The sequence below is a fragment of the Labeo rohita genome, chromosome 18 (genome assembly GCF_022985175.1).
Source record: "Labeo rohita strain BAU-BD-2019 chromosome 18, IGBB_LRoh.1.0, whole genome shotgun sequence".
In the NCBI taxonomy this organism is placed as follows: Eukaryota; Metazoa; Chordata; class Actinopteri; order Cypriniformes; family Cyprinidae; genus Labeo; species Labeo rohita.
Genome location: NC_066886.1, coordinates 26,165,128 through 26,287,023, shown reverse-complemented (window position 1 = coordinate 26,287,023; position 121,896 = coordinate 26,165,128). Strand labels below are relative to the sequence as shown.

At 36.1% G+C, this 121,896-nt stretch overlaps 5 protein-coding genes across 6 annotated transcripts; 3 read left to right on the top strand and 2 right to left on the bottom strand.

Annotated features, from left to right (window-relative positions):
- Nucleotides 1-2,244: 2,244 nt before the first annotated feature.
- Nucleotides 2,245-15,686, top strand: LOC127180710 (uncharacterized protein C14orf132). The gene is made up of 2 exons (XM_051134932.1): nucleotides 2,245-2,354; nucleotides 14,144-15,686. Exons 1-2 carry the CDS (start codon nucleotides 2,328-2,330, stop codon nucleotides 14,360-14,362), a joined length of 246 nt encoding a protein of 81 aa, XP_050990889.1. The 5' UTR covers nucleotides 2,245-2,327; the 3' UTR covers nucleotides 14,363-15,686.
- Nucleotides 15,687-32,675: 16,989 nt separating this feature from the next.
- Nucleotides 32,676-54,737, top strand: si:ch211-136a13.1 (HHIP-like protein 1). Its single transcript, XM_051134917.1, has 9 exons — nucleotides 32,676-33,273; nucleotides 39,986-40,632; nucleotides 46,877-47,020; nucleotides 48,648-48,976; nucleotides 50,597-50,723; nucleotides 51,077-51,222; nucleotides 51,325-51,406; nucleotides 52,678-52,760; nucleotides 53,471-54,737. The coding sequence occupies exons 1-9, from the start codon at nucleotides 32,986-32,988 to the stop codon at nucleotides 54,115-54,117; spliced, it is 2,493 nt and encodes an 830-aa protein (XP_050990874.1). The 5' UTR covers nucleotides 32,676-32,985; the 3' UTR covers nucleotides 54,118-54,737.
- Nucleotides 54,738-55,414: 677 nt separating this feature from the next.
- Nucleotides 55,415-65,888, top strand: yif1b (Yip1 interacting factor homolog B (S. cerevisiae)). 2 transcript variants are annotated; one of them, XM_051134926.1, is made up of 8 exons: nucleotides 55,415-55,621; nucleotides 56,047-56,267; nucleotides 56,538-56,642; nucleotides 57,526-57,604; nucleotides 57,769-57,826; nucleotides 63,404-63,559; nucleotides 64,230-64,323; nucleotides 65,201-65,888. In XM_051134926.1, the coding sequence occupies exons 1-8, from the start codon at nucleotides 55,588-55,590 to the stop codon at nucleotides 65,354-65,356; spliced, it is 903 nt and encodes a 300-aa protein (XP_050990883.1). In that variant the 5' UTR covers nucleotides 55,415-55,587; the 3' UTR covers nucleotides 65,357-65,888. The 2 variants fall into 2 exon arrangements, with proteins under 2 accessions (XP_050990883.1, XP_050990882.1); XM_051134925.1 differs by having other exon boundaries at nucleotides 55,415-55,630.
- A 2,050-nt stretch (nucleotides 65,889-67,938) lies between these two features.
- Nucleotides 67,939-73,973, bottom strand: si:zfos-464b6.2 (uncharacterized). The gene is made up of 2 exons (XM_051134922.1): nucleotides 73,677-73,973; nucleotides 67,939-70,873 (listed from the first exon to the last, which is right to left on the bottom strand). The coding sequence occupies exons 1-2, from the start codon at nucleotides 73,708-73,710 to the stop codon at nucleotides 69,504-69,506; spliced, it is 1,404 nt and encodes a 467-aa protein (XP_050990879.1). The 5' UTR covers nucleotides 73,711-73,973; the 3' UTR covers nucleotides 67,939-69,503.
- Nucleotides 73,974-87,946: 13,973 nt separating this feature from the next.
- Nucleotides 87,947-90,437, bottom strand: LOC127180706 (mRNA decay activator protein ZFP36L1). The gene is made up of 2 exons (XM_051134923.1): nucleotides 90,312-90,437; nucleotides 87,947-90,005 (listed from the first exon to the last, which is right to left on the bottom strand). The coding sequence occupies exons 1-2, from the start codon at nucleotides 90,363-90,365 to the stop codon at nucleotides 88,959-88,961; spliced, it is 1,101 nt and encodes a 366-aa protein (XP_050990880.1). The 5' UTR covers nucleotides 90,366-90,437; the 3' UTR covers nucleotides 87,947-88,958.
- Between the last annotated feature and the right edge of the window lie 31,459 nt (nucleotides 90,438-121,896).

The window sequence follows — 121,896 nt, the reverse complement described above, 5'->3', positions numbered from 1 at the left end:
CCATGCCATTAAATGATTTTTTTTTACAGCAGGTAGGACTTCCAACAGTGAGTTTTGAATATCTATTTAGTGGATGTTGTTTGAAAAGATTTGGAAATTATATGTATTCAATACTTCGCAATATGACATTCTGGCCCTTAAAATGGAAAATGTGGATAACTCAACAGAAATGTCAACTTGGATGATAAATATTGATGAGGTTAAACAGGGACATTTTGAATAATCATTCTTAACCAAACTATTTTCAGTTATTATAATTTATATCTATTTATTATTTTGAGAGCAGTCACTTTCTTTGTTCAGACTGTTCAGGAGTTTTAGGCAAGACAACATCTGGTAAATGATTGTAAAGCAAAATAGGCCTAACTTTTGTTTAAATCAAGTTTATTGTTAATTTTTATTTATTTATTTATTTATTAATTAAGTTTACCTACTAATATTCTGAAATTTTTTTTTTTTTTTTTTTTTTTTTTTGCATGTGCGGTAGCTGCAACATAACCTCTCCTTATTTGCACTGTGTTATTTGAAAGCCTGAAATGACACAAGGTTATTTAATAACGTCACAAATGTCCATGTCAAATGCTGCATAAAAATGCTTATAACCAATCACAATGAGATGTAATTCAAGCAGTGTTGGTAAGGTTACTTTGGAATTGTACTAGGTTACATATTACAAGTTACTCTATTTAAAATGTAATAAGTAGTGTAACTTTTCAATTACTTAAAGTAATGTAACTTATTACTTATGATTACTTTTTGATTACTTTTCTAAATTTCTAATATTTTCAACCGTTAATCATTTTAAAACATTAAACCAGGCAGAGTTAACCTTACAGTAGCACTCAACACTGATTACTGTCAGACTTTATCATTTGAATTAAGATTATAATAAGTAAGGGGTAATAAACATCTTTATTTTGCAATAACAACTGGCTGGATGTACATTATCCCACTTATTACACAGCTGCTTGCCACAAAAGTGAATAATTATACATAAAACACTGATCTGAGTTGAAATATTTGAACACAAAACTTCCAAGAAGAAATCAGTTGCTAGCAAGTGGCAGGTTGAGAGAATTAAGAAATTGTACACATAATATTGAATTGAGCTTCAATACTTTATTAGCTAAAAAATGCAAAGCTTCCACCAAGAAAAACCATCATGCATATAGCGCCGGCTTATGACTGACCAATCAGAATCGAGCATTCCACAGAGCTGTGTAATAATTTAATTTAAAGCACAACCACACAAATTCAGACTTTACACCTCTTATTTACTTCATACTGTAAACTAATACTTATTTAGTTTAATAGCTGTGATACTGGTTTTGAAATCAAATGTTTGCATAATTATGACAGGAAACACTGGCATCTAACAATGCCTTGGAAAAAATCAAATAATCTTAAAAAATAAATTATGCATAAACCCAAATAGGAAATAAATCAGTTGAGAATAAGCATGTGTTCTATTCTGTGTCCTCAACTCCTGAAACATTGGTGTCTCATTTTAGAGCAGTCAATGCAATTTTGGAAAGAAGTCAATTAAATCTGTATGTGGGTGTGTGTGTAAAAACAAACAAAAAAAAGAGTAAACCCTTTGTAATCATTAACATTTTCAAATGTAACTGTAATTTAATTACTCATTTTTCTCAGTAACTGTAACTAATTACAGTTACGTTTATTTTGTAATTAAATTACGTAATTACGTTACACGTAACTAGTTACTCCCCAACACTGAATTCAAGCAAGCCAATCAGTTTTCACCATTACATTAGTCCTCAACAAACCTGCTTGCGGTTAAGGGAACAGGTGAAGCTTTGAAAGATGCCCAAATATCGCTAAAATTAATGAAGAACCTCAAAACCTTTTTGTAATGTATTATTTGTCCTATAATGATTCTTAAATTGACAAATGTTGTGTTGGCAGTTAGATTATAATGTATTCTTAATTCTCAAAACTTTCGGTTAAGGTATCGTTTATGTACATCAGCATAATTATCAGAAAATGTAACCAAATGTCGTTTGCTTTCTTCAGTAATGATGAATTAATTCGCGTGATTAAAAAGTTATGTTTACAGGCCAAAAGTTGTGAAGCGGTAGCAGGCAGTTCAAGTGTCAGTGTGTTTGACCGTCAAAGAAAAAGCACTATAAATAATTCTGTAAAGACGGCGGGCACGTGCACGCCTGCAGCTGAATTCAGCAGCAGAAGCGCGCGCCGCGCACGCAGCCACGCGCGTACAGCAGCGACAGAGACACGACTTTCAACCTCACAGTGAGACGCTCGTGAGGAGGAGAGTTCATCTCGACATCCGCGGGACAGGAGCTAGGATGGAGTTATCACTGATGGCAGCGCAGGTAGGACTTACAGCGACATTTTTATTATCAATTTGTTTTAATACTCATAATTGAGGCTAGTTAGTGGACTACCATGACTACCATGAAATAGTGTATTGCAACAGTACTGGACTTCGTTATAATGGAGTTTTCTATGCAGAGTGAAAGTTAAAAGGCATTTTTTCCTTATGTTATCTGTGAAACTCTAGTTCATGATATAGCAAAGAAACACTTCAAAACTTTGTGTAACAGTATAATTAAAGTGATAGATTTAAAAACATTTAATACTCATGTAAAATAGATTTTTAAAAAATCAGGCTATTTAAGATGTGATGAGTTTGTTTCTTCATCAGATTTAAGGAAATGTAGTGTCACTTGCTCATTAGTGGATCATCTGCAGTGAATGGGTGCCGTCAGAATGAGAGTCTAAACATCTGATTAAAACGTCACAATAATCCACAAGTAATCCACGTGACTCCAATAAATCAATTTGTGTGTTTTTGTAAGAAATAAACCCATCATTTAAGCCTTTTAACCTTTTAAACAGTTCTTGGTCTGAATCAGAAGAGAAATTCGCACAGAACAAGCACTGTTTACAGTCCAAACAGTTGTAAACAAATATGTGGGTGGATTTTGATGTGAGAGGACAACAGGGGATGGACGTTTTCATTGGAGGAAGCATTACTATGTATTATAGACTCATATTTATTATGGTGAAAAGTTAAAAACATATTAATGATGGATTTGTTTTTTTCATAAACACACAGCTTTTGACTTTACAAGACATTAATTGATGGACTAGAGTAGTGAGGATTACTTGTGAATTATTGTGATGTTTTTTAATCAGCTGTTTGGACTCTCATTCTGATGACACCCCTTCACTGCAGAGGATCCATTAAGCACTGCATGTAAATACAAGATGGTGCCAAAACTGGATAATAATTGCAAATAATAGATTTGGTAATACTCTATTTTAAGGACCAATTCTTACTATTAACTAGTTGCATATTACTATCACATTGGCTGTGTATTAGTTCTTATAAAGTACATATTAATGCATATTAAAACAAATTTTAGATCCCTTAATCTGACCCCATACCTAAATTTAACAACTACCTTACTAACTATTAATAACCAGCAAATTAGTTTTTTCAGGGAAACATTTTAGTTAGTAGTGAATATGTGTTTCCTTAGCGTTACTAAAGATTGTGCCTAAACAGGACACGTTATTGCTATGTAATGATTTTACAGGGGCAGTAATAATTAATAATTTTCCTTTAAATTCAAAAAGCATTTTAAAAGGAATCTATACTTTTATAGTCATAGTTGCAAAGTACAGCTGAAAAGGCTCAATGAGTGTCTTATGGTGAAACATCTGGTAACGATGGCTGATTAATCAACCTGCTTTTTCTTTGGGTACTTAATTATCAAGTGACAGAATGCTAATTAGAATTGTAAATTGGCCACCGGTCGCATTTTTCCTAAACTCATGCAGTCCGGATCACAGATGGAAATATGTGACCATGGACAACCATGTGTGCTCATTTATGATTTTTAATGATATAGAGCTCAAGTTCCTAAAACAGTTGCTGTAGGTATGAAACATTGGTAATACTTGATAAAAACCTTCATAAACATGATTAGATTTTAGTGCATGACTCTCCAGAATACTTGATTCTGATTGGTCCGTTATTTTTGTATAGTGACGCTAAACTGTGAGTTTGACTGATGTGGTCTTTTTCTCCAAACATAATAAATCATTTAAACTCCTATCAATATTTAATACCCCTTATTTATTTTTTACACATTTTTATAAAGTGTTACCAAAACATTTTTTGGAGGCACATTCACAGTTTAAGAGTTGACAGTCAACAATATCAAGAAGTAGGTAATGTGAGGTTAAGGATTTCTTGAATCGGGAGTGAAGCTTTAGAGCAGTTTTCTATTTATATTTAATATACCGTTCAGAGCCTTGAACATCGCTCTTTGGAAGTCACACTCCTTCAGGTTCACATGAAAGGTATTTTTAGAGTTTCTCAAGCAACTCTTCTAAGGAAATCTCTGTCAGGAAATGAAGGTAAAAAGCAGTGTCATCTCAGCAGGATTCACAGTCTCACAACAGACTCAGTGACAGATAAGACAGAGGAGGAGGGTGTGGGAAGGGTTTAGGGTCTGTTTGAGTTTGACAGGTGATTCATTCTGCACAGGTGAGACTGAACAAACTGAAAAATGTGTTGCAAAAACCTGAGGGAAAGTTATAAAGCATCTCTGTTTATATGAAATAAAACAATTATTAGTATTTATAATCTCAAGTAATCTTTATATGGTAAGACTTTAAGATAAGGGGGTATTCACCCCCTTGTTATCTAAGATGTTCATGTCTTTCTTTCTTCAGTCGTAAAGAAATTATGTTTTTTGAGGAAAACATTTCGGCATTTTCTTCCATATAATAGACTTCAGTGGTGCCCCCGAGTTTGAACTTCCAAAATGCAGTTTAAATGCAGCTTCAAAGGGCTCTGAATGAAAAAGAAGGGTCTTACGTAGTGAAACGGTCAGTTATTTTCTAAAATAAAATACCATTTGTATACTCTTTAACTGCAAATGCTCGTCTTGGTCTAGCTCTGCTGAACTGTGTGTATTCCTGTTTATGACAGTTACGGTATGTGGAAAAAGTCCCATCTCATTTTCTCTTTCAACTTCATTCAAAATCATCCTACATCACTGCAGAAGTACTGACCCAGTGTTTACAAAGTGAACATCCAAAGAAGGTCAAACGCCCTTTACAAAAAATGTAAAACAGCAATGTAGAACGATTTTAAAGTTGAGGGAGAAAGGAGTTGTTCAGCATACCCTAACTGTCATAAACAGGAATACACACAGTTCAGCAGAGCTAGACCAAGACGAGTGTTTGAGGTTAAAAAGTATAGAAATTGTTTAACTAACATGAACAATGAGCAAGCACATTTGCTACAGTATTAATCTTTTGCACAGGCTATAGAATGTGATTAGAAAAGGTGACAGAAATGTTACTGAAAGTGAGAATATCCCACTCAAGACAAATTTGTCAGAGTTGTCACAGAAATAAGAGTGAAAAGAGTCTGGACTTTGTTTCTTCATCAGATTTGGAGAAATGTAGCATTCCATCACTTGTTCACCAATGGATCCTCTACAGTAAATGGGTGCTGTCAGAATGAAAGTCCAAACAGGTGATGAAAACATCACAATAATCCACAAGTAATCCACACCACTCCAGTCCATCAGTTAACCTGTGTTTGTAAAAATACATCAAGACATTTTAACATTAAACCGTTGCTTCCAGATAAAATAAGAGTAAGAGACTAGAGTAAAAAAAAAAAATCATCTAGTCTGAATCAGGATAGAAATATGCGCGGATCAAGCATGAAAACATGATTTTGACATGAGGACAACAGGAGATGGACTTTTTCACTGGAGGAACCATTATTATGGATAATGGACTGTTTTAGCCAGAAGTAATGGTTTAAGGTTAAACATGTCCTGCAAACACAGAGCTTTTGGCTTCACAAGACATTAACTGATAGACTGGAATGTGGATTACTTGTGGATTCTTGTGATGTTTTTATCATTATTTATTTTTATGTTTGGACTGACGGTATTCTGACGGTATCCATTCACTGCAGAGAATCTGCTGGTGAGAAAATGATGTAATGTTACATTTCTCCAAATCTAATGAAGAAACAAATGCATCTACATCTCTGATGTCCTGAGGGTGAGTACATTTTCAGCACATTTTCATTTTTGGGTGAACTATTCCTTGAAGCAAGTTTGAAGTGAAGATCTTCTCAGTTGATTTCATGATACAATACCTCTGTAAAAGGTAATGCCACAAAATGCCATTTTCTGATTCTCATCTTGTTACAAACCTGTATGACTTGCTTTCTTCTGTGTAACATAATGACAGGGTCAGTTTTAAGGTTAGCTCTGCAGGTGTTTATGCATTATGTTTGTGTGTGTGTGTGTGTGTGTGTATGTGTGTGTGCGCTTACCACATTTAAAACTGTGCAGTTAATGTGAATGTCATGCTTCAGTCAAATGTCTGTACAGCTAAGAATAACATTACTCAATCAAGGCTAACATTTTCTGTAATGTGAATGTTAGAACAGCTGAAGATGGATTGAGTTTGCATGTTTAGTTTATTCCCTCTTGCAATCTGAGTGTATTGTGGTTGTAATACTCTGGTTGTGCCACAGAACTGGATTACAAAGATGGATAACATTTGATGAGCTTCTCATGAGATCCAAATCAGCATTAGAGCAAATCTGAGCCAGTTTGCAAACTAAGAGGAGAGAAATAAGCTTTAGAAACAAACATAACAATGATGAAAATAAAAAGAAAAAGAAGAACAGTGAACATAATTTGTCTTTCAGCTCTCTTTTAGCCCAATTATACACATTTTACCATGCTGAAATCATTATAGCAGTAGAGGTGATGTATTTAAGTGATTGCAAGAAAGTCTTAAAAATATTTTGCAGCTGGATCCAGTTTTATATTCTTAAACATTAAAAACACTTAAAAAAATATCGTTTCTTACTACAGTGAAAACTATTAAAATGTTTTTTGTTAATTGAAATAAAGATTAAATAAAATATAAATATTAAAAAAAGCTTGTAACTAAAATTACTGAAAGTGAAAAAGTAAAGATAAATAGAAACAGGAAAAAATAGGTATGAGCAACTTCATTCAAATCTTAGTGAAAACTGAAAATAGAAAACTGAAAATAGTACATAAATATTGCTAAAATAACGTTGGTTTCACACTGTAAAAAAAAAAAGTCATGGTTACGTTTATTTCATCAAAATAATGTAATCGTTTTCAACTCAAGTCAGTTTAATATTAAGTTAAAATGACTACACATGAATCGGGACTACAAAATTTAAGGCAGCAGCTTTTTAGATTGAATTAATTAGAAATTTGTTACACTGTGCACATAATATTACAGTTGGAAGCTGTCTTTGCCATACAGTAGATCATGACCAGATGTTCTGGTCATTATTCATGATCCTGGTTTGCATGCTTGAAAGACCCAATCTGATGAGTTTCAAAGGCTTAATGCTTTCGCTTAGATTAAAATACACAGTGCGTTACCCACATATACAAGCACATAGAGACACATGAGAAAACAGGATGACTGATGGACAGATGGACAGCAGAATATATATATATATATATATATATATATATATATATATTTGGCTGTTTGTAGTATCTGAATAAGGTGAGATTAGTCTGATTTTCCTGTGAATGTAACAGCCAGCGGATCAGTGGAGACTGACTGTAATCCAGCAGAAAGATTACTCTCGCTCTCTCTCTAACACACACACACACACACACACGTGTGAATCCGGGAACAGACGATGTAGAGTATGAGCGATGGGACTCTTATAAACACTTTGTTCACCAGTCAACTAAGGAGCAGAAACCTCAGAGGTACAGAGGTACTCATTTAAGTTTTTCTACATTTGTTTCTTCTCTTCTTCCCCTTTAACTTCAATGAACTATTGAAGCTAATTGTATTTTCTGTTTTTCCTGTCTCTCCATCTTTCCATCTGTCTAACATAGTTCCTGAACTGCTCTGACAGGAACAGGTTTCATGAATTGTATGTGTCTTCGTGCAAACAGCCATGTGTGTGTTACTCTAATGACCCTGTATTCATCCATCATGTCTTTATGTAAATGATAAATGTGGTTTGATAACTGGATTGTGATTAATCAAAGTTCAATGGTTGGTTTTGGGTCCCTTACCAAAAACAGGTATACTTCAAATTTATTTTATTAAGTATACTTAAGTAAAGATTAAGTATATTTTTAAGTATACTTTATGTAGTATACAAATATTAGTGTACTAGTAGTATACTTTTAAGTGTACTATTTCAGTACTCCTTGGGACTATATTGGCCCACTTTCTAGTATATAAAAGTATACTTTTAAATACACTTCAAGTATAACAGTAGTAAACTTTTGAGTACACAACTGATACACAACTATCAATGTTTTTAGTTTGTACTGTGAGTATACAAAAAGTGAAATTATAGGTATACTAATAGTTTATTAATTAAACACATTTGTATCCATTTTTAGTACACTTAGAAGAATAGTCTCAGTAAACTACTAGTGTAGTAGTTTTATACTGCAAGTATACTCATAAGTTTTCTTTAAGTGAACTTAAATTTACCTATTAATTTGTGTATATTTTGCTATATGAAAATCTGAACATACAAAACATCAAAAGAAAGAACAGGGCATTTGCTTGTAAACAAAAACATTTTATTCTAGCCTCATGCATTCTTGTTTTAATGATATACTTTAATGTGGGTAGGTTCATAAAATAAATAAAGAAACAACATTTTGAACAAAAACCAAAAAAAAAAAATATTCATGATAATCAAAATGTAGATGGAGGTGATCAACACCCCAAAGCTTAACTTCTGAGAAGTATAAAAAGCACATTTCTGAAAAGTACATAAAAAGTAGACAAAGTATACTTTCCTAGTTTTAGTTTAAAAGAAGTATACTAATAGCACATTTGAATAAACTTCTTTTTCTTAAAGGAGAACTCCACTTCCAGAACAACAATTTCCAAATAATTTACTCACCCCCTTGTCATCCAAGATGTTCATGTCTTTCTTTCTTCATTCGTTAAGAAATGATGTTTTTTGAGGAAAACATTTCAGCATTTTTCTTCATATAATGGACTAATATGGTGCCCTGATTTTGAACTTCCAAAATGCAGTTTAAATGCAGCTTCAAATGATCCCAAATGCGGTTGTAAACGATCCCAGCCAAGAAAGAAGGGTTGTTTGATCATCTTTGCATGTTCACTATTGTTACGATCCTCGCATCTGCACGATTCACTTTGTGTATGTGAATGTGCTTGTGTGTATGTGTGTGTACAGGTACCGGCGTAGCGATGGATCACGTGGTTGGTGAACTTGGAGTCAGCTGATAAAAGGGCGGCGTTTTCGAAACATGGCGAGCTCATTTTTAAGCATGTGCGTCGTGGCGTGTGGAGCTCCAGATTCCAGCGCTACAGCGGATCACTGATCGTTTTCTTTTATTTGTTTAGTGTCCGCATTCTGTTAACTTATATTGTATAAGATCTTTGCTGTGGTTCGAGTTACAACCCGAACCCTAGTTTGTTTTGGAGGACATTTGTTTAGTTTGCTTGAGTTTTTGGAGCGTAGGGGTGACCTGCCCTTTTATTTTTTTGAATTGTTTTTGCGATGTGTTTTCATTTAGGGAGTAAGGGAAGTTATTTGTAATTTTATTTTCTTTATTTACAGGTTATTTATATGACTTTATTTTCTATTGGATTTTGTTTGCTATTTTGGCCTTGGGTCACCCTGAAACCATTGCTCCATTTCTTTATATAAATATATTTTCTTATCTATTTTCATTAATAAATGATTTAACTTTATGGTTTTGTGTTTTGGTGATCTGTTGTATCTGGAATCCCGTCACTTACATGCGCACGCGCATCCAACCCCTAGACAACGGGTCGTAACAACTATGCAAAGCCTTGATCGGATCTTCTGCTATGATGTAGGATGATTTTGAAATGATTTTTGAGGTTGAGGGAGAAAATACGATTGAAGTTTTTCGACATACCTTAACTGTCTTGAGTCAGAATACACAGTTCATGGAGAGAAAGGCAAGAGGAGCATTTGAGATTAAAAAGTATTTAAATTGTATTTTTTTAAATGAAAATAACCAATCATTTAGCTAGATAAAACCCTTCTTCCTTGGCTGGGATCATTTACAACCGCATTTGGGATCGTTTGAAGCTGCATTTAAACTTCATTTTGGAACTTCAAAATTGTGGCACCATATCAGTCCATCATATGGAGAAAAATGCAGAAATGTTTTCCTCAGAAAACATAATTTCTTTATGACTGAAAGGAAGAAAGACATGAACATCTTGGATGACGAGGGGGTGAGTACATTATATGTGAATCTTTGTTTTGGAGGTGGACTTCTCCTTTAAGCGTTCTCTGAGTAAACGGAATATAATTTAATAATAATAATAATAATAATAATTAATTAAAAATTAATTAATAGGTTGTGACAAAAAAAAAAACATTAAATGTGACATTTAAATTTAACATTTAAATCTTAATATACAATGTATTATATAATTTATGGTTAAGCCTTTTGATTTTCTTTTTTACATCAATACTGCTACTCTGTAAAAATAACTTTAAAAAAGTCTACTACATTAAAAACAAACAAACAACACTTTTATTAGGTTAGGTTCAAATTAATGAATTGCTAAATGATAACAGGGATTGTATGGTTAAAATGCTGTATTTTTAATGGTTTGTGTTGTGAAGAGCGGTGGGTTAATGACGTGTGCATTTCCTCTGGTGAACTCTGAGGGAAGCCGATATATTTCTGAAGTGTGACACAGAGTTTATTTGATGGAGGCTTTACAGCATGTACAGCTGTTCATCCTGAGCATGCAGAAATCTGTCAGCTGCTGCACTGAACCAATGCATGTTTACATGGAGACGATGCCTCATTAGTGTATAACCGCTAATAACAGCCTTTAGCTGTAACAAACAACACAAGTGGCTAACTACCATTGGGCACATGTGTTTTGTGTGTGTGTACATGTGGACTAACAGGATTAATTGCTGGTCTTCAGTCTCTGTTGTGTTTATGTATGTAATGCATTAAGAATCAAACAGAATCTTTTTTGGCTCTTATCTAATCATATTAAGACTTGAGTAGCAGTATGTAGCTAATGAGCTGTATTCAGGAATCTTAAAGATAATGAGGGAAAACTGTATATCACTTGAAATTAGTTTCAAAGTGACACATCATTAATCTAAATTAAGAATAAGAGGGATTTCTGCACGCTAACTCACAATTTATCCACATGGAGCAGATCTGAAATTTCTCTCAAAAAAACAAACAAACAAAAAATTATAAATAAAATAAAATTTTATAGATGTTTTATGCATGTTATAGATCATACGTAAACAATTAATCCTTGAATACTGTTTTTTTTTACCTTATAATGAATGTCATAACTGCATACTGTTTTTGTATGATATACTATTACAGTTTTCAAACTATCAAATTATGAGCAAAATTAAATCATTTGAAGAGGTAATGAGTAGGATACACCATAGATGTCAAACAAACACCATAAAACATGTAGCCAATCCGATTTTAGAGTTTTTATCTAAAGCTAAATTTGAAAGCCTGATAAAGGTTTTTTAATTGCTCTTTATACTATTTCAACTTGTGACTCACCATGAAAATAACCTGGCATGGCATTAAAGCAGCCAACTAACCAAAGCGATGTCTTTTGACACCATATGAAGCAGTTCTTCAACCTTCAAACAGCTGTTCTGAGGTCAGTTGACTAGTGATGAGTGTGTCTGGATCTGATGAATGGAGCTTGTCGTTGTGCAATGATGTGACGAAGAGCAACAGAACAAAATGATCATCGTTACCTAGAATGCACCTGTACACCTTCAGACTGATGATATCAATTGCCAGATGGGAGCCATCAAAACATTACATGATAAATAGAGATGTTTTATTTTCAGCCAGGTGCCACCATGACACAGCTCAGAGCAGGAAAGTCAATCTTTTGTGAATATGCAAGACACCCAAAAATGAAAATTCTGTCTTTAATTACTCATCCTCATGTCATTCCAAACTTGTAAGACCTTTGTTCATATTCAGACATTTTTGATGAAATCTGAGAGCTTTCTGACCCTGCATTGACAGCAAAACAATTGACAAGTTCAAGGCCCAGATTCACGAAAATAAACAGAATGAAAATAGTCGGTACTGAGCACGTCCGAGTTTGAGGATGCAGCCTTGCTCGCTGATAGTCTGATTCGTTTTCATGAAAAGGTTCTTTCGGATAGATCGTTTTAATAAACCATTTCAAAAACGATTCCAAAGTTATTTTATGGTGAAACGGCCATAACTGTCCACGGTTTTGAGTGCTGCACGACAGAACAGAAAACGAGGGCCTTGGTTCTATTTCCATCTTAAATAAAATGCTATTTTTATCCTTTCTATCAGCCAATGATAATTCTGAATAAAAACGCAGAGAGCACAGATCAGTGGCCGAGAGCGCATCTGATTTGACAGATAAACCACAAGCTCATATATTAGTGTTGTTGTTCTGGTTATTTTGTTTCAGTGTATAGTTTGTTAATATGCACAAACCATACCATTGAAGTACACATCCTTCAGCTGAATTGTGCCTTGTTCCATTCATGCAATAAACACATGACCACTGCTGCGTTGTGGGCCATGACTAATTTCATGTGCAATGCAGACAGAATTACAACTTAAATACAGAAATGTATCATAATTTTTAAAAATAAAGCTTCATATTATGATTAGGCTACTTTCTAAGACCTTTATATCCTACAGTCATGGCAAAATTAGGTTCCTCCACTATAAAAAATAAGAATTGAATCGAAAACAACAGTGAGGAATCGATTCTTGGAATCATATCTCATCAATTCCAAAACCAGGAATTGGAATCGGACTCGATTCCAGAATTTTCGTAATAGAACAACCCTAGTGCTTAGCAGATTGAAGGTTAAAAATGCAGTTTCAGTGTAGCTTTTGACCCTCCTTGCACGTTAACTTTGTAAACACTGGGTTGGTAAAGCTGCAGCTGAAGTGATGTAGGATGATTTTAAAGTTGTAGGAGAAAATGAGTTGGGAGTTTTTCAACGTACCCTAACTGTACCCTAACTGTACCCTAACGCAGTGGTTCTCACATTTTGTATGTTTCTGAATCTGACACTGTTCAGTTCATGGATCATTCTCCTAACAAGCTGATGATCTGAATCAGGTGTGTTAAATGAGTTAAACATACAGAATGTGCAGAGCAGTGGGCCTTGAGAACTGGAGTTGAAAACCACTGAACAGAGCCAACCATTTACCCTCACAGTGCAGAGCACTACAGTGTTTGAGGGAGTTTTCCCGGGTCTGCGCGCACAACAAGTGGGTGGGCAATATGCTAATGTTTCATTAAACAGATACAGATTTGTTTTAAAATCACCTTGTTTTTATGACTCGGAATCGACTCTTTCTTTTGAAAGACAATAATTTTATTCACAGAGTACTTTCAGATTTACAGCTTTTCATTCACTTAGAGCTGTGTTACACACTGCATGAAAGGTAATTTTCAAAACTCCTGAATAGGGACACTTTAAGGAAATATGCATGCAACGAAAGATATTTTCATTGAACTTTGATGCTGTCTTTGAACTGAACTGAGCTCAAAAATAACACGGTTGTCTTCTTTACAGCTGAAATTAAATTTGTTTCATAACTTATGGATATTAACACTATTTGCCTGTTTATTAATATAAAACTGCTTCATAAGAAAGTAAACTCCACTAGACCAGGATTGTCCATTCAACATTTTTTTTGTTTTTGTTTTTTTTGCATTTTGTCTGTTCATTTACACAGCAACAGCATTTTGGGGGCCTGAAAATGCAAACTTTCAAGAAATGTCATTGTCATGTTAGTGTAGATATGAAAGCACAAATTTGTCACATCATGGTTATTACATGTTCACATAGAAATTATTTGCAAAGTGACATCGCCAATCACTGGCCTGGCATGCATAATACAGCACTTTTAAGTAATATTCACTGATCTGTGTAAATGAGGATCCTTTTTCCTTTTCCTTTTTTAGTGCATCTTTTTTGTGTAAACATACTCTCAGAATAAGACTAATTTCATTCATCTTTGCTCCATTACAAAGAGTTTTTTGTCTTTTTCTTCAGCATTTTCAAGCAGTCAGCGGGGCCTTCATGGATTCTCCATACAACGGCAACACGTCTCTTCAGACGTCCAACTCCAATCTCAACACCAGCTTCTCCAGACCAGCCGAGCAGGAAGAAGAGGGCAAGTTCTCCAGCGATGCCATCTGGCTGTGGGTGGCTGTCATTGCAACCATTGGCAACATTGTGGTAGTAGCAGTGGTGTGCGCCTGTGCCTTTTAGACCCCGTAGTCTGCAAGAACACAGCCTGAACTCCTGATCCTTCACCTGATTGCACCTTAGCACAGTATGTAGTATGCAAACAACAATTTATGTCTCTTTACCCCAAAAACATACCCTTTGCGTGCATTTAAATACACCCTATTGATTTCTATTTTTATTAGCACATATTCCATAGATCTGTCTTGCGACTAAACAAAATAATGGGTAATTTTTTTGTCAGCAGGGGTTAGTTACAGTTTACTTGGTTATATAAGTCAGCATTACACAACATCTGTAATCTGTCCAGTTGGTGATTAATATGATCAACCAAATCCATGGGACATGTGTCTCTGGATAGGGCTTGACAAAGTGTGCATGTTGGTGGGTGTCAGTTCTCGCTAAATCAGACAGATGGTGGTTGTCTGATGGGTCGACACATTAAGCATGCATTAACTGGCATCAGCTCATATGCATCTGGTCATTCTGCCCACTTCTCTTTTTTTCCCTCTACTGGTGGGGTCAATACCATTTTGGGCTGTTTTGGGACAATATAGAACAAATATATAATGCATGTTGGCATATGTTAGCTGCAAGTGTGAGAATGTGCTTTTGTGCTCAAATCTTGTTGGAAAGATCATGTCTGTATTATTGTTATTTTGTTGAACTTTTGTTGAACTCACAGGAACTCACAGGAGTGACACCACAAAATCATAATTAAACAAAACTTTGGAGATGAGTAAGGGTGGGAATCTTTCGGTATCTCACGATTCGATTCAGATTCTTGGGGTCACGATTCAATTAAAAATCGATTCATGATTTTTCGGTTTTTAATCACGATTCACAATTTATATATATTTTTTTGTGCACACTGGACATCAAACACACCAGTATTTTAATACGAAAAACTCACCAGTCTATAGTATGGGTAGTCCTGACTATTAACTATTAACTTCCTCATGAATCTAAAATAGGCCTACTTTACACTTCCCATTAGCAATCACACCATCTTCAGGAAAGAAATGACATGTACTGCGAAACCCCTAAATATGAGATGGGAGAAAAAAATATATTTCAATGCTTTCTCTCGCAATTATATCATTGGGTAATAATACTGTACACAAATTGCAGGTATCAGGGAGCTGTTATTATTATGCAGGACTTTGAAACCGCTTTTGAATGCACGTTTGTGTTTTACTTTCACTTTCGAGATTCGCGATCACACGGAGCGACAGTAGGCCTACTTACCACATATTTTACAAGATAAGATGTTTGTCAGTGGATCTGCAAATCATTCGCCATCGTCCTATCATTCATCACTCCTTACTCTGTTTATGTGGTAAGTGAAATATATTGTCACGGGGGCGGAGCAAAGCGACAGACACAGTGGGCGTGACGTCAGGCCTCGGAGAGGCTTTTATTAAACAATAAAACAAAGTGTCCAAAAAAGGGGGAAAAAGTGTCCAAAACAAAAGGGGGATCTGGTGTCCTCGAAGTGACGGGGTTCCGTGAAGGAGGGGTAGTGTTCCAAAAGGGAAGGGTCCAGGTAAGGGGCGGAGTCCGGCGGCCGCACGCGCTCCCCGCTCAGGTCCGGGGTGCGAGGGGCGGCGGCTTCTCTAGCGGCATCGTCCTCCTCCACCTACGCGGCGCTTCTGGGGGATAACACGGCCCGGCATCCTGGCCCGTCAGCCGTTACGGGTGCGGTCCTCATCCGGACCCGCGGGGTCCGGCAACTCGTCCTGCGGCGCTGGTTCCCTCTTCACCCCTTCCTGGACCCACGAGGACACCAGCGTGCATGCACAGGGAAGAGACCGGTCTCCTGAGGAGAGGCGCGCTCGGCATTTTAACAGCGGCGGTGATGAGGCTTCATTCACATCAGGTGTGCCTCATCACACGCCGCCAGACCTGGATGTTTCGGCGCCCCTCCTCCTCCTCCCACACGCCCACTCCCGTCGGGAGCCTGGTGAAGGGCGGCGATTACCGACGGGGTGCAGCTGACAATAAGGGGGGGAGGCAGTCGACTCGTCACATCCCCCCCCCCAAGCGACATCCCCGTCATCCGGTCGCCGCCCACGCAGGAGTGCTACCTTCCTCAACCAGGCTCCAGCGGTCGGAGTGGGCGGGGATTCCTCTCCGGGCGACTCCCTCTCGCAACGCCACCGGACCGGGGACAGAGAAACCGGAATTTAGTCGACAGCCTCAACCAACCGCAGGGTAAGTGATATTAAATGAAACAAGTCACTTACCCCTTTAGCGGCTGGGAGGCCGTCACCGTCGTCTCTCCGTCCTCCGGGTCCGAATCTCCATTGACTTCTTTTGCGAGCGAGAGGGGATGACGTCACCAGGTGATTCCCACTGCGCTGCCTAAGCTCCGCCCATGCCCGCATTCTCCACCACTTGTCACGGGGGCGGAGCAAAGCGACACAGTGGGCGTGACGTCAGGCCTCGGAGAGGCTTTTATTAAACAATAAAACAAAGTGTCCAAAAAAGGGGAAAAAGTGTCCAAAACAAAAGGGGGATCTGGTGTCCTCGAAGTGACGGGGTTCCGTGAAGGAGGGGTAGTGTTCCAAAAGGGAAGGGTCCAGGTAAGGGGCGGAGTCCGGCGGCCGCACGCGCTCCCCCGCTCAGGTCCGGGGTGCGAGGGGCGGCGGCTTCTCTAGCGGCATCGTCCTCCTCCACCTACGCGGCGCTTCTGGGGGATAACACGGCCCGGCATCCTGGCCCGTCAGCCGTTACGGGTGCGGTCCTCATCCGGACCCGCGGGGTCCGGCAACTCGTCCTGCGGCGCTGGTTCCCTCTTCACCCCTTCCTGGACCCACGAGGACACCAGCGTGCATGCACAGGGAAGAGACCGGTCTCCTGAGGAGAGGCGCGCTCGGCATTTTAACAGCGGCGGTGATGAGGCTTCATTCACATCAGGTGTGCCTCATCACACGCCGCCAGACCTGGATGTTTCGGCGCCCCTCCTCCTCCCACACGCCCACTCCCGTCGGGAGCCTGGTGAAGGGCGGCGATTACCGACGGGGTGCAGCTGACAATAAGGGGGGGAGGCAGTCGACTCGTCACATCATATTATGTACTCTAATGTAACAAGCTACTGCTAGCTGTTCAGTGTCTCCGTAGAACACGTTGTTCATTTTCCATCCCTTTCCGAATACTTCCCATAATAACAAAAGATCAATAATTAATATAATATTTTTCCAAACACCCTGGCTGAAAATGAAGCAGGATGTGTTTTTCATCCTCCATTGCTGTTGCTGTTGCTGTTTTGTTTTGACAACATCATGCTATTATTATTATTATTATATTAACTAGAAAATCGATTTTTGAAATTTGTGAATCAATGCGATTCGCTATAAGACTGAATCACGATTCAAATGTGAATCGATTTTTCCCCCCACCGCTAGAGGCAATAAAAAACATATCAGATGCAGTGGATGCTGAGTCTAAATTTAAGAATAAAGTAGTTAAAATGAATGAAATTAGCATTGCAAATGGAAAACAATATGTAAATGACATGTATGGAATACCATAGTAACTATGATAGAATATATAATAATTCAATTTACAGCATCTTCATAAACTGAATAAAAACTAAGCAAAAATACACCCAATATTATTTATTTATTGTAGATGTACAGTTAAAATATCTTGTTGAATTTTATATAGATAGAAGTATATAGATATCTTGCTCTGACTGAAGTGTTTTAATGCACCGGATGTCATTATTATGACACTAACGCTATGTTACTTGCAAAACATTTATATTACATTTACATTAATGCTTTTTGCATCACTTAGAAGGGACAAACAATAAAGCAGCATTCTCACAGACTCTGTGTTTCCCATTTTTCAGGAAAATCAACCTACAAATGGCTTACTTATGTATCCCAGTTGAATTTGTAGAGACTTTAACATCAGAACACTTCACCCTTTAGTTTCAGTAAACCATAATATCAGCCAATTACCAGCACACAGTCCACAAATCCCATTTAATTGTGTGTTTTTAACACAGACTCTGGTCAGCTTCAGTCCAAGTGTGATCACGTGTGAGATAATTTTAGTGCTTGAATGATCTTAAATCTCATCTTCTGTGGGTTACAGATTATGCCACCTCATTAATTCAATCATAGCTCATTTTTCAATGCCCAAAAGTCTTTTTGAGGACTGTTGAAAGTCCACAGAGTTACTAATGGTCTGCTGGATCTGTGAACTTTAGACGTGACTTCAGTTTCAGCAACGATTAATCAGACTGTGGAGGAGAGCTTCAGGTTCAGAGGTTAAAATGCATTTAGCATGCAGTTGCACTGTATTATTAAGTCTTGAGTCTAGTTGTGGGTTCATTCATTTTGTGGTGTTTTAATTCAGGGATGATATACTCTAGACTGAACTTTGACTAGAGAAATCTAAACCTTTTATTGCACAGTGCTGACACATATGATGCATATATGATGGGAATAATATGGTTAATTATTAAGCATTATTTTAACCCCATATTTTTTAATTTATATTATAAATGTCCATCGTGTCTCTCTGTCCCTGTGTTTTCCTTCAGGAGTATGGTAGCAGGGCTGTGGTATTTTTCGGACCGTGCTTTGATCTCAGAAATGTGGCACAGCCCAGTGCCGTTTTTAACAGCATTTGTGTGCTTGGCTTCGGAGTCAGTGGAGACATTGGTGCCCATCACACACTTAACTACACCACAATGTGCCTTAGGAAGCATAATGCTGCCCATCCGTAAACTCCAGTGTGGAATTATCCATCTGGTTTTGGAGGTATAATTTACTTTATAGTCAATTTTAAGACTTTTTAAACATCTTGTTTTGACTCGTCTGACTGTAAAGTACAATATCGATGGGCAATAAGTATGGCTTGGATTTGAAGCATGATGCTCACATGTGAAGCATGTTACATTCATGTGAAAACCACCAGATAAGAAGGGATGAACGGATAACATAATCCAGTAAATACTCTATAGGACACTGTAAAGAGCATTATTAACTGGATCTCTGGGATAATTGATTCTCATGGTGGTCAGTTGCATCACATATTTACATTTAATGACTTTTAATTACATAGAATAAACTACCTGTCAAAAGTTTGGAATCATTAATGTTTTTGAAATAAATTTCAAGGCTGCATTTTTTAATGTATTTTATAAATGTAATTCCTGTGATGGCAAATATTCATTCTAATGTGCTGATTTGGTGTCTTATTCGCCAACACTGTTTTCAACACTGATAATAATCAGCAATGTTTCTTGAGCAGCAAATCAGCATATTAGAATGATATCTGAAACTGATGACTGGTGTGAAGATGCTGAAAATGTAACTTTGACCACATGAATATACAGTGGGTACGGAAAGTATTCAGACCCCCTTAAATTTTTCACTCTTTGTTATATTGCAGCCAATTTTTCCTCATTAATGTACACACAGCACCCCATATTGACAGAAAAACACAGAATTGTTGACATTTTTGCAGATTTATTAAAAAAGAAAAACTGAAATATCACATGGTCCTAAGTATTCAGACCCTTTGCTGTGACACTCATATATTTAACTCAGGTGCTGTCCATTTCTTCTGATCATCCTTGAGATGGTTCTACACCTTCACTTGATTACCACTTGATTAGGAAAGCCACACTCCTGTCTATATAAGACCTTACAGCTCACAGTGCATGTCAGAGCAAATGAGAATCATGAGGTCAAAGGAACTGCCTGAAGAGCTCAGAGACAGAATTGTGGCAAGGCACAGATCTGGCCAAGGTTACAAAAAAATTTCTGCTGCACTTAAGGTTCCTAAGAGCACAGTGGCCTCCATAATCCTTAAATGGAAGACGTTTGGGACGACCAGAACCCTTCCTAGAGCTGGCCGTCCGGCCAAACTGAGCTATCGGGGGAGAAGAGCCTTGGTGAGAGAGGTAAAGAAGAACCCAAAGATCACTGTGGCTGAGCTCCAGAGATGCAGTCGGGAGATGGGAGAAAGTTGTAGAAAGTCAACCATCACTGCAGTCCTCCACCAGTCGGGGCTTTATGGCAGAGTGGCCCGACGGAAGCCTCTCCTCAGTGCAAGACACATGAAAGCCCGCATGGAGTTTGCTAAAAAACACCTGAAGGACTCCAAGATGGTGAGAAATAAGATTCTCTGGTCTGATGAGACCAAGATAGAACTTTTTGGCCTTAATTCTAAGCGGTATGTACTGGTTGCAGTCGAGGGAAAGATGAATCCAGGATATCCAAGTACAGGGAAAACCTTCTCCAGAGTGCTCAGGACCTCGGACTGGGCCGAAGGTTTACCTTCCAACAAGACAATGACCCTAAGCACACAGCTAAAATAATGAAGGAGTGGCTTCACAACAACTCCGTGACTGTTCTTGAATGGCCCAGCCAGAGCCCTGACTTAAACCCAATTGAGCATCTCTGGAGAGACCTAAAAATGGCTGTCCACCAACGTTTACCATCCAGCCTGACAGAACTGGAGAGGATCTGCAAGGAGGAATGGCAGAGGATCCCCAAATCCAGGTGTGAAGAACTTGTTGCATCTTTCCCAAAAGGACTCATGGCTGTATTAGATCAAAAGGGTGCTTCTACTAAATACTGAGCAAAGGGTCTGAATACTTAGGACCATGTGATATTTCAGTTTTTCTTTTTTAATAAATCTGCAAAAATGTCAACAATTCTGTGTTTTTCTGTCAATATGGGGTGCTGTGTGTACATTAATGAGGAAAAACATGAACTTAAATGATTTTAGCAAATGGCTGCAATGTAACAAAGAGTGAAAAATTTAAGGGGGTCTGAATACTTTCCGTACCCACTGTATATTACATTTTAACATGTATTCAAATAGAAAACCGCTTTTTCAAATTGTAATAATATTTCACAATATTCCTGTTTTTACTGTACTTTTTTCCCAAATAAATGCAGCCTTGGTGAGCACTTCTTTCAATAAAACATTAATGATTTCAAACTTTTGACTGATTTGTATCTGAATACTTAGTGTCATTAGATTATTAAGAAAATAAACTCCACCCAATGTCATGCTAATATATTTATTTGGTAAGTCTCACCATAATGAAAGAAATGAAGTACAGTCATGTTTCAGGGTCTCTGTTGGCCTGCTGGGTTTTATTTTGTGATAATGACTATGAAAATTCAACTCGCCTTGAAGTAAAATCTGTCTGCAATATATAAAACAAATCCACAGTTTAAAAACAGATTTTTTTTTTTTAGAGGAAGACCATGATAAGAGTTTATCAGAATTGTCCTTGACAGCCACAAATCTGGAGTTTGTCATCTGCATGTATTTTGGTTTTTGGCCTATGATTTAAAATATCTTCATACTACACATTATAACTAATGCTGTGTTTATTCTTTGTTTGTACTGTGACATGAGTATTCAGTATCTGGGCTCTCATGATCATTTAATGTCTCTTCTTGTCTTTCAGATTCAAATAAACATACTGCAGTCTAATGGATGTTTGTATTAAAGCATATTTTGTAAAGCATTAAATGAGACACTTTGAATGCAGCAAGAGCACAGTGAAAACCTGGTTTGAGGATACGCAGAAGTAGAGGAGCTTAAATTGAAACGGTGACATCCAGAATCTCTCCTAATGTTTGATTATCAAGTGGATTCCTACTGGAGAAGTAGAGTAATAATTGTAAAATCTTTAACATGCTACATGTCTGTAAATGTTAGAATTATTTAAAATGAATTTGTGCTTATTTTTGTATTTTGCAGTTGAATCACAAAATGCATACATTATTTTCCCACCATGTGTTATTTATGTGTGGTAAAGACAGTTTGTTTAAAACTGTCTCAAAAATCAAAATAAAGAGAACTGTAGTATTTTTATTAGAAATTCTGTCTTTAGAAATATTATTTTAGTAATGATATGTATCTAATTGTTGATTGTTGTATCTGCATTTAGAGCAGGTAAAATTAATCAAAAAGTGATAATAGATGATAAAACGTGTATACTTTGTATATAAATGGAGAAAATGCATTTAATTTATTTACAGTATGCTGGTCAGTATGACATTGACGATATATTTTGAATGAGTTACATTCAAACATCAGCTGCATGCATGCATATGAATGAATATGAATGAACTGCTTGCTCGTTATCAATCCAAATTTCTGAAATTTCTGAGCTAGTATCACCGGATGCTCAGGGACGCTCTTTGTAAATGTATACCTGAAGTCAGCACAATCCAGCACTGTTTTACATGTACTAAAAAAATACCAACCTAAACTTCACAGGATGGATTAATGTAACAATTTGGATCATATAAAAACAACCATGAAGTGTCAGAATGTGTCTTACTCATTCCTTAACAAAAAACCTGACTAGATTTCATCAAAGTGATCACTTCTAAATAGTTTGCCTTAACTGTATGATAGCAGTTGTTAGCACATGATGCACACTTCAAAAACCTTGACAATTATATATATATATGAATACAAAACAACCACAGAGATAAATGTGATTTTCGTAAACCTGATTTTAACACTGTTTGACAATGTTATTGATACTGTTGCATGGGAAATATTTATTTGTTCTGCTGTTATTTTTGTCTGTACCGTACATACAAAATGTGTAAAAATATATATTATTGAATTCATGTATTTTCCTAAAATGTTTAGCAGCAAATAAGTTGGACTCTCAGTACAGAATATTTTTCTTGTCATTTAATTTTGGACACAAACAGCCTACACTGTAAAAAACAATTTGTTGAGTCAACTTTGAGCCTTAAAATTTTAAGTTCAGTCAACTCAAAAAAAAAAAAAAAAAAAATTCAACTTAAAATGCTAAATTATACTAAGTGACAACTTAGATATTTGAGTTGAATCAACAAAATTTTAAGGCAGCTGGGTTACTTACCCATCTGTTAAGTTTAGCAAACACAAATATCTAATTTGTTACTTAGTACAGCTTAACATTTCAAGTTGAATAAACTTGTTTTAGTTGACTGAACTTGAACTTAAACTGTTCCATAACTCCTGACGATTGCCGCAAACCCGTAGCGGAATTTATCAAATATGTCCTTGCTCTTTGTAATTCCAATTTCTATGTTGATGTGGGAGATTCTAATCTTCCCCCCATCTGTAAACACGCGGCCGCTCCAGCTCACCACCAGCCAGTGTCCTCCACCTGCTGCTCCAACGAGCTCACCCCAGTTCTCCAGAGCTCCTCCCTCATCCTCAGCCCAGAACCCAGCTCACGGACTCCTACCGCGGCCCGCTCACAGACTCCGGCTGCAGTCCGTTCACGGATTCCGACCGCGGCCCATTCACGGACTCCAGCCACGGCCCCGTGCTTGAGTCGGCTTATTGCTGTCCCGCGCTCTAACCGGCTGGATGCAGCTCCGCGCTCTGGAATATTGTCTAACAATATGGCAAGCCACATTTGCCATAAGGACACTAAGGATCAATTTGGATTATTCTCTCCTTCGTCTCCGCTGGTCCCGTCCAGCCCTCCTAAGTCTCTGCTGGTCCCATCCAGCCCTCCTAAGTCTCTGCTGGTCCCGTCCAGCCCTCCTAAGTCTCCGCTGGTCCTGTCCAGTCCTCCAGAGCCAGAGCGCCCTCCAGAGCCTGAGCGCCCTCCCGAGCGCCCTCCTGAGCCGGCACCTCCCGAGCGCCCTCCTGAGCCTGCGCCTCCCGAGCGCCCTCCTGTGCCAGCGCCTCCCGAGCACCCTCCTGTGCCAGCACCTCCTAAGCCCGGCCTTCCTGTACTCTCCCAGGCTGACAATACCCTAAGTTCCCCCAAGAAGATTTGGGGGGGGGGGCTACCCCCCTGATCCTCCTTGGCCGTCTGAACTGTGTACTCGGCCATGGCTCCCCGAGCTCCCTGACCTGCCATGGCCGTCTGGACTGTATGCTTCGCCGCGGCTTCCCGAGCTCCCTGATCCACCATGGCATCCAGGACTGTATGCTCCGCCGTGGCTCCCCGAGCTCCCTGACCCGCCATGGCATCCAGGACTGTATGCTCCACCATGGCTCCCTGAGCTCCCTGATCCGCCCTGGAGGCGTACCTCCTCTCCCTCCTGTGTCTGCCCTGCACGAGCCTCCAGGGTGCCCACCCCCCCTCCCCAGTGTATTTGTTACGGCGCGAGTCACGCCTTATGGGGGGGGGGGGTTAATGTCACACCCCTGTGGACTGTTTCTGTGTTTTTTTCCCTGTGTATGCCCTTATTTGGTCTTTCCTGTTCCGTTTTCAATCATGACGTCATTGTGTAATAATTCTCACCTGTCCTCGTCTGATTAGCCGGTGTATTTAAGTTTGGTTCTGTTCCCCGATTGGTTGTCGGTTCTTGTATTGTCTCCATGTCATTTAAAGTCTTGTACATTGTGTTTGCGTGTGGATTCCGTGCTCTTCCTGTTCGTTCCTGTTCCTAGTGTGGATTATTTAAATAAACTTTATGTTCTTGGTCTCCTCGTCCCAACTCCTCATTCCTGCAAACGATGCCCGTGACAACAAATTATTTTAAGCTGACTTAACAAATTGTGTTTTTTATTTTTACAGTGTATTTATATGTCATATTGACCTGTAGTAAAATCAGCAATGTTTGCGTGTACAGTTATGATCCAGATGTGAACTTAAATAATGATATTTAAAGAACTTGTATCAAGTATAGGCTATGTTTGTCTTTTTCATCCACACTTTCAGAAAAAGTAAATCTGTCACCATTTTTCACCATTTTGGATGCTCAGAGTGTACCTCTGTGTTAATGTTGCACTACAAGAAGTTGTTAATATAAATGCCTTTGGACATGAGTGCCCAAATGCTCTTTAGTGACGGTTTATCTATAAACAAGGCCTAATGTTTGTGAGTCTTTACTCTGGTACGTTTGACCTGGATTGACCTGACCTTTGTCCGCTCTCTGACTGTCCTGTTCCGGAAGCTTGGCCATCTGCTAGAAATTAACTGTGAAATCACTGTCTCTGCATTCAATGGCCTCTCAATAGTAATTACAAACCACAAACCAGCCAGAGATCACTGATGAATGTGCTTTAGATGATGCAACACTATTTCTCTCTGTCCCACAGTCTTTTTAGCTCTCACACATGGATAAAGTCTAACTGAGAGCTAACCATTAGCATTTACATTCAAACCAGAAGATAACCATATTTATGTAGTTTTGGTAGTTAACCAGCAGGGGCCAACTGTACCATGCTGTAACCAGTCAAATGCATTAGAAGACAAATTATCCTCACAATTTGTCTTCTAATTTGGCTAGTTTCGTTAAAATGCTGGAACGGTTGTTCAAGTGACCAGTCATGTAGTAATGGAACAACAAAAGTTTGCAATCTGCTCTGATTGTGAAAGTACAGTCATTTCTGCTCTCTATAATCACAGAGCTGCTTCAGAGCATGTTTGACCTCATCTTTTCCACACTGCTACTAAACGTAGAGCCAGAAGCCAATTCTAATTAAACATGATTTGTGAGGATTACAATAATCTTTGTTGTTTTTTTTATCCTTTTCAAAACAGGATAACAGGTAAAACAATAAGTATTACCTACATTAGGTAAGCACTTTTTTGGAGAGTGATTTGCAGATAGGGTGGGATCTTATGCCTTCAAAGCTAGCTTACTATTGTTTGCCTCTCTGAAATCAACTTTACCCTACTTTTAATTTTGCATTTTCACAATGTAAAATGATGGGTGAAAGATTATTTTTTCTTTTGGAACGATAAGAGTAACAGATTGTATTTGCTTAACTCACAGCAGGATTCTTCTCCATCACCACTTATTGCTGTTATGTCATCATGACCTCTCTAAACCCGTTTATCTTCAGTCTTTTAATTCACTATTTGTTTATTCACTCTCTGCAAGGACCGTCTGAACTTCTCGCCATAACAGAGACAGTGACTCAATGCACTTATCAAAGCATTTGCCTAGTAAGGTCTGTCTCACGTCATGCTACAGCAACACTTAATCTCAGTGATAAGGTATCCAAGATCATGCCGTCCTCCCATCTGAAATAAACATACTGGAACATTTAAAGGGATAGTTCACTAGAAATGAAAATTTGCTGTTCATTTATGCCCTCAGATCATTTACAATGTAGGTGATATTTTTTTCTTCAGTGGAACAATAAGAAAGATTTTTAGCTCAGACTGTGGTCCTTGGTCATTAACATAATACATGTCAATAGCTACCATCATTTGAAAGCCTAAATAACCATATACAGGCAACACTGAATTAATATTTGTGGCTCTGATGGCATATTGAGGTCTTATGAAGTGAAATGATTGTTCTGTGCAAGAAACTGAACATTATTTAAAGCATTATTACCAGTAATCCAGACCTTCAGGCAATCGGTCCAGAGTTCATGAACGAATCATTCTTTTGAAACGGTGCTTTTTAGTGACGTAGTTGAACCAGTTTACCAAATCAGACTGAACCGTCTGAACCAGTTTGAACTGAGGAAACGGTTCCACCTCAGACCAAAGACAGATGAGGCGGTGATATACACACCAAACTGAGCAGGGGACAAATTAAAGTTTTTACAGTTTCTCATTGTCATCCAAGATGTTCATGTCTTTCTTTCTTCAGTCGTAAAGAAATTGTGTTTTTTGAGGAAAACATTTCAGGATTTTTCTCTATATAATGGACTGATATGGTGCCCTGAGTTTGAACTTCCAAAATGCAGTTTAAATGCGGTTTCAAATTATCCAAAATGTTGTTGTAAATGATCCCAGCCGAGAAAGAAGGGTCCTATCTACCGAAACGAACGGTTATTATCATTTAAATATTTTTAATTTCAAATGCTCATCTTGTCTTGCTCTCCCTGAACTCTGTGTATTCTGGCTCAAGTTTTTGCTAAGTGAACATGCAAAGAAGATCAAACACCCTTAACAAAAAAGGTAAAACAGCGATATAGGACAATTTTTAAGTTCAGGAAGAAAATACGATCTGAGTTTTTCGTCATACCCTAACTGTCTTGAGCCAGAATACACAGAGTTCAGGGAGAGCAAGACAATACGAGCATTTGAGATTAAAAAGTATATAAATTGTATTATTTTTATGAAAATAACCGATTGTTTCACTAGATAAGACCCTTCTTCCTCGGCTGGGATCATTTACAACTGCATTTGGGATCGTTTGAAGCCACATTTAAACTGCATTTTGGAAGTTCAAACTCGGGGCACCATATCAGTCCATTATATGGAGAAAAAATCCTGAAATGTTTTCCTCAAAAAAAAAAAAAAACATAATTTCTTTACGACTGAAGAAAGAAAGACATGAACATCTTGGATGACAAGGGGGTGAGTACAGCATCTGTAAATTGTTGTTCTGGAAGTGGACTTCTCCTTTGATAATATAACTGCATATACATGACATAACTGCATGATTACATAAAAGAACTGGTGAATTGGTTATTTGAACCAGTTTATTTAAACAAATTAACAAAGATTTGTTATATATAATATTCATTTTCTTGCACAGACCGACTCTTTCGTTTCATAAGACCTCAATATATTGTCAGGAGGTACAGGTATTTATTTTGTGTTGCCTGTTGACTTTCAAAGTGACGGTAGCCATTGACTTGTATTTTATGAATCACCAAGAATCATGGTTTCAACAACAAAAAAAAAAAAGTGTTTTATGTTCTACTGAAAAAGTCACCTACATTTTTTGTAACCTGAAGGTGAGTGATTTAACAGAAAACAGTCCATTATGCTGATTTATATTGCAAGCTGGTACTCTGATATCATATTATTTTATTATCATAATCATAAATGATCATAAAAGTCTCGCACTTTTACACATTGAAGAATTTGGTTATATTGTATTGGTTTTAATGTGAACTTTAATGGTCCCTGTGGGTCTCTACTGGTAATTTGTCACCTTTTATTGGTGGCTTGTTAAAATCATTAAATCCTAATGGAATATGGCTCAAAACCAATGTTTTAATGGTTTTAATGGTTAACAGTTGATGGTTTGTAATGGTATTTGTATTAGAAACCACTACAGTTTCCGTGATGGTTACTACTTTTTTTTTTTGTTTATTTTTTTTTTTAAGCAGGGAGAAAATAGCTTACTTTCACACTGCATTGGTGGACTGGAATGACTGGTTTTTCCTGTGAATTTTTTAGAGAAACAGTAAATATGACAGCACCTTTATAATGTTGTTTTATTGGTAGTCTCATTTTCTCAAAAGTTGTGCCCTTGTGCACTTTTTGTTTATTCAATAAACCTGATTATTTCAGTTTCTACGTACAGAAAGTGAATGCTGGCATAAAATCACAAGAATAGCTTCAAAGAGAAAACCCATTTGAAACAGTTTCAAAAAAGTCTTTTCATGGCTGGACAATGAACATCCTCCAGATATAAGAATGCAAATGCGAAGCTGAGAAGTTCTCAAAAGTCTTCTTATTATTCAGGATGCTCTTCTTAGAAATGCTCCTCTTTAAGTGTCGGCCAAAACATACCACTGCCATATTCATCTTCTCTATCTGCTGTGTTTAGGAGTGTTGGTCACATTGACAGCAGTCGTTAAGTTACCCATAAGACATGGTTTCCCAGAAGGTCTCCACATGGTGTGGCGCTGAATCACCAGGTTCAGTTTACTGGACTTCCTTCCACAAATCACTTACTATATACGAAAAAAGAGGCTTTTTTTGCCTCTCAGACACAGTGGGATAGGGATCAAACTTTCTTATGCTGTTTCAGCAAGAGTTCAAGTTCATTAAGCCTTTGGCAGAGAGTCACTGGCAAAGACTTTCAAAGCAACTGAGCTCTTGTCAGGATTACAAGAGAACAATTCTATTTTATTTGTTACATTAGCATGCAAGGATTAAACTTTAATTTCCAAAAGACAATATCATATTCAGAGCAGACAGAGCAAACAGGGCAAATAAGAAAAGTGAAACTAGGTTTCCACAAATTTTGAACATTAACAGCACAGGCATCATACAATCTGAATTGAAGTAAAAACAGTGAGTGCATGTTAGATGTTAACTTCAAGGGCGTTTTTCATGCAGTTGTATTCAGATCAAGAACCATACGAAAACCCCAACATAATTAAACCAAAAAAGCATTCATCCTAGACCAGAATAGAGTCTGCAACAGATTTTGTTGCTGTTCTTGTCTTTGTGATTTTGTGATTTGTGATTTGTGATTTATGTAACCACTGCTGATGCAGTGAAGGAACCTCAAGCTCTTGATCTGTGCTTACGTGACAGAACAGATGCTCCTCATGGCTGTCTGACAAGGGAATCAAAAACAGATGAGAGACATATTCGGATTTCATCTGAGGAACATATAGAGCAGACAGAGGGAAAATCAGAGTGACACACATCCTTTCTAGCTGCCACCGTATATTATTTTAAGGACTCATATTCTCTCTGCTGTTCGAAAAGAGACACCATAATTAAAGATTTGGTTAAACTTTAAGAAAGGAAAGCAGATAAGACAGCAGATGAAGCAAAAAAAAATGTCATATAAATATACTTATATTTTGTAATCCTGAGCGCAAATGGAGAACTTGGAAGTTTTTAAAATTGCCAGATTTTAAAATGTCCAGATATAGACAGGCTCTAAAAGCTGCCAGGGCTGAGCATATCCACAAACTCATAGAAAATAACCAAAACAATCCAAGGTTTTTATTTAGCACAGTGGTTAGATTAACAAATAACCAGACGCCACCCAATCTAAATATTCGCTTACAGTTTAATAATAGTAATGACTATTAATAGATAACATCAGAAATACAATAACAAATGTAGATTCCACAGAGTCTGATACGTCAGCTTCTTTTGCCAAACCAAAAGAAAAACTGCAGTTCTTTACAACCTTAGGACAGGAAGAGCTAAATAAACTAATCATTGCGTCTAAACCAACAACATGCCTATTAGATTTTGTACCCACTAAATTACTGAAAGATTTGTTGCCTGTAGCAGAAGAGCCGCTTCTCAATATTATTAACTCATCGTTATCTTTAGGTCACATCCCAAAACCACTCAAGCTGGCGGTTATTAAGCCTCTTTTTAGGAAACCACAACTAGACCCTAGTGAATCTTCCGTTTATGTCTACAATTTTAGAGAAGTTGTATCAGCTCACCTGTGCTACTTCTTGCAAAAAACAAAAAAAGAAAATGATATCTATGAAGAATTACAGTCACGTTTCAGGCCCCATCATAGCACAAAAACTGCACTTGTTAAAATCACTAATGACTTGCTTCTTGCATCAGATCAAGGCTGCGTGCTAGTTTTACTTGATCTTAATGCTGCGTTTGACACTATAGATCATGACATACTAATAGATCGACTACAAAACTATGCGGGTATCCAATGGCAGGCTTTAAGATGGTTTAGATTCTACCTCTCCGATCGCTACCAAAAAACAGTACACAGAATCTCTTGGCTTACAATCTACAACTAGACAGATGTACTGTTACTTCCACTACAGTCAAAAGCCTGGGTGTTATATTAGACAGCAACTTTTCTTTTGAAAACCATATTTCTCATGTTACAAAAACAGCATTCTCCCTTCTTAGAAACATTGCCAAGCTACGAAACATGTTACCTGTTTCTGATGCAGAAAAACTAGTTCATGCATTCATGACCTCTAGACTGGACTATTGTAATGCACTGCTAGGTGGTTGTCCTGCATCTTCAATAAACAAACTACAGCTGCTAGAGTCCTTACCAGGTCAAGAAAATATGATCATATTACCCCAATTTTAAAGTCTCTGCACTGGTTACCTATTAGGTTCCCCATCAGCTACAAAATATTACTTCTTGCCTATAAGGCCCTCAATGGTTTAGCTCCTGCATACCTAACTAGTCTTCTACCATGCTACAATCCATCACGCTCCCTAAGGTCGCAAAACTCTGGACTTTTGGTAGTTCCTCCCTGGTGCAAAGGTAGGTATGTTTTGGTGCTGGTTTAAGATGGTCCTTTGCTGGTTTATGCTGGCCCTTAGCTGGTTTTTGCTGGTCCTTTGTTGGTTTTTGCTGGTCCTTTGCTGGTTTATGCTGGTCATGTTGCTGGTCAAGGACCAGCATAAACCAGCTAAGGACCAGCTTAAACCAGCACCAAAACATACCTAACCAGCATCCCAGCATCAAAACATGCCTACCAGCATATGCTGGTTTTTTTTTTCACCACGGCTATGATAGCAAAATCCACTAAAGGAGGTAGAGCTTTTTCGCATTTGGCTCCCGAATTCTGGAATAGCCTTCCTGATAACGTTCGGAGATCGGACACACTCTCTCTGATTAAATCTAGATAGACACATCTTTTTAGCCAAGCATTCAAACAATGCATCTCATAAACTTTTACTGCAGTTATATCTGATGCACATCTTTTAGCTCTGGTTGAACAAATCTTTCTTTGCTTGGTTTGCACAGCAGCTACACTAATTATGTTCCTGTTTGTGCTCTGTTTCTGCCAAGGGATTGACATCCTGTGGTAACTAGGAATTCAGCTTCAGTCTGGATCCAGAACACTTAAGAAGAGATGATGCCAACCCTAAAACCGAATTTTGCTACTAATTTATAGTGTTCTTTGTCTGTTTGATTACGACCTTTTCCATACATCTCTGCCATATGCACATCAACTTGACATAGTCACCACTAGTAAGCTACTACTAACTATATTGTTAAAACTTTAATTTGCTGTAAAGTTGCTTTGCAACAATATATATTGTGAAAAGCGCTATACAAATAAATTTGAATTGACTTTAATGTAATTTCTATTGAATAAAATGTACTTTAAAGTAACCTGTTAATTGACATTATTACAAAGTGCACATTTATAGGTCTACTTACTGTAAGCGTGTTAATAAATGGTCATGTACTCTCTTTAAGTATGCTTAAGTGGCCTTTTATTTGATTAATATTATATTATCTGCATTTACAGTTTTTTTTTTTTTTCCCAAGTACACTATTGCACATTTAATAAAATTAAGCACACTTTATTAACAAATGTAAGCTTTTTCAAATAGGTCATTAGATCACTGAGTTTATTAGGATGCAACAGATCAGACAGCAAAACAGATCACTAATATTTGGAAAAGAGCCATAAAATCAGTAGAGCACACACGACACACAGAGAACATGTTGCATCATACTAAAGATGTCTTTTAAAACAAAATGTAGACTTATGTAATCTTGACAAAATGGGAGGTTGACAAGTTTAGTTGAAGACTGGATGTATATGACAATTGCATAATCAAACGTTGGTGAAATGAAAGGACTAACATAAAAGAAAGAGGCACGGGTTCAGTCGGGGGAGGGAGGCTGCAAGCGTGGGATGCAGGCCAGCCGCAAGAAAAAGGAATGTGCCTGCCGAAGAATGAGAGAAAGCGAGGGAAATGCAGAGGAGGAGACAGGGTGGAAAGTGGGAGGGAATAGAGAAGCATGTGTGTAAAGCATGCATGTGTGTGTGGCATGGCTGTGGTTCAGGCTGTTGAATGAGTGGGCCTTGTGTAGCAGTATTCCAGCTGCTTCTCTGCCCTAGAGCCACATGTCAGAGCAGTGTGTGTTTGTGAGTGCATGCGCACATGTTTGCAGGAGACGGAACACCGGCCACCGCAACTAGTCACCGGAGAAACTGCACACCATTGGTATTTCTCAAACTTAACACAAGCCATCTTTGTACGCAGACACGTCTGAACTTTCTCCTGTGCGATGAGAGGAATGACAGTATGGAGAGCTCATTGCTTTCTCTCTCAGAGTTTGTTTCTGGTGGTCCTCCTGATCCCCCAGCAGGGAAATGCCCACCCACAGTGCCTGGACTACAAGCCTCCGTTCCAGCCTCCGGAGCCCCTGCTCTTCTGCAAGGAGTATGCCAAATTTGGATGCTGTGACTTAGACAGGGATAACCAAATATCCCAACGCTTCTATCAGATCATGGACTACTTTGACCATACTGGATTCATGGCCTGTGGGAAGTACATCCGCAGCATTCTCTGCCAGGTGAGTGTCAGGTCATGTTTTTATTTATTATATATATATATATATATATATATATATTTTTTTTTTTGGCAATTAAAATTTTTCTCAGTATATTTGTTTGGACATAGAATAATTTAAAATAAATGGACAGGTTGTTGAATTTATCTGAAAGTCTATATCTGCTATAGGTTTTTCTCAAGTTTTGCTCTTTGTGATTTTTTTTTTTTTTTTTTTTTTTTTTTGTGTTGTACAATCTAAAAGTTTACCCCAAAAAAGAAAATTCTGTCATCGTTTACTGACACTCAAGGTGATAAGAATGTTCTGATGAGCACAAAATAAAATATTTTAAAGAATTTTGGCAACCAAACCAGTTGACGGAAGTATTGGCTTCTATAGTATGAAAAAATACTATGGAAGTCAATGGCTACCATCAGCTGTTTGGTTGCCAACATTCTTCAAAATATGTAAGAAAAAAAGAGAAAATTATGAGGATTTTAATTTTGGGTAAACTGTCCCTTTAACTTTAACACAAGAAATTCTCTATAGAAATGTATTTAGAAAATTTTGAACTACTGGACAGAATTATTGAATTTTATTTATTGATTACTTAATTATATTCATATGATACTAATAAATGATACAATCAAATATTAGTAATTACATATTTATACATTTTTTATATTTATATTAATTGAATTATTCAGTTTTGGTTAATAAATGAGATTTTGTATTGCAGACTGTGCCTCATTCATCAGTGTTTATAGTACAGAGGAGGTTACATCATTGCATAAGTTACATCATTTTTGTTTTGGATTTGCTTTTAGAAGGCTGGATGACTTCATAATTTGTAATGAGCTATTTTTAGGCATGATGACTTCAATTTAAATGTAAGATATTACTATGGGAATTTTCTGTGAATTTTACTCTTCAGTCTTAAAAATAAACCCACATATGTTCAGCATAAGTCAACACAAACAAGACATATTAAAAAAAAAAAAAAAAAGACATCAATATATAGGAACAAAGTATTATGTAAAACCATACAATTCCTTTTTGGGACCAACACAAACTAACATCCAAATGATAGTCACCTATTACGTCACGCTAACTTCAAGGCTGCCAGGATTAAATGATAATATTTTACCATATGGTTTTGAGATTGCAGTGGGGTTGCGGTTAGCCTAGGAAACACCTGATTTATTTGACTACTTAGTGGTGAAGCTGAGCTCAATGATTATCTTTGTTGGAACATTTATACCAGATACAAGGAGCTGCTTGTGTTCTCCAACCTGCAGAGAAGCAAAATACATGCCTCCTCTTTAACTAGCCATGGAATATATCATATTCCCATGGAAAGGTCACTGCAGGAAATATATTAAAGAAAGAAAGAAAGAAAGAAAGAAAGAGCAAAATTAAAGGGTAGGCTACTAAATATTCATTAGTGTCTGTGTTTGTGCTTTCCAGACTTTGACATGTGATATCTTTAAATATAAGTCATAAGAAATAATAAGTCATTGAATCATTCACCCATTCATCATTTAATATGCTGATTTATTTGGGACTGAAATAGGTAACCGTCTTTAAGAAAGAATCTTTTAATTATTCACTCATGAACTCTTTTCGGATCAAAACAGGTGACTGTCTATATGAGTGAGTCATTGAATTGCTCACTCAACCAGTTTATTCAACAGTTCTGATTTTTTAAGAACATACTGTAACTACACTACTGTGTGTTGCTTGGAGAACTTGGCAGACCCCAAATAGAAATACTGGAAATATCACGATAATGTTTTTGTCTATTATGAGCACACACTGCAGTTATCTCATCCGCCATTTCAAATGGTTGGGCTGTTTAAAGTTGGGTGGATTCTGGTTGGCTATGAATGTTTTGAATCGTTAATTAGCCGTAAGAAAAAAATAATAATAAAAATAAAATAAATAATAAATAAATGTTCTGAAAGTGCTTTTAACGATATTGTTTATCATATTGTTCAGCGCTGTGGAGTTTCGTATAGAATACCAATGAACATTATATATTAAAGTGGTCATCGGATGCAAAGTTCACTTTTACATGTTGTTTGAACATTAATGTGTGTTGGCAGGGTATGTACACATCTACTCTATAATGTTAAAAATCTATGCAGTGCTTTTTAATTAATCTGTAAAAATAATATCCCCTTTTTCAAATCGAGCCATTCTTAGATGCCACACCGACAGATGCCGCTCCCACGATAGTTGATTGACATGAGCATCTTACCTCAGATCCGCCCTAAATCAGCTGTAACAGTATGACCTCCATTGTTTCGATTCCGTTGCAGGGATGTAAGTTAGACAAGAATATCTCCGATTGAGTGATTAAGGTGTTGTGCTGCTGGACGTAATAATGAACATAGTGGTCGTCACTTACTTCCAACATCTGAGCCGCTGAAGATGCAGTGGATTACGTTTGTTTGTGAAGGGAATGCGCCTCCCGATCTACATAAATGCATGTTCGCGCAAAGCATTCGTGATCCAGCTTCACCTACAGCAGAAGTGAGTACAAGGTTTTTTTTTTTTTTAATTAATCTCTGCAATCACCTTTCCTAAACGTGTTAGTTAGCAAGTTTCGCGGCTAAACGCACTAAATATGGCTAAAGTAAACTGGCTCGTCACTCCACAGAGAGTAAAGAGGGGCGGGGCGAGCAGAGCTCATTTGCATTTAAAGGAACAATCCCTCACAATGGGATGATTTTTGCAGAGCTCATTTTGACAAAGTTAAAAGGGTGTTGTTTTACACAACCATTGAGAATTTTTCATCAAAGTATATTAGAGACTTTTCATTAAGACCCTAAAGAATCATATCAATTTGTGGAAAATGGGCATCCGATGACCCCTTTAAATATTGTTATATGTTATAGTTATCACCCTTGTATAATTATTCAGGATTTAAAAAAGAATGATTGAATCATTTACTCAACCAATTCATTCAAAAACACCGATTTGTTCCGGACTGTAACAGGTGACTCTTATGAATGAGTAATTGATTTGTTCACTCAGTCGATTTATGCAACAATTATGATTTGTTCAGGAATGCAGTGCCACTACAGTGTGCTGCTTGGAGAAGATGTCGGACCAAAAATAGAAATACTGTATGAAAGATAATTTAATAAAATAAAATTATTAAATAAAATGTTTCTCTAAAATGTACACTATTGGTATAACATCAACGGTGTTATTATTAGAATCTCATTGCTAGTCTAAACATTACCTTGACTGTAATTCAGAGGCTGCAGAGCAATCTTGCTCATGTTATTGCATTAATAAATAGTACAATTTTGCAAAATAATTATTATTTTAAATCATGTAATAATCAATAATCATATTCTCAGATATGGTCGAAACTTTGGATCTCTTGACACCCTATTGGTATGTTCTGTGGTTCTTGAGAACCAAAACTGGATCTGGTAGAAATTAAGCTTTTCCCATTAAAGGGATTAAAATAATGACTCTTTGAACAGGGAAAAGCTGTAAACTCATAATTGCTTAATGAGTGATGGGCACAGACATATAAGCTAATGGGATTTGAAAACCGGTGGAGTGGAGCAAATGTGTTGATGAGTGAAACCCTGCAGGGACCATCTGTTTGATAACAACAGAGATTGGAATCTCCTACAGAGTCTCATAATTACAGAACCATTTGAACAAAATTATGCGAGGGACAAAAACAGAAGAACACAATGACTGGACAAGAACTCACAATAGGATCAGACGGTATGGACGGCAAAAATATACAGTGCATCTGAAGAAAAGGCAGCATGGAAATTGGTGCTTTTCCCAGCATTGTTCAAAACAAGTAGACAATTGGCATTTTAGACAAAATAGTAGGTGTTTACTATAATCTCACATGTGAAACTGTAGTTTAAACACACTCAGTGTAACACCTCAACTTGTCTTATATAATATCCATGAAGCAAAATGAGAAAAATAACTCTTTTATTAGACATTTGAGAGTAATATTTTAACCCATGTCCTCAGAAACCATGACCCATGGCCTACAGTGTTTTATTAAGCCTAAAAGCTACAGTAAAATTTTGTAGATGTTAAGGTTTCCTTGACATAGACACCCAGTCCAACTCATTTTAGCTTTCTGCATGGTTTTTCCTTTATGCGAACAGGATATTACATAACCCTGTGTGTTGTTTAGGAAATGCTGGACTCATTTATACCATACAACAACCCCCACCCCCACCCCCCGCCTCCCAAAATAGGTCTATATTTTGTTTGAACTGCAATCAAACATCATTAGGGACATTTAAAACATTATTCATCCAGATTTTGGTTAAATTGCAGGCTCTGTGATGTGTTACAAGTGAGTTAGCCCGTTGATCCAAACCACTTTCAGGTCCATTATTTGTTTAATGTCATTATAGTAATCTCAGATGACTTCCAGGCCCGAGCTGGCAGTATTGTTGCCAAGGCTGGCTCAGTCCTCTGATGGGTGTGGTGTTGTGGTTAAGACATAATGAAGGCTTGGTTAGTCCAAAATGTTCAAGAGTTACTGTATTTATAGCTCAAACGATCATCACCAGCTGCTGGACTGTGTCCTGGGATCCCGGGTGTAAAGAAGACGTGCAGAATGCCACGTTTGCCAGACTACGAGGAGGGGAGAAGCAGAAAGGCTTACACAGCAAATAAGTTTCAGATGGTTTTGTTTTTTCGAGATTAACTTAAAGTTTATTGATGACAGGAGCAAGTCTTTGTTTATGAGTCAATGGCATGACACATTTTTTAAAGGATCTGTTAGTTTATTTAAAAAAAAAAAAAAAAAAATATATATATATATATATATATATATATATATATATATATAGTACATTACAATGCAACTCATACACTATTAAAAATAAAGTTTCTTTATTTGCATGCTATGACAGAGGTTCTTTATAGTACAGAAATATTCTTTTGAGTATTAAAATGTTCTTCACACTAAGCAAAAATAGTTCTTTAAGGATGGTTTAATGAAAGGTTTTTTGAGGAACCCAAAGCTGTTTTTTATTTTTTTATTTATTTTTTATTTTTTTATTAAAGAGTGTACAGTGACTATCCTGGTATTATAATGAAAAAGGAAAAATCCGCATAAAAAATAACAAAAAATCTTTTTAACAAAACTACTTGACTTAAAACCTATCATGCACAGACACGAGGAAAAAAACATGAAGCTGTAATTGCTGTCAGATCAAATCGTTATGTATATTCAATGTGAAAGAAAAATGGCATGTGGTAAAAAAAAGGTTTTGTTGTTATTTTAAAAAATTAACATAAAAAAAAAAAAAAAAAAATAAAATAAATTTACAACTAAAATAGAAGTAAATTTCTAAGAGCTAAACTAGGTTTTTAAAGATTTTTCCATTTTTTAAATATAAATAACTGTCATATTTAAGTCTCATACTCATGCTTAAGGCCATTCACAAAAAAAAAAAAACAATAAGGATAAATATATTAGCATCCACAGCAACAAGTATTGCAGTATTGCCATAAATATGCCCAAAATTTATAAAGTCAGGTGCATTCTGATAGGCTGTCAATGATTTTATTGCTTATCTCATGGGGGAAAAAATGCTTTAAATGTGATTCTGCATTGTTTTCATTATAGTTGCGATAATTCCCATAGAATTAGGCCACATTTACACATAGCCGGGTATTTGGAGAAACAAATATTTCCTCCCCTCCGTTTTCAATAATAACATTGTGCACACAACATCGTTTTCAAAAAACTTGTCATTTATATCAACCCGCATAAATACGCTGTCGAGCGCCATAATAACTATGCCAAACCTATGGGCGGCAGTATAGGGAAAAGAATAAAGCCATGCAAGCCAATCAAAATCCAAAATAAATAGGGCGCTCACATGATGTTAAGCATTTTCTGGCGCATAATGTGACGTTTGAGAACCTAAAACCCCGTTTCTCCCAGTTGACACGGCAACACATAACCGGCGTTATCAGAAATCTTCACTTTTGAGTTTTTAGAAATAATCGTTTTCTGTGATAAAAACGGGGTTTTCGTGTAAATGAGAGGCCAAACCGCAGGGAAATATCTGCGTCTTCCCTTCGTGTAAACGGGGCCTTAGAATGATCATAGTTAATCATAAAGACTATAGTTACAGTTATCATTATAGTCCTTGCATGAATGGCCTTTTTGAACAACTGTTAACACTTTAGCTTAGTCATCTTTATAGTTATTGGAAAAAGAATTCACCCAAAAATGAAACTTTTGTCATCATTTACTCAGCCTCGAGTTGATCCAAACCTGTATAAATTTCTTTCTTTTGTTCTTCTATTAAACACAAAAGAAGATAATTTGAAGAATGTTGATAACCAAACAGTTACTGTTGTTTGGCGAATTGTTGTTTTGCAGGCTAAATCCAGCCATTTCAATAGGAATCATGCAACTGTAAATTTGGCATGAGGGCAAAATATTTCCCCTCACAGATGTGGCAATGGGTTTAAAATGGTCACCCGGATTTTCCGCATTTGCCGTGCTTAATATATCGCTACACTAATAACAGGCAATGGAGCTTTTGCCAAAATTGCACTAATGTGACCGCACTTTTAGTGTAGTCAACTAAGCTAATCTTAGACCCAGTGTCCTCAAATAATCTTGGTCTGGGAAACTGTTAGAGAGCCATAACCATATAACAATTTCATATAACACTGTTGAATAAATGTCCATGTTGTAATATGTTCGTTTCAGGAATGCTCTCCATATGCAGCGCATCTGTACGACGCAGAAGATGCAAACACCCCGATGCGGGAGCTTCCCGGCCTGTGCGGAAACTACTGCAATGATTTCTGGCTTCATTGCCGTTACACTCTCAGCCTTCTGATCAACAACAATGAAACTTATGGTATTGAAGAAGACCAAAGCAAGTTCTGCAAATATCTTGAGCTGAAAGATCCTGAGTACTGTTACCCAAACGTCCTATCCAACGACGATCTCAACGCCAACCTGGGAGATGTGAAGGCGGATCCTCAAGGCTGCATACAGTTATGCCTGGAGGAAGTGGCGAATGGGCTTCGTAATCCTGTGGCGATGGTACATGCGAATGACGGCACTCACCGCTTCTTTGTGGCGGAGCAGCTGGGTTACGTGTGGACTTACATGCCAAATGGTTCTCGAATCGACAGGCCGTTTCTGAACTTGACCAGGGCAGTTCTGACCTCACCTTGGGCTGGAGATGAGCGAGGGTTCCTCTGCCTCGCCCTGCACCCTCGTTTCACAAAGGTGAAAAAGGCCTATGTCTACTACTCAGTGTCTGTGAAGAAGCAGGAGAAGATTCGCATCAGTGAGTTTCTCGTTTCTGATTCAGACATGAATATGCTGGATCACTCCTCAGAAAGGTGAGAAATAGATATCTATTTGCATGTTCCACTCAACTAGAACTGCATATTTCATGGTTAAAGGCAGCTGCACAGATCCAAAATAAAAACATTACTTTTGATATATTTTGGTAAATCAGTTTTCTCTGAGAGTATACTGTTATATGTCGCTGTAGATTTAGCAGCACATTACTGTAAAGTAAAATACCATAATTTATATTGCATTTTGACTGAGCAGGAATATTTTGCAGTATATTTTAGTGTTGCTGTAACCTGGCTGTAATATGCCAGGTAATAATACAGGATTGCTGTAAATAGCGTACCGCCTGACATCACATCACACAGACAGAACACTTCTAATGCTTAATGAAGAAGAAGAACGATGGATTTCTGGAAGTCTGGTAAGTTAATCTTATTGTTAAGTGTTTTTATACTGTAGTGTACATCATTTTATTGTGGAATGAAAGTGCAAATTTAGCCAGTGAATGTTGCAATCTTCTTTATCATGCTGCATTTGAAAAACAACAACAACAACAACAACAACAACAAAACATTGTTTCAGAGTTAGACCTTGTTTACACTAGTGCGTTTTAGTTTTAAAATGGCATTTTAAAATGAAAATGATCCTTGTATACACTGGTGTTTTCTCTGTGCTTCAGAAATGATCAAATGTTTTCAAAATCTCTGTATTGGTCCATTTGCACTGAAATGCAGCCCCACAGTTTTTAAAATAAAACGGTGTCTGCAGCATTTTTGAAAGTCTCTGTTTCCGAGTGTCGAAAACACTGGAGTATAAACAACAGGCGTAACCGTAGCAAAAGTTATGCATTTTAAAACAAAAATGCACTGCTGTAAACGTAGCCTTAATGTCTATGAGCTGTTTCACCCCACTGCTCTAATGACATCTTCAAATCTAACTCTGTGAATTATGGCTCAGGGTTTATTTCAAGTATTTATTTCAATGACTGGAAAAACTATTTTGAACAAAGTAAAAATAACTCAATTTGTCAGTGGAGTCTGCTGGGTTTAAGGGGATCTGTAAATTGCACTTAAACAACAGGATATTGCGATTAACAAGAATGCGTTAGGGTATTTGCAAAAGGCAATATGATTGGCTGAAGCCTGCGTTGGCGCTTGAAAAGTTAAACAAATACTGCCGCAAGCAACTAAAGACTATAGAATACCCAAGACGTGTCAGACGTATAATTTTGAAAGGCAAAAAATGAAATGCTCAGTATGGCCGCTCTATCGAAGGTAGCCCCGCCTTCTGAATAAAAGAGCCAGTCGCTAGTCAGTAAAGTCATCGCGTCACTACAGCTACAGTTAGAAGTTCCGGTTGCTTTAGAAACAGTCAGCGCTCTGAAACGCATTTAGGACTGAGCATACCCACTGGCTGGTCTAGCCTGAAAAAAAAAAGTGTTTTTAAGAGAAGCACGTTATTTTTCAAGAAATTCAAGCATTCACACAGGGTGTCGGTGTTTATGCAACACCAGTAATGTAAAGTGATTGTAATGTGTAATGTAATGTGATTGGCTGTTGTCACTATGATGGTCGTGTCAGCACCAAGCTTCAGACATGTCCTCCATCAAGCATCGATGTTGACAGTCAATACTGGACATCATCAATTAGTTGCTCAGACACAAATACATGGGTCCAGGTTGAAAAATACTTAAGTTTCACTTGCATCATAAATGAGTGGTATGGGGTCAGAGAGATGGACCATTCATACCAGCTTATTGTTGCAACTTTTTGGGCAAAAGATCCAGTTCCATAGCATGGTGGCTGTGCTACGAAAAATGATTATGATAATAAAACGTAAATAGGAATGTATGATCTATTGGGCTATTACAAAGACAAGTAAAATGCATGCCATGGCACAATATTCAGCAATGTCAAGCATAATATGATTTCTACTACCATAGATGTATTTTTGTAGTATATGAAATACATGTACACTAATGGTCAAAAAATATTGGCACCCTTGTAATTCTGTCATATTCAAATCCAACCCTTGTTGTAGTTGCAAATGTTCTGGTACTCACATGTTTATTTTTTTTGTTATTTGCATCGGAACAACAACAACAACAACAAAAAAAAAAAACAGAGAAGAAAAGTCATATCTGATACAATTCCACACAGAACCCAAAAAATGCACCGAACAAAATTATTGGCACCCTTAATATAATATTTGGTAGCACCCTCTTTGGAAAAAATCAATCGCTTTCTGTAACCATGAATGAATTTCTTACACCTCTCTACTGGAGTTTTGGACCACTCTTCTTTTGCAAACTGCTCCAGGTCATTCAGATTTAAAGGATGCCTTCTCCCAACTGCTGTTTAGAGATCTCTCTACAGGTGTTCTAAGGGATTCAGATCTGGACTCATTGCTGGCCATTTCAGAACTCTCCAGCGCTTTGTTTGTAACCATTTCTGAGTGCTTTTTTCGATAATTGTCCTGCTGGAAGACCCATGACCTCTGGTGGAGATGCAGCTTTCTGACACTGGCCACTACGTTGCGCCTCAAAATTCTTTGGTAATCATCAGATTTCATGATACCGTTCACACAGTCAAGGCATCCAGTGCCAGAAACAGCAACGCAACCCCACAACATCTTTAAACCTCCACCATGTTTGACTGTAAGGACTGTGTTCTTTTCTTTGAAGGCCTCATTTCTTTTTCTGTAAACAGTGTCATGATGTCCTTTACCAAGCTCTACTTTTGTTTCATCTGTCCACATAGTTCTCCCAGAAGGATTGTGCAATAAGATTGTGCAATTGTGCATAAGTTTTGGCAAACTCCTTTGTTTTGTTATGCCTTTGTGTCAGCAGTGGTGTCCTCCTCCTTTCATTCAGATGGAGACGGATAGTGCAAGCTGACGTTGTTCCCTCCTGTGTCTGCAGAGCAGCTTGAATTTGTTTGAAAGTTAATCAGAGTTCTTTATCCACCATTCAGTGATTACTATATTGCTCACACCTATTACTTGCCACAGGTGTGACTAAATACAAATTACAGGAGCATCGCATGCTTGAAAAGCAATTATTTCTTACAATTTTGACAAGGTGCCAATAATTTTGTCCAGTCCAAATTTTATCAAGTTCGACTTTTCTTCTTTGTTTTTTTCTGTTGTTGCAGTGCAAACAAAAACAATAAGCATGTGAATACCAAAACATTTGCAATTGGAACAGTTTTCTGAGAGAAGTGTTGCATTTTCTGACAGAATTGCAGATATTTTTGGACATGACTGTATATAGGCAACAGTGTATGTAGTGTTAGCCTATACATTCTGAGCAAGTAACAGATCATTGAATCAAATGTATTTTTATTTCTTCCAGCTCTACATGATGGTCCACTTGTGTTTGCACCCTGGGAAGGACATTGCCGTCACAAGGCAGTTTCTGAGTATTTTTTAAGTATTAGCCATAATAATACAATTTTAATTGCAACTTTTAAAATTAGTTGTATTAGTTGTATTATACACTTTCTCTCTTATGCTGATTGCTGTGAATATAACTATTTTTGTCATACATGCCTTTGTGTGCGTGCCATTACAGTTTCACCAGTGATCGTCAGAAAAATTGAGAAGAAGTTCAGGCTGCTGGTGCAGAGCAATGGCCATCAACTCACAAGTCAACAGCTTCATTCCATGATGATATTTAAATGGAGGACTTCACAGTGAAGGTGATGATATATGGGGCAACTTTTGAGGAATGTTGCCGTCAACGGGCAACCAGACACAGGGCTCATGACCGATCTAAATTACCCAGACAGAAAAATTGTTGCCCATTATCAATGGGAAGGTGCTCAAGCAACATTGCTCAAGAAGTTGCCCTGTGTATCCTCACCTAGAGGGTCAGTGGCCTGTTTGCCACCACCCAAATGCCCAACAGATAGGGGTGACGGCTGTGGGATGCTTGTTCTTTTTGCTCACTTGTAAATTTTTTTAAGATATATTAAGTTCTCTCTTAGGACAGTGGTTCTTAACTTAAGTTCACCCCCCTGCATTTGTTTGTTTCATTTATACTCTTGCACAGGCTTTTATTGCTGTAAATTGCTGATGCACTGTACTCTGGGTAAAAATGCAGTAAAATCAAACGGTTTTGAAATGTTTTTAAGAGTTTAAATATATTGATTGAATACTAATAAAAAAAAAAGAAATACAGCTGTGTTTGGATTGTCTTTTGATTTGTAATATTACTAACTATAGATTTATGTATATACTATACTAAATATAGATAATTTAATTATAATATATAATATTATGTTATTAGTAATTACAATTAGTAATGTTTAGCAGGAATGCATTATTATAGATATTACAGTATAGAAAAATACAGTAAAGGTGAGTTCAAATACTGTTTCTACTCTTTTGCAGTTATACAGTACTATTCTGTAAATTTGCAATACAGTATGTTGTAAATTCAAAATACAGTACCTTGCTGGCAATTGTGCTGCCAGTAACTGTTACAATTTTTATTTATGTATTTATTTATGAGACTTTTATCTGAAGAAACATACACTCTGTTAAAAAACTAACAAACAAACATATTTTGGTACGTAGTCTGAATGAACATACACTCTGTTGAACTTTCAAAGTTCTCAACTTTCTCAAAAAATTTCTCAGTTCATGCATGCTAATTTTGCTGGGAATCGAACCCATGATCTTGCTGTTGTAAAATGCTCTACTGTTTAGGCTTCAGGAAAGCACAGAAAAAGTGCTATTACACACTTATTTTTGATTAAAATGTAAAATAATAATAATAATACAATTAAAACAACATAAAGAAAAGAAAAACATTTAAATAAAAAAAAGAAAGGAAAAAAGTACTGTTTTAATCTTTTAAATAAAAATAATTTTGTTTTCAGGTTTAAAGATGTTTTTTTTAATTGGATCCATGCCATACAAAGCTAGGACAGGGCTCGTGATAAACAGGAGGAAAACAGAACTCATGAAGATCAAAACCACTGTCAGTACACCAGTCACAGTAGGTCGAGAGCCAATTCAGGAGGTCGAGTCTTTCGTGTATCTGGGGAGCACTGTTGACACGCAGGGGGGCACAGACCGAGATGTCACAGCCAGAATTGGCAAAGCGCGAGCAGCCTTTGTCATGTTAATTCTTCATCTTCAATTCCAACGTCAAATCGGTCTTACTCTATGGCTCAGAGACTTGGAGGATGACCAAAGCAACGCAGCAGAAGATACAGACACCTGTATCTTTGTACATTGTTATTGTACAAACACCTGTCTGAGGCGCATTTTCAAAATCAGGTGGCCAGAAAAGATCAGTAATGAAGAACTATGGCAGAGAGCGGGACAAGAATCAATAACAAGCCAGATTCTAAGAAGAAAGTGGGGCTGGATAGGACACACACTGAGGAAACCAGCCTCCAGCATCACCCACCAGGCCTTAAACTGGAATCCACAGGGAAAGCGGAAGAGGGGCCGGCCCAGGAACAGTTGGAGGCGAGACGCAGACTCGGAGTTGAAGCAGATTGGGACCAACTGGACGGAGGCAGAAAGGACAGCCCAGAGCCGCGATAGATGGCGAAGTGTTGTCGATGGCTTGTGCTCCCTTGGGAGCTATGGGCCTAAGTAATGCCATACAAACCCAGTATATGAACTTAATACAAGAGTAAAGTATTATTTTATTTTAGATTTTACTTATTTGATAGATATTTACATTTTGTATAGTATAGTAATCACAAGATGTTATATTTTATATTTAAAAAATTGCTTATCCATGCTTAAAAATTGACCTTAAACCCTAATTGTCTTACTCTAATCAAAATTATGGATCAAATGCTATCGTTTAGGCTTAAAAATACACTAAGGTATGCTTATTTATTAGTTTGTTTGTTTGTTTGATTTTTGTTAGAAATTAATTACACCCACACATGTTCAGATCTGCTCTGATGCGGTGACAATCATAGTCAACCACAGGGGAACCACAGTGTGAAACCATGAGTTTCACAAAAGCTTGCTCTGCAAGTAGCTTGTAATTTATTTGTTTCACATACAGGTGTCAATAGAGAGCCCAGAGTCTCGTATGTACCTTTATTTAAACGCTTGGCAGATCATTTTGTCCAAAGATGCAGCAACATCAACACATTATACATGAGTAAATAGATTATTTAATTAAACAGCATCTTAAAAAAAAGAAAGAAATACAAGAATGAACTTCCTCTTAGATGTGTGGTTATGTGTGGATATCATTTTTTTCAGTCACTGTGAAATTTGTTCACTATTGATGCTTATTTTGGTTCACAGGACACTTCTAGAAGTTGATGAGCCTGCATCAAACCACAATGGAGGTCAACTGCTGTTCGGGTTGGATGGATACCTGTACATATTCATAGGAGATGGTGGCAAAGCGGGAGACCCTTTTGGAAAGTTTGGAAATTCTCAAAACAAGTAAGTCCTCTTCAAACTCTTTATCTTAATATGACATAGTTGCCTTAATTTTATAGAATGTTTACATATTTTTAACACATTTTGCTAACCATGGAATTGCAAGATGTAAACTCAACATTCCAAAAACAAATTCTGGCTTCTAATTAATGTATCAGCTCATTTAGGCAAATGGTCTAACAAAGCAAAGTAATTATTGTGGTAGAAAATTACATTATTGGCTCACATATTTTTTAATAACATTGAAGTCAAAGTTTATGTTCTGTGAAACGTGAATTTATATGTATATATTGGTGTAGTCAAATGGTTAATAATCCAAGTGAAAATCTGTTTTCTGAAAGATACATTTTGGCTAAATATGTTTCTAAACATAATGACTGGTGCTGTCAAGATTCAAGTAATAAAAGCACCATAAAAATAGGCTAAAATCTATGAAAATATATTGGTTTCAAAAGACATGGAAAATAATGTGCAAGCAGTATATCTAATTTTCATGGTACTAATAATGTTTCTGTCATTTTTGCATCATCCGAGCAGTTTAACACTAGGAGTCTGGCGTTCACATTTAGGCAGACAGACACACAACCTCAAAATATTAGCCTTGGCTCTGCCACTCTGCTTTCCTCATGTGACATAAGCACAGCTGGCAGAGCCTGGTGAATATACTCACAGTTTTACAACTGCACAGCGAGCCTTTCATCCTTACAGAGAGACCTGTCGTAGCCACAGAAGTCTTGGAGTCCTGCTGCCGATGACGAGCTGGGTACACTGGGTTGCACTATATTGACACTACATGTTGAATGTGGAGGTTCAGTCTCATCGTAGTGTTAGCTACTGATGGTATATCTGTGCAACACACATCATGGAAAAGCTTAGTCTTAAAGCCTTATATCAACACGATCAACAGTCACATTAACTTTTAATTACCGTTTTAGATGGGTACTCAATTCCAGCTGCTTTGAATGTCTGTCAGTACATAGTTACTTTTGAATGCCATTAAATACAGCAAGATGATCAACATAATCATATATAATGTATTTTGTCTAATTATTTTGACCAGTCGTGCATCAAATTTTGTTTATGCTTTCAGTTTTAGTTAACTTCATTAACCCTGATCTGAAGTTGCCTTGTCTCAGAATAACAATAATGCACAGTGCGTTAGATGTTTGTTTGTTCTGTGGTGCTAGATCTTCTAAGCCTGTAAATCCGACAAAAAAACAACAGAAAAAAAAAGAGAACAAAGCTGAAAAAAATAAGTTACAGTGAATTAAGGACAGATCTAAGCCAGGAGTAACTCCAGTTCATTTCACAGGAGGGAAAATGAGTAAAGAGGCCCTTCACAGACGGTTCAAACCCATGCCAGGGTCAATATTGACACAGGGCATTGTGGGCTATGTGAGGTTAGAAAGGATGCGGTTGAGTGAGAAAAAGCAGCAGCAGATGGTGCAAATGTTTATAGGGCAGGTTTAAACTATAGTCTTGAGTGCAATCCAAAGGACAAATTATTAGTATTGTTTTATTCTTACACAACCCCTTTTTATTAAACACAATTGTTTCTGCATGCAGCGCAAATCGTTTATTTGTAATAAAACCACATCTTAATATAAAAACAAACACTGGTGTTTTACAGGTCCACTCTTCTGGGCAAGGTCCTACGAATTGATGTAGACAACAATGATTATGGCGCCCCCTACAGTATCCCATCAGACAATCCTTTTGTGGGAGAGTTCGACGCAAGGCCTGAAGTCTATGCCTACGGCGTGAGGAACATGTGGAGATGCTCCATTGACAGGGGAGATTCGGTCAGCGGTCAGGGCCGTGGCAGAATGTTCTGCGGGGATGTTGGGCAGAATAAATATGAGGAAGTGGATCTCATCGAAAAAGGAGGGAACTATGGATGGAGGGCAAAAGAGGGCTTTTCTTGTTATGACAGGAAACTCTGCTTCAACTCGTCACTCAGTAAGCAAGCTTTTCAAATTTGGCAATTTAAGATTTTAAGGCCAGATTTAAATAGTTCACCCAAAAATGAAAATTCTGTCATTAATAACCCTCCCCATGTCATTACAAACCCGTAAGACCTTCGTCGGAACACAAATTAAAATATTTTGATTAAATCCATGAGCTTTCTGAACCTCCATAGACAGCCAGGGAGCTACGATCAAGGCACAGAAAGGTAGCAAGGACATCGTTAAAATAGTCCATGTGACATCAGTGGTTCAACTCTAATTTTATGAAGCTACGAGAATACTTTTGTGTGTAACGACCTTATATAGCAATTCTTCTCTTTCGCTTCACCATCAGCCGCCATTCACGAGAGTACCACGACGCATATGCTATTTTAATGTCCTTACCACGTTTCTGTGCCCTGACTCTGGTAGTCCCCTTGTTGTCTATGCAGGGTCAGAAAGCTCTCGGGTTTCATGGAAAATATCTAAATTTGTGTTCTGAAGATGAGCGGAGGTCTTACAGGTTTGGAGCAACATGTGGGTGAGTAATTAATGGGTGAACTGTCCTTTAAGACTAACATTTTCCTCTTATATTTCCTTTTATACTTTATCTATGTTGAAGTATTGAATTTGTTGTATTCGATAAGGCAATCTCACATTCAGGCTAGTATATAATCAAACTACATCAAATCTTATCATTTTATTCTCATTTAAAAAAATATGTTATAATTGACATCTTGACAAATTAACCTTTGTTAAAAAGAAGATTTTCATGAATCCAGGCCCATGTTTCACATACTGCTATTGTTGTTCTGGTTCTGGTTCTAATTGAGTCGGAAGAGTATAATTAGAGGTACATTTAGAATTTGACAACATGAAGAGAAACGTTTTCCTGTTTCCCAAAAACCCAAACACGACCTTACATAGCTGCTTTGAAACAATCTATATTGTATAAGTGCAATATAAATAAAGATGATCTGTAGAAATATGTGCATAACATATCATCTATGTTTGCTACTGTCCACCATGTTACCTTTACTGAGTAACACAGTTGACAGGTAACTTAGTTGATATTTTTAGTGTTTTTTGGCCTATATTTAACATGGAAGCCTAGAACTACTGAGCATATGGTATGTTTAGAAATATATTTGCATAAACAAAACATAAGTTTTAGTTAAATTGTCTTTTTGAATTTGCAGCAATAATACTTGCGTAACACTATTTGGGGAAAGAGAGAGAACATAACTTCTAGTGTTTCATCCATGGTCTTCTAAAGGAAATATAATAATACTGTGCAAATTATGCCAGAATGGGACAAACTATTCCTTTTTGGGGGGGGGTTCTAGTGGGTAACTTAGTTTTTTGGACACAAACAAGTTATGTCACAATAAACACTTATTATTTTTTGAAGCGCACACCCAAATGTCTTGATAATGTCTTGATATTAAAATGTCTTTAATAGTGATTGGGAAAAATATAATTGTGTACTAGAAAATTAAGCATCTGGGCTTTATATTGCTGAAAATATATTCAAAATATGCTTCATGGACATGAGATGTACCCACAATTATAGAATGACCCACATGAGTGTATCTAAACTACACTGCTGTTGTCTTTTTCCCTTTTTTCTTAGATGATATTCTTCCAATTTTTGCTTACCCACATAAAATTGGCAAGTCTGTAACTGGCGGCTACATCTACAGAGGCTGCCAAATGCCCAATCTTAATGGTCTGTATATCTTTGGGGATTTTATGAGCGGGTATGTATGTATTTACTACTTTATGGACTTCATGAATTATAGTCCAAAATAATAAATTATAAACAGAAATACACTTTAAAAATGATTTTTTGAAGGTTTAAATAAAAGAAAGATTATTGGAATATGTTTTACAAGAACACACTATTTCAGTCTTTGTACTTTTGTTTATTCAATGCGTTGCTAATTAATTATGAAATTCACTAACAAGTTCTAAAAGAAAATTGTTTCTACATCATTTCTATCAGCACAAGACTAATACTGGTTTACTTTCCCATAATGACTGATTTATTTCTCTATTCATAGATTTACTATGTAGTGATTAAATCACACTTTTCCCATTCCATCCATCCTAGGCGACTAATGTCCCTAAAGGAAAACCCTGAGACTGGGAAATGGAGTTATAAGGAAATTTGTATGGGCACTGATAAAACATGCAGTTTCCCTAAACTGATAAACAGCTACTACAAGTACATCATATCATTTGGTGAAGATGAGGCAGGTAACATGAGAGCAGCTCTGTGTTTGACTGCTTCATGTAAACGTCTTACATTGTTCTTCAGTGTAACACACTTACACTCGTCTCTGTTGTCTGTGTGTCAAGGTGAGCTGTACTTCCTTGCAACAGGAGTGGCCAGTGCCTCAGCCAGAGCAGGAGTAGTGTATAAGATAGTGGATCCATCAAGGTACACATACATACATTATATTCACTCTTAAATATATAGTTCCATGAAGAACCTTTAATATCAATGGATATTAACTTTACTTTGCACAGAAGGTTCTTCAAACTGGAAAAAGGGTTCTTTAGAATCTTTAGAATTTACAAATGTTCCTCAAACTAAGAAAAGAATGGTTATTTTAAGAACTGTTCATTGCAAGGTTGTTTGAGGAAGTTACCAAAATAATTCTTCTATGGCATCACTGCGAAAACCCCCCTTTTGGACCCTTTATTTATGCAAGCGATAGGGAGGGGATTTAGGTCTAATAATATCCACTTAGAAAAACATCACAATTATAGTTCTGTTATGTCACATTTACTACAAAGATATGACGGATATGAACCTTTATTTTTTTAAATCAGTTAACACTTTTATACAGCAAGGATGCATTAAATTGTTCTAAAGTGACAGTAAAAACATTTATATTTCAAATAAATGTTGTTCTTTTGAACTTTCTGTTCATCAAATAATCCTGAAAACGTATCACCGTTTCCACAAAAGTACTGGAGTGATGATGCTGAAAATTCATCTTAGACTCACAGAAATAAATAGCATTTTAAATTGTATTCAAATAGAACACTGTTTTTTAAATTTGTAATAATATTTTACAATATTACTGTTTTTACTGTATTTTTTTATATTTAAAATCCTACTGACCAAAACTTTTGAATGCATGAGTGGTTGTCAGAACGTTGCTTTACGATTGCTAAATGGTTGCTAGTGTTTAATACTTAAAAGTAAATTATTAAAAATTTTGAATAATGAAAAAATAACAATTCTGCTGACACAAATGAGGAAAAGAAAAGAGCCTATCAGTAGTTGTTTAAAAAAAAAAAAAAAAAAAAAAAAAATATATATATATATATATATATATATATATATCAGTTAACATCAGTTAAATATCCTGATGAATAATAATAATAAAAAATAAAATTATAGTTTCACTTCTAAAGCAGGTCTGCAGTGTTCTGTCAATATATATATATATATATATATATATATTTTTTTTTTTTTTTTGTAAAATACAAAAACACTTCTCACAACATCACAAAATAAAGTGCTACTGATTTTCAAAAGCAATAATTAAGGAATAGCTTGCACAAAATGAGAATCCTGTCATTACCCTCATGAGCTATATAAAAAGTGATGTTTACCCCATTTTTAATGTGTAGGTATGTTTGTACTTCTGATTTCAGCAGCTTTAAAATAAACAGTTGGTACTTTTTTTCACTACTTAGGCGGGCTCCTCCAGGAAAATGCAACTTCAAGCCCACTCCAGTCAACATAAAGGGCAAGCTGATTCATTTCAGTCCTAAAGAAGGTAAGAGAGCCAGTAAACATAGCTTTATCCCAATGGACGTGGGTGTCTTGATGCTCCACATGAACTTAATCTGTGCATCTGCGTTTGCGTTGCTTTAATGTGCATTTGGGAACGCAACATGTACCAAACATCTTCATATATCTATAATGAGAACCGTTTATCAACATAAGAGAACTTTTAAGAGCTCCCTGTGGTTTTCTGTCAAAATAAAAGTTTAATAGTTTAATATATGAAAATAAAATAAGACAGACATAAATATTTTGTCATTCTGTAATTGTAATGTAAAATGAAATGTATTATTTATTATTATTATTAGTAGTAGTAGTAGTATGAAATACAAATATATTATAGTAACAATAGTAATAGTAATAGCAATAGTATTTATGTAGTGATAATAATAATAATTATTATTGTTATCATTACTATTAATAATGCATGTTATCTAATAAATAAATGATTATTATTAATGTGCAATATAATGATAATTATAATTATTATTATCATTATTATTATTATATAAAATATAATGATCTGATGCAATTTTGTCCAAATTTTGCAGCCCTACAAACAAGTACAGCAAACCTGGAAACTGCAATTACAGTGCCTACCAGAAAATATACATTTTCACCCCAGTCGTGCAGCCCTAGTCTTAAGTTTGACTTTTTTTTACTTTTTCACACTTTGACACATCATTTTGATTTGTTTTACAGAGTATGTAATTAACAAAAAACCCTCAACAACTCCCATTCCCAAACCAAAACCGACCAAACCCAGTACGACTCTACGACCACGAGTACCACAAATGACAACTCGCAGGGTTCCTCTAGCAACCACCATCCGACCACGCCCTCTCTACACGACCATGCGGCCCAGACCTCCGTTCCTCACTACCCCTAGACCTGCGTATTGGACAACGGCACCTAAGACCACTGCAAAAACCCAAACCGGCAGACCGGGCAAACGAGGCCGAGGCAAACCCAGGAGGAAAGGGGAGCGGAGGGGTCGTTCTCGAGCCGGGAGAGCAAGGCTGGTCAGCGCAGATGGACAGAAGGACCGCGGCCGAGTGGAGATCTTTGTGCGAGGCGAATGGGGCACAGTGTGCGATGACATGTTTACCATACAGGCTGCGGAGGTGGTCTGCAGGCAGATGGGGTTTCCTGTGGCTGTACGAGTGGCTAAGAGAGCGGAACTTGGTGCGGGAGACGTCGGCGTCAGAATCCTGCTGGACGACGTGGAGTGCGAAGGAACCGAACGGACTCTGCTGCATTGCAAGCACGCCAAACTAGGCAAAAACAACTGTTCTCATGACGAGGATGTAGGGGTGGTTTGTGGCCATTATGAACATGCAGTGGAGTGAAAGACACTGAGTAGATGTAGGTTGTGAATGCCACATGTATGGAGGCCAAAATACATCTCAAAATGACCAACTATAAAGTTATGACAAATTGGAAATGTCCCCATCAAAACCAGAAGAGAATCAGAATTGTTTAATTTTTGAATGTAGAATATTAAATATCAATCTAAACAATTTAGATGACAAGAGTTAACTGCTCTAGAACAAAAATATGATTACAGTAACTGCATTCACAAGTAATGCTAATCAATCAATCAACAAAACATTTTATTGATGAATCATTTTTCACACTGAATCAAGCACTATTTACACTGTGGTGTGAGTTGTTGATCATCTCACACAACAAAGACAACTATATTTACTGTTTTTTTTTTTCCACATGAGACTTTCCTCATAAAAAAATAAATAAATGATTTTAAAAAAAAAAAATTATATCCATCTAGTAATCATGAGATCAAGGAAATTTTGAGACTCTCCTTTTCAAACATAATTCAGGTTATTGCTATGTAAATATTGCATTTTTGTTGCACATTCAATTTCTTGTTTAATTCCAAATGATCGTTTTTAAATTCAAATGCTGGGCATTCTTTGTTATATTGTAATAATAAAAATGTAAATAAAGTTCTTTGCATAATCATAATCCGGTGTGGAGATCAGGATGTATTCAGATTATTTTTATACACGTCGACGACGAAAAACACTTGTGATTGGTGTAGTCTGACCAGCGCTGAGAAAAGTAACAGGAATCACGCTTTCGATTATATCATTTACGCTGTGCTTACAGTGTGTAGACGTTGTTTGTTTGAGTTTGTTTCAAATCACAAACTTTAGTTAAGTTAATAACATAATCACACATGAACATCCAAAGAGCAACTGACGTATAAAAATTCAAATGCAATTTTAAGAGCATACGTACATTTAAAATTAAAGTTTAAGCGATTATGCTTAATCGCTAATAAAATAAAATAAAAACGTCCTGTGTTTTTTTTTTCATTATAAAACTATGTTAAACTATTAATATAAACTGTTTTCTAAGTGAAAACAAAAAAGATCTTATTATGTAATTAATTCGATAACATAACAAGGCAAAAATCAACGACAAGACTTATTACAGACAGATAAAATGACAGCATTTACTATTCAACAAACATAAAATTAAATAACAACAGCGCAATATAATAGGTTGCACGTGTTGTATTATACAGTGTTATTACTTTAACACTTTTTTTGGCAAAATAAAGAAAAATCTTCCACGACAGCGCGGAACCGTCCAATCGAGTCAAATTCCCGTGACCCGGAAATGATGTCTGATACACGATCGCTTTTCCTCTCTAGTTGTCCTGTTATTTCTCCGGTGCTAATTTTAGTTTCACTACCGGCAGCTTCTCGGTTAGAAGTCTGAATGTGTTGATAAATTTTTATATATGTTTTTCGTAAGCTTACTATTTATATAACGATACATTTTTGGGAGAGATGGAGTATCCAAACCAGAGTGGGTTCAGACAGCGTAAGTTACGTACGTGATAATTCCCATTGTGATTTAGAGGCTTTAACAGTGAGCGGATAAATGATCTTATTTGCTATGTAATGCATGGTCAGTTGGAATGATGTGGTCAGTTGTGTGCTTGTTTGTTTTTTAAATAACTGTTTGCTATTTAAGCACATCAGACATGTTTCTTTCTATTTCCCAGTATCTTTATTCTTGCTCTGTTTTCTCTTTCTTAGCTCTGCATTTATTTGCTTGTTTACATACATACAGTACATCTGAAATCACTGTTTTAATTAGCGGATAAATCAAAATGAGTTGCATAATAGGCATGAATTACATTCCTTAACGTGTTGTGACTGTTTGCTATGGGCTTTTACCAACATTTACAGTTATTTGAGTAATATGGATGATAGCTCACTTACATATGGCTTCTTGTATTTTAGAGCCAAACGTCAGGATGCGAGGGACCCCGACGGACCCCAGTGACCCCAGTCTGTTATTTGACGACACTAGTGCTGCAGGGAACAAACATGACCGCAGTGCTGTGGGAAAAGGCCCTGATGTGTATCCAGGACAGGGATTGCTCTCAGACCCCATGTCTAACCTCGCCATGGCCTACGGCAGCAGTCTCGCCTCCCACGGCAAAGAGATGATGGACAAGAACGTACGTGATGTCTTGACACATGAAGCATTTTCAAGCCGTTTGAGTAGAATGGTCATACGTGTGGATGTCTGTGAGTTTGTTGTTGTGTAGACATGTGATGTTCACAGCTGTGTTGAAACAAGGCTGGTCTTGTTTTTCTCTGCAGAGGACGAGCGGTTTTGCGTTGTGGGATATGAATCTGAGCTGCAGGGTTGATTCTGTATTTTGATTAAATGGGTTATTATTTTGAAGTGGATTGTTAAATGACTCGTTTCTCTGTTTAATCCACAGCTGGATCGGTTCATTCCCATCTCTAAGCTGAAGTACTATTTTGCAGTAGACACCGTATATGTGGGCAAGAAGCTTGGACTGCTGGTTTTTCCCTACATGCATGACGTAAGACCACACTTACATTACGTTTTCCTTACTGCAGTGGGTGCCCTTGTCAAAAAGAAGTACACTTTAGCACACAAAGACAGCTTATTGTAGAAATATTATGCTTGGGGAAAAAAACTGTATATATTTACAGTATATATCTGTATCTGTATCTGTATCTATAACTGAATTCAGTGTAATGTGTATTGGACATTTAATTGCTTATTTACAATTAAATGAAAATGTATTATTATTTACATTTATTATAAATGCAATTAGTAGATTTTTTGGACTTTATTATATCTTCATATGTCACATGTTATAATTACTGGTTCAGCAAACTTGTTTTATAATTACTTCTTCTATTGAAACTTGTATGTCATGTATTTAAATACATTTGTAATTACACATTTGTAATGAAGTTGCAATTACATGAAGTTAAATTTATAATCAAGTGCTTTACATGTGCTTTAGTATGTTAGTCAACACATAAGTGTACATGCTGTGAAACAAGTACACTTCAGTGGCATTTTATGTCATTAATATTATACCTGCAGGCACAGTTTTTTAAAAACATATTTTTACGATTTGAAGTACACTACAAGTGCACTCAGTACAATTAAGCACACTTCTTTTTCACAGGGATCAAGCCACTGCATTTACTGAAAATTATTTGTGGATATGATTTAGGCATTTTAAGGTCTACATATAAAAATGATAATCCTGTCATTCTTCATTTCCTTTCTGCCGTGAACTAAAAAAAAGGGAAGTTTTGAAGACTCTTATTGTGACCACAGTCCATCAAGCTCTAAAAATGCTATATATATCATATGGACTTCAGAACTGTGTTTCTTTTTCATTGAACATTTTCTGAGTGCATGTTTGTGTAATGTTTTCTGTCTAGAACTGGGAGGTGAGCTATCAGCAGGACACTCCAGTCGCCCCACGGTTTGATATCAACGCCCCTGATCTCTATATTCCCGGTACGACTCCAGTGTTTCAGTTCATGAATTTTGATAAGTGCTGTGCAGTTTAACAATGCAAATGATTTTATTGCATATTCACAGAAAAAGTGTACAGTCATGGAAATAATACAGGTGATGTTTATTACATGCATGTTTGTGTTTGTTTTGCTCTCACTCCACAGTGATGGGTTTCATTACGTATGTCTTGGTAGCAGGACTGGCTCTGGGCACACAGAACCGGTAAGAGTGCTGAATGCTTATCTACAGATGATACTGTGAAAATGTATGACTTCGGACATGGCATTGCCTTGCACTTAGTGGACAAATTAATCACACAACATTGTTCTAGCTGTTAAAGATTTGCCCTTGATCCCTTCGATGGGGAATTTTTTTTCGCTTAATGATAAAATTTTAGCTGATGATTTTTTTTTTTTTTAGTTTTTGTTTTCGTTTAAGTTTTTTTTTTTTTTTTGGCAAAAATGCCTTTACTCAAACTGTTCTGATGTGACTTACTATGAATTCTCAAAGAATTAGCAATAATTGATTATTAAAATGGAATCATTTAACTCTACAAGGGGTGACGTATCCTGGGGGATACAGACATTTGAGAGGCTGTGGGGAGAGGCAGGGAAAGTGTAGGTCTCATTTCTTGGTTTCATGTTGAAAGGGTGTTGGTTGTGAATATTTAGATATATTGACTTTGTTAATATATTCTTTATTTAACTCACGGGTAGCATTTAAACCTGCACGGCCACCTGTAGTGGGATTTGATTTTTGTTGGTCGACCACTCCTAGGGAGGATGATAGTGGTCTTGAATTTCTTCCATTTGTAAACAATCTGTCTGACTGTGGATTTGTGGAGTCCAAACTCTTTATAGATGATTTTGTAACCTTTTCTAGCCGGATGAGCAAAAACAACTCTTTTTCTGAGGTTCTCAGAGATCTGCTTTGTTCATGCCGTGGTTCACTTACACCAGACCTGGGCATTTTACGGCCCCCGGGCCACATCCGGCCCTCTGGCTATCCTTGACCGCCCCGCGTGAGGTAATTGGTGAATTAAAAGTCAATCGCAAATAGGTGTAATTAGGTGCATGCAATACAACCGCACTGCTTTTAATTTTTTTAAGGTTGTATTATAATTCTTACTATTATTATTATTGTTATTAATAATAATTTCCATCCGTTCGTGTAACCGTATCTCAAATGTGTTCGTCTCAAAAATGCGAGTTTGCCGTTAGCCGTTCGGCATAAATAAGAAATTATTTTTTTCTTTTTTCTTATTTTTGTCTAAATATTTTTCTTCATCACACATCTTGTTTGGTCTTATTTCGTATCATTGCATGTTAAAAAATAATGTTTGTTATAAAGACGCAAAATGTGAAACTGCAGTCTTATTCGCATATAGCATTTTATAAACATATTTTATAAACTAAATTTTATATATTCAGCATAACCTATTTCTGTACCTATCTTAATTATTTAATCCATAAATTAGTAATTAAAACATTTAATTTTTTTAAGCGACATCCGTTTAATCTTGATCAACAACAACTAATAATGATCAACATGCGGCATCAGTACGTTAGATAATTTTAAAACGTCAAATAGCCTTCAATTTATAAGCTATAATTGCATCTGTCTCGGATGTAGACTGGTCAAGATTTATTTTAATAAACCTGTTTATGCGGAGTGTGGAAACTGTGTGATGCTAATCTTTGAAATACTTGCTTTCTTGTACAAAGTTGTGATGGTAGTTTTTGAAACACTGCAAAAAAAAAACAAAAAAACTTTTTCTGAATGTTCATTAAATACTGATGTGTGCTCCACATTTTCATTGTTTGATTATGTTTCATTTAATTTTTTTTTTTTTTTTTTTTTAAGTTATATAAAATATATTTAGCAGAACAGAGTTAAGTTCATTGCTCCGGCCCTCTGCAACTGCCCAGGTTTCTCATGTGGCCCCTTGGGAAAATTAATTGCCCACCCCTGACTTACACAAATATGATCAGACTTTTATAAATTCCTGTTCTTTAATCATTAAACCTGCATGGCCACCTGTAGTTGGAAATCTACTTAACATCTGATGAAAGTTGATCTAGTTCACATATTAACAAATGTTGGAGGTGCTTGCCTGTTTAAAAAGCTGTTGGTTTACATTTAAAAAAAATGCGTGAATTAAGTGCTTAAATTTTTTGTAATCTGTCTCTAAATGTTTGTATCTCAGGGGATATGTCACCCTTTTAGGGATATAAATCAAGATATAAAAATTTACAGTGCTGCTTGAAAGTTTTTGAACCCTTTAGAATTTTCTACATTTTGCTTAAATATAACACAAAATATCATCAGATTTTTACACAGGTCCTGAAAGTTGACAAAGAGAACCCAGTCAAACAAATGAGACAAAAAATATACTTTGTCATTTATTTACTGAGAAACAGGATCCAGTGTTAAATATTTGCTTGCTTGTCCTTCCACAACATTTCAGTTGGATTAAGGTCTGGACTTTGACTCGGGTATTCCAAATCATTAACATTGTTCTTCTTTAACAATTTTTTGGTATAATGACTTGTGTGCTTGTGGTCGTTGTCTTGCTGCATGACCCATTTTCTTCTAAGATTTAGTTCTCGGACAGATGTCCTGACATTTTCCTTTAGAATTTGCTGGTATAATTCAGAATTCATTATCCCGTCATTGATGGCAAGCCATTCTGGCCAAGATGCAGCAAAGCAGGCCCAAACCTTGATACTACCACCACCACCATGTTTTACAGATGGAATAAGGTTCTTATGCTGGAAAGTGTTTTTCTTTTTCCAAACATAACACTCATACCACTTCTTATTTAAAACCAAAAAGTTTTGTTTTGGTCTCATTTGTCCACAGAACATTTCTCCAGTAGCCTTCTGACTTGAGCCGTCTTGATCTGTAGCAAACTGCAGACTGACAATGTTTTTTTTTTTGTTTTTTTTTGGGAGAGTTGTAGCTTTCTCTTTGCAACTCTGCAATTCATGCCATGGTTGTTCAGAGTTCTCCTGATGATGGACTCATGAACGTTAATATTAACCATTGTGAGAAAGGCCTTTTTGTGCTTAAAAGTTACCCTGAGGACCTTTGCAACCTTGCAGACTATTACAAGTCTTGCTTTGGAGTGATTTTTGTTGGTCGACCACTCCTAAGGAGGATGATAGTGGTCTTGAATTTCCTCCATTTGTAAACGATCTGTCTGACTGTGGATTTGTGGAGTCCAAACTCTTTAGAGATGGTTTTGCAACCTTTTCTAGCCGGATGAGCAACAACAACTCTTTTTCTGAGGTTCTCAGAGATCTGCTTTGTTCATGCCATGGTTCACTTCCACAAACATGATCAGACTTTTATACATTCCTGTTCTTTAATTAAAACAGGGCATGCACTGGCACCTGATAGACATTCTATTAACTGATAACATATCTGAACAAATGGACTCTAATTTCACCTTAAAATTAACTGCGAATCCTAGAGATTCACATACTTTTGCAACTCACAAATATTTAACAATGGACCATTTTCTCAATAAATGAATGACAAACTATATATTTTCATCGCATTTGTTCGATCGGGTTCTCTTTGTCAACTTTCAGGACTTTTTGGTCATATTTATGCAGAAATATAGAAAATTCTAAAGGGTTCACAAACTTTTAGGCAGCACTGTATATATGGACTGTATATGATTTTGTGGCTTTTTTGTAGTCTTGACAAAACACATCATTGGAAAGGTCTGACAGTCAAGGCTGCATATTTGGTGACTGTTTTGTAATATAAGTGATATTGTGACAGAGAATGATATATTTGTGACAGAAAACTGCATCAAAAATGAAATAGAGTTTGGGTGTAATCTATTGGTTATTCTTGGTATAGTGCCCAAACAAAATCTCACAGAAACCACTTTTTTTTTTTTTTTTTTTTTTTTTGTGATATCAACTTTGATTTTATAGCAGTTAGAGTGCAACATTTTTTATTTGTATTTATTTTCTATAAAGTGAAATAAATAAATAAATAGTATACTACATTATCTTTACTGTAAACTTTAAACTTCTATAACTTTTTTACTTTCTTTTTTAAAATGCTTTTACCTCAGAAATAATCTGATATGTGTCTTCTTTAAAAAGAGACCAACCTTAGGTCTGCATTCCAAAGCATTCAGGAATTACAACCATGTTGTAACAAGCATTGATAAACACTTGTTCTGTTTTCAGTGAATTTAAACCCCTAAGGCAACGTATCCTGGGGAATACAAACATTAAAATAAAAAATAAGTGTTCAGTTAAAAAAAAAAAAAAAAAAAAAAAAAAAAAATCATGAAATTTTATTATTCAAGTCCCAAAAAGATGGAACATAGTAATAAACTAATTTTCTGATGTCTCTTTATGGTTCTGCCCTTTTTAGGTGACTTAAAGAGATAATTTCATGACTATAAAGTGCACTTATTTTGATGTGTTGACTAACATACTAAAGCACACTAAAGTACTTAAAGAGAGACACTTTCATGATTATTTATTAACACTTTTAAAGGAGAAGTCCACTTCCAAAACAAAGATTTACATATAATGTACTCACCCCTTTGTCATCCAAGATGTTCATGTCAGTCATAAAGAAATTATGTTTTTTGAGGAAAACATTTCAGCATTTTTCTCCATATAATGGACTGCTATGGTGCCCTGATTTTGAACTTCCAAAAGGCAGTTTAAATGTGGCTTGAAACAATCCCAAATGTGGTTGTAAACGATCCTAGCCAAGGAAGAAGAGTTTTATCTAGCGAAACGATTGGATATTTTCATTAAAAAAATTACAATTGAAGTACTTTTTAATCTCAAACCCTCGTCTTGCCTTTCTCTCCCTGAAAGCTGTGTATTCTGACTTAGGACAGTTAGGGTATGTCGAAAAACTCCAATCATATTTTCACCCTCAACTTCAAAAATCATTTTAAAATCATCCTACATCGCTGCAGAACTACCGACCCAGTCTTTGCAAAATGAACATGCAAAGAAGATCAAACAACCTTAATAAAAAAGGTAAAGCAGTGATATAGGATGATTCCGAAGTTGAGGGAGAACATGAGATGGGAGTTTTTCAACATACCCTAACTGTCATGAACCGAAACAAAAACAGTCCAAGCAGAGTAAGACAAGACGAGTGTTTGGCATTAAAAAGTATATAAATTGTATTATTTTTATGAAAATAACCAATCGTTTCACTAGATGGGATCGTTTACAACTGCATTTGGCATGGTTTGAAGCCGCATTTAAACTGCCTTTTGGAAGTTCAAAATCGGGGCACCATATCAGTCCATTATATGGAAAAAAAGGTTAAAATGTTTTCTTCAAAAAACATAATTTCTTTACGACTGAAGAAAGAAAGACATGAACATCTTGGATGTCAAGGGGTTGAGTACATTATTTGTGAATCTCTGTTTTGGAAGTGGACTTCTCATTTGAGTAAACTTTTTAAAAGTGCACTGTGTAATACTGTCAAATTAAAATTTTGCTTTAAGGTACTTTTAAGTTTAATTTTATTGATATCAAATCATTCTATTCACTTGATTTTTGTAATAATCAAGAATGTATATCTCTTTATTTATATTTTTATTCTTTATTAGTGGTATATTCCAATAATATATTGTAAGTGTGTGTTTTAAGAGGTTTTAAGAACTTCATTTAGAAGATGTTTTGTCACAATGGGGAACTGTGTTTTAATGATGCAGGGGAAAATGCTGACTTCCTTCTCTGTTTTTGCTTGTTAATGACGTTTTTCTGCCTGATTTTCTTTTCTCTGTTCTTGTTTTAGGTTTTCTCCAGAGATCTTGGGCATTCAGGCCAGCTCAGCCCTGGTATGGCTCATTATTGAGGTTTTAGCAGTTCTTCTCAGTCTGTATCTGGTAACGGTTAACACTGACCTCACCACCATCGATTTGGTGGCCTTTTCTGGATACAAATATGTTGGGTAAGGTCATTAGTTATCAATATCATAATTTTAACACAGGTATCCATGTTCAAACTGATTCTGCCAGTGTTTTGTGTTTTGGACTCTAGGTGGTGCTATCGGGTAATCTTTTGAATGTATGTATGTGTATATATGTATATATGTATATATGTGTATACATATATATACATATACATATATATATATATATATATATATATATATATATATATATATATATATATATATATATATATATATATATATATATATATATATATTCATTCAAAATTTTTATTCGTATTTATATATATATATCTTTGAAAATGAAACTGAGAAATAAAGTGAAATGATGAATTCACACACTTAAAGGATTAGTTCATCCGAAAATTAAGGACTATGCATTATTTATGGCTATTATATGCACTGGGATATTAATAGAGGAGCTGTTCTTAAGTTTCATTCATAATGTTTAAATCAGTGCTAACATTACTGCAAGCTTAGTTTAATCTAAAACATATTAATTGCCAGCTGTGTGGTTTTAAATGTATTCAAAGCAAGTCCTTGATTGAAAAATGCTTACACACTTCGAATGTGTGTTTATTGATTTGCACGCGATGTGCTTTTTTTTTTTTTTTAAAGCAAATACAGTTGTGTGAATTTGTGTTTGCTGTTTGTGATATTTGCTCAGGATGATCGTGGGAGTGATAGCAGGACTTCTATTTGGCCGGACAGGCTATTACCTCACTCTGCTCTGGTGCTGTGTCTCTATTTTTGTTTTTACGGTACGTATTGACACATATGTTGTTATTTCAAAGTTAAGCGTTAAAAAATAAGCGTTATTTTATTCTGACTCTATTATTTAACTGCAACGTTTATTTATTAAAAAAAGTTACACATGGTTTCACATGGAACTTCCATGTGAAAGTAATTTCTAAAAATAAATAGATAAATAATTTATAAATAAATAATATATAAATAAGTAAATAAATAAATAAATAAATAATACTAATGCTACTACTACTACTAATTCTGAAATGAAGAAAAAAAAAATCTTCAGATCTGATATTTTAGTAAATTGGAAAAAAAAAAAAATCTAGCCCAGTCTAAACCACATTCATATGTGAACTTCTTTTTTTTTTTTTTTTTTTTTTACTATTTATTAATCAAAGAATCCTGAAAAATAAAAAATATGAAGCAGCACAACTGTTTTCAACATGTTTATTGAGCAGAAAATCAGCATACTAGAAAGATTTCTGAAAGATCATGTGACACTGAAGACTGGAGTAATGATGCTGAAAATTCAGCTTTGAGCACAGAAATAAATTACATTTTACAATATATTCACATAGAAACCCCTTATTTTAATTTGTAATAACATTTCACAATATAATTTATTTTATGTGTTTTTGATCAAACAAATGCAGCTTTGCTGAGCAGAAGAAACATTTCTCAAAACACACACAAAACATTCTTACTGACCCAAATGTTTAAAACAGTGGTGTATATTCTCATTTACATTCATACAAATTGAATATTAAGTTAGCATTACAGCATATGCTTGAATGTCTAAATAGTACAGCAGATTTCAGTTTGAATCTCATTTAGCATCTGATCTCAGGACCTCAGATGTGAAAGTTCTTCTTTGTGTTTGGATGACAGATTCGCACATTACGGTTAAAGATCCTGTCTGAAGCGGCGGCAGAGGGGCGGTTAGTGCGAGGAGCCAAAAACCAGCTGCGAATGTACCTTACGATGGCCATTGCTGCAGCGCAGCCTGTGTTCATGTACTGGCTGACCTTTCATTTGGTCAGATAAGAGCAGGCGATGACGTCGAGGAACAGCCATATCGTTTGTACCGCAGCAGTCACAAACGTCTTTAGAGAAATGAGCCTATTTGCACACATGTAATAAACCAATGGACACACATTGTGCAGCTTCACAGCACAATATGAATGATCTGAACTGTAATTGCCCAGCCGTCTTTTGTATGTCTTTGGTTTGTACATTTCTAGCTTTTTTGTATAATGTACAGTGTAATTGTATTTTTTTTTATGTAAAACTGTTTATGTTTGCAGACAAAGGCCGTTGTCTAGATGCTATGGAACATTGAGAAACATGTATGTGACTGTTCGGTGGCCACAAACCAATGAAATTGGCTCTGTATGATGTCAGTTGTGTACGTGTGATGATTTCCTATAAATTAGTAAAGTGATCTGTCCTTGTTGTCACACTAACAGATGCATAAAGATACAGTCTTAAAGTTTTTTTTTTTTTTTTTTTTTTATGAATTTGCTTCATACATTTCAGGGTGAATTGCATTTTTGTTTTCATAACTTGTAAACTAAATAAATGGATGTTCCCAAGAGTTAGCTTGTATATTACTGTAACTTACTATCATAGAAGTTATTTTAATAAGAAATAATTGTGGATGATTATAATTTCAGAAACTCACAACTCTGTTTAATAATTCCTGAAAACTGCAGAAATCAATCTGATCAAAATCACCAGGTCATTATGTTGCATCACAGTGACATAGCTAAAATAAATAGAATAGAATAGAATAAAATAAAATAATTAAGAAAAAAAAATTGTAATAAAGTTGTAAAACTAATGTTAGCAACAAATATATTAGAGAAACAATTATGTTACTCTAATGAGTAATGACAAAGAAAGCCTTTTTTTCATGCATTTTTCTACCTTAACTTTTCTTCTTTCAGATTACTGGAAAGGACACACGCAAAATACACATTAAAGTGTTTGTTTTATTTGAATCTGTAGATTTCACATATACAGTAAATATCTTTTACTCAAAATAGGTTTCACTCATCTTCAGCAGCACGCATTTGTACATCATTCACATTGATTTATATAACATTTTTATTCCTAAAACATGGTGAAAATGTCTGAAAAGTGATAAAAGGAGAAATCCAAAATCCCTTTTGTAATCCCATTAACTGTAATATGTCAAAGAAAAAACAATTTTGTGTTTGACAAACAATTTTATCCAATGTTTTGGAAAATTTATAATACAAAACATTTGTCTTAATGTAATTAAGTATCTCTTTCACCAACTGTATTCACCTGCTGTCTTGCTTTAAACTTTAAAATATTGTTTTTAGTTTGACCGACAGGAGTGCACAAGAAAGAACAAGACAAAGCACAAACCAGTACTTAGTTTAAGTTTCAAATGTATTCCCTGATCATTTTAATTGGTTCTCCCTTTACTCATATTGTAATTTACCTCTTTTTGCTGTTGTTACCGTAACATTTTAACAGTATTTAACAGTTACAGTTTAATATAAAAACAATATATTAAATACGTTTTTTATCAGGCACATTGTCTAAAGCAATTTCCCTGGTTTTTTGGCTCCCACTGGATGTCATGCAAAAACAACCTTTGACTGTCGTCAGCGAACACACGTTCTAATCGAGCAGCAACCTTCCGGTCTCTCTTGAAACCAACAGAAGTGACTTAAAGTGCAATACATCGACTGGCTGCTAGAGACTTCCATAAACACCCCATGAATGGCAAACATTACAGCAGAAAAAATATGTTCACAGCCTGGTACAAAAACTGGTTTTGGTCTATATAGTTAGGTGTGTGTGGTTTCAGCAACCCCCTATGTCCTGCCTCTTTGGTCATTTTCGATTATATGGGCGTGAAGTGAGGTGCAGTGTTGCCAACTTCTTTCAATGGAAAGTACCTGGCTTGAAAAGTCCCCAAATGTCGCTAGATGACATCATATGCTAATTGTCTTGCCTCTTTGGGCTCACATACTGCATCTTAATGCAGCCAAATTCTCATTAAAATGGTTTTCAGTGATATTTTTTTATAGATATATTGATATATTTTACTGTTTCTGTTGTCAGACAGTGGGATGAATATGAAATATGGATTTGAAACACAGCCAACTGAGATTACATTATCAGGTCTCCAAAATATTAAGCAACAGAATATCTCTGTTTTTAACTGAAACCACTGCTCTTCTTGTCGGCAGTCCCTGAAGTCGGCAGTCCCAGAGAGCCTCAGAAACAAAATAAAGTTTGTACAAGAAGTCGCTAGATTTGTCGCTAGGCACTAAGTCACTAAGGGGGTCTAAAAAGTCGCTAAATCTAGTGACAAACTCGCAAAGTTGGCAACACTGGTGCGGTGATATGCTGCTAAGATGATGACGGCTGGCTCCGCCCACTATGGGCTTCAAAAATGCTCTTAAGAACCTATGGGTGACGTCACTGGTGATGCTATTGTCCGTACTTTAAAATGTTACAAAATGCTAATTTCTAATTGTTTATAAAATATATTAAATTTTCAACAAATTGTTAAAAAATAAATAAAATACGATTCAGTGGAATGCTCATAAAGACTTCACTTGTTTAATTTCTTACTGAGTCAACGATTTTTGACCTTTTTTTTTTTTTCACATGTCGTCACATGCTAGCGTTACGTTGTAATTGATACAATCTTTATTTGAAGCGTGAATTCACATTCAAAAGGTGATTTACTCTATTTTGATCAATACCATAGACAATGTTTGCGTGGGTTGCAATGTGCCTAAACATGCTACTGGGAACAAATTTAAATTTATAAAACAAAGATTGTTGTTGAGTTAACATGAAACATATTAGATTGCGCAGTAAAGTGTAAAAATAACCATCAGGCTGTTGGCCTTTCACTTAGGTCTAGTTTTATTACTACAAAAAAATGTATTATAATTATCTGATTACTCAAATAATCGTCAGAATAATCGACAGATTACTCGATTACCAAAATAATCGTTAGGTTCATCCCTAACGGTAAGCCAGACACACTAAAAATGGGATGAAACAAAGTGGTATTAAAGCGTTTATGCCACACTGACCTGTCATAGGTGAGGCTCAATGGACAGAGTGGCATGACCGACTCAATAGTGCAAGTAGAATGTGTTTGCGAGTACCACTGAATGGACAGTGTGGCACAAACTCTTTAATACTGCACTGTTTTGTCCCACGTTTGATGTGTTTGGCTTCCCATACTGATGCTAATACTGTTGCATTGGTGGTATGGAGGGAAGAAGACCAGAGGCCGTTTGTGGTTGTCAGTGACAAAGAGGCTTTGTTATGCTGAATAAACAGCTTTTGTCGCCTAATCTTCAACATATGTTACAGTAAACAATAGTTTTGGATCAAACTATTTTTAGAGTTTACATCACAAAAATAATATAAGAGAAGTCACAGACTTTTTTTGCAACAGGTAGGATTCTGTTCTGTTTTTACACTCCTCTTCCATTCCTATGGTATCTGTAAACGGCAGTTGACTGTCACACAACTCTGGCTGAAATTCAATGATGTCAAAGCTGTAATGTGATTTGTTATTAAGGCACACATGATCCAAGTTGATTTAGTGGTAGGTACTACAGACTCTCGTGTCCCCCAAATAATAAGACCATCTCTGTATTAAGGCAATAGCAGGCGGCACCATTTGTGAACTTAACGTGCGTGGCTTTCAGTGTCGTCTACTTACAGTAATTTTAGTTTAATTAGTGCAAAATAGCTTGCTATGTCGCTTGATATCCAAACTGGTATTTCTTAAACATTATGTATTTGCTATGATGTTGCTTTAATGCGCTATCATCTGTGTTGGGGGTAATGCATTACAAGTAACGCGAGTCACATTATCAGATAACTTTTTTAATGTAACTAGTAAAGTAACACATTACTTTTAAATTTACAACCAAATATAAGAGTTTCTGAATAAGCAAGCCAAGCCAAGCCCAGATGACAAAAAGTAACACAAAAGTAATAAAATAAGTATTTTTTTTAAATGGAGTAACGCAATACTGTAATGCATTACTTTCAAAAGTAACTTTCCCCAGCAATGATTATCATAATTATAAACACCCTGTTTTTTATTGACCTGAGACCAGTGACACACAGTCCTTCTTTACAATCATTTGAGCATAAAAACGCTCTGAAGTTTTACTTTCTAGGCCTTAATCAGTCCACAGGCCTGTAGAACTTCAGAAACAGCTGGTATAAGATCATTGACATAGTCCCAGAGATGATCATCTCTTATGGGCACTGTGTTTGGTGTGTAAGAAAAGTCTTTAAAGTGGTACATGCGAGCGACTGAATTGTTCACCCTGACCGTGAAGGCCCCGTTCACAGTGGCCAGCAGGCCATGGACAGTAGTCTTCAAAACTAGCCGAGGGTTTACTATAATCTTGAAGTTGTTGAAAACTTTGGGGGGGTTGGGTAGTCGATCGATATAATTTAAAATATTCGTTCCCTGTACGTTTTTCCATTTGTCTTGCTCATAATCCTTATGAGCCTTTGCATTAAATGGGAACACATTATTCTCAAACTCAAAGCCCACATGGGAACCGTACCTATTCTCAAGCTCAGGCAACAACTCCCTCCAGGTTTTCACTTTGAAAGGCAGAATGAGTTCATCCATGTCATGTAGAGCCAGATAGCGACTTTGGTACATGTAACGGTACACACAGTCATTAAGCGCAGGGATTTGCCCATAATAGTGCAGCTGACCTGGTGACTCATTTATCTTCCAGCCGTGGGACACGCTGATGTGCTTTGTAATCGTCCACGGGATGACCTCCACGAAACCGCTTTTCTCATAGTAGTCCAGAACCTTCTGTGTGTCCGAATCACAGTTGGTTTTATATATCACCACCCTCTGAGCACCAAGCAGTCTGAACATCTCCATGGACTGGACTAAATTCAGCACACTCTTGTAGTCGTACATGACAGAGATGCAGATCGTAAACTCATACGGGTAGGTTGTTGGAATGTTTATGTTTCTAATAGGTTGAAAAGATGTTATGCTCCCCAAGTTGGCTCTGGCTGCTATTGCAACATGCGTCGGTGACAAACATGTGCTACTGAGTGGGCATGTGATGCTAGCAGTGCCATATTCAAAGTTAAAGTGGTCGGTATGAATTGAGAATTCAGCTGGTGACGTCACGTTCCTCCCATTGCAGCACATCACACAACTGGATGTCACATGCTCATATCGGTGAACAATGGCAATCATCTTTATCTGTTTCTTTTCGAAACGATGCTCCATGTAAGAGCCAATCATGTATGTGTTAAGGTTGTTGACTTTAATCACAGGCCTGTCCTTCACTTGAACATCACATGCCTTTGGAGGCAGAGGACTGATGGGTTTGTGGTAGATGTGTGGTTTTTGGAATAAAGCTTTAAAGGAATCTTGGATGTAAATGAAGATAATAAAGAAAATAATTAATAAAAAGCAAGAAATATAAAATAACTTCAATGCACAATTATTCTTCAAACGCTTTGCTTCTGATCCACTCTCTAGTCGGTCATCACTTTTCCCTAAAGAAAAGAAAAAACACAAATTTTATGGTTGTCTCTATTTAGCAACCAGGGGTGTCAAATATGTGTTGTATAATAATGATATATTGATTAACAACTAGAACTGTCAGTGACTAACAAAGAGCCAGTCTAAATAATTACATTATTTAATTATTAATTAATCTAATAAACTGCAAATAATTATATATCAATATTTGCTGGGGAAAAAAAAAGAACTGAACATGAACTGAACTGTTAAACATGAATTGTTGCAGGCAGAAGCGTGTGTACATTTGTATGTTTCTTACACACATCTTTTTACGTAAGAAGACAATGATTCATCAACTGGGGTTGTATGGATTACCGTCATCATCCTTAGATGACCCACATCTACTATGCATAAAATTGTATTGTCTTTTTTTTCCCCTCAAACTCTTACACTGAAAAAGTGCATATGCCGTCAATACTCTAATGAACATTTTATAGTTGATCCGACTTAAATCATTTACTTTTCTGTCTTGTCTTGTCATTTAAACTATTTGCTTCACATCAAATAAAAATGTTTACGCTCTGTGAAACCACATAACCACTAACCTCATAGAAGTTTGGTTTTGTGTAGTTAGACGGAAACCAAACATAATTTTGAAAAAGGTGGTTATTCCAAAGCATATTCCAAGGCCTATTCTAAAGCCATGATTGGTTGGTGTTAAGTAAAGCAATGAGTGTTTGCACAAGTGAGTTGTTAGTGTGAGGCACTTATGAATTTGTGTGGCCATTTTGATTGGTTGTGTTTGAACAAGGAAATCAAGATAATTCCTGTTAGATTTTTGTGTGTTACATAGAGAATTGTTTGTTGTATTTTGCAAAAAGAGTTTTATGAAATTGAAAACTGAGTCAAAGGCAGAGATACGGTTTTGCAGATTTGGTGTGTGATTCTGGTGTTTGAGTGTCAGGTTTCAGAAATTGAAACGATTTTGTGTGTAAGCAGTTGAAAAAACTGTAATAAACAGATTTAATCAATGCTTTTATTCGCATATAAACACATGCACATAATTTTATATGGATTCATTTTATGATGCCTTTTTGACTTTTTTTTTTTTTTAAATCTTCTAAGTTTTGATTACATGGGACTGTCACTGGGAAAAAGAATGATTTCAGGTTTCATTATAAAATATCTAAATTTGTGTTTTGAACATAACCAAAGTCTGACGGTTTTGAACTACAAGAGGTAAATGATGATTATAACAATGATTTCCTTGAAAAATGAAGCTGATGACATTTTTCTAGTGAACTGATGTTTTTATAGTTGTAACTGTTGTAAAATGTATTGAAATCTACGAGGAGTTTATAATGTTGACCTTACATTCTAGTGTATTTTTCCACTTATTTCTTTTCTTTTTTTCTTTCTTTTTTTTTTTTTAGGTTAATGCATGTTCATCTGAAATATGAGTGATTTTTTCAATGACACATGGACATTAGGAATGTTATGCTATTATTAAGCCATGCAGTTTCAAAACAGTTAGATGCAAACTCCTCCGTTGAGATCAAAACAAGTCACCTTTGAGATTTGTGTAGATCTGACAAGAAAGTATTTTTAAGAGCAGGGGTTTTGCACGCTCTGGTTTCTAATTTACAAAAGCACACGTTTAAGTCAAGTCAAGTCAAGTCGAGCTTTATTGTCATTCTTCTACATGTGTGGGCATATAGTGGAATGAGATGTTGTGTCTCACAGGACCAATGTGTTTTTGCAACGTGAAGTATTGTAGCCAATCACCAGCATCTTTGTTGAAAGCAAAGGCAAGTCAGGAGTGTTTTTTATAGGTTAGTCAGAATCCGCTCTGAACTTATTTTTGTTTCCGCAAGTTTACAGAGTTTGACACGCTGACAGATCTACCTATTATAATGACAGAGAGGAAACAATACACACTGTGTAAATAAGAGATTGGGGTTGGTTTGGGGGGTCTTTCTCACCTTGTGTGTCTTTTTCACCTTTGGATTTCACTTGATGTAATAAGCATTTTGAAATCTCTGACTCTCGAGAGTGTAAAAAGCTTACTTTTTGCACGGTCAGGTTCTGGCAGGAAAGACCCCTATCATACTTAATCATTTTGTTACATAAAAAATTATGATTAATATTAATATGATTCAGCTTATAAAATGATATATGCCTAGCTAAAGATATTGTTGGCAATGTGGACTACTTGTCAAAACTACTAGGTTTTGAATACTATTTTGCACTTTTAAGAAAATGCCACCAACTTTCTCCCAGTTCAACCGAACTCAACCTTTAAGTAAATCCTTAAAAAATGGTATAACAATAAATGTATGTACGCAGTGCTTTTGTAATAGAACATAGCCTAACGGTACACATGTACGCACTTCCTGCAGTGCTTCGCAGCTTTTATATACTGTATATAAAGAGTCCAGATGCAAAAGTGCCGTTTGAAATTTTCTTCTGAAATGAGCATTTTTATCAGGTTCAGTATTTCATTTTATTCCGCTATATTTGTGTAGATCCAGTAGCTATTTCACTTTAATGACAATACTAGGTTTTTAGAAGAAAATTTCAGACGGCACTTAGAGGCTTTTGCCTCTTCACTCTTCAGTGTTCATACATTGAATATATTGTTAATGTAATAATTGGTTTTAAAACAATAAGCTAAAGAGAATGAAAGTAAAACCGAAAGTAGGCTGTAGACCAACTGCTTCACGATAAGCTATTAGCTTTTAAAAGCTTATATAACAGGACATTTAGACTGAAAAGGAAATGTTAGACAAAAGATACGAAGAAGAAGGGGAAAAAAAAAAAAAATGTTTACAGTACCTCTTGAAAACATTCCGACAGAACTGAGAAGCATTCACTAAGAAACAGTGTTCAACATCCGTTAAGCTTTTCAGTATGACTGGCTGAAACAGACGCATTTCACCGAAATATCCAGCGCGAGTTTACAAAGCGTGTCGTATGCCATCATAAGTTTCCATTTTCTTCTTTTGCTCTTTTATGGCTAGTTTATATATTCATGGTCTTGCTGGTAGAACTGAATGCAGTTGAGAAATGTCGCTCCAATGTGTTTAATATAATGTGCTGATGTGTTGGATGAGCTGGGTTGTGCAACACATAGGGCAGGGACGTTTCAAATATTTCTTCAGAGATATCTTCCCTAAACCTGCTGTAACAGTTACTGATATGAACTGTAATTTACTGTTAGGCGTTTTAATACTCACTAAAAAATGTTAGGTTAAAAATCACCCAACTAGTAACCCAACTATGGGTTGGTAAACCACCTTCTCATCTGTGGATTATTATAATCCAATGAACTGGGTTAAAATCCAGTTTGGTTAAAAGTTACTCAACAGTTGGGTTAATTATTTATATTAATTCCAATCAGTATTTATTTATTTAATAAGATATATATATATATATATATATATATATATATAATATTACTTAAAATACTATACAGATTTTATTCAAATATGCAAATAATACATTTTTAACAAATATATTTTAAAATGTAAAATAGTTTTAGAGAGTACAGTAAATTAAATGTTTACAAAGTAAATGTACAAGAATGTAAAGAAAATCCTAAACACACAAATGTGCACATACAACTGACATATTTTGAAGATGTACACTTCAAAACCAATCGATATGTATCAATTCACATTTATTCACACATATGTGCACATACAGTACACAAATAAAACAAACATAACATATAAACATATGACAATGATAATTAAAATAAATAAATAAATAAAAATCTGCTGGCTGCTGGAACTACTGATGATCAGTAAAATTAAAAGTTTTGACTAATCACTAAACGTTTTTGAGGAGGCAGTGTGCTGAAGGAACTCCTCCTGGCATATTAAAGACTGTGTGCAGCAAAAACTTCCACATGGGAGCAGAGGCTTTGGGTAGTTGATGTACACGTGGAAAAGTCTGAAACACAGATCCACTGCTTGTAGTAAGGTCTCCTGTTCCATTGGCTCCCCACTGAAAATGATAAAAACTTGGGAGAAGTTCTTGGAATTAGTGATGCAAATGCTGGTGTCATCCAGTAGCGTGAAATTTTCTTCACCCACTCTTTTCTCTGTCATAAGATGAAGCAGAAGAAGAAACATTTTTCAGATAAACTAGTAAACAGAGCTGCTCAATTATGGCAAAAATATTATAAACAATTATTTTAGTCAGTATTGAAATTTATGATTATTTAGCTTGATTATTGCTAGGTGTTATGAACAGTCTTTCATGAAATTAGTAATTTTAAATATGAGTTAAGTTTCACAATTATCAATACTTAATCAAAAGCTAGCACTGCCTAAATTTTACCATACTTACATATTGAATAATTTGTTTGTTAAGTTTGGATGTAAGCAGGAGCAAAAGTACACATGGAATGCAGCGGCCACACACTAATCATTTCACCTCGTTTAGCTTTTTTCATAATTGGAAGTCATAATTGAACTTGAAAACCTATATGTATCACTAATTTAAATAGTTTACTTACCTTGAAATGTTTCAATTAACCTGCAGAGATTCCACTGTTGCAATTTTTCCTTCACAAAAGAATCCACTGTCTAAAACATAAGTATAAACACATTTAGTACAACATGTTTAAAAAACAAGAAAAACTGTCATAGCTTCATAAGAGAAATGGCTGTATTTAGAGGTTATTCTAATAAATCCATAACAATATTCAATATGAATAAACCATAAAAACACTTTTAGTGTTATTACAATTAATTAGCGCTGGTTGCTTTCCAAACACTTTCCTGATTTGACCAGCAGGCATCAGAATACGGTTGTCACACCAATAAATAACTGTACTGTGTGTGAACATAACAATATTAAGGACTCAAATACGGTATTGATAACCATATTCTGCTGCTGTGTGAACGTGGCCATACTGGATTGACAAGTTAAAGCCACTGTCGCATTTAGCATTTGCCGTTTCCCATTTAAAAAATTACTGCGACCTAACAAACTGTAGCCCCTACGGTGAAATGGATCAATAATATGGTAACATGGAGACACCATATTATTCTCCCGATAACACGTGTCCTGCTCAGATGCAAGCCAGAGCTCGTCAGATTCCTTCATATTTGCAGGCTTATGATGAAGCCTTCTGCCAGTTACTGGGCCTTATAAACCATATCAGTAGGCGAAGATAGACCATGCAGTGGCACCGTTGACCCTCAGTGGGCAGGCCAAGCTTGCCTCAACTGGGGTACAGCTGATAAGGCGTGAGTTATCATCTCTGCAGTATGGACCAGGTCCCGCCATAGTTAGTGGGAGCAACATAGATACTGGGCTCAACGACTTGGTAGAGCAGTTAAATGTTGCGAGATCTCCGTCCGCTTCCCATTACATATCTCCAGTACCACAGCAGCGAGAAAACAGCCAGTCAGAGTGTGAGTTCAGTAGTGGCACTGCATCTCCTTTTTCTGAGCAAGTGGAACAAGCTTACCAACCGTCATTAGGCCAGAGGCTAAAGCAGTCCCAGCCATCTCATTACCTGATATAGGGCCACCCACTTCCTGCCTTGGAGCACCCAGGGATGCCACCCATCAATCAGTACTGTGGCAGACATCTCAGACTACAGCTCATATGGTGTACAGCACACCCACACTACAACCCAGACAGCAGGAAATTATGAGAGACAAACAGCAGTACACAGCGCAGGGTCATATCCTTCATCCTATAATCTTGTATCCTCTTTGCCTCAGACCATCACATCAGTGAAGCTGCCAATATCCACAACCATACATCGAACTCTGGTGCCACCAGCTTACCAATTACACATCCCTGAACATGGTTGCAGGGCAAATCGATGCCTGTGTTAGACCCATATCAGCCTTTACCTGTGATCATTGAACATTATACTCTTTAGTCCCTCATGCAGACTTCAGAGCAGAACAGGTATCTTCCTCCAGTAGCACCCACCATGCCATGTCTGGCAGCCCTGGCACATCCAGCATACCAGCTGGTACCAACGCTACTGTAAAAAAGAACGAGGGTACAACTTCCGGTGAGGCAGCGTAAGTAGTATACCAATGGTATTTTGAGTGTTAATTAGCTAAGAGGCTAAGTGTTTTTTGGACCATTGTTTACTTTGTAAAGTTGCAAAACTTTATGAGAGATTATGGTGCTTAGGGGCAACGTGTTTTTCGAAGTTGTGTTCGCAGATCGTTGGCGAGTTTGGGTTGCTAAATCTTGAATGACCCAACTAGTGATGTGACATTTGAAACAAGCCATCGGAGCTTGTGTTAAGGGGTGTGCCAGATGAAGCCCTGATTTGAGGCTTGTGTTGTTAATGTAGAAATCATGAAACCAGTGAGAAACGAAGCCTCACTGGCCACGTTCACACTGTCAGTTTTTGGGATTGACAGCCGCATTTACTTACAGGTGTGAGTCTCAAAATGTCTTGTTTACACAGCAGCTTACAAACGTTTTTCGAATACTGTCTGTATGAACATGCAACAGGAGTCAAGCCCGTATTTCTTACAAGTAACCATAGCAACAGTGACCAAAGCACAGTGTTAGGAAGGTTACTTTGGAAATGTAATAGGTTACAGATTACAAGTTACTTTATTTAAACTGTAATAAGTAGTGTAACTTTTTAATTACTTTATTAAAGTAATGTAACTTATTACTTTTAATTACTTTTTGATTACTTTTCTAAATTTCTAATATCTTCAACTGTTAATCATATTGAAACATTTAAACCAGGCAGAGTTAACTTTACAGTAGCACTCAACACTGATTACTGTCAGACTTTCAAAATCCTTTATCACTTGAATTATGATTATAATAAGTAAGGGACAACATACATCTTTATTTTGCGATAACAACTGGCTGAATGTACATTATCTCACTTATTACACAGCTGCTAATAGATTATTTAGATGTCTCGTGTCAAAATTATTAGACACGAAACACTGATCTGAGTCGAAATATTTGAACGCAAAGCTTCCATCAAGAAATCAGTTGCTAGCAAACGGCAAGTTCAAACTAGACATTTTAGGGACACAGTGCAGTCATACCAGTTTTCTTACACAACATTTCACCACATAAATAATTAAGTAGTAATACTAGTTTGTTAGTTATCTTATAATCCATTACAGTGTACAGCAGCTGCGTTTGTATGAAACAATAGAGCAAGTACACGATACCAGGATGACAGAATTAAGAAATTGTCCACATAATATTGAATTAAGCTTCAATATTTTATTAGCTAACCAAACGCAAAGCTTCCAGCAAAAAAATTATCAAGCATATAGCACTGACTTAAGTTGCCCTGAAATAGTCTGAGCTGTGAAATAATTTAATTTAAAGCACACCGCAAATTCTGATTTTTTTTTAGTTATATTTTTGGGCTTTTTATGCCTTTTATTGTGATAGGACAGTAGAGAGACGACAGGAAAGAACTTGGAGGAGAGAGGGGAGCGGGATCAGCAAAGGACCTCAAGATGGGAATCGAACTTGGGTCACCGTGAGCGCAGTTGAGCTATATGTCATAACAAGATCATAACATAAGTAACATCATAACAAGAAATAGTTTAATAGCTATGATACTGGATTTGAAATTAAATGTTTGCATAGTTATGATAGAAAACACTAGCATCTAACAATAATGCCTGGGAAAAACAATCTTAAAAAATAAAGTTTATGCATGAACCGAAATAGGAAATAAAACAGTTATCGAGTAAGCATGTGTCCGATTCTGTGTCCTAAACTTCTGAAACATTGGTGTCTCATTTTAGAGCAGTCAATGCAGTTTCTGAAAGAAGTCAATTAAATCTGTAAGTGGGGGTGGGTGTGTGAAAAAATTCAGATGTGATCCCCTTTGTAATCACTGGCATTTTTCAAAAGTAACTGTAATTTAATTACATTTTTTTTTCTCAGTTTTTCAACTGTAACTAATTACAATTACATTTATTTTGTAATTAAATTACGTAATTCCATTACATGTAACTAGTTACTCCCCAACACTGCCAAAGCAATATCAAAGATGGCGCCACAAGCCTCAAATTCATCCATCAAATCATCATTAATTTACAGCAGCTTTTAAATTTGAGTGGAGCATTTGACCTGCGCACAGAACACAAAACTGACAGAATTGGCTCTGGTGGGGACTGGATATAAAACTTTCAGATGACACACAGCTCATTTCTCCGTCACTGTAAGTTACCGAAACCATAAATTAAAGCACGCAGCACACGGTAGACACGCGGCAAAGCGGCTCTCTCGCACTGTATGATGACAGACAACTAGTTGTCCAGTCCTGTTCCATTCACACAGTGTGAGTGTTTCAAGAATGTGGTTGTGAGTCCTAAAATTTTGCAGGTGTGAGCAGGGCAGCGTTAAAACCTCACTGTGCCCGGGGCTATGATGTACTGCAGGCTCCGTGGGCCCGGTCCACTGTGTTTCCACAACTTCCATTCCATCATCAGCTTTACTAAATAACCTAGCTGGGGATATGACTAACTCAGCCAAGTTAAAAAAAAATCATATTTTTACTCATCGAAGATTATTCTACTGCATTTCCAGATTATGCCAGAATGAAGTGAAGAGAGGTAAATGTGGACAATAGATTTGTGCATGGTCCTTCAAAAGTAAAAAAATAGAATAAATGCATTTGATTGGTAAACCAAATTCAAACATGACGTTTTAATCTCTAATGGTAATATGGAATTTACAGAAAAGCTCCTAATAGCGCTAATATGTGGGGTCGTGGTGAGGTTTTTCCCATGGCCTGTCAATCTACTCCACAGCCAATCACGGGCCCCCTATTTGGGCTTCAACCCCACATGCCCAATTGATCTTACTTATTCAGATTTATTTCATTTCATTTTTAAATACCCAGTCATACAAGTAATATGAAAAATACAAATTATTTGAAGAAAATTAAATATTTGCCATATGCAATTCATATTTGGGTACATTATTCTTAATGTTAAAGCCTTTCCATGAGTGTGATGCGCACTGAGAAATAAGGTGGATAGAGTTGATCGAGCGGAAAGCTGGTCTGTCACAAATGATGAAGTAATCGTTCCGTCTACAGTTTGCTTAATCACTCAACTGTCAGTTTGCTCACATTTATTTGTTACTTATGCCATGTGAAAAATAACTGATAGAACTGAATTATTTTGAATTCAGATGTGGTTAACCTTTCACATTATAGGCTACTTCTTTTACTTAGGCGTAATGCTACTTCTGCGGCATGTTTTCGACTTATAATAACGTGACGTGTCATAATAAATACCTGACTGAGAGACATCAGCCCAGATCATAACCAGTAAACCACTCAAGAAACTACATTCCAGCTATAAAAGCCAACATCACAACCAAATCAAAATCTGTAATACATAAGCTGTGTTACAATTCAGTCATTTTAACATAAAAAATACTTTTTTCCCCTAATAATTTATATAAAATAAAATCTTTGCTTTGGAAATATTTATATAATATAAACTGTTGCTATCTGTTGTATGTTAATACAGAGTGAAGTTTGAGGTGCGTTTTATAATTTGCACACTAAATTGTACTGTTTTAGGGACTGGAGTTTAAAATAAGAAAAATAACATAAAACATACAGGGTGATGAAAAGCACCCAAACTAAATACAGGGAGTGCAGAATTATTAGGGAAGTTGTATTTTTGAGGATTAATTTTATTATTGAACAACAACCATGTTCTCAATGAACCCAAAAAACTCATTAATATCAAAGCTGAATATTTTTGGAAGTAGTTTTTAGTTTGTTTTTAGTTTTAGCTATTTTAGGAGGATATCTGTGTGTGCAGGTGACTATTACTGTGCATAATTATTAGGCAACTTAACAAAAAACAAATATATACCCATTTCAATTATTTATTTTCACCAGTGAAACCAATATAACATCTCAACATTCACAAATATACATTTCTGACATTCAAAAACAAAACAAAAACAAATCAGTGACCAATATAGCCACCTTTCTTTGCAAGGACACTCAAAAGCCTGCCATCCATGGATTCTGTCAGTGTTTTGATCTGTTCACTGTCAACATTGCGTGCAGCAGCAACCACAGCCTCCCAGACACTGTTCAGAGAGGTGTACTGTTTTCCCTCCTTGTAAATCTCACATTTGATGATGGACCACAGGTTCTCTATAGGGTTCAGATCAGGTGAACAAGGAGGCCAAGTCATTAGTTTTTCTTCTTTTAGACCCTTTCTTGCCAGCCACGCTGTGGAGTACTTGGACGCGTGTGATGGAGCATTGTCCTGCATGAAAATCATGTTTTTCTTGAAGGATGCAGACTTCTTCCTGTACCACTGCTTGAAGAAGGTGTCTTCCAGAAACTGGCAGTAGGACTGGGAGTTGAGCTTGACCCCATCCTCAACCCGAAAAGGCCCCACAAGCTCATCTTTGATGATACCAGCCCAAACCAGTACTCCACCTCCACCTTGCTGGCGTCTCAGTCGGACTGGAGCTCTCTGCCCTTTACCGATCCAGCCACGAGCCCATCCATCTGGCCCATCAAGACTCACTCTCATTTCATCAGTCCATAAAACCTTAGAAAAATCAGTCTTCAGATATTTCTTGGCCCAGTCTTGACGTTTCAGCTTGTGTGTCTTGTTCAGTGGTGGTCGTTTTTCAGCCTTTCTTACCTTGGCCATGTCTCTGAGTATTGCACACCTTGTGCTTTTGGGCACTCCAGTGATGTTGCAGCTCTGAAATATGGCAAAACTGGTGGCAAGTGGCATCTTGGCAGCTGCACGCTTGACTTTTCTCAGTTCATGGGCAGTTATTTTGCGCCTTGGTTTTTCCACACGCTTCTTGCGACCCTGTTGACTATTTTGAATGAAACCCTTGATTGTTTGATGATCACGCTTCAGAAGCTTGGCAATTTTAAGAGTGCTGCATCCCTCTGCAAGATATCTCACTATTTTTGACTTTTCGGAGCCTGCCAAGTCCTTCTTTTGACCCATTTTGCCAAAGGAAAGGAAGTTGCCTAATAATTATGCACACCTGATATAGGGTGTAGATGTCATTAGACAACACCCCTTCTCATTACAGAGATGCACATCACCTAATATGCTTAATTGGTAGTAGGCTTTCGAGCCTATACAGCTTGGAGTAAGACAACATGCATAAAGAGGATGATGTGGTCAAAATACTCATTTGCCTAATAATTCTGCACTCCCTGTATGTGGGGAGTTTCTCTCTGATATGCTTTAGGAATTTAGCCATGAACATCTTTCTAATTATTTTGCCGTTCACCAAAATAACTCCTCGAAGTAGGTCAGATCCAAGGGTCCTTCACAATCCTGTTGTGTGGGACAAACGTCAGAAGAAACTGTCTTTTTAAGCAGGCGCTCATAATGTAAAATTTGCAAGGCTTTTAGACTCAATGTCATTGCCCTGATTTAGGAGTTTACAGCCTAAGATTACAACCCAACACCCCCCAACGGTCATAACCACATAACTACAACTTGGATAGTATTCACTTCCTGTCAGTCGTACAATGGCCATGACACAGCACTTAGTCATGACTTCTCTTATAAAAGCGATTTCCCAATATAGCTCACTTTTAAATATATTCAATATATGTTTATATCAAAATATCCAGAATATGTCATGTAAACACAAACAGGAGGCAGTTTAGAGCATAATAACGCATGTCCTTAGTTAACCGCCATTCAAACGAAACGTCCTCTGATCTTGCATGCTTGGGTACAACAAAAAAACTAAAAGAAACTCACCACACCCCTTCCTTCCTTTTTGGGAGGGGTGCTGTTTTCTAGCGACACATGGTTCTTTTTGCATTTTGTATGATGATATGAGTTTTCTGATCGAGGCATTCACCTGCTGTAGTATGTTTAATTAGTGATGACATTATTATAACTAGTCATTATTGGTGAAATGTTATCCCAAGTATCCACATCAGAAACAAATGCTTGATCATCCATTTTGTGTAATATCCAAAATCCATTAACAGCAAGTTCATCTGTTACCCAAAAACAGAAAGCTTTAGAGGGGTCATCAGATGAAAAATTCACTTTTACATGTTGTTTTACATGTTGTTTTTATTTAATCTGTAAAAATAATTTCCCCTTTTTCAATTAAAGCCATTGTCAGCATCTTGTCTGTGTGACGACACACTGGCAGAGGCCGCTCCCACGATAGTTGATTGACACGCCCGTCTTACCTTAGTCCTGCCTTAAATGAGCAGTACTGCTCACCATTGTTTCGATGCTGGAACAGGGACGTAGACAAGAATGGCTCCTAAGCGATTGAGGTGTTGTGTTTTTGGATGTAATAATGAACATAGTAGTCGTCATTTACTCCCGACATCTGGGCCGCTGAAGATGCAGTGGATTACGTTTGTTTGTGAATGCGCCTTCCGATCTACATATATCCGTCTAAGGTTGCGCTAATCATTCGTGATCCAGCTTCGCTTACAGCAGAAGTGAGTATAAGGTTTTTTTTATGAATCTTTGTGATCGCCTTTCCTAATACCGTGCTAATTAGCAAGCTAAATGCAGCTAAAGTAAACAAGCTGGTCACTCCACAGAGTTTTTTACACTACGATTGAGAAATTTTAACCGAAGCATGTTATAGACTTTTCATTAAGATGACCGCCCGATGACCCCTTTAACAGTCTTCTATCAGCATAGAAATTGCCTGAGAAAGCCAGAGAGGGAAGGGCAGATTCACAAAAGCAGGGATGATAAAAATGTAATTATTATTATATAGTAATTTATTATATATAGTTTATTGAATAATCCTTGAATCTTAGAATAATCTTATCACCCTTCATTATAGTTGACTCACATCTATGTAATTGCAATGCAACAGCTATAGCGAGAATGTGACTGCATTGTATTTTACTTCACAGAAATGTACATTGTACTAGAGCTTAAAAAAAAAAACACTGATAGACAAGAGACTTCAGACTTTCCTGAAGAAAGTACATGTGGCATGGCATATGATGGTCTATATTAATCACCCAACAACAGCTCACTTCATCAAATGGTGTGAGTGTACTTTCTCATGCCTGTGTTGTTTCTGTAATTAATATTTTCATCTCTGCTTCATATGATGTTTGCAAAGAAATTATGTTTATAATGTCTAGTTCTACTCTATGTGCAGTTTATAATGCAGCTTAATGACCGAAACAAGCTCACGTGAGGGACATTATGAGAACTCTGCATTCTGACAGAAAGTAAGATGAGTAAGAATGTCTTATTGTAAAGCAGTTGCTTAACACTATTGGTTAACACTCAAAGGAGTTTCGAAAGATTTATCAGTCCCAGTATCTGTTGTAATGTTTGTGTTTCAGCAGACAGATGATGTTGTCTCTATTTCTGCAACATTTGAAGCATTTTTTGTGAAGTTAGTTATATAAAACTGCTTTTTGACCCACTTAACCAGGATTTCAATACATCTTTGTATGTAATTTTAGAATTACTTCTTTTGTCTTTGAAATATGGTTAAAGTTACTGATAAATGTACTGACGAGCATTCATGATAAACTAAAATATAATGTCTTTTCTATTGAAACTTGTGTCATGTATTTAAACATATCTGTAACTATAGTTACAAAGTTGCGATATTGTAGGCCTATATTAAGTTTAAAGGTAATATTGAATAGTAGCTGAAATTATATCACGCTTTAGTATATTAATCAAGTGTGCTTTAAAGTGCAGCAAAAGATTAAAATATTGTAATTTGAGGTTTAAAGTGCACTTTTTAAAAGTGTATTTAAGTGTGTTTAGAAACAGTCATGAAAGTCTCCCTTAAAGTGCACTTAAATGTATTATTGTGTTTCAATAATAATATATTATCTGCAAGTACAGTTTTGTTTACTGTAAAGTGCTTTAAAGATGTGAAATGTGCTACAAATACACATTCAACAGTGCACTTCTTTTTCACAAGGATTTTTAGTTTAAAAACTGTTGAGGTTTCCCTTTTTAAATCATGACTCTCACAGTTGTGTACATATTCCAATGAAACTGTGATGGAATACTTAAAGGGATAGTTCAATCTAAAATAAAATTAGTTAATGATAGAAAAAAAAGCCTGGCAGGTTTGGATTAAATAGATGAAAGAAAATCTTCTGGCTAACATACTTTTTTGTAAAAAACTAAGGGTGACAAAGCTGCTCGCCAAAAAAAAAAAAAAAAAAAAAAAAAAAAAGCTTTAAATGTCTTATACTCCTTAGTATTTTTCTGACCACAGTTCGCATCTCCATTCATTTAGAATAGACCTTAAAGACTATGTACATCATTCTCCATGCAATCTAATGTTTATCTTTACATATTGTCTTACTATATCAAATAATTGAAGGCTTGTTCAATCTTGTTTTCCGTGCCAGAGCCGGAAATCCTCCCCCACTGTCAGCGTTTTTCCTGTCACAGTTGATTTTGGCAGGACAACTCAAGACATTAGGGCTCATTTTGTGTAAAGCTGCTTTGAAAACGTGTTTTGCAGAAAAGCACTATACGAATAAAATACACAATATCCACATAATATGCATATTTTACATAATACATGTAAAATGTGCATAATGAAAGAGTCCTTTAACCACTCCGAGTGGAGTATCAAGTGAAATGAACCAAGAACATCTCATAATTAAATAGATATATTTGTTTTAAACTTTTAGAGAAAGCACTGAGAGTGTCTTAATGTGCGATGGAGCCTCCACAGGAAGACCGATTTAATCTTGAAACTGTTATTAACCAGCAGCTTGTTACCCTGTGGAGAAATGTGGGGTGTTTGTCTCTGATTTAAATTCTGCTGACCTCGTGTGTTCGTAAAGTAGAACTACATAATTTTCAACGTAGATGTAAGACGTCCAAAGTACTGTGGAAACTATACTGTTTTTTTGGGGGGGATCATTTATGAGTCTGTCTTTATACAAAGATAGACATTAATCAATTCCACCTATTTATTTATTTATGTATTTATTTATTTATATACATCTTTTACACACACACACATATACACACACAACAAAATTGTTTTTGTGAATTGTGGGGAATTTCTATAGACTTCTATAGATTTTATACTCACCAAACAATATTGTTTGTCCCCTCACCCAACCCTAACCCTAAACCTAGCCCTTACAGAAAACCTGTTTGCGTTGTTACATTTTCAGATAAACATCATTTACTATTTTTACTATTTTTATTACATTGTGGGGACTGTAGGCTGGTCCATACAATGTCAAAAATTTCAGGTTTTACTTCAGGTTTACATTTGGTCCCCACAATGTTGCAAAAACAAGTACACACACACACGTTTAAATATGCAAATAAAGTATTATCTAGTTAAATTTGCTCTAATTTGCAAACAGAAGTCTGAGCATTGGATAAATTCAGGTTAAAATTTCTTGTTTCATTTTGGTGACATTAATATCAAGTTTTAAAGGTTTTTACATTAAAGGAATTTGGAAATTTGGATCTCTACTTTTGTCATTAATCAGACAATACTATATATATATATATATATATATATATATATATATATATATATATATATATATATATACAGTAGTCAACATTTGAAGTGGATCAAAACATTTCATAAAAGTTGTCCTAAAACCAAAACAATACCCATTCTTGTCTTAGGCCAACTTTGATTAACTTTTCTGATCCACTTCAAATGTTGACTACTGTATATATATATATATATATATATATATATATATATATATATATATATATATATATAGCTACAAAATGATATAATATATATATATATATATATATATATATATATATATATATATATATATATATATATATATATATATATATATATATATATATATATATTATATTATATCATTCATTATATTATTATTATTCAGTCAAGCTAGTGATATATGAAGAGACCCCTCTTTAAAACTCTTCATATTATAGATAAGAACTGATTTTGAGAAAGATATGTATTGTAATTGAAATCTACAGATAAATTGCAGTAAAATAAATGTGTATATAAACATGTGAATGCATATTTTATATATTTTATTTCCACTAGTCTGAAAGAAGACAAACTATGAATATAGAGCAAAATCTCAAAACTGCCCAGTGCATGAAAAAAAGCAATGTCTTTGTCTGTAGTATCTTGTTTTAGCTCAAATGGAATAAATTCCCAAACCATATGAATATTCCATGAAGGTTTTTTTCTTTTCTGCATATTGACCACAAGGTGGCAGTAGCTACAAATGAAGTTTGTAACATACGTTACCCTTGAAAGCCCTTTTTCAGAATTGGAGAAAATATACAGAGTGGATATTGCATACAACAACTCAAAGCAAACACCAGAGCCTATTTGGATGTTAAAACAGAACAATTGTCTGGTTGTCAGTTGTAGTGGTTGTAGACTGTTGTGATCTGAACCAGGAACATGAACAGTGAAATCATGCCATGGTTTCTCAAGTTTAGGCTGCATTTTTACATAAGTGATTAGGGTGTCCAGATGAACACCCCCACCTTCCCAGCTTTCTCAGCTGCGTGTTTGGAGCCAGCAGTGTCTGGTAAGCTGTTCGGAAGACCTACCGCTCTGCAATAGACTTGCAAATCACTCCTCCCTTCTGCCACTCCATTAGCATACAGATGTTGTTAAGAAAAGGAGAGTGGCCTCACAAAGGAGCCCTGATGTGAGAAATGCCCCTGCATTTCATTTACTGCCCAGCCTTGTCTCAATAAAAGGCAGTGAGACCTTTGGCTATTGTCCATGACCGTGTGTGACAGTGGGATGTTTCTTAGCCTTCCATGCACAAATGCTGGAACAATGAGCGAAGCAACACACAAAAGCCTTCATCTGTTCGCTTGTCCTTTGTGTGTGTTTTCAGCTTGAATAATTAAAAGAGCTGTCAAGTATGCATTTTTCTTTCTTTCTAGAAGGCAGATGGAAGGAGTAGCATTCAGCCGTGTTTGTGTTGTGTTTAAAATTAAATGCGAGCAGAGGGCTTCACATGCAACTCCTTGTAGCAAGCCAAGCTTGAGAAGTTTCACCAGAAGTGAGTAAATAGCCACACATTGATACTGAGCAGTACTTCAGAAGAAAAGCAAAGGAATAAGGCAATATTTTTTGTTCCCTTGAAACTTTATTTTAAAACAATATATTATAATGAAAATGGGCATTGCCATCCCATGGAATGTAAACAGTTCATTTAAATTATATATAAACAAACATGAAACGAAAGCACAACACAATATACTGTTTTCCCATTTCGAAAAAACGAAATAAATAGGTTTTAAGTTAACAAAAGGCAAAGCGTGTCTTGTCACAAGGCAAAAGATGAGAAACAACAATAGAATACAACCTACGAACATCAGAACTCACAGTTCATGTTATTTGCAAATGACAACTTTCGCCTCTTAAATAGAACCAGAGTCCAAAAGTAGAAGGCTGTGTATAACTTGACTTCTTTCTGGTACATTGTCACTTTCACATTCACGTTGGCTTGCATATGAACATCTTTGACTCTTCCTTGTTGATATCTCTGACTCTTATTACTGAAAAAGGCTGATACAGGACAGTAGAGTGTATCAATAGCACTTTAAAAGGATCCTGAGATTCCAACATTGAGACTGTGCAGCTGGTCTTCATTAAAGCTAAGAGATATAGCTCGTGCAAAGCAGACAAACGGGTTCAAAGAAACAAACAAAAAGCCTTATCTACATTGTTCCTTCTTCGAAATGCATACAAAACAAAAACAACCATCGCAAATTACAAAAAAGCAATAAATAGGTTTTTAGAAAGGACTATGGTTAAAACTACTCAGTAATACTGTCCATTTAAAAATGCCTTAACTAAAGGCTACAGTATGTTCAGGGAGCGGGTTAGACGTTACACTAGATGTATATACTCTAAGTTGCTCGGCTTTGGTTAGACTACAGATGGGCGACTTGGGAAGGTTTGTCCTGCAGACAAAACACTGCAGAACAATTCCCAAAACATATAAGCCTAAAGTGAAGTTCCCACTGCAGCTTCGGTCTGGTATACAACAGTATACATTGCGTTCATCACATGACATGGAGCTTTACGAATCAAGCGCAGAGAAACATCTGCACGGACGAGCATGCAATATGCACAGGTAATGTTTTTCTAATCGTCTGAGACAGACAGGCGGCTGAAGATGGGCAGTCGCCTGCCCTCGATGCCAGGAGAGTCGCAGCCGCTCAGGCTGCTGGAGCTGGTGTAGCCGTCCTGGTCGGAAAGAGAGTCCGCCGACGCACTTCGCTGCAGAGCTGAAAGGCCTGTGAGTGCGTACGCCAAGTTCTGCACGCTCTCTGAGTCGCTGATGGCATAGAAGCTCCCGTTGGCACCCAAATCTGCAAAGGGGTGGCTGTGCTTTAGGGTCCCCGGCTCAGGGAACAGAGGAGACAGCAAGTCGGGACTCCCGGTAGATGGTGGTGGAGACACCGACGAAGATCTAGAGAAGGCCAATGCATCCGGTACGGCGTGGAAGCCGCTGAGGGTTTGAGGTTGCGAGGAGAAACCGCTGAAGCTGACACTCTGGCGGAGCTGAGGTCGCTCCCGGACGCTCTTTTGTACGTGAGTGTTCTCCGAAAGGCCGATCTGCTCGTCCGCGTTGTGGATGAAGTGACACCGAGCACCGTAGGGGCAGAAGCCGATGGTGTGGAATGTGCGACATGGCTCGGTCTTGTACTTCGGGTGCCGGTTGAGGCCTCTCAGCTCCTCCATCCCATGAGCGAACTGGCATTTGGCCCCGTACTTGCAGGTGCCGCTTTCCTCGTAGGTGCGGCAGAGCTCCGTCTTGTAGCGGGTGGACATCGGTGCCGTGGAGGTCGTTCCAAGTACCTTCGAGCAGGACAAGGAGCTGTTGCTGATGCTAAGGCCGGGCGGAGGCGGAAGAGGGCTGGCCGTCGGGCTCTCGCAGGCCACATGACCCTCAATCATGCTCACAGAGCGGTCTACTCTGAAGGGGATCTGATTCAAAGAGGAACGTGGCAGCTGCTGCTTCTTCTCATGGCTCCACTGCTGGTTGATGGCCGGTAGAGGCCACAGGCTGCTGTCGTTGCTGTTGAATTTAGAGTTGGGAAGAGTCACAGGGCACAGGGAATGTCTGCGTTGGAATCCCACCACACGCTGCTTTTGTGTGGCTTCTGTCAGATCAATACCACGGAAACTCTGGGAACAGAGAAAGAGAGACGCCTCAATATACTTTGTGGTGCACAGGTTTCATTGAAGCAAGAAAGCAATTATAGAATAAATGTAGAAACACAAACGCAAAAGCTGTTCACACAGTTATGTACAAAAAAGACATTCTTAAGAATATTTTCTGTGTTCCACAAAAGAAAGAAAGCCACAAAGGATTGGAACAATAGTGACAGAGTTTCCATTTTTTTAAATGAACTCTTTAAATCGTTTTTGACTCTTGTTTAAATACATGAGCAAGTTTCAGAGAGTTTCACAAATCAAAGTTCATATTCTTACCTTGCAGAATTCATCATCCAGCTCAAGGAAGGGTGTGAGGAAATTTGATGGCATTTTCAAGATGCCTAGCTGTGATTCTTTATGTGCAGTAAAGGATGTATTGAACTGCTCAACAACTGATGTCAAGCTCTGCTTCTGTTACAACCCCACTGTTGGAATCTCATTTTATAAGCAGAAACTTCTAGCCCCACCCACCCATCGAAGAGGCGTGTTTTAGTGCCAGGTTCACACCCCCTCAAGAGTGAGGGAAGTTTGCTGTGCCCTGTCTAGGATTTCATTAAGAGCAAGCAAACTTTAATACATCTTAGATCATCTCAAAAGAGGTGTAAATCACATTAAAATGGGTAAGATCTTCACGAAGAAAGTTTATTTTAGTTCTAAACTTTTTTTTTATTACTTTAAAGAAAATTAATGTTAACTTTTTAAGGTTTGAAGGTAAAACTTAAACTTGTTTTATTTCAGCTAATTGCCAAAACTTTCTCATTTGCATTTACTTAATGTACTAAATGAACTAAAGTTGAAAAAATAAAATAAAATAAAAATTAATTTAAAAATATACAAATAGCATCTGATACAATAACACAAAGCAAGTTCTTTTTTAACCTATACTTAAGTAACGTCTGTAACATAGCTGTAGTTTTAAGAAAAAAAAAAGATCTCAAACTGGCCTTTAATTTGAGTCTTTATTTTCGATTCCCAAAGCTAGAAGCTTCTTCACTATATTGCATTATATCACAACTTTTATGCAAGTAGCTTAACTCAACGAGTTGTAAATCTCTCCGAACAAGCTTTGCTTCTCAGGTTAATATAAGGTTCACACTAAAATGAATATTAGTAAACACAGTTATCTCTTCTCTATTTGCTGCATTCAGCTGTAAATGACTCCTAACCTGAGGCCATTTTCACTACCGTCATTATGTCATTGTGAGACAACTCATCATACTTGATGGGGCAAATCAAGTGGGCAATCGTGGCCTAAAATCACCCTCACAGGATCGAGAGTCTCTGGGAAACCCCTGAGAGGAATGGAAATGAGGCAGTGTCATAATTCATTACAGAGACCCTAGAGCATTCAGCTGCATTAAACTGATTAGTCATCTGTACATAATAGTCCATTATCACCAATTCTGAGTCAATGATTTCCAGTAGCAAGGTTTAGTTGTACTGTACACTTGAATCATTTGGGTTTCTTTGGTTTATTTTGAGTGGGCTGTTATTCTGATCCTGGCATCAGAAGGTCAAAGTAAATGATATACTCAAACCTGTATGGTTTTCCTGAAAGTAAATGGAGTCAAGTGCTCTTTTGGACCCCATTAACTTTCACTGTAAAGACGAAAACAATACTTCAGAATTTGTCTTCTTTTGAAAGACATTAACAACATAAGGTTGAGATCTAGAATGCATGAATATTTATGCATTTTATTTAGTTATCCAGTCAAGTACTGTGTCCCTAATTGGACATTTCAAGTAGTTTTACCTTCTTCATCATTCTTAGATTTACACGCAAGGAACCCACAAGCAGTTCACACCACATCAACTCTTGTGAAACAAGACACTTCAAATATTAGCAAAGCTGAGGTCTGGTCAAAAGACACCACTGTCCCTTTAACACACAATGAAGTCTTATCACAGAGTGAAGCGTCAACACCTCATACAATTTTGCTATGAGAATGATAGTGCAATGCAAACAGGCCACTATCCCTGAAAGCACTTGTTCTTTTGTGACTGATAAAGACAGGAGAAGTTAAATTTGGGCAGGGAGATGCACAACTGAAAGCAAAGGTTTTATTTGTTTGTGACAAAGTGCAAGTAAAAGCCAGATTAAAGACCATACACAAATGGAGGAGAGGCCTATTGTCTTCGTACATAAAAGTAGTGCGAAAACACTACTACATTTGGGATGGACTTTAAAAGCACTGTTTTAGGACACCAAGCACTAATGCAACACATTCTCTTGTGTCTTTTATTCTAAACTCAAACTCTCACTGTTTGTGCCGATTTAATTACAGGTATTGTGCCCAGCAGGCCTGAATAACTTCTTTTGAGACTCAAGTCAAAAGGCAAAAAGAGAAGATGGAGGACATTGCACATGATGGGCTTCTCAGTAGAAAAGGAGCTTAGAAAAGGACAATTATACCACATAAAGGCCTCCTGGAGACCTGGGTTGGATGTTGTGCTCTTTCATGGGTGAGCAACGCTGGCCTGGTGAGCGTGGAGATCATGCATATATGTATACAGATGGATAGATAAACAGATGCACCAGTGTTAAAAAGTTTTTTTTATTATTATACTCGCTCACCAAGACTGCATTTGATTACAAAAGAAAAAGAAAAAAAAAGCTAATATATAATTCTTGTGATGAAACTGAATTTTCAGCATCATGTCACATGATCCTTTAGAAATCTTTCAAATATGCTGACTGTTGCTCAAGAAATATTTCTGATTATTATCAGTTGTTGCTTCATATTTTCATGGAAGCTGAGATACGTTTTATTTTTCAGGATTCTTTGATATGTAAAAAGTTCAAAAGAACAGCATTTATCTGAAATAAACATCCGTTGTAATGCTCTAAATGTTAGAATGCAACATTGTAAATATTCAAATGATTTGATCATGTGACACTTAAGACTGAAGTCTTATATTTACACGACAATATCTCATTTCATTTCCTTTTAATTAGTTATTATCATATAGCTAATAATGAGGCCTGAGTGAATTAATGACAGTGTCTGAAATACTAAACCCTTGCCAGACAGAAGAGTAAAATCATCTCAGTTTTTTTTTTTTTTCTGTTCTTAGACAGGAAGGAATGTGAAAGTCACTGGGCTACTTATAAACGGCTTACATAACGTAGAAAAACAAGTGGGTTATCGCCACCCGCCCTCCAGCCGTTTAGGAGGTTAAACTGTAGCTGTGAGGTTTTGACCAGCTCTCTGCTAGCTCTCAGCGCAGCCGCGTTAACGAACTGTTTGATATGGAATGCTGCTTCTCTGAGCCCCATTAACGCTAAATGATTCTGAGAACAGACGTACAAAGTCATCGTGATAATTGTCTGCGGATGAGAACAGATAATGGCCCTCTCAGAAATGTGGTTTTGAAATAACATGTTTTAGGAGCCCCATCTTGTAAACATGTCCATTGAGATCCTCAGAAACCATTAAATGATCATTTAGTAATTCAGCGACTGTATGCTATGGGGAGACGGGGCTATTTGTCACACTTTTTAACTTCAGTGAATATTTATCAAGATGGGACTGTTTTTAAGTCTGCTTCTATATAGATACATACCTTAAAGTCTATGGAAAATAAGTTGCAGTTTATGGGGTTAGGTGTCACAGTGAAATCGCCATGGGGTTTTCAGAAACTTTCAGGATCTGTTTTGATAGTTTGAAACTATTATCCTTTGCACTTTTAGTGTACTACAGATCTTAAAAGCATTTTTAAAATCTGTACTTGCAGATAATATAATGTTAAATGAAATAAAAGTCCACTCAAGTGCACTTTCATGACTGTTTTTAATCAATATAAACGTTTTACTTTTGTAAATCACCATGTTTTTACAATATTTTGTTGTACTTTAAAGAAGTACACTTATTATGGTGTGTTGATTAACATACTAAATCACATGTAAAGTACTTGTTAATCAATAAAGTTAATATATTTTTAATATGCAATTACAGATGTGGTCACACTTTATTTTAAGGACCAGTTCTTGCTATTAACGAACCATTAACTACGGCTTTTGCCTCAATAAACTAATTTGCTGCTTATTAAAAGTTAGTACGGTATTGTTAAATTCAGTATGCTGTTCAGTATCGGTATTGGGCAAGATTATGGATGTAGAATATGGTTATGCAGAATAGGTGTACTAATAGGCAGTACTAATTAACAACTAATATGTTAATAATAGACATGCTAATAATAGTGAGAATTGTTCCCTATACTAAAGTGATACCACAAATATATTTAAATCATTAAATCATCAAAGTATATTTTAGTTGATCATAAATGCTTGTCACTTAGCAGTAACTTTAACCATATTTCAAAAACAATAAAATTTTATCTATATGTTTAATTGTAAATAGCATGCAAATAAATGTCACACCTAAGTATATTATTTACGTAATAATAGCTGTCCTTTTGATTGAAAAAAAAGTGCATATTGTCACAACTTGCCCCGGTCTCTACAGTAGCAACCTGTTATTTAAAATTCACATGCATCACTTCATAATACTGAATGTGCAAAACTTGTTTACAAATGTCTGCATCTCAGCAGTATCTTGAAGTTTCTCTCATATATACAGTATTTGAACATTCACATGCATAAAAACACATATTTTTAAAATTCGCTTGCTCGTTCATGCATGAGCAGCCAGTATCTCCTTGATCGATATTCAGATGTACGGATAACTGGTTTCAGTACGTTTTCCTGTCAGTCAGCACGTGTTCCCATCAGAAGAGAAGTTTCCTTCCCCCTCAAACTATCATCTGGGCTTTACTGCCGCTCTGACTTCACCCCCTCTGGAAATGGACCGGCCTGCTTTGTGTTTTCTCCACAAGGGCCCTTTTGTTACAGGGCTCCATATGCCAGACAAGGGACTCAAAGACTTGTAGCCCCAGCTCTGGCCGTAAACACGTCTGGCCTGGAGTGGGGGAAGGAAGGTTATGGAGGGAGTGGACGCTTTCTTGCTGAGTTGCAGTGGTGTGAATGGGGTGTGGGTCAGTTGTAGGTCCAAACGTTGCTAAATCAATATGAGAAGCAGAGGGTCTATAGAAGAGGCCTGTGTGAGTGTGTACGTCCTCTGTCCCGAACACGGTCCACAGAGCAGTTCCCACACACATACACACTGACCACATGGACATACAACACCCTTTGTAAAGTGGAAAGACTGGAAGCAGATTGAATGAACAGTTCCTAACTTAGAAGGATAGAGCAGCACTGTATCGCTGTATATATACAATGATACGTGTCTAATTTTTAGGGATGCATTGATTACGCACTATTATATTGCACATTTAATGCTACATTCTCCTATTTATATATGCATTATGCAAATATTAGTGTCATTAGTATATGTTACATATACTGTGAAGTTGCTTTGAAACAATGTCTATTGTATAAAGTACTATAAAAATAAAGGTGACTTGACTTGAAAATCTGGCTAAAACTAATGGATAAATATAAAACAAGTAAGTCTTGTAAAATATTTTAGAGTATCTCAGAATCAATTTAAGGAGTCCTCCAACACACTCAGTATTCATCACCTGAATAATAAAAAAGGGTTTCCTGCTCGTCCCATTAGAAAGTGACTGTAATCCCGCCGAATAAAAGGCATCTCAAGCCATCTGGGCTTTGACAGGATCCACACATATGTAAATGTGTGTGTGTAGTTGCAAGCACTGATGGCTCTTCTTAACACACATTTCCTGAGCTTCCTCTTACCTGCCCCTTCACACCCTTTTTATTTCTAGTAGTGCATGCATTTCCATGTGTGAAGTGACTTGAATAGCTGTGAATGCTTTAGTGTTTACATAGATGCTGCTCATTGTTGTGCTGCTGTTTTGGAACAGTAGTTTGGGTGGGGAATCAGCATGTCTTCGCTAACTCGTCTAAACTGTAACTTTTAGCAGCATCGGTGAGGGATTTGAACTAATGTTAATGTTAGAAACGAACAGTAGCTCGGCTCTAAATCTTTCTGGCTTGTGTGACATAAACTCATAATTCTTCCTTTTTTTTCTCAGAATTGTGAGACATAAATTTGTACTTCTCACTTTTTTTCTCAGAACTGCTATGTTTAAACTTGCCATTTTGAGTTATAAATCAGAATTATGAGATATAAACTTGTAAAAGCAATTGCAATTGTCTTTTTGTTCTTTTATAACGCGCAATTGCATGCTTATATCTCTCAATTCTGCAAAAAATAAGTCAGAATTGCGAGATATAAATATGCAGTTGTGAGAAAATAGTCTTTTCCCCCCTTTATAACTCGCAATTGCATGTTCACATCTCACAATTCTGAGAAAAGAAATCAGAATTGCTAAATAAAAAGTCACAATTACCTTATTTTATTTTTTATTCAGTGGTAGAAACGGCCTTCCACAGGAACCATACTGTATTCACAAATGTGTGCATTTACAGTCCACAGGTTTTTTTTTTAAATAATCAATTTAGAAGGCAATGCAGTTTCAGCTCTCTTAAACATGGTTTTATTGATGTTAAGTCTGTCACAAAACGGTAGATGCAGTGGTTGCTACGGGAGAAAGTTGCAGCTGGTCAGGATGGTCATGTTGACCGGTGAAAAGGTGGACTTATTACGCTGGACAGAGTCCAAACAAAAGCTCCAGCAAACCTCCTTTATCCCTCCTCTGCTCTCAGTGCATTATCCGCTCTTCTCCTTTGTTTTCAGCTCCCTGTAACCCACTGATGCCCAAAATCCTTACATGGATGTTGAGCGAGATGCTGGGAAGCATGCAGGAACCTCTTGGGATTGCCTACATGTTTTCACATACATACACTAAGAGACTTTAGGGAGCTACAATTAAAAAGTTAGACAGATAGATGATATATAGATCAACTTTACTTGAGGTAAACTCTTGCTTTTTGTTTTTATAGTGCCTATGTCATATACATAATCTAATTTTTAGTTTTTGGTTATTTTAGTGCTTGACTGTGTTTGGAACAGCATGAGGTTGAGTAAATGATGACTCACTTGCTATTTATGTTAACTATTCCCAAGAGTAAAGTAGAGAGTGAAATTACTTAAAACTTTTGTTTTGTTTATCACAAACAAATGCATCCTGACTTCCCTGAAACCCACGTCATACTTTAGACACTGAAGCAGATGTGCTCTATTTTAAGGTTGGGACTGATGTGATGAAATGAGGATGATCTTAATAATACGTGATTTCCAGCATATGATCACCAGCATAAAGCTTTAGTGAAGCACTCCTCTGTTCAGATGAGTTTATGTGCTGTTGACATACATTGACACACAGAAACGTGATTAGCCTTTTGGTGAGATGAACACAATAAACTCAAGGCCAAAACTAGACTCCCAGAAGCCAGATCTTGTTTTATGTCTCTGGCCATCTGCTGCACAAGAGGTGCAGTCTAGTGAGGTGTCATCTGTAACACACACACACACACAAACACACACTCGCTGCATGTGTCTGTTGGCAGGTCTCTCTGGTGAGGTGTTTTGTTGTGCTGTTAAAGACAGTCTTGACAGCTGGTACAGTGTTATTTTAAGGATAGAGGGGTGTATGTGTGTGTGTGTCTTGGGCAACACCACTTCCTTTTTGACTCTACACACAGGAGGAAGATGGAATGGACATCAAATGGTCACATCCTGTTTCAAAGACCAGGGGAAAAACACAAATTGTCCGTGAGTCTGAAATACTCTTTGCAGATACAATGTCTTCCTTTGTTTTGAAGACGGCATCTGCTTACTTACATTTTGTGGTGCTGCGATGGAAATTTGAACATTAGGTGGTAAAATAATAAGAGGACTGTCTAAACAGGAGATGAATGTAAAACAAGTGATTAGAAAACAATGGCTGGGAATGGATGAAGTTGGTGTGCAAAATAAGTTTTAACATGAGAAATTGGCTGGGGGCGTCAGCTTGTGTTTATAACGGAAGTCATGCGCTGTGAGCATGCTCAAGTTTATCAGACACGTTTGGTGTGCACTTATCAGTACACACAGGATTCAAACCGTGCCATTTATAGGGTTTGGGAAGTCAAACACATGAGAATGCTCTTTCACAACTCTCTCTTGCACTCACTTGCTTTCACTTTTTCTGTTGTACATACAAATACACACAGATCTACTTATCCTCACTTCATTCGTCACATTTGCACAGAAACTGACTGAGTCTTATCTTTCTGAGATATATAGCTTTTGTGCATCACAATCATTCTCTTTATCAGATCAGTCAACAAGCTGTTCCCAGTTTCTCAAGCCAAGTTACGAGAAGGGTATGATTGGCACAATAACTTTATGTACTCAGCTGACTGGATTTATCTTCATTCATGCCTGTGAAGGCATTACTCATTCTAGTAAAAAGGTCAAAATGTTCCATTCCAGCAGTGTTATTCAACCATCTAGCCGATTAACTAATTCTCAATTAATCAGCCACTAAAAGTGGCCCTTTCCTCGCTTGAAAAAAAGCTTCCAGATCACTGATCATTTTTGGTTTTCATCTCGCCACTGCTTTCTTCAAAATCCACTAAATATTTTCAAGAAGATTTAAATCTGAAAACTGAACAGATCACTTAAGAATATTCTATGACTGACCCCTAAAACAAGCTTTGGTAGATTTGGATGCGTCCTGCTGGAAAGATAACTGATCATCGAGCTTCAGTCTCTGCACCAAAAGCATCACAATCTTTGTCAAAAAGGCCAAGGCCAAAAGACAAGCATTGCATCATAAGGGCATAATCTGCAGTGCTGTAAAACACAAATGTAAAAGTAGATTAAAGTACAAAATAAGATGAAGATAAAGAAGTGTGCGATATAAACTCGGTCAGAATTGTGAGATATGAAGTCAGAATTGAAAGATATAAAGTCAGAATCGTGAGATGTTGCAATTCTGAGAAAAAAAGTCAAAATCGTGAGATATAAACTAACAGTTAAAAAAAAAAAATCTAAATAAAATCAGGATATAAGCAGGGTGTAAAGTCAGAATTATGAGATATAAAACTCAGAATGCGAGAAATTACCTTGGATTTCTGAGAAGAAAAGTTGAAATTGTGTATAAATTGCAAGAAAAAAGTCAAATATAATTAACATGTTTATAAGAGATATAAAGTCAGAACTGTGATATAGACGTAATTCTGAGGGGGAAAAATGTTGGAATTGTGTGATCTTTTTTTTCCCGCAATTACTCTATGTAAATTATTCTGTGCACTTTTTAAAAGTGTCTTGCTTTAAGTGTGTTTAGGTGTCATTTTTATTGCACATTCACTGCACTTTTGTTATACTTATGGGCTTTTTATATCTTTGTTGTAAGAGGACAGTAGAGATCTGACAGGAAAGTACTGAGAAGAAAGAGGGGAGTATGATCAGCAAAGGACCTTAAGGTGGGATTCGAACTCGGGTCATCATGGACAGTTGCGCTGTATGTCGATGCACTAACCACAAGGCTATGAGTGCTGACATTGCTTTTTTTTTTTGCAACAGTTTGAAGAGAGTCTTTCTGAGAAAGTTATATTATATATATAAATTTAGTTTAATTTTGTTTGTATAAATATTTGACGATTTTATCGCTTCAAAATGAAGTTTATTATCATCATATGAACAGTGGTAAGTACTGTGTGGTACACTTAAAATGCTTTAGCCAAGCATTTACATCTGCATTTGCATACCAGAGTATGTAAAAAAAAAAAAAGGTGTTATTCCAGTTGTAAAATATAATTGTATATGCTGTGTTTGAACTTTACACCTGAGAGTTAAATCTATTCAGTTGTGTGCTTTTGAAAGTGTAATAGTAATACCGCTATAACATTTATTCACAGCAATGCACACACGGCGACTGTTCTCTCTGGCTTTAGCTGCAGTCTCCCACAGCGAGGTCTTCAGCTAATATCAACACTGACTGTAAATGTTACATACCTTGAACAGCCACATGAGACTGGCATGAGTAAGTAATGTATATTCACCTGGGCTTACGTCTGCGAAACCATGCTATAAAAATAAACAGCAGCGGATCAGCTTTGAGATTTCAGCTATGCTCACTGGAGTGACCTCATGTTTGCGTTTAAATATACCCTCTAATATGTATTTTCTTTTTATTCCCTGGGTTCATTGCGTAGCTCGTTTCCGCAGTCTGTAATATCAAAACACAGTTTAGACAAGAAATTTGCAGGTCAGAGAGACAGTGGATAGACTAGTTAGTTTGCTAGTTAGAAACAGACTCTGAGTGAAATGGACAGTATTTAGGCCTATTTAGATTCGTTTTCTGAAATCTGAACAGGAAATCAACTTCAAGGTGGTTTGGAGTGGGATTAAAAACAGATTTTTCTTAATGTGTCTCAGTTTGAATCCATCCCTCCATCCATCTATTCATTCATTCAAATTCTTAAAATGAATATTAAACAAATCCTTTTATTTTTTGGCAAACAAAGTGTTTACTGAAAATTAAAAACTGTGGTATTAATAAAAAATGATGTGTTAATAATAATAATAATAAATATTATTAATAATTTAATAATTAGTAATTAAATAGTTAGTAATAGTAATAATTTTATGTTCATTGTTGAGTAAAATATGTTAAATTAAAAAATATTGGTTACCTAATCTGTTTGATTTGTGATATTAAAGACCTTGCATATCAGTTTTCCCTTCCATTTTTTTTTTAATTCCCCACATTAATTTAGTTTTTACTTTGAAAACATAGCATATTCCCTCTTTCACTCAGACATGACCGCTACAGACACTTTTTCTTTTCTAGTCGAAACATTGGCAGCATTAGCACAAGGTCTTGTTTGCATTTGTGCAGAATTTTTCATGTGTCAGTGAGGATGTTAGAATGAGAGATGATTGATGGCCAGTCAAAGTTGTCGATTGTGATCAGACTCCTTAGATGTGTAGCGTTCAGTTTGACGTAAGTGGCAGCTGATGTCGCTCAGTCTGTCTTGGGTTTTACCCAGGATCTCCCAAGGGTCATATCACATAATATGACAAGAAACAATTGTAAGGACAGAAAAATATTGCACTGTGTACACTGCCTTCAAGCACTGACACCAAGAGAGAGTAGCTGCCAACATTTTCCAGTCCGGTCTTGACAAAATGTAACAATTTTTTATGAGGTGGCAACTTTCTAAAATTTATGGGAAAATACAATTTTTCATTGTATAAATTAATTTAAAAATTTACCACCAATTTATTAAAACATAAAATAGTTAAAGACAATGACTTTAACAACATTGTAAAACAGGCTAGAAATTTCAACATTGCTAGTTGTTCTAAAACATACACAGTTTATTTAAGATTAATATTCAACTTTTTATGGTCAGTTTCTCTTTCAGGTAAACTTCTCTTTTAAAAAAGTTTGGCAACCATTTATGGTAAACTAAAATACACTTTAATGTCATTCGTATTGAAAATTCTACATACTAACAACATGCTAAAACCAGTTAGAAAACATTGTGTTAAAATGCTAAAAAATGATCAAAAAAAAAAACATGATTACAATGTGCTAAAACATGCTAGGAACCTGACAAACATGCTAGGGATATGCTAACAATGTGCTAAACATGCTAACAACATTATTAGCATGTGTAACACAGTAGAAACATGCCAATAATTGTTAGCAATATTGTGAAACATGCTAAACTACATGCTAGAAATGTGTTAAAACATGTTAGCAATGTGATAAAACATGCACAATTTAGCTAACAGTAATGTCCACATTTTTATGGTCAGTTTTCTCTTTCAGGTAAACTACTTGCTTGTGAAAACAACGTGCAATTAAAAATGATAACAAACATATGGTATATACATATGGGTCATTCTAAAATTGTGGGTAAATATCATGTCCGTGAATTTTATGCACATATTCCTACAGATCACCTTTGTTTCAAAGCAGCTATATAAAGCCATCTCTGGGTTTTTGGGAAAAAGTAAAAATTTTTCTTCACATTGTCAAATTCTAAATGTACCCTTAATTATAGAATGACCCATATGTTTATGTCATTTTCTTTGAAACTTGTATGTGAAACATGCTAAACATGCTAAAATGTGTTAAAACGTGCTAACAACATGTTAAAAATATATAAACATGCTAAACATTTTAGTTAAAAATATATAAACATGCTAAACATTTTAGAAACATGCTAACATTGTGCTAAAACATGTAAGAAACAATGTGCTAAAACATGCTACATTTTTGTGCTAAAATGCTAAAGTGGTGCAACAATTTAGAAAATGGTCCATACACTGTAAAAATGTAAAATGATTTTTGGAGTACATTAAAATAAAATAAAATGAAATGAAATGAAATAAAATAAAAATTCAAGAAACAAAAATGTTTCTACACCAGTGTAAGAGTATAAAACATACAACATGTTGAACTCTTGCTGGATGTTGCTGCTAGAAGAGCCAAGTTCAACAAATGTGCTCAGAGTCTGAGTTTGGCCATCTAGGCCTGAATCCACATTCAACACAACTTGATTCACCTTTAATATTATTGCTACCTACAGCTCATAAGTCAAGCTCTGAGCTTTAAAGAGCAGGTCAGCTGAACATGCTTCAGGCAGGCTGTAGTTAATGGATCAGGAGGGGTGCTGGGAAATGTTGTGTCTGAGTTGTGTTGCCACACGTGTCGACTGTCAGCAGGTCTTTTTAAGAAGGCTTGAGGCCCCAGGAGATACGAGTGGAGAAGCAGAAAGGGTTTGTGTGGTGGTTTCAGGCAGGCCAAACACTCTCTCACACACAAAACTATATAAAACAAGACTGCTAGTTATTTTTTTCTTTTTTTTTTTTAACCATCATGAAAAAGGAATCAATTTTGGCATACTCTTAAGAAGAGAACTTATATACTTGTAAAAAGAATAAACTTGAATGAGAACCGACTAATGTTTTCAGACCAAGGTTATTGTAGTTAACTAAAACTAAAACTAAAACTTAAAAAAATCATTACTTGAAATATATGTAATATATGAATATATGTATGTGTGTGTATATATATATATATATATATATATGTGTGTGTGTGTGTGTGTGTGTATAGCTACTAAAAATGACAACACCCAGCAAAGTTAGGCACAAATGATAAAATAAAATGGAATACATAACAATTGATTCAAAATATTAATAAAAATCTCAATGATACTAAAACAACACTATGATATGAATCTTGATAGCATAAACTAAAACATATTATAGATTTAATTTATATTAAATTCAGTTTATTGAATTGACCCACTCAGGTAGGACTTTAGTACATCTTTATATGTAATTTCACAATTGCTTCTGTTGTCTTTGAAATATGGTTCAAATTACTGCTGAATCCACTGACAAGCATTTATGGTAACCTAAAATATATTTTGTTATTTTTTTAGGTTTTAAAAAAGTTTTTAAATAAATTGTAATGATAAATTTGCAATGTAGTAATTAACTAGTAATTAATTAATTTAAATTAAAATTAAAATTTTCTTTGTACTTTACATCTACTTTAATGTTAGTCAACACATCAAAATAAGTGTACATCCTTAAAACAGGACAAAATATTGAAAATTTTAGTTTGACATTATTACAAAGTGCACTTTTTAAAAGTCTACCTCAGCTGTACAAAAACATGGAAGTGTCTCTCTTTAAGTCACTTAAGTGGCCTTTTATTTCCTTAATATTGTATTATCTGCAAGAACAGTTTTTTTTTAAACACTATTAAGATTTAAAGCACTCTACCAGTGCACAATTAGGCACACTTATTTTCCACAGCGTTTTTTAAATTTTTTAAATTTAATGTGATAAATAATTTACCTTTGGGGGTTTGAACTGTTTTGCTGTTTTGAACTTGGCTCAAAGGCCAATTAAAATGGTAACCACACACTCAGTAGCATACAATAATTCATAGCAGCCATGAATAATGCTTACAGTTGGTAAAATCCTGCCAGACAGTGGCGGTTGGTTGGCACAGGGAGGTGCAGTGTGGGTTACTGTTGCTCCTGGTTGTTGATAAGCCCAGCCCTGCAGTCACGGTCTTCCTCATACCCACTTCCACCCTGCGCAGATCCATAACCACCATGCAAGATGTTGCGGTTAGTTTGAGCTCAGTTTGAACAGGCGATCACATCAGAAGCTAACGACCTAAACCACTGTCAGTTAACTCGGTCATGACTTCTAAAGTCGAGGTTTTGTAACTGCTGCTCAGGGAGCAAGGCACATCAAAGCACAGATGAATTGTGTTATGTAAGCTCAGTGAGGCAGCCATCTACAGTTACACCTCTGTGGTGGAGTAAAAATATACATGAAAATAATTTACACAGCCAACCGTTGTTTTGCTGGTTCGTTGACATTTGTGGAATAAAAAAAAATATATACTAGAAAATGCTAAAAAATAATTTTGCTTACAGAATTTTTTTAAATTATAGATATATATTTTAAAATTATAAAAATATGTTAAAATATCATTATATTATATAGTTATTTTAGCATTACTGAGGTATTCATAGTTTAATTACTACTTTGAATTCATTTTTATTTTATATTAATTTTCATTTAATCTCTATTTTTAATGTTGTGTTGTTTCATTTTTATTTTTAATATGTTTAAGTTTTTATACATTTTATTTCAGTTTTAGAACAACATATAATGTATATCCGTCCATCCATCCATTATACTTATAATACATTTCAAATTGTACAAAAACAAGTTGAAAATGGTAACTACATGAATTCACTGAATGAATAAACCATTAAAAACCTCTAATCATTATGACTGTGCTGGTTTAACAGTGGTCTGTTTCAGTTGCAGTTGGTTAAGGCAGAATTCATCCACTGTCGTATCAGTTGGCCTTAACTGCAGGTATTTTGATGTCACCAGTCACCAGTCTGATCCCAAACCAACCGCTGAATTGAGAAGATTGTAATTTCCTATGTTGACTGACCTTTGTTAATATACAAGGATGTTGGTTGTTAGATTTCAGTTGTTGATTAAGCCACTAGTGACGAATGGTTAAACTTCACCATTATCGTTCAGATGAGGAAATGGCAATGTTTCCAGTTCTCCTTTTTGCTGATATCAAATGACCTTGAAATGTTAAAATGGTGCAGTGAGCATTAAAAGCTTTGTTCAGTTGTCTTTATCGTATTGCATACTTTAAGAAGTATGAAATATCACCTTCAAGCTTTGCTGAACTGGTTGGATTACTCAAGCACTCCAGAATTTTTTTTCTCCTGCCATTTTCTTTGGAGGAAATAAGAAAAAAATAACAAAGATGGCACTAATATAGGACTCTTAAACTCTAGATGTATTTGAGAAGCATATTTCCATCTCTGCTTGCTATGCTGATGAAGGCCGAAGAATCAAGAAAAGGACAGCAGCAGAAGAAAGCTCCCATTCACACATTCATTTCAATGAAGTTAATTATCTGTTGCCTAATTGCCCCAAGGGCCCTTCGGACATTACCATGTGTCCTGGGAAAAAGGGGGCTTCACATAAATCTTTTAAAACAACTACCCCCAAAACAAGTTTGCCTGTCCGCCATCGAGCGGCTGAATGCTGAAAAGCGGCATTTAGGCAGGTCCCTGTGGGAGCCGCACACAATGATGCCTTTTGCGTGCTGGGAGAGAATACCGCTGCCGAGTCAAAGCGCAGTGTTTGTGGTAATCAGCACCCCCACCCTGACGATTTAGCCTTTTTCAGCTCCAAAACCTCTGCCCTGACTAAGCAATACCACTATACACCTGGGCAAAGAGAAGGGGGAGTGGGGCGCATGCAAACAGAGGGACAGTGGCTGCTTGTTCGGTGAGGATTGGTTCAGGTGTTCAGGCCATAGGGCACCTGCAGGATTCAGGTTTTCCGTGCGTATTTTCCTGATGTTGTTTTAGCCTCTTCTATTACAGCTCTCCTTCTCCCAGCGGAGTTGTTTCAAACCATGGTCCGGACGTCCAGGCTGCATATGGGTTGATTTTACACTCAGATTGCTTTTACTGGTACAAATGACCAATATTTTTAAACATGATGTCATGAATTATATTTCACCTCATGATGAAAGTTAATGACATAGGAGATACAAGAGATTTTAAGAGATTTTTACTGAATAAAGAAAGTGCAAGCAATGTTCATGCGAGTGATTCAGGGTTCCCACATCCTTCCTGATAAATTTCCTTAAATCATAAAAGTATTGAATAAGGATTTATACAATTCTCTGGAGGTTATTGCTATAGGTTATTTGTAGCTCAAACAGGGTGCCTTGGGGCCACAAGGGGGTGCAAAGGGGTCCAAGTAATTGTTCAGGGAAAATAGCGTAAAATGTACAATACAATAATACATAATGTATGGCTTGTTAGGATAGGACAATATTTGGCTGAGATTTAACTATTTGAAAATCTGGAATTTGATGGTGAAAAAAAATCCAAATATTGAGAAAATCGTTGTTCAAATGAAGTTCTTAGCAATGCATATTACTAATGAAAAATTAAGTTTTAATATATTTATGGTAGGAAATGTACAAAATATCTTCACGGAACATGATCTTATTATCCTAATGATGATATATATTAGCGCTGTCAGTTTAACCCGTTAACTTAATTTATTAGTTATGAAAAAGTAACACACTGGCCCCGCCCCAGACCTGTACGTCATCTTATTATTACACTATATTTCATATAGTTGACTGTTGACAAATATGATGCAGGGCAACAACTGCGGGGCCAGTGCGTTATTTTTTCATAACTAATTAATGAAGTTAACGGGTTAAACTGACAGCTCTAATATATATCATCATTAGGATAATAAGTAAAGATCATCTTCCATGAAGATATTTTGTACATTTGTACACACATATATATATATATATATATATATCACATATTATATGTCACTGATTTTAGCCCGATCTACCTCGAGCTTCAATGTGATTTTATACAACAGTTCAGTAAATCAGACGTTGATATTGTTATATTTTAAACACAATATTATGTGTTTTGCTCAGTTCTGCAGAGAACATATTACCTTTGAAGCCATAGCAGAATTGTTGCGCGTCTCAGAGCAATAAAGCGGTATTTAGTTTCTAAATGAATCCACGTTTTAAACGAACTCGTGAACCAATGATTTAGAGGTCCATTCAAAAAGAGAGCCATTTATGAATTAGCCATTTGAACGAATCGAAGACATTTACTGCCACCTGCTGGCAGATTTAGTTTCTTATTTAGAATATCTTTTCATTAAATAATAATAATAATAATAAAAATAATACATAAAAACCAATAAGAACAATAAAAAAAAAAAAAAAAAAAAAAAAAATTAAAAGGATAGTTCACCAAAAAAAATGTAAGTTCTGTCATTATTTACTCACCCTAAAGAATGAAGACTATTCAAAACAAAGCTGTTTTTGTTAACATGACTTGCATCGTATGAACAAGAAATACTGAGATTTTTCTCAAATTCTCATATCTTCTTTTTCAAAGTTTACATTAGGCCGTTGCAGCCTAAATGTTTATGTGTATCTATCTATCTATCTATAATTACTTTATAGACCTCCACTCTTAGGGGGCCTCTTATACTCAGCAAGGCTTAATTTAATTTATCAAAAATAGAGTAAAAACAGCAATATTGCGAAATGTTATTACAATTTAAAACAACTGTATTCCATCTGAATATATGTTCAAATGTAATGTATTCATGTGATCAAACCTGAATTTTCAGCATAATTACTCCAGTCAGCCGGAAATCATTATAATATGCTGATTTGCCGCTCAAGAAACATCTATGATTATTGATATGTTGTGCTGAATGTTGTGGTGCTTTTGGGATTTTGGAAATTATATTTCCAATGAATTTCCAAGAAATTATGCATGAGCAAAAAAAAAACCTTAAGTAACTTAACAGATTTTCCAGTTGTAATGCCTTAACATTTTAAAAAGGAGGTCTCGTGCGATGCCATTGTCATATTTCAAAAAAGTATAAACTCAAGTTACAGTCATCACTACTCAAAAAGCAGAACAATTTAAGCTCTCATTCATATCTGTAGCATAAATGAGGCTCATGAGGTAGTTCTTATGAGCAATAATAAGACTGATCATGTGTTTGCTCATTTGGGTCAGTTTCACTTGGTTCCTCTGCGCATCCGGAATGAAATTCTCATTAATATGTCAGTGGCATTCTTTAGCTTTTCTGGAGAACATCTGCAAGTCAGAACAAATGAGGTGACGCAGACAAAACACACACTTCTTGTTGGTGTTTGTGTCTGTGCGTTTCATGCTCCAGTGGCACACTGAGTCGGCGGCACAAAACCTGCGGCCCATGGCAACCCCGCAGCCAGAGCAGAGGAAGAGGCCATGACCTCTGACAGCTGTCCCTCCGGATCTCTGAACGAGTCCCAGCCCCATAATCCCCTCCTTTCTCTGCCCAGCTCCAGCTTTCTCTCAGACAGGGCTGAGAGCAGTGTAAGACTGTTTTGCCAAATCCCACTGGCTTCAGAGTCAGATCCAAAACCTGCATTAATTCCCTATGAGGTTCTCACTTCTTTAAAGACACACAGAACTCCCTGAGAATTTTGCCATGTTATTTTATGTTCAAGAGTGTGTATGTGTGCTCACTTCCAAAAATGTAAAAAAAAAAAGGTTTTTTAGACTTTAGTAAACTAGACTTCAGTTTGCACACATACAAAAAACAATGATGGCCACTGAAACGGATTATGAGGATTCTGGATTATTTTCTTCTCCTTTTGTCAGACAATAAAGCATGAAAGACTAGACATTACAGTGATTTTACCATAAACAATGGATGTTCTTACACATTATGCAAAAACAAACAAACAAACAAACCATAACTGTAACACATGGTCTAGAATGGATAATGGCATTTAAAATTGAGAAAACAGATTAAAAATTAGGAAGTGACTGTAATATATTTAGTATATGTTCATATATGTTCATCAAGTACTTTCGCTTAAAATGCGCTCAACACCAGTCTAAACCCATTCAGAAGTACCAGTACTTACATAGAAACCTATCCAGAAAGAAATGCTATTTTTAAAGAAAAACAGCAGACTTAGAGGCTTTTGCATCTGAACTCTTCATTCATATATATATATATATATATATATATATATATATATATATTACATGTATTACAGTCGCTACATCACTGCAAACAGGTACTCCACCGACTATTATATTTAGTTGTAACTGTTGGCCACTTATGTTTGATAAGTGAAGTAGTGACAGCACATTAATACAAGCATTGAGTGTGGCTCATCCAATCAGGATCTAGAATAAAACTCTCCATTTTACCATAATAGTAATTCATCAGGTTGATAACAGCTCACTATATCCACATTAACTGGTGAACAAAGCTCTGAGAGCAACACGGTTCCCCAACCAGTATTTATTCAATTCTCTAGATTGTCCTCCCTTGTGTCTTTCTAATTCTCAGCTAATGAATTTCAGCTGCCTGTGTTGAAATGTGGCTTTTCCGCCAGCCTGATTGAACAGCTAACGTGATGCATCTTCAAGGCTAATTAGGGAGAGAAAGGAGCTCGTCATTAATATTGATCCTGTTCGGCCTCGCCCCTTTAGATCAGTTCACCTGCTTTCCCACGGCTTTCCCTATTAAGCATTCGGGAGGCCGCGTGAAATAAGACCCTGGAAATCCAAGTATAGTGCATCTGGGTTAATCTCCAGCATTTAGGGCAGAGCTGCACCAGGCACGGAGCAAGAGAGAGAGATGGGAAAATGGGTCAAACTGTTTTAATGAGCTTGATTAATTGGTATTTTTGCTTCAAGTTAAATTGCACGGCCAAACAAGGGACGCTCTTTTATTGCTCTTTTATTGGAGGGCAATTCTAAGTTATTATTAGTGCTTTGCCCGGGCAGGTTATACAAAATATTTAATTATTTCCAAAATGCAATTAATGTGTTTCATAGTCTGAACAGAGCATGGGAGAGAGGTTATAAAGTATAAAAAATACAACATATGTTCAGTATAAAATTACAATATATAATAAACAACAATTCTTCTACAAAGCTGTCTAACTGTATACACTGAAACATATTTGGTGTAGAAACTTTTTGTTTTTTTACAGTCAGTAATAAAAAATTCAGTTTGGAAGAAAAACTGAATATTTTTTTATTTTAAAAACACTCCAATAAAACTCCAATAATCACAAGTAATTACAAAGGAAAATGCAACTAACACTGAATTAAATGTGGATTTTTTTATTTTTTTTTTACTTGTAAAATTTACTCAAATAATCATTGTTTTGTTGTTGTTGTTTTTACATACTAAAAAGGTTATAAATGTTCACTCAAAATAGCTAGTAAATTTAGCAAATAATTACAAATAAATGACACATAACTAATACAACATAACTGTAAATGTAAAATTTACTCAAATAATATTTGTTTTATGTACATTGTTTTACACTGTACACTAAAAAAAAGTGTTAAAACAATTTTCACTCAGAAATTGCAAGTAAATTTTTACAATTGTTTAAAAAGAAATGGTAAGGAACAAACTAAATTCGCAAAATTTGGAAGCAGAAAAACTATTTTCTAGGGAAAAGTAGTAACATGACAAAAATTTAAATGGAAATTGCGCTTATAATTTTGTTCAGATTTATCCAAAATAGATTAACTTAAATCCAGCAATGTTTTCACATCACATTGGCTTTTATACATATAAATTACATACAGTTTGCTCTAGTTACTTATCTATAATAATGTTATGCCTACTCTAAATTTAGCCGATGTGTTAACAAAATCAAAATGGTTCTGTTTGTTTAAATAAGCTTGATTAACTGGGATTTCCACTTTATAAAAAGAGCAAAGGTAAACTGGCAGGTTATATAAAGGATAATTTCCTAAATGCAATTAATATGTTTCACAGTCTAAACAGAGCATGAGAGAGAAGTGCTACATTATATAACCAGATTAAAAAGAAAAAAAAAAAAACTTCATGTGTCAGTCATTCTGACAATAATGCTGAGTTTATTCCCCCCCGCAGTGTTTCATAACAATTTCTGAAAACTTTTCAGTGCTACACTAGGTCACTCTCTCTCTCTCGCTCTTCATCCTTTCACTCTTTTGTCAATATATCTCTATCACTTTAACTCTGTCTTTTTGTGCACTGCCGTTCTGGGTTCCTCCGCACTGTCCCCTCCCCGCTGTCCCACGGGAGCAGCACAATGCCGTGTGGCGTTTGTCACAGTGTAGCGGGCCGGGCTCTTGTCCCCCTCCTCATCTCATCTGCAGCACAAAGCAGGGTCATAGCATTCTCACGCTGCTCACACACACACACATCCATAACCCCCTTCTGTTCTTGGCCTGGGTATTTCCAGAGCCAGTGTAAGAAGTCTATATATATATAATAGTTTTAAGTTTTGCACCATACAAAATAAGCATCTAATGACTCAATATTAAAATATTAAAGACAAAAATTGTTGCTTAGACTCCAAACTGTATATAAAATGTATAGTTATAAACTTTATAGCGTGCACAGAAAACAAAATAGCTATTTTAACCAGATATTAAAGCAATAAGGCAATGCTCATTGTAAAATTACACATTAAAAATGAGAATGAGCAGTTCTAGCAACTAATGTAGTTCAAGCCTAACCATATAGGCTGTTTATGGTTGACAGTATTATTATTGAACTCAGGCTCACTGGAAACAAAACAAAACAATGTGAATCTGCTTTGCAATGTAGTCTACCAGAGTCAACAAATATGGCATTTTACAATATCCTTAAACGTGGAATTCTCCATTTTATTAATATTTTGTAATTCAAACACACGTGAATGTCAAATAGTTGTACTAGCATCACAAAGCCAGGAAATTACCATAAAAGAGTCCAAAATTAGTTTGATATTATCACTAGCTGGATTTAGCCAAATATGCTCTAAGCCAAAGATCTGCTGTGTCAGCGCTTAGTATAGTTTCATAATTCATTATGTAAACTATTCCTTCATAAAATATGAATCATGTTTGTAATGAAAGCCAGTGTTGCTAATACTATCATCACTATATTGACGCACTAATGCAGACCAAACATTTAATATCACATTCCCACACTCTCAGGTGTACAGACAGCATTATGTCTGCTATGGTGTTCCTCATCTCAATAAGCTTCATTACATACAGTGACTGTACATATCTCTATAAGTAAAAAGTACACTTTAGCATAGAACGACACTTAAGTATACTTTTAAAAAGACGTAAATTATATATTTTAAAAGAATATAGCTTACACTGGTATCATTGTTACAGTGTAATTGTACATTTAAGTACTGAGTAATCTTAAAGGGGTCATTGGATGCTAAGTTCACTTTTACATGTTGTTTGAACATTAATGTGTGTTGGCAGTGTATGTACAAATCTACTCTATAATGATAAAAATCCATGCAGTCGTTTTTAATTAACCTGTAAATATAATATTCCATTTCTCAAATCGAGCCATTCTCAGATGCCTGTCATTGTGGCGTCACACCGACAGAGGCCGCTCCCACGATAGTTGACTGACATGAGCGTCTTACCTAAGATCAGCTGTCCAACCTGCATGTTTTGATGCCGGAGCAGGGATGTAAGTTAGACAAGAATTGAGCGATTGAGGTGTTGTGTTGCTGGATGTAATAATGAACGTAGTCGTCGTCATTTACTCCCAACATCTGAGCTGCTAAAGATGCAGTGGATTATATTTGTTTGTAAAGGTAATGCGCCTCCCGATCTACATAAATGCGTCTATGTTTGCAGCAATCATACATGATTTGCGCAAACAAACAGCAGAAGTGAGTATAAGGTTTTTTTTTTTGAATCTTTGCAATTGCCTTTCCTAATAATGTGCTAGTTAGCAAGTTTAGTGGCTAAAGTAAACATGCTCGTCACTCCACAGCGAGAAGAGAGGGGCGGGGCGAGCAGAGCTCATTTGCATTTAAAGCAGCCTCGACCAGAATGGGACGATTTTTGCAGAGCTGATTTTGGCAAGGTAAAAAGGGTGTTGTTTTACACTACCATTGAGAATTTTTAACCAAAGTATATTATAGACTTTTCATTAAGACCCTAAAGAATCATATCAACTTGTGGAAAATGGGCATCCAATGACCCTTTAATTACCATATACTTAAAATAGGACTAGGATTTGATTTAGCTGCATGTAATGTATGCATAATGTATTGTTTACTACAGTAAATACATGCATCAAGGGCACTGTAAATTAAATGTAAACTTAATATAATATTTTCGGTCACTTCATTACATGTTATTAAAGTGCAATTAAGTGTATTATAGTTGCTAATGCAATTAGTTGAACTTAAAAGTGTTTTTGAACTGATGAATATACTGACAAACGTTTATGGTAAGCTAAAATATGCTTTATTTTGTAATTTTTGTTGAAAATATGATTTATTTTGTTTTTATTTTGTTCATTTCTGTTGAAATTTGTATATGCATTTTAATATCTTTGTAATTACACATTAGTAATGATGAAGCTGCAATTTAGCAACTTTCAATTAAATCAAACACACTAAAATTAGAAGTACTTTACATTAAAATGATTAAAAATGGACATTTCATTATTTAAATTTATTTTGAAAGCACACTATTTAAGTGTACTTAAGTGTGTTACCAAACAGTCGTGAAGTTGTCTATTTTTAAGGGCACTTAAGTGGCCTTATATTTCAAGAATTATTATCTGCCAGTTTTTAATTATTTTTTTAAAATATACTTTTGATATTCAACGCACACTACAAGTGCACATTGAAAACAATTAAGCACACTTCTTCTTCACTAAGAAGTGCCTGCAAAATGATTGCATATAAATGTAGTTTGATGTTTTCAGAATGTTTCCCATCAATATCATCTCAGTCTACTTTCTGTTTCTTGCTAAATAGTCGTGTCTCCTTCCCTCATTCCTGATGTATGAGTGCAAGCTCAGGCTTGGCACACAGTCCCTTTGACCTGTTTCAAATCTGGAGCAGAACAGCAGGTTTTGGCCGGCATGGATCCCAGCATGTTCCTAGATGGTTACACAATTCATTAAAATACTATTTCAGGACACAAAGCATGTGGCTGCGACTCAAAGAGCTTTCCTCGCACAAAGCTGGAGAGCCACAAAAAAAGCTGTCATTGTTTCATGAGCAGAGTCCTTCATTACTGCCGGTTCGTGTCATTCACAAGCGCTTCGGCACAAAGGAAAGCGTTTAACTCGCTCACCTCTCAGTGCGTATGGGAACCAAAACAAAAATTCTCTTATGCTCCCAGCAATGAGAGTTAATTTACATAATTACTGTTTTTTCTCTTACTCAATCCTAAATGAAAGATAAATTATTTCTTTTTCATATGTCACTGTGTCAGCTTTTTGCAGGTAAGTTTTTAATAATAAGTCAATTCACGCTCCATGGGGTTTGACAGATCACAAGCACCCGTAAGTTCACCCAGATGGACATTCACACACACACAAACACTTTCTTTGATTTCACACAGGCCTTTTGATCAGTATAGACAGCCAAGAGCCACTCGGCCGGTAAAGGCGGCTGTACGTGTTAGCTTGACGAACTGAAGGCCAGACAGCGCCTGCCATTTCCCTTTGACTCATTAAAGGGCCTCAGGATCTGCTCTTGTTAGCGGTCATTAGCCTGAGGAGTCCCTGGCAGCACATGCACACATGCCCCCTAAAAATACTGCTGGTGTCAGTGCCGGTGCTCTATAGGAGAATAGTGAACCGCAGAAGACTTCTCCACTGATTTGAGAGCTAAATGATGACATGACTGGTTCTGTTACTATATAACCTGGCTATAAACATAGACTGGTCACATGCATATTGATATTCTAATTAAAATTTGGCTATTTTCCAATTAGTATTGAGTCAGTGGCCAACAATATTCTCACCCCCCAAATTCCCAGCCATGGAATAAAGCACTGCACAAACAACATATGTGTAAGTATTTTAGCACTTCGGGTTCAGTTGCCCTTAAGTTGATGTTTTTTTTTTTTTTTTTTTTTTTAATGGGTTTTTTGGTTAAATGCCTAAAATAAGGTCAGTGATTTTTAAAGCTTTTACTTGTCTTGAAAAAGGTGGTTGCTGACAAGTAGCTGGACGGCACCACATGCCAAATGTCTTGAATGTTTGTTGGTTATTTTCTGCAATATAATTTAAAAGTCAAAAATCCTATTGGGTTTTTGTTGAGGGATGCTATACATAGTGATGCTATCTTTTGGGTTGACCCATGTCATCACTGCAGCACTCTATGCCTGTTTTAATTGGAAATTTGCTGTGTGTAAAATCTATATTCAGAAAATGCATTGAAAGGAGTGCCCATAATGAAAGGAGTGCACATAATTTTGTGCATAGTCTGCAATGAACTTCATCTGTGTCAGTATTTTTGTTTTTATATAAAAAATACTGTGAAATTCTGCCATCATTTACCGTCATGTTGTCCTGAACTTGCAAGACTTACTTTCTTTGTTTTGCTTCTTCTTCTTTTTTTTTTTTTTTTTTTTTTTTTTTTTTTTTGAATGATACTTTTGACTCTAGTTGGTTTTGATGGCAGACATTGCTTGTGAAAGATAAGTCTGCTTAATTATAATGAATGTTCACTTGCAGTTTACTTCAAAACTTAAATTTATATTTTTAAAAAACTGCGCTTGTAGATAATATAATGTTAATAAAAATAAAGGCCTACACATCTACTATAATGACGAAAATCCTCACAGTGGTTTTTAATTAATCTGTAAAAATATTTTCCCCTTTTTCAAATTAAGCCATTCTCAGATTCTTGTCTGTGTGACGTCACACCGACCACTCCCATTTGCATTTAAAGGAACGTGCAATAGAATGGGCTGATTTCTGCAGAGCTAATTGAGAAGGGAAAAAGGGTGTTTTTTACACCACCATTGAAAAATTGTAACCAAAGAATGTTACATCATATCAACTTGTGGAAAATGGGCATCCGATGACGATCCGATCCGATGATTTATATGTTGACTAAAACACTTAAGCACATTCAAAGTACTTAATTATTATTATTAGGGCTGTCAAACGATTAATTGTGATTAATCGCATACAAAATAAAAGTTTGAGTTTGCCTAATATATATGTGTGTACTGTGTGTAATCATTATGTATATATAAATACACATAAATTAATGTATATATTTAAGAGAAATATGTTATTTATGTGCAAAATAGTTTTATTAATATATAATACAATATAAGTTATATAAAAAGTATAAACACATATACTTGTAAATATTTCTTAAATATATACATGAATGTGTTTGTATTTATACATGTAATACATAATTACACATAGTACACATACATATATTATGCAAACTGTAACTTTTATTTTCTATGCAATTAATCTCTGTGGGCGTCCCAGGTTCGAATCCCGCCCTGGGGACCTTTCCCGATCCCTCCCGCTTTGCTTTCTTGTCCACCACTGTCCTATCTAATAAAAGGCATAAAAATGCCAAAAATAAAATAGTTCATATATTTTAAATGTACAAAATTACACATACAAGTGTAATTATAAATATATTTAAATATATGGCATAACAGTTTCAGTGGAAATGAAATTAATATATATTTTAGTTTTTCATAAATGCTTGTCAGTTCATTCAGCAGTAACTTTAACCATATTTCAAAGACAATAGAAGTGATTATGAAATTACATAAAGATGTAGTAAAGTCTTACTGAAGTGGATCAAAAACACTCTGATGTTCAGCAGATTGCATTTAATTTAGATTTAAACTACAATACGTTTTCATTTAAATGTAAATAACATGCAATTAAGTGTCTGAAAAGATTACATTCAGTTTACACTGAAGTATAAAAGTTATTATTTCAGTAATAATTACTCTTTTTAAAACGATACTAAAGTGTACTTGTTTTTCACACACACTGAGAACACCTCACGACACAGTTACCCATAATGCTTACAATTTAGCATCTCAACATGAAGCAATTAGCATCTGCCTCTGGACCTTCTGTTACAAACACACACAGTGAGAATAAAAGCAGGGCTGGACGATATGGGCAAAAAATTATCACAATAATTTTCTTCATATCAGTCGATATTTATATTTATCACGATAAATGTCAAATCTTTATTTCTTTCAAGTTTAAAGTCAGATTTTTGCTCCAAAGTGAAAGTTGTAAACCAGACCATTAATTTTCCTTAACAAAATAAATATCTAAATAGAAAAATTTCTGCATGTTCTAATGAGTTATATTGTTTCAAATCAAGAAACAGGTTTGGGTTGTCTGATATTAATAATAATAATAATATAATATAATATAATATAATATAATATAATATAATATAATATAATATAATAAATAAATAAATAATATCACTTTTGTGTCTCTTAGAAATGCACATTTGATAATAGCTTGAGGATGCAGAGGTAAATTTTTATTCATTATCAATCAGTAACATCTGTAAAAATTTTAGCAACTTTTATTCTGATCCAGTTTTTTTTATTTTTATTTTTTTAAATCAAGCATTAGTCTCCCACAGTAGCAAGCATACATTTTAAACCATAATAAACACACTTAAAACCACACATAACGGTACCTCAATTTACCAATATGGTAAAAATATAACTACATGGTTTTATAGGTAGCCTATTTGTATGAAAACGGTAGTCTAAAAACATTCAGTATAAATGCACATGTGCTATAGTACACATGCTCAATCACAAATACGTACATACTCAGGCTCAGGTTCCTTTTTTTTTTTTTTTTCCAAAAAAAAGGGAAGTCCGGGGTCATTCCCCCTTCCCCGGGAAATATTTTTATACATTTTAAAGTTAAATTCATTAATTTGCTGCACTTTGAGAGTTCAAAATAAGAGCTCCAACCATATTCAGTGTGCAAATTTAACAAACAAAAAAGGTCGATGACAATCTAAAAAGTTCTAGAACTGCGCGTGGTCAGAATGTACTGTGTTCTTCCTTGACCCATGCTACAACCCTCCACTGAGTTTTCTGGGTCCCCATTCTGGGCCTGTTTTAACCTCTGGGTCCCATGCGGTCTGTCCTTCTTTTTAAAACACAAATATCAACAAATATCAAGGAAGGAATTTTATTTATTTATTTAGGCCTACATGGTATCTGCAGGATTTTTTAAATCAAATGTAAGGCTTTTTGTTACCTTTTTTAAGACCTGTAGAAATAGAATTAATATGGAATGAGCAGGATAGCGCAAAGTCTAGTAACATATTAAACCAATATCATGATTCACAGCTCAAGTAATGTTCATTATCCAAAACAGTAACGTCCTAATTTTTATTCTGACTGTTTGAGTTCTTAAAATGTACCCTTGGTCTTCCATAGTAGCATACATAATGATAACCAGTAAAAACACACATAGGCCTACCTCAATACCATGGTATAAAAATGAACTACACTGATTAAAATTATAAATGCAACACTTTTGTTTTTGCCCCCTCCGAAAACCAGTCAGTATCTGGTGTGACCACCATTTGCCTCACGCAGTGCAACACATCTCCTTCACATAGAGTTGATCAGGTTGTTGATTGTGGCCTGTGGAATATTGATCCACTCCTCTTCAATGGCTGTGCGAAGTTGTTGGATATTGGCAGGAACTGGAACACACTGTCGTATATGCCGATCCAGAGCATCCCAAACGTGCTCAATGGGTGACATGTCCGGTGAGTATGCTGGCCATGCAAGAACTGTTTTCAGCTTCCAGGAATTGTGTACAGATCCTTGCAACATGGGGTCGTGCATTATCATGCTGCAACATGAGGTGATGGGCGTGGATGAATGGCACAACAATGGGCCTCAGGATCTATTCACCGTATCTCTGTGCATTCAAAATGCCATCAATAAAATGCACCTGCATTCATTGTCCATAACATTCGCCTGCCCATACCATAACCCTACCACCACCATGGGCCACTTGATCCACAACGTTGACATTAGCAAACCGCTCACCCACACGACGCCATACATGCTGTCTGCCATCTGCCCTGTACAGTGAAAACTGGGATTCATCCGTGAAGAGAACACCTCTCCAAAGTGCCAGACGCCATTGAATGTGAGCATTTGCCCACTCAAGTCGGTTACGACAACGAACTGCAGTCAGGTCGAGACCCTGATGAGGACAACGAGCATGCAGATGAGCTTCCCTGAGACAGTTTCTGACAGTTTGTGCAGAAATTCTTTAGTTATGCAAACCGATTTTTGCAGCAGCTGTCCAGGTGGCTGGTGTCAGACGATCTTGGAGGTGAAGATGCTGGATGTGGAGGTTCTGGGCTGGTGTGGTTACACGTGGTCTGCGGTTGTGAGGCTGGTTGGATGTACTGCCAAATTCTCTGAAACGCCTTTGGAGACGGCTTATGATAGAGAAATGAACATTCAATTCACGGGCAACAGCTCTGGTGAACATTCCTGCAGTCAGCATGCCAATTGCACACCTGTGCAATAATAATGCTGTCTAATCAGCATCTTGATATGCCACACCTGTGAGGTGGATGGATTATCTCGGCAAAGGAGAAGTGCTCACTAGCACAGATTTAGACAGATTTGTGAACAATATTTGAGAAAAATAGGCCTTTTGTGTACACAGAAGAAGTCTTAGATCTTTGAGTTCAGCTCATGAAAAATGGGGGCAAAAACAAAAGTGTTGCGTTTATAATTTTGATCAGTGTACATTAGGTATTTTTATGAAGAACAGTGGTCTTATAAATGCACAGACGCTATCACAAAATACTGTAATTATATTCCATTACTCTTTTAATACATTTAATACGTGTCTACATTAATAATATAATACAATTCGATATAGCCCTCATTTCTGCCGCAATACCATGGTGCAGTTAGTGTAACAGTAAAGTAAATCCATATTAAATGATTCTGACTATATCGTTGTGCACAGTGTTTCTCCTGTTTGTCATTGTGTTTCATCTGTTTAAATCGTCATTGTGTTCATCGCCGAATTCAAGCGCTTCATTCTAGATCTCACAGTGTTGTTTAGTACTTGCGAGTAAATGCATCTGTTCTAGTAAACTTGCGCTCCGCTGCTGTTTGAACTGTGATCCGATCGGATAAACGGTCCGTGTGGCACGATTCATAAGACAGCGAATTTAATCCATAACGTGATTCTTGTCTTTCCTTACCCAAATTTAAGACCTCCTGAAAATATAATAAGACTTTTCTTAAGGTATTTCATACTCTATTTTTTATATATATATAACTTTAAATGTCGTTGTTATTTAAAAGTACACTTGTTTATTGAAATAAATAAATAAATAAATACTTACATTCTTGACCTTTGGCAGGATGGGGTGGGTCATTGGAACATATACCATTACTGCTGTGATAAAATTCAATGTGAATATCCCACATTGCTGCCACAATACCATGGTGCAGTGAGTGTTCCCTGGTGAAAAAACCAGCATATGCTGGTAGGTATGTTTTGATGCTGGAATGCTGGTTAGGTAGGTTCTGATGCTGGTTTAAGCTGGTCCTTTGCTGGTTCATGCTGGTCCTTGACCAGCTTACCTACCAGCATATGCTGTTTTTTTCACCAGGGTTACTACAGTAAATCCATGGTAAATGATGGCGATGTGTAGATTGAAAAGCCTTCTGACTGTCTTGTTGCACACAGCTTTAAAGTAGTTTTAATCACAGAGTCATTTGTGTTCATGGCTGAATTCAAGTGTTTCACACTAGATCTCACAGCTCTGTTTAGTGCTCGTGTGACTAAGTAAATACATCTTGTCTAGTGAGCATTTTGAACTTTGGTCCAAGCGGATAAACGTGCTGTTTTGTTCTGCTTTTGGCACATAAAAATTATATCGAACATTTGTCGAATTCTTCATATCGTTTTATCGAGGAAAATTATAACGCGATAATCGAATTATCGAATTATCGCCCAGCCCTAAATAAAAGTATGATTACAAAGAGCTCTGCGTGTATGAATGAATGTTTCTCTTTCACATTTAACAGATGAGAAGAAAGCACTACGAGTGACAGCGCTTTTGATAAATACATCTGTGTACGGCTTCAAAGATGTGTTTGGAGGCAATATAGAGCTTTCTCAGTTCATTACAAAACCTTTCTGACATCTCTTGAGTGCCCTTGCTGTTTGTTTGTAGGGATAATAATGATTTCAGTCAGTTTTCTTTTCAAATAAACGTTGTGTTTGTGACACTTACATAGACTGACATTTATTGTATTTACAGATAGCATGAATTAGGGCTGATTTTTTTTGCATGCAAGGTTTTGAAATCTACTTGAACACTTGAGGGAAATGTTCACCAACTTCCTCTGCCACTGGTGGGTGAACTGTGACAAAATCCATAAATATTTCTTTTATCTGTATTTTACAATTTTGTAATTTGTTGTAATATTACATTTTTGTCATGCTTTAAGGAAGCACACTTATTTTGAGGTGTGGACTAAAATACTTAAGCACATGAAGTTGATATATTGTTTTATTTCATATTACATAAGTTAATATATTTTAAATGTTTTAAATGGCAACTTCATCATTACAAATGCGTAATTACAACTAGGTTTCAATATATAGCATACAAGTTTCAATACAAATAAACTTAATTTACCAAAAAAAAAAAAAAAAAAAAAAAAAAAAAAAAAAAAAAAAAAAAACCTTTGGTAGCACACCAAAGAAGCAATTATGAAACTGCATAATTGAGCACATAAAAATGTACTTAAGTCCTGCTTAAGAGTTAAGAGGGTCAGAAAAGTATGGAATGTTAAATTGTCTTCTAAAGCAAAATTTAGATGTTTGAATTAACATTTGACAGCTTGAAATCTGACTTAAAACACAAATAACATTATTGTAATGTTAACATTTGTACCCAACAAAGCCAATATTAGTCACATTTTTTGTTTTGGTGACCTTAAATACCTCACAATGTGACTTCATGT

Coding starts and splice junctions, on each gene's coding strand:
- yif1b (XM_051134925.1), top strand. CDS start 55,588: ATGGAGTATCCAAACCAGAGTGGGTTCAGACAGCGTAAGTTAC. Junction 56,643..57,525: donor TTTTTCCCTACATGCATGAC/GTAAGACCACAC, acceptor TTTTCTGTCTAG/AACTGGGAGGTGAGCTATCA. Junction 64,324..65,200: donor TCTCTATTTTTGTTTTTACG/GTACGTATTGAC, acceptor TTTGGATGACAG/ATTCGCACATTACGGTTAAA.
- si:ch211-136a13.1 (XM_051134917.1), top strand. CDS start 32,986: ATGAGAGGAATGACAGTATGGAGAGCTCATTGCTTTCTCTCTCAGAGT. Junction 40,633..46,876: donor CTGGATCACTCCTCAGAAAG/GTGAGAAATAGA, acceptor TTTGGTTCACAG/GACACTTCTAGAAGTTGATG. Junction 48,977..50,596: donor CTGCTTCAACTCGTCACTCA/GTAAGCAAGCTT, acceptor CTTTTTTCTTAG/ATGATATTCTTCCAATTTTT.
- LOC127180710 (XM_051134932.1), top strand. CDS start 2,328: ATGGAGTTATCACTGATGGCAGCGCAG. Junction 2,355..14,143: donor TATCACTGATGGCAGCGCAG/GTAGGACTTACA, acceptor CTTTTTCTTCAG/CATTTTCAAGCAGTCAGCGG.
- si:zfos-464b6.2 (XM_051134922.1), bottom strand. CDS start 73,710: ATGCTTCTCAGTTCTGTCGGAATGTTTTCAAGAG. Junction 70,874..73,676: donor TGTCGGAATGTTTTCAAGAG/GTACTGTAAACA, acceptor TCTTTTCTTTAG/GGAAAAGTGATGACCGACTA.
- LOC127180706 (XM_051134923.1), bottom strand. CDS start 90,365: ATGCCATCAAATTTCCTCACACCCTTCCTTGAGCTGGATGATGAATTC. Junction 90,006..90,311: donor TGGATGATGAATTCTGCAAG/GTAAGAATATGA, acceptor CTCTGTTCCCAG/AGTTTCCGTGGTATTGATCT.